The sequence below is a fragment of the Sesamum indicum genome, linkage group LG2, assembly GCF_026168435.1.
Source record: "Sesamum indicum cultivar Baizhima isolate 11 linkage group LG2, ASM2616843v1, whole genome shotgun sequence".
NCBI classification, from domain to species: domain Eukaryota; kingdom Viridiplantae; phylum Streptophyta; class Magnoliopsida; order Lamiales; family Pedaliaceae; genus Sesamum; species Sesamum indicum.
In genome coordinates, this window is record NC_142658.1 from 16236024 (window position 1) to 16345265 (window position 109242).

Sequence of the window (109242 nt, forward strand, 5' to 3'; positions counted from 1 at the left end):
TAGTTAATTTAGTTTATACATATTTAATACAATCATTTGAGCAAAAACACCGTTGACATGAATTAATCTCATCATTCATAATTTAATTCAACTATCGAATTAATTAAGTGATAGGAGACGAGTTTCATCAAGTGAGTGTATGACCCTTTAGATTTACTCTAGTAAGAGTTACGAGCTCACATATCTTATAACTTAATGACAACAATTGTTGAAATAATCGATCACATTAATTAGTTGTCTTTTGGAATTAACTCTTTAATTTAAATAACTCATTAATCATAAGTTCTATCTCTAGGTAGAGATGGCGAACCTTTCGACAACGAGTACCATGCCTAGTAAGGTCCGTTCGTCAATTCTTTTATGAATTTGTCCAAGGTATGTTAGTGAGTTGAAACCTTATTAATTTAATACCGATGCATTATTAATTCCTTTTCTTGATTAAATGGTTGATTTAGGAAACCCATCAAGAAACAACAGAAAATATAGGAGATCGTCTAATTATCAAGGTCGATTGATGAATTTTTTCCCACTAATTGATTTTTGTACTAGATAGTCTTGTACCTGAAATATCCACTATATAAATCACCTTAATAACCGGAAAATAAATTAAAGTACAAAGGACTTAGCACAAGATCACTATGATGTCTCAAGTTAAAGAACTAGTCTTGCACTGTGACATTACGAAACTCTCAGGCTCCGTTTACTTTTTTTTTTTCGGTAAATGTAAATTTCATTGAACAAATGGTAATACATCGGTAAAAATACAAGGCCAGGCAGTCACCTCGATGGACCAAGGGATCCGCCATAAACGAAAAAGTGCACAAGTACTAATAGAAGGAGGTAAATCAACACTAAGTATCCGTTGTCGGACATATTCAATAATAAGTTTTCCTACGGGAGGCTCCGTTTACTTTGTGTGATGATATTAGAGTAGTATTGATTAATGCATGATATGTAGTGATGAGATTATATAATATTTTGTTTAATTTGTTGAACTAATTATTGGATTAATTAATGTGTGATGGTTTTTATCTTATGTTTACTAACACCCAATTAATTTGTGATAATATTATAAAATACCAAAATTACCCAATAACAAAATGGTCAATGTCAAAAAAATTCTTTATATTTTTCTTTTTCTATTAGCAATTTTAGACTTCTTTACTAATTTCTTTTCTTTTTTTTTAACTTTTCAAAACAACAAATAATAATAATAATAATAAATAAAAGAAAAGTCACAACCAATTGTTTTCCTCAACACATCATTGGTGCCCTTCTAATGTGCCTTAACTTGGAATTGGAATGTTTAAGGCCAATGCTGATGTATATTTTATGCTTATCAATATCTGTTGACAACTCAAATCTCCCAATGAATTGGTTATTCCTAAATGAATGTCGCACAACAGGCTATTAGCTCAATGGTAGGTCACAGTAATCCATTGGACACTATCCGAAAATGATTTTGTTAACAGCTTAAATGTATTTTTCGTAACTTAAGTTTACATGGCATTTTTGTCCTATAACTTTCTAGAGTTGCATTTTGGTCCTGTATCTTTTTAATATTCACAATTCAATCCTTATCTTCATTAGAGTTCACCTTTATCACTGGAAAAATACATGTACATCTCACCCGCCTTTTAAAAGTAGGGCTATTATTCTTATTGACTCATTTTTTCCAGCAGTTTTGTCCTTTAACTTTTTAGGGTAGCATTTGGGCTTGTATCTTTTATTTTTACAATTTCAGTCTCTTTTCACCTGAGTTTACCCTTTTCTTCGATGGAAGTTCTGGCCAAAAAAAGGACTAAGAATGCGAAAATTTAAAAGATAGACCAAAATGTTATCTCTAAAAGATAAAAGATAAAAATGCTAAATAACTTAACTTACGGAACTAAAAATACATTTAATCATTTCATTGACCTATATAAACTGGCCTAATCCTCCTCAGACATGTATGACCTAGGGCCTTGACCCTATTCTTATGTGTGCAACACATATATGAATGAAAAAAAGTCATTTATTGGTGCGAATACAAGTTTACGATGGGTTTTTAACGTCATGCGACCTAACTAATATTTGACAACTTAGTCGGTATGTCAAAACACTACCCTAACAGAGAAGTCATCCCCGCAATAGTCCAAAATAACAGCTAAAATTTGGAGCTAATAGCAAACATACTTTCTATCAAACAAACAATTATATTAAAAAACTTTTGAAAAAGACAAAAAAAGAAAAAGAGCTACCTATACAAGAAATTATTTGAAAAAATAGCTAAATTTTACCTTTTCAATGTACACCTTAGACTTGTACCGTCGACTCTGCAGGTACCGACGTGTTTCTTCAGGAGACACCATTATCAGGCTTAACCTACTTTCCGGAGACAAAAACCTAGTCGGGATACATAACTTATCTTCTTGAAGCAATGAGACTTCTCACATCGATGTATGAATCTCCAATGATTGTGAACTGATTATCGACAACATGCGCACGGGGGATTCATGCAAGTTACCGAAAACCTTAGGAACACCATCCATTTCCTCATCATTTTGCACTTGCGTATTTTGCTCTAATTCCTGAAGAGGTTGCCCCTTTCCCATCGACCGGATATCACCAAATCTAGCCACTCATCGCGGCCCCAAACTGCCAAATGCCTACAATGATTCATCATCACCACTGTCTAAAACTTGTTCTGCCACTATGGTGAATTCCCAAAAGTGGAAAATCTTATTGATCATCATATATCCATTGTTTAAAAATGAGTGGTACGTGGCTATTATGCATGCACCGAGTGTGTATGAACTTAGGCATGTAATTCGACATGTATCAATATAGTTGTACAAAAGTAAAATTTTATGCCCAATTGAATGAACAAGTATAAAATAATATAGTAATTATCTTATATATATTTTTTTATCTATATTTTGGAACTTCTTAAATTAATTCAATGTGTAAATAGTGAATTTAATTGACATTTTAATATATATTGTTATCAAATTAATGACCGACAAGTGTGAAAATTGAAGTATTTTGATCAATCAAATCATACTATGCAGTCAAACATCCAAGCCAATAGAACAACGCCCCGTGGAATAACTGCATGTACATTCAAATCAAATCAAGATAAATAATTTGATATTTATCTTTTTAGAAAATACAAATATAAAGAGATAATATCAAATTGACCAATCATGTTATACCAAATATTTAATGTATCTATCTATTTAAATTAAATTATAAAGAGATAATACCGAAGGTGTTCAAGTACATTATAACTCGTCCTCTTTGGCACCTATATAAAGAGGTCATTGAATTTATTCAAAACAAAGACAGAGAACGAAAGGTGAAGCTAGAGAAGAAGGTCAAGAGAAATTTCTTCCTCAAGTTCCTCAAAATGCTCAAGGCAGATATAGAATCATTAGTCAAAGGTCCGTAATAAATTATAGTATTTGGTTCGGGGTTACAGGCGTAAGTCCTTGAAATGATTCAAGGACATTCAAATGCAAATCCAGCTCTAGAACCTCAAAGCCAAAGTCAAGATTATAGTGTTCTTAATTTGAGATTACAAGCATGAGCTCTCGAATTATTATTATGAAAAGTCATATTTGAATCTGTAAGAGATCTGCGTGGAGATTTTGCCTTCGAATTGCCAATTTCATTTTTAATAACAAGAGTAGAGAATTAGATAGAGATTGTATCCATTTTTACCTATCAATTATATATTTCATTTGTGATCATTTTTGTTGTATTTTGATTTTCAAACACAAAAAATTTATATTCAAAATAGCATTTAACATCTCCATAAAAGAAGTTACATGCAGTTTACCAGCACTGTGAAATTTGAAAAATTGAAGAAACCCCTATGAAAATAGAAGATATAAAAAAATCCCTAGCATTTAGAAAAGGGTAAAATATATTTTGTCCCCCTAAACTATTTTTGATATAACACTCACCCCCTAAATTGACAAATATAACACTTACCCCTTTGATTGGACTAAAATGCCCCTCATGCTTGAATAATTATATTATATTTAATATATATATATATATATTAGTATTTTGCATATTAAATTATCAAAAAATTATTTTTAATTAATTTTTAATAAGAAAAAAATTTAAAGTACAATTGAAGTATAAATTAATATATATAAGATACCGACAAATATAATATAACCAAAAATTCATATATGCTTTTTAAAAGAAATTGACAAATTTATACGCTTAACCAAAAGTTAAATATTTTTAGAAAAAAAAATATAAATATTTTATCATATTTTTTAAAAAATATATTAGAAGACAATTTAACTACTCATTGTTATTTAAAAGAATAAACAGTTAATAACTTAATCTTATTACAAAATTAATAAAATCTTTTTACGATATTGTTTTGTGTATTTTCTGTACTCATTTATTACTTAACTTTGAGTTTGTAAAATATAATAGCATTCAAATTATTTAATTTACTAATTTTCTATTACTTCATTATAATTAAAAGATACTTTTTTCAATTGAGAGAATTTTAATTAAACTTAAAATACAAAATCATTAGAAAAAGAAAATTTTTGAACTATATATATAATACAAGGGTAAGATTGTCCAAAAATTTAATTATAGGGGTAAGTGTTTTACATTTATTAATTTAGGGGATAAGTGTTATATCAAGCATAATTAAGGGGCAAACGTATATTTCACCCTTTAAAAAATGATGCAATAAAACCCCTAAACAGAAAGACAAAATACATCATTTTTCAAATATCAGAACTTTTTGAATTTTCTTCTTCAATAGAAGGTTTTCTAAACTTTTCAAATTTTTGAGGGGTAAATTGTATTTAATCCTATAAAAATATAATTTTTGCATCAACACTTCATTTGAGTAAGGTGTAAAGGAGCTTTAGTTTGATAAATTAGTTGACCAAAATGGTATTTGGCTACCACGATGTTTTATGTCGGGTTCTATGAATGAGTTCAAAGTCATGGGTTTGAATCTTATTATACGTGTGAATATTTCTCTCGCTTTATGTGAGTATTATTGTAATTTTATTTATTATTAGTTATATTGATGTTTTGACCAATTTATCGAAATATTGATGTAACCATATAATTAAAACTTAAAAAAAAAAATATTTGGCTGATTTAGCTTCTGCGTGGATCTTACACTTACGACGTACGTATAAATTTTCAATAAAAATGTGTTGGGATTGATTAACATGTCCCGATCTAATATGTCGTAAATTTAAACAGTTGATTAAGTAAAAGAAATAAACTAGAAAAATGGTTAGAACTCTCTTTAAACACTTAGTAAAGAAGAAGATGAGAGAGTTGATAAAAACAAAAATAGAAGGGTCTAATTGAAATTGCTAATAAATGGTATATGACAAGCTAACTAGATAGGTACGATTGTACAATTAGAACTGATGGACTAGATAGATTAACACTTGTCTGATTTGATCTATTAGTGGTACCATGTCAGATGTGTATAGTACCACCTTCATATATATATATATATATATATATATATATACACGTTTATCTCATATAAAAAGTAAAATTAATTTTATCAGAGGTAAGAGAAAAAGAGTTAAAAACTCTTTCCAGTAAGTGTGATTAGGGGTATCAATGGATAGGGTAAGATCCTACCCCAACCCCTAGACTAATTCAAAGACTTATATCCTCATTATAACAAAAATTCATCTTAAAATTCAATTTGCTTACCACACAAAACCAAACACTTCTTGGTCATAGTACTGCTTTGGACATACGCATACATCGACATGTGCCTCATTCTGCTATGCACGTCTAGCAGTACCACTTGTACTTTAATAAAATTCTTAGGGTGTATTGAATTTGATGGAAGGATTTGAAAAAAGAATTTAAAATGACTCAATTTGAACGAAATTTGAAATTCATTCATATTCATCAAAATTTAGTTCAAAATTAAAATGAAAGGATTTGAAAATCCTTTACATTTAAAATTATCCAAACATTTTCAAAAAAATTATTATGAAATTTCAAATTCTTTAGTTCAGATGCAACCTTAGAGATGTTTGCAAACTTACATTTTTTCTTAAACTGCTTAATTTTAGAAATGCGATCCATGTACATGATTGATGGAAGTCTGAGAACGGCCAAGCTTTTAGTTTATAGACTCGGTTGGGTCCGAATCGACCCTACCCCGGTCTTGTCCAAAACCCACTTCGAACAATATTTTTAGAGTAAATTACAACAGATTTTTCTAAAATTTATTATAATTATAAATAACTTCTAACTGTTTGAAAAACTATAAATATTCCCTTAAAATTATAAATATCCTAACAAACACCCCTTTGTGATAATCCATTACAGAGAGTATTTGTAATTTTTTAAACATTAAAAAAGTATTTGTAATTATGACAAATTTCAAGAAAATCTGTTACAATTTACCCTATTTTTTTAAATATATTTCATTTATTACAAAAAGTTGGCTTTTATTTACTACATATGTGTAAAATAAATTATATATATTTTAACATAACGAGCAACTTCTCGGGCATTTACAAGCAATAATATTAATGTTATAAGAATATTATATCGACTAGTTGAAAAGAATAAAGAATTTAATCAAGTTTTACTAGTTAGACTCCTCGTGTGTATTTCGTGTTGAACTGGGATGGAGGCAAGTTTGTGATGAGATAGGTCAAGTTTCAAGTCCAAAACAATACCAGTATAGTTCTCAAATTTCACAAAAATTAAATAGAACAAACTCCTCGTACATATTCCCAGCTGAACTGGGATGGAGGCAAATTTGAGATGAGACGGGTCGAATTTCAGATCCAACACAATATCAGTGTAGCCCTCAAATTTCACAAAAATTAAATAGAACAGACTCCTCATACTTATTCCGAGATGAACCGGGATGGAGGCAAATTTGTGATGAGACGGGTCGAGTTTCAAGTCCAACACAATACCAGTATAGCCCTCAAATTTCACAAAAATTAAATAGAACAGACTCCTCGTACGTATTCCGAGCTGAACCGGGATGGAGGCAAGTTTGTGATGAGACGGGTCGAGTTTCAAGTCCAGCACAATACCAGTACAGCTCTCAAATTTCACAAAATTTAAATAGAACAGACTCCTCATACGTATTCCGAACTAAATCGGGATGGAGGCAAATTTGTAATGAGACAAGTCGAGTCTCAGGTCCAACACAATACCAATATAAATCTCAAATTTCACAAAAATTAAATAGAACATCTCGAATCTGACAAAATCCGTCCTGTTTCCCTTTTTTTAATTCTATTTCTTGAAATTGCGTACATAATTTGCACAAGACTCGGGTGAGCTATATTTGAGTATGAATCCGAGTACAAACTTTTACAATAGATATATACACTACTTCTTGATAATTATAGATATAGTTTCTATCAACTTCACTGTATAAAAAAATGAAATAAAAACAAACTCTTGCATGTTATCAACGTTATTGCATCAGAAGAGTCCTATTTCCATGAAGCTGCAAGGAAATTTCCTTCACCAATATGATAGGTCCACTGCTTTTGTCTTGTCACATATCATTTGCTTAAATTCCAAAAAAATCCCACATTGTTCTTGTCCAATGTCCCAACATCTAATCACCTTTGCACAAAAAGCTGCCCCAAATTATTTTTAGAAATGATTGCATTTATATTCCTGATTTATGATCTATTTACATAAATAATTCTTTTTTCTTTTCGTATTATAAAAACTACACCTAGCACCCAAAAAGTATGAATGATTTGTGTAATAACGTGATGTTTCTAGGGTGTACATATAGTTTTTCAAAAAATAATGGTGACTTGTGTAAATGATGTTGACGTTTCTGATGGGATGTCTATGTACTTTTCCAAAGGTTATAGACCATAAATCAACAAATTATAACGGGCTCCCTTGAGGTTTATCATAATTGTAAATACCCCTTAAAATTACAAATACCCTAACAAATACCCCTACAATGAGCTATTACAAGAAGGTATTTGTTAGGATTTTGTAATTCCAAGGAGATATTTGTAATTTTTCAAACAACGAGGAAATATTCATAATTATAATAAATTTTTCAAAAAAATCCATTATAATTTACCCTAAATATAATTATGGATATATAACTAATTAAATTTTGTATGATGTGAATATTTTTATCAATTCTTTCATTTACAATTTAGCCTTGTAGTGGTAACTATTATTTTCACTAAGAGGCGAGGGGGCAGTACGTCCATCGCGTACAACTTCTACACGTGAAATATTTTTTAATAAACGAGCAACAATAGTATTCAAACATCAAGATCTTTTATTTAACTTGACTCGCTCTAATACTAAATTAAACAATCATCTCATCAAATATTAATATCTTAACGTACAAGCTACATAAAAGTTGAAAATTTTACTTACATTAAGTTGAACCTAAATTTTATTAAATTTAATTTATCTTATGCAAGTGTATAATATATTTATGTATATGATTAATTAATTATTTATACGTTTTGAATTATAAACTAGACATGTGTTATTATTTTATTATTTTGAAAATAAAATAGCATTTTCTTCCTATTATTATAGAAAGTAGGTAAGACGTAAATTCTAGTATATATTATACTTCTGATTTGGTCTGCATTGATGTTTTAATTTAGAATTAACAAATATTTATTTTCCACGAGTCATTATATAATAATATTAGTCACAATTGTTGGTGTTGAGATTTAATTAATTATATCACATTATTAGCTCAAATAGATGTGTTTTTATATTTGTATTAAAAATTAATGATTATTTGAAAATAAAAATATTATTATATATGTGTTTATGTTGCTAATAATGCCATGTCAAATTATCATTACCCTTTGTTTACTATGTACATATATATATGTCCATTAAATAATGAGTGAAAAAATATTAAAGTATCACTATATATAAAAAAAATAACTCAATAACAATGAGAAAAATTAACGCTGAATTAATTAGTAAGTAAATTCTCGTTGCTAATCTATATTATTTAGTATAAAAAATTAACTTACTGACGAATTTAGCAACGAATTGTCTAATATATATATATATATATTATATTATATAAATTAGCTATGAAAATTTTTTTAGCTAATTAACTCGATGCTGATTTTAACATTAAATTTTCTTGTAATTATTGCGCCACTTTCTTATAGTGCATTTTTTGTTAATAACAAATGAAGATAATAATATGTATTTTACATATAAAAATTAGAAAAAAAACAAATCATCACAAAGTTGGGTATTATTAGATCAAAAATTAGTTATGCCATATATATATATATATAACATGTCAAGAAAGACGTAGAAGAGTACGTAAATTTGGGAAAAAACCAAAAGTAACTTTCTGGCAGATATCAACAAATACTGCCTTCTTCTTACACAACTACACGTTAGAACACATTAAAACTATAGTTACAATGTACATTTGTTCCCAGTAATAAAAACAAAAATATATTATTACCTTTGACAGTAATGGGACTTTTACATCCCCCAAAATACCCATTTTCTTGATGTAGCATATTACATATCATATCGTCTGTCACATTTTTATGTCATATTTGTATTTGGTTTAAATATGAAATAAATTATATATTTTTTATTTTCTGTTAATGTTAGTATTGTTTTCGTTTTATTGATTATGGGAGAGTCTGATTATTGATATTAAAAACTATAAAAAAAATTCACTTTTACTCATTTCGTCAGATTCATTACAAAAAAATGCAATATTTTAACCATGACAAATTATCATGATTAATAATGAAATAGTCGTAACAAATAGTCATTGACAATGGCATGTTGGCCATGGTATGTGCGGGGGTGACTGAAACATTTGTCATGGCTAAACTTTTTCTTGGTGGAAAACCTATGCTTTTGTTTCAATTTTATTTAACTGTGGTCAGTAAAAGTATTTACCACGGTTTTAGACCATATCTATTAAAATTGTAGCCAATAGTCATTTCTTTCCTAGTGATTCTGCTAGTATTTTGACGAAAAAGCCACGTGAACGTTCACTTTTCTGCTTTCTGAATAACGATCATGTGCTTAAACTTGCATTTTATGTCAAAATACGATCAAATTATGATTAAATGATTCAAAGTGGGAGGAAAAATATATTGACACTAAGATACAAGACAAAAAATATACTTTTTCCTATAAATTGTGATTGACGCGCATGTATTTCTTTTAGAAATAAATTTTTTGGGCTTAATAATATACCTCTTGTGATATTGTAAATGGGCATATTATCCGCATATAATAAAAAAAATAGTAATTTACCTCCTGTACTTTTTTAGATGAACCAAATTACCTCCTCAGACAGGGAGGTAAATTGCTGAATTTTAAAATACACAAGGGATAAATTGCTGTATTTTAAAAAATATATAAACGTAAATTACTATATTTATTTCATTAGAGATAATTTACTCATTTGCAATATCATAAATAACTCGTTTGAATATGTTTTGTAAATTTTTTTAGTTAAAAAATTCATATATCATTACAAATGTGTCACATACAATATAGGAGTGGATGTGATAGAGCGTAAAATACATATGGGATAGAAAATCTTTCAACCCCGTCATCGCATACCATACCTATACCTTCTTGTGTTGATGATTCTTTCTTCCACTTAAAGGAAATAAATAAACAAACCCTCATCTCTATCTTTCATCTCCAGCAGTAAGAAATATATATATATATATATATAGATATACACACACGCACATATACACACATGGGTTTAGCAATGGTGGCGCTAGCAAAGCTCAGCCTCGTAGGCGCCGCCCATCAAGGTCTAACTCCGCTCCTCACCGCCCTGGTGCTGCCCTTCGTGCTCAAGTTCTGCTTCAGTTTCCGGCCGCTGCACGAGACCTGCAGTGACATGATGCATGCCATGCGGCTCTTCGTGTTCCAGATGGGCGAGATAGCGTTTGGTAGGGAACCCAGCGGCGCCGGTGACGTGCGGTGGCAGAGGGCTCTCCGGTTAGTGTGCGAAAGGGTCCGCCGAGCGAGACATGCACGGCCGTCGGCCTCCGGGGAGGAAAGTTTGGTTGCTCTCTCGATGCTTTCACTTTAATGCAATAATTTTCAATTTTTAGCTCTAATTATTAACATTTTAATCATTGTTTTCAACCCTTTTTTTAATTTTTTTCAATTTTTGGAGGGATTTAATTATATATATCTAAAAATAACAATATTCTAGATTGAAAATTCAAACTTTTTGCAGCATGACACAGTTTCCGTACTACATCGATCTGCAGCTCGGTTTTGCAATTTCTATCCCTCTGGATCTTTTTTATTTGTTTCCTTTGCTCATATCTATATACATTGATGGTGAATAAGCTTGTGATAGTGTCTATAATTATTTAAAAATATTGTTCAAAATTTGAAAATATTAGCCGATACGTATTTGAAGGATTAAAGTCAATTTTCGTTCCCTAACTTCAGGTCATTTTCGTTTTAGTTCCCTAAGTTACTAGGGTTCCATTTTGATCTTGTAAAATTGAAAAAATCTCAATTTTGGTACAAATTTGGTCAGAAAGTTGAGTCACATGTCAGACACGTGACTTTTTAAATTGGGACTTGCATTGTGATTAGCTGAAAATAAAAGGCTTAAAGGCAATTTTCATCCCCTAACTTTAGGCCATTCTCGTTTTAGTTCCCTAACTTCAGGCCATGTCTTCACCACATCATCTTTTTCAGCCAATCACAATGCAAGCCCCAATTATTGATTTAAAAAATATAGCCGATGCCTATTTGAATCTGGGCATAATTATTGATTTAAAAAATATTCATTAATATTTTTTGAACTCTCTTTTGATGAGCATTCAACAAAATCAGACTTGCTTGCAAAGTATGAGAGAGCATTATGACAAGTGATTAACATGAGAAAATCAGAGATGATGTTTAGTTCTAATGTTAATCAAGAAGAACAGGACAACCTTGCTAGGGTATTAAACATGCAAATAGTCAAAAAAATTGGATAAATATCTTAGGCTTTTCAATCTTTCAATCTTTAGGCGACATGCTATGGAAACAGATCGGTTCTTCAGACAATTCCTTCATGAGCTATGAGTTGTTTTCATGTTCCAAAATCGCTGGCCAAAGAGTTCGAGTGTTCCATTGCTAGTTTTTGGTGGAGTAGCGCAGTGTCCCCCCTAAATTTGGGCGACGCGATCAAGAAAGAGGGCGATGCGTCACCCATGGCCCTCCTTCTTGATCGCGTCGCCCAAATTTAGGGGAACGCTGCGGGGAAAAAAGGGAGCGGGGGAAGGGGTGGGGGGCGGCGATTGTTAATTTTGTTTGTTTTTTTAAAATAATAATTTTTATCAATAAAATATGAATCTTTAATTTACTCATTTGTAATATCATAAGGGGTTGCTTGAATTTTTTCCTATATATATTAATATATCAAGCATACAATTTTCCGCCTATATATATATATATATAGGACTCATCAGTTTTCCAAGAATGCATTGATACTAAGGTTAGAAATGCTTACAATTGTCGATGAATGCTAAACTCAGACAGAAGATTGCTTTAGCTACCAACCTATTCAAATTTGGAAGTTACACCAACCACCCATTCTTACAACTGCTGTTAATCTTAGGTATCAACTGATTCAGGTATTTATCTATACTGATATAAAGAGAAAAGTCATTCTACACTTACAAACTCCATCGCATCAATTTTTTGTTGAAGTCAAAAATACCATTCATAATAAAATAACTAATTTTTTTCAAAATTTACATTAATTGATAAATTATTATTTTTTTCCTTCTTTCTTTTTATTAATGTAATGTACTGCTTTATATATTCTACACTTATTTTTAATATATTTTAAAATATAAAAGATTATTTATTATATACACATAAAAGTGACGTGCCACGACGGCTAGTATAATTAACTTATTTTGGTTTGTCAATTTTTGTATTTAATTTAATTCATTTATTAACTTCTCACCCACCCATCTAACTTCTCATTCCCACATAATCTTTCAATGGTTATTTTTTCTTTGATTTTCATTCATTGTCTTTGTCACTATTTTTTTTTGTAGTTTTAATATTAATTTATTATGTTATATATATTTTATTAAATAATAAAATTTTATAAATATTTTATTTTAAGTGATATTTATAGAAATTGTACACATATAAAGTGTGCCACAAATTAATGATACTTTATTATAATTTAAGAGCACCTCTTTGGTGTCTCAAATTTTTTTAGTCTGTCACTTTTTTATTTTTTAAATTATTTTAATTTTTATCCTTTTTTTTGCTTTTTCAACCTCCAATTCTCTCTGGCTCTCTAATTTTCAAGTTTATTATTCCCCCACTGTTATCTCAACAACTTCTCACAAACTCTATCTTTTTATTACTTTTTGTTTATTTAACTAAAACATATATTTTTATAAAATAATAATATTTATATTACTCATTATTCAAGTTTTAAATTAATTCCACACACAATTAGGTGTGCCGCACACGCTGATGTGGAGAATGCCTAATGTATGGACATATGGAAGAGCACGATCGTCATGCAATGGTTGTTTGTGATTTTGCTATACCAATCTAGGCATTATAAAACCAATAATTTGTGGCACATTCCATATATGTGCAAATATTTATAAATATTATTTAAAATAAAATATTTATTATTTAATATAGTTTTTTAAAAAAAATAAATTAAATATAATAAACATACCAAAAAAAAAAAAGCAACAAAGAAGTGTTTTCCCTTTATATACAGTATAAATTCCTTGACAAAAGGTTCCGGAGTGGCACAGCTCGGCGAAAGAGTAGCTCCATTATATGCACAAAGAACTGGATTTTGAGAATCATCATCACTTGGGCCATTTGGACAAACTGCAACAAAACCGTCATGGAGGGAGGGTTAGAAAAAGGAGCTAAATTATTATTTTTGTCGTAAGGAGTAATTTGTTTATTTGCAATATCACATGAGAGTACATTGAATTAAACCCTTAAAAGTTGTGGAAATTTTAGTCATTTTTTAAAAATTTGCCAGAAAATTTTCATGTCATCAGTCATATCAACAACTAATTCGGGCTTTCGACGAATTTGACGGCATGACAATCCAAAATATTTTTTTTTTCCAGAAAATGACTTAGCAAAAATAAAATTACGACTTGATGATATAACATTTTTATATACTTTTGCCATTCCTAACAAAAGTATGTTGGTGACTGTGTCGCCTTGAAAACAACCTTCTTCGAGGATGTGTTGGAGGTTGACCATGCAGAGCTCCTTGTTACACGGTCTGCACCGGAATTTCCGTATATGGGAATGATCATGGAAGGAGATTGTTTGGGCATCATAAAAGCATACAACAAAATCAACTTTGAGTTCTCGGCACTAGATCTCTGTTTTTTTGGATATTATGTATGATGTAGGTAAGCGTTTCACATTAATTACAAATGAGGAGTTTAAATGGCTTATAAGCTCTAAATCCTCATCTCCCTAGTTAGGTGCCCTTTCAGGATAGACCTATGAGGTTCATACGAAACTAAAACAAATAATATCTTGCGCAATGAAACACCGATCAAATCACAAGTTGCATCAATGCAGATATGCACTCATATGTAACAGAGTTGCACGTTGTTGGTTAGACATTTTGTTGGTGCTATGTGTCTTGAAGTTTAGATACTAATCATCATAGAGTCTTTTTTGTAACAAGTCCTTGATTTTGAGGGAGTGGAACTACTTTTTGGGATAATGCCTCAACAAGCCCATTTTATAACTAGCTAAGAAAATCTTGCTTTCCTCTTCCATTTGGATTATTTCTCTACAACCTAAAAGGGCTTTTATAAGGAAAATTAGAAGGGCTCCCTGAAATTTGTCATAATTATAATTACTAAAATTTATAAATAATTTCTTGTATTAACAGTCATTTAACATTATATCTCGTAATTAATAGTTCAATGTAGGGGATATTTGTTGGTGGTTGTTAATTTCAGGAGGGGAGGGGAGTGTTTGTAAATTTTCTAATTATAAGAAAGTATTAATAATTATAACAAATTTTAAAAAAGTTCGTTGTAATTTACTCTTTTTTTTTTTTTTAATTATTATGCTATTACAGTATGAGCGTAGAGAAAGAATATGTTATTGCATTATCCAACACATTCTTGTGATAAAGTAATTATTTCCTAATACTCTCTGATTAGGCTTGTCAATGGTTAGGATATACTAAAAAAATAATCTTCGTACTCATATCCATATCTTACCCCACGGATAGAAGATCATACCATACTCAAGATCCGTGAAATTAAATGAGTATCATTACACATTTTATTTGTATTGATTACGTAATGAAATTTTGACCAAATATGCTCAAGTTTCTCAAATAGACTCCGTAATTACTCAAAATTAATTTTATGATTAAATTATGCCAAACTAATGGACGAAAATTAATTTAGTTAAATTTGAATAATATATGAAATAAATAAAATTTGGTTGATACAAATTATTAAAAGTTCATCAAATTTGAATGCAAATATAAATTCAAATGATACTTAAGAAATTTAAATGCCAGTTAGATATATTGTACTTAATTTCATTTGTTTTTACCAACTCTTACGTCTTTATTCCTATTTTGAACTTGTTTCGATTTCATCATCAATTAATATTATAGGTTCATCATTTGGATATAAGATTTTTATTTAAAATTTTATTAATATCAATCCGTCATTTGGACAAAATCAAGTTCATATTTAAATTTCAACTAGTTATCTCTGCATGCGGTTTCTGCGAGTATATAAAAAAGAATTATGATGCGAGATAGAAAGAAAAATATGTGAAAAAAGAATTATGGTGTGAGAATGAGAAAGAAAAAGTCTGTTAGAGGAAAGAATTGAAGCGTAGGGTGAGAGAGAGAATATATTATAATTGTGGGTTTAACAAAAATATAACAATTTGTAAGAAAAAGAAATATGGAGAAGCAATTATTAAAACAAATTCTTTTTTCTTTTATGTACGTATTTAGGGGTCCACTCCAGAAGAGAGTCCTCACTTCTACATGTTGCCTACACAGATTGTCACTTCCTCAGTGACCATAATGTATCATCAGATAATGTTTGTGCTACATTGCAAATGGAAAACCTTTATACAGATTGTGACCTTTCTGAAATTTCTGACTGAAACGTTGGCTCGAGGGGTGAGCAGAGGTGAGACTGATATCACCTTGTTTTGGAGCTTGGCACAAGAATGGACCCGAGAGGTTCATGCAAGCAGGCATGAGTTTCATATGCCGCTTGAGTGTCAAAATATGACTGCAGATCTATTTGACATGATGAGTTCCAAGCCTGGCTGGCAGCTTCTTGTTGATAGTAAAATTCACAGATGGCAAGTAACCAGTTTCTGGTCACAAAGCGAACCAAAACTTATCTCAAACAGAACTTAAGGAGCTGTTCCACTTCTGTTTAGTGCGTCTACCAGTAATCGCCACAAGAGCATTTTCCGTCCTGAAAATGGTGAAATCTTGTCGTATCTCTCACAACTATTCCCCTACCTTCTATTGCTGAGATAAATTTTGTGGCCTCATGGCAGTCTTCACAAACTCTGAGGTTCTTAAATACTCTGATTGGTAGACCCAATGGCACCCTTATTAATCCAAAGGCTATAGCAAGTTTCTCACTATGCCACAGAAGTAGCTGCTCTTTTTGCTCCTCCGAGACGTCATGCAAAGCAGATTCAAGATTAGGCACATAACCTGCCAACTTCATTTTTTTCTCAAGCTCAATGAGTTTGGCATGTATGTGTACAAGCTCAGAGTGAAGCCTATCTCCTGATCTGAACTCATGAATTACACTCTTTATCTCAATCCAGCTACATCCAGGTGTTTTAATGACCATATTTTTCTTCATTGATCTTCTAATTCTAGAAACACCTTCCCAGTTCTTCTTTGCAGCATAGACATTAGCAAGTTGCACGTAGGCAGCCGGATTAACAGGATCGAGGTTAAGCAAGTTTGTGGCAGCAAACTCAGCAATTTCTAAATTCTTATGTATCCTACAAGCACCTAGAAGGGTTCCATATATTGCAGAATGAGGTTTAAAGGGCATATTTTTAATCAAATCCACTGCCTCAGTAAGCTTACCAGCTCGACCAAGTAGATCAATCATACATGTGTAGTGATCTGGTTTTACTATAATTCCATAATCCTTTTGCATTTTCTCGAAATAATAAATCCCAAGATCCACTAATCCAGCATGATTACAGGCAGATAAGACTCCAACAAAGGTAATCCAATCTGGTTTCGTTCCTTTATCTCTCATCTCAGAAAACAGATGGAGAGCCTTGTCGCTGACCCCATGCTGGGCATAGCCTGAAATCATTGCATTCCAAGTCACCACATCTTTAGATGACATCTCCATAAACAATTTCCATCCATCTTCCAGAACCCCACACTTGCAGTACATGCTGATCAATGAAGTTCCTACAGTCGTGTCAAAATACATAGGGGACTTGTACAAAAATTGATGAATTTGTTTCCCCAATTTCAACAGTGACATATTACTACAAGCCAAAAGAACACTACTCGAGCTTGACGGATTGGCCTGGATCCCCAATTCCAACATTTTCTTGAAAAGCTTCAAAGCATCCTCTCCTCTACCATTTTCCACGTAACCCGCAATCATTGCATTCCAGGTTACCAAATTCTTTTCCAGCATTTCATGAAAAGCTTTTTCAGCCAATTCAACCTCACTGCACTTCATATACCCAGTGATTATACTCGTCCGGGCAACTACACTCTTCACAGGAGCCTTTCCAAATAATTCTAGCGCTGATTCCATATTCCCAGCCTCAACATATCCCGATATCATCGCATTCCAGGTCACAATATTTCTTCTTGGCATGACATCAAACAACTCCTTAGCATCATCCATCCTCCCATTTTGCGAAAACCCTGAAATCATAATGTTCCATGATGCAATATCTTTAATCGGGATTCGATAGAAGAAATCTTTAGCTGCCTCCACAGCAGCATTTTTGAAGTAACAAGCCAACATGACATTGTACGAAACAGTGTCTGGTTCAGGAATTTTATCAAACAGGTCTTCTGCTTCTTTCAGTTTCCCTGGCTTGCTTGAAAACCCGGATAGAATCGAATTCCAAGTGACCGTTGTCCTCATCTTCATATTTAGAAAAACTTCCATTGCTGAGTTTAGGTCCCCACGTCGAATATAGGAGGTTATCTTTTTGTTGCTCATGACGACGTGGTTAATTTCATGCGGATGACGTAGTGTACTTGGAAATTGCGACTGCAACGGATTTGGCGAAGATATGGAGGGAAGTAGTTGTGGGTTTGAATCAGCATTTGGGTATTGCATTTTAGGAGTAGAGTTATAGAGGAGATGTATAGATCTTACGGAAATTGCCGTCAAGGAGTAGGATAGATCAAACTTTGCATTTCTGAGCTGTAGATACGGCATTTCTCATGGCATGCAAGGGGGAACAGAAGCCTTTAATTCTTTGGAAAAACTTAAAGAAAAGTTATTCCGAGTATTGAATTTCAATCAGATTTGGAAAACTACTCAGAACTTAAAACCCTCGAATTTCCAAACTACCACAACCCCCACTACAGCACTACCTACAATTTGAATATTCATGTTCTCCTTACCTAAATGTCTGAAAAAATAATAAAATCATAAAAATGGAAAATTCTAATAAAAACACTCAAAGAACTGCACAAAAATATAGACAGAGAACAGGGGAGGTGATGGCAGAGAACGGGGGAGGGAGGCGCCGGCGTAGGGGATACCGACGGTAAGGGGTGAGGGGCCGGTAGGGATGATCTTTTATATTTTCATATAAAAATTATATTATTAATATTCATATATTATGTATTTTATTAATTATATATAAATAGCAATATACAATTATATACATAAATAAATTAATATTTTATTCTAAAAAAAGAAAAACCGCAACAAAGGTGCGTGTATTACACCCACCATTCTAAAGGGTAATTTGTTTTATTGATATTTTTATTTTTAATGGAAGGTATTTTGTACATATAGCATATCTCATGGAGTGGTGTGCATTTTTCAAAATAAAAGTAAAAACTAACTTGGTGACGGTGGTGATAGTGGAGAAAGTGCTGGTGGCGAGGAGATGCAGCTTGAGAGAAAGAGAGAGTAGGATTTGGGAGACGCGGTGGAGAGAAGAGAGAGGCGGCGAGTGGAGAGAATTCTAAGCCAAAAAGGTGATTATAATTATTAGCCCTAATACTATCAAACTAGAAGAAGGATTAAATGATAGGATTGGCGTTAACAAAAAAAGGGGTTAAAGTGGAATTTACCCTTATTATAAGATAACCAGCAGTGCCGCATTCCTCTGAATACGAATCAATCCCTGCAAACTACTGCATCTGCCGTAAAATTTCCCCTAGGAAATCCCATCCCTTAATCCACAACATAGATATTTTCACACTTCTCTAGGCGTAATAATATATATACAGCGAGCACATGACGCAAGAGAAAAAGGGTCCACTCCTTGGAAAAGATTCACATCGATTGCCCACATATACGGGATTCTGAAAAAAGAGGGCAAGAAAACATAGCGGAGAGGGTTTTGATGGCCGACCACTCCGAGGATTTAGACCAACTTCTTGACAGTAAGAGAAATTCGTTGTCCCTTTTCTTTATGGCCCATGTTTTTTTCTCTTGAGTATTTGTTAATTGTTTCGCATGATGTAGATAGATATTATTAGTACACAGATGACAGCTCTTACTGAATTTCACATTTTCTTTTTGTTTGTTGGAACGATTTCAGGCGCTTTGGATGATTTCCAGAGCCTTAACCTCACCGCTTCTGCTCAAAGGTATATTTTCCCTTTCCGCATATTTTGTGTGTGTGGTTTGATAGGAAGCGGATTGCTTTTAGCTTTACATAATTTGTATTTTGAGCTTTGACTGATGAGCTTTGCTTCTGTGTTCGTTTTGAATTTTCCATATGTATAGATTTTGTGACTTTTCCTTTTGGGTTATAGTGGTGTCGATAATAATTGTCAAAAACCTGGAGAGAGCAAGCAAGAGAGTTCATCTACATTGGCATGTGGAAATGTTCAAGGATTGGGAATGGGATTGCCTGATTTGAAGATTAAGAAAAAGGGTAAACAAAAGGTGCCATCAGTAAAGCAGGACGCCCATATTTCTGAGGCGCTTGATAAGCTGAGAGAGCAAACTAGGGAGGCGGTCAAAGGTTTGGAGTCGGTGGCCGGTCCAAAACCACCAATGGGTGCAGAAAATCTGGGGGGTGATGCAATGATGGAGGAATGGGTTAAGCAGTTTGAGGAGCTTGCTGGCTCTCAGGTTTGGCAACTTATTTATCTTGAGTCTTATGTTTTGCCGCATGTGATTCATTTATTTGGTTTAGTTGATCTAGTAAGTTGAGTTTTGCAATTTGATTATGTTTGAGACCAACTACTTTGTCAAGTCTAGTGTTTATAGTTCGATGAAGGATTGAGAACTCTTTTCCTTGTAGGAGAGCCTTTCTGAAAATCTCCTGGCTAAGACCTTGTGAAAGATTTTTTGGCTATTTGTTCTGTAGAAACCAAATGCTATCATTCCACGTGTATCCAAAACTTGCCTACCATTATCTTAAGAAGTGAACAGTAATTTCTCATCCTTTTTTGTCATTGATATCCACATGGATAAAAGTTGCTTCAGGACAATGGATATGTTGTTCTCTGAGTATGTGTTCTTGCACAATACATTTCCAAAGTGTTTCAATGGGTTCTTTCTGCCTTATTGGATACATACAAACAAGTCCCTCATGACGTTCCGTGAGCATGAACTTCTTTTATTTTCCTCGACTGTTTTGTCTGCTTAACATTCAATCAGTCTTGAGTGCAGTATGTTGGCTATGCTTTATGCGGCCCAAATTGAAGGTCTGCTGAAGTAATGGCTACAGTCATAAATTGTAAATAGACTCTAGTCCATGAAATGAGAAAAGTGTAAATGGGATATTAAGCTAGTGGACCTTTATGATGTTTATATTATGCAAGTATGTATGAAATTGTAAAGCACAATTGACTTTTGCGGTAGGTGGATGCAATTGCTCTGTAACTTAGATATAACAGAAACTTCTCGACATGTGACTGAAAGTAGGGAATGGAAGGTTCTGAGTAATTGTCTCAACCTAACTCTTCGCTGTATCTTATTGGTGTGTATTGATGTTTGATATTGTGGGCCTTTCCCTTGATATTCATTACCAGAAACTATTGTACTTTTCATTGTTTTTTAGCCTTCCTTTGATTTCCATTACCAGTGTCTTTTATACTGTTTTATTGTTTTTTGTTGCTTTGACTCTGTTATAGAAAACTTTATGTATGTAATAGTTTGTTTCAATGTAAAAATTTTGATATTGCAAGTATGGCAGAATGGATGCACAAAATAAAATGCTGGTTAGGAGATGAGACCAATAGGTATTGCATATGGAACTTTTGTTGTGCAGTAACTGAAGTCATTTCTTTATTGGAAATGCAGAAATATTCAAGCTGATTTTGCTTATGCAATTTTTGTGCTTTCTTAAACATTTTTCTTTCTCGTCTAGTGAGTAGAACAGTCATTCCTTAGATTCAATTTTCTTCTTCCTCCCCTCACTCCATTGTGTGTTTTTCTTCATTTTGGCTTGTTCTTTTCTCTCTTCCTAAACCTGCAAGGACGCGTGTGGATGTGGCTTATATTCTTTTGGGTCTGGATCCTTTTTTGGGTTGAAGGTTTCGGGATGTTTCCAATGACATTCCATGCTTTTCTTGTTTATTGCTCCAGCTCAAAAATGAATAATTTTGAGTCTTTTCATGCAGGATATGGAGTCAATTGTAGAGACCATGATGCAACAGCTTCTGTCCAAGGAAATTCTTCACGAGCCTATGAAAGAAATTGGAGAGCGTTATCCTTTATGGCTGGAAGATAATAAAGCTAAATTGACAGATGAAGAATATGCACGTTATACTCACCAATATGAGCTTATAAAAGAATTGAACCAAGTTTATGAAACAGATCCGAGTAACTTCAACAAGATTGTTGAGCTCATGCAGAAAATGCAAGAGTGTGGCCAACCACCTAATGATATTGTGCAGGAGCTTGCTCCAGACTTTGATCTATCAACTCTTGGACAATTGTGAGTGTATCTTAGTTTCTTTCTGCAGTTTTAAAGTAGCCTCCGGATTTCTGTCATGGAAAGTGAATCTACATATAAGAAAGATCCTTGTTATGGTATTTAGATAGTTTGGAAACAGCAAATCAAGAGGATACGGCTATAGTACAATAGCTGCATTCAGTCATGTAGCTACAACTCAAGTCATCATGAACGAGCCTCTCTAATGATGCTGGCTGTAGTTTGAGTGGAGATGCAGTTTAGTTGGGGTGTGTAGAATTTTTACGTCCCTTCTGGAAAAAGAATCGACTCTCTCATGCTTAGGCATAAAGATGTTCCCTGAAGTATATTAGGGTCTCTAAGGTGGTTATTACTGCATTAATTCTGAGCTGGAGGGAATCAATCTTTTGAGGAAAGACTAAAATACTCTGTTTCTTGCCTGCGTTTAACCATAAGATTGGTGTAAAACTCATCTGCAATTGAGGATAAATTACCCATCGAACATGGGAATTAGGATTTCCGGAAAGTTGGTTGATCCCGCCTCAGGTTTCCTCCAATGGGTGTATCTTTATTAATTTTCGTATGTTGACTTAATACACGATCTCTGAATTACTTGATTGATCATCATGTCAGTTTTTACCCTTTCCTTAAAATCATCTTTATCTTTCTTTCACGGACCATCTATGAATTCTTTGTCTTGCTCTTGCAGGTCTCCAGAGATGTTGGAGTCTCAACAGAATTGTTGTATTATGTGAGGGGGTGGAGAGATGCATTTCCGCTATCCTGCAGTCTTTTCCGTTATAGAAAAATGATTTTAGATGCGTCACTTGGAATTATTTTGTTTTGAGGCATGTTGTCTATATATCAAACTCAAGTTTGTTCGACATCTTCAGCCTTCATGGCGTTGCCTGATTATCTCAATTTTATGTCCCATCTGGATTCTTGGAGCGGATTGAAATTGATTTGAAGTGGGTGCATACACTCCTTACTATTTTTCGGCAAAAACGTGGTCGGCACTTAACATTTTGGAGGGTAAAATGGTCGATTTAAGTTTGATTCATTTTAGATCTTTAAGTGTATAAAAATGATCAAATTAGTACTTTCTTGGAAAGGAAATCACTTTTTTATATTTTTGTATGGTATGATGTTATTATCTTGTATAAGAAACGAAAACTTTGAACTCTTATAAACAAAATATTAACGTATTGTTTAATTTAAAATAAAATAGTCTATCTTTCTTTTTTCATTTGCATAAGTGACAAAAAATATCAAAATTATAAATAAATTTATTAAACTTATCTAATCTAAAAATATTTTTAAAAAAATCTAAGTTGGTTCTTTAATTTTTGGAGTTAGAGTTATGTCTAGTAATTAGATCTTAACAATGTTATTAAATGTGTTAGTTACGATTTTGAAGAAAAAGATTTTCTAAATAAATAGTCCCATTTTATGAAAAATCTCTTAAAATGATCATATAAATATGAAATACCCAAGAATCTAGTTAAAAAGTACAATCTAATAACTTTTTGTGTGATAATCCAAACATTTAATAAATTGTGTTAAGGCTTAACTTTTTTAGACTTATGTTTAACTCTTGAAATAAAAAGTTATTGACTTGGGTTTTTTTTATTATATTTTTATATTAGATAGATTTTATAAAATTTATTCATAATTTTGTTTTTGTTGAATTACTAAAGAAAGAGACTGTTTATTTTAAATTAAGCAATATATTATTATTATGTTTACAAGAGTTCAAAATTTTTATTATTCACATAAAATAATTACAAAAAAAATATAAATAAGTTAATTTTTTCACTTAAAATGATTAATTTGATAACTTTATGAACTTAAGGGACTAAAGTGATAAAATTAAAATTATTGCCCGTTTTACCCTCCAAATATTCAAAATCCGACCACATTTTCGTCGGAAAATGGTAAGAGGGATCAAATTGAGACAAAAACTAAAATTTAAGGATGTTAAAGTCAAGAATTGAACTTGAGGAATTAAAATAATCTTAAATAAAAATTTAAGAGACCAAATATAGTATTTATATTTTGTATAGTTATCAATATTAATGTAATAAATAAGCATGAGTTCTTCTCTAAATGTAAAATGAGAATGATCACGAACAAACATTTTTAAAATATAATGATGGTATTTTAAATTTACCTCTTTCAATTATATAAAATTAAAAGGAACTTTTTCTAAATCAAGCAGTGATTGATTTAATATTATATATATAATATAATAACAAAAAAATAATTAAAATTATTCAACCATCATTATCATCATCATCATTATTATTATTAGAATAATTTATGGAAACCATGAAATTTCGACATAAGTTTATTAGTAGGAAAATAGATTGCATACTACGTATCTTGGTATAAATATATACTCACAAATAAATCTAAAAAATATAAATTAATTGTTAGAATGTGTTAATTTATAAAAATACAAGAGATTACAAATTACTAAATAATGATTTATAAAAAATTATCAAAACTAATTAAAATATTAATTAAATTTATCTTCATAGAGATTAGATAATATAAATAAAAATACTATATTCTATTATAATTTAAATTAAAATATAAAATATTGATATATGGTGAAATTTTGAATATGAAATTGATATAATATTGAATATGTAATTAATATATAAAACATTATATATATACATCTATAATTTTTTTTTTTAAAAAAAAGAGCTCCCAGACTTGTGAACAAAAAATTTCTGACTCAAACTCGAGCTCGTTAGAAGCTTTCGTTGAGCTTCAAATTAAGCCAACTCGCGAGCTCGAGTCAACCACCCTAAGTTATAACTAAGCTTTTACCTTCAGTTTCTAGGAGGCAGGAGATTTATTGATAGGGAAAAAAAAAGCAAAAGAAAATTCCACATCAGGTTTTTTTTTATTTAAATATTCGACTATTCTGAAAGTAAATTGCACTTAATCTTTTTTTTTAAAAATCTGATAATCCCATCCTCTCAAATCTTTCTTAATTATTTTCGAATATCTTACTCGCAAACATCTGATAAAATATTTTGAAAATCTCACTCAAACACACTCTCAGTCTATATTGCTCCACAGAAAATTCCTTCCAACTCCATCCATCCGGCTCCATTTTGGTCATTCAAAGCCTCGGAATCCAACAGCATACCCAAAACCCTCTTCAATCGCTACAGATAATGCTTGCATCCTCGTATAATAAAATGTTCGGCTACGGCTTTTGGTCCATAGCCATGAAACTGAGTCAGAGACGAGTAATAATACATTGGTTGTTATTATCATTACTGTAGAAATGAACACTTACAAGCAACAAATTGCACCAATTACATCTATACATGGACGTATACTTGTCACAATTTTTAATAATAAATTCTGATCAAATGAATGAATAAATAAATAAATAGAATTGAAATTAGAAGGGTGGTCTAAGCTACAATGCACGGCCACTTCAAAAAATCATTCAGTATGGTGTCGAACACTTATTGCACACGGACACGTCTCGAGCACGTGAAGGCCTAAGCATCCGAAGGTGAAATCCAATGTCTTCCGTTGACGAAACTCTTGGCAAGAAATGGATGGGCCGTGTCATAGTCCAGCTCTCGGGCCCATGATACTCCTCTCACTGCTCCAACTCCAGGCCCATAGCATTTGTACACTCCAAAAAACACAGTCCTGCGTGGTATTATTATTATTATTAAAATAATTAGAGCAATAAATTATTATTAATTGAAATAAATCGATTGTAATTAATAATATCATATAAATAAAATCTAATCAACACCTATTATTACAGTATAAACAACAGATCTATTATTCAGTAGACACAACGCACCACGCATAAAGCGAGGTTCGAACCCATAATCTTTAAGATCATGGGATCTCAGTTACTGAATTAGACATTATTATTATTATGGTTATTTCTTTTTGTCTTTGAAGTTCAAGTAATTTATGGCGACTAACGGTTGATGCACAATCAATATGTATGTAAATTTTTAATTTATTTTTTATATTTAGGTTAATTACACTTAGATCCTTTTGAAAAATATGAAATTATACTATCTCTAACGAAGTTCTAAAATTATATTTACACTTCATCCAAAAATTTATAGTTTACATTTGACCCTTTCTTATTAGGATTTCGATAAAAAATACTGAAGTTAGCAAAATAATTACATGAATTTTTAATTTTACCCTCATTTAATATTCTCGTGTAATAATTTTATACTTATAGCGAAAAAATATAATGATGTTAACCTCAATCTATACATAGATATTACATTTATTTCTTTATAAGTATAAAAATATACATGAATATATTAAATGAAGCGTAAATTAAAAAATTATGTAATTTGTTTTGCCAATGTTAGCATTTTTCATCCAAATCTTAATAGACGAAGAATTTTTTGAGGGGTTCCAAATATAATTTCAATTTTTTTTTGAAAATTTTCAAAGGGGTCTAAGTATAATTAATCCTTAAAATTCTAGTCATAATATTTACGGAATTTATGATACTTATCAGCTTATAAGCTGCATAATTTTATTTTATCCAAATACTTTAAAAGCTTATTCTTGAAAAAAAATCTAATATTTTATAAATTATACAAAGTTATAAGATATTTTAAATTTAGCCAAACACCTCTCCAAATTGTTATGATTAAAATTAATATTAATTTTTTTGGAATTTCCTAATTAATTTTTGATTTAAAATATAGGCTTACTTGTTCTTGTTGCTGACGTGGTCCCAATCGTCCCAGCCTCCATGAGCAACGACGTCGTCGAAGTATGTATAGGCATAAACGATCCTTGAGTATTGGCCCATAGCCCGGCCCACATAAAGTGGGCCGGTGCCCGTCACCCTGCAGTTCACGAAAGCAAACCCGGTCTTCTCATCATCTATATTTCTATCTTGCGCCGCAATTGACCCAAATCTAGTTGCTATTGAGTGCAGCTCACAGTCCTGCAAAATAAAACACATTCCCATTAAAATAAATAAATTATATATATATATATATATATATATTCGAATAAATTGATTATAATTATATTATGCTCTCAAACCCTAACAACTGTAATAATTGATATAGTAATCATCAATATCAAATATTTTTAATTAATTAACAACTATTATTAAAATAGACGAGTAATTACTATTAAAGTAAAACAACTGACCACACAGTGATGAAATTTGAACTCATGGTTTTATAATCATGGCCTGTGCGGTCTCAATTTTATCCATTAAACTACGTCTCATTAGCATAAATAGTAAACTATACGTGTTGTCGACGTACCACCTTCTTCCGATAATAGAAAAAGGAATTACGATTGTTATAGTAGAAATTTATTATGTCTAATCAATTAGCTTTTAAGAAATAATTGATATAATTTTTATACACGTATCTTGTATTAGTTGTAATAGCTAAGTTTTCCCACAAGGTGTTCTCGAGTCTACCGGACCGAGAATAATCCCTGTTTGTGATTGTCGCTAGCCAGAGGAAATTTTGCACACGATGAGATACAAACATAAGACTTTCTTCTAGATAGATCCACTCCGCATATATAAATGCAATGTGGCCTTAAACCATTGCACCAAAACACTCTGGAATTAATTTCAAAGGGATAATTATACTTACACCTCGTAATCTATAGTTTGTTCACACAAAACAACTCCTGCCTCTTTTGTATAACTACAGAAACCACACCTGGTAGTCAAAAAGTAGGGGCAGTTTATGTAATGATGTTGACGTTTTTGGAGTGTATATGTGTAGTTTTTCAAAAAATAAGGTTGGTTTGTGTAAATAATATTGACATTTATGATGAATACATATATAATTACATAAAATATATGAATGATCTGTATAAACAGACTATAAATTAGAGAATACAGGTGTAATTATCCCTTCATTATAATATTCATATTAAAAATTAATGAAAAGAATAGGGGTGTTGGTAAAATCAAGAAATTTCCTTTCAAAAAAAAAAATAAAATCAAGAATTTGTATTGATAGAAGAAAAGGGGATGAAAAGGTGGGCACACAATAGGGAGAATGATTAGGAAGCAATGTGCAGCTAAATTCTTACTTTTATGCTCACACATAATTATCATAATTGTTTATTTTTTTTGGAATCCCAATTTCAAACTTTTTCGTACATAAGAAAGCGTGAAAAGCTGTGAAAGCCAAGAAAAAGCAAACACGCTTTTTTCAAATTTCTCCCTCATTCCAAAAAGATGCTAAACACCAAGCAACATAAGACAAAACGACAATACCCAAAAACAGCTTTTTCTTCCATCTCCTTCACTTTTTCAAAACAATAACACAAGCGCGCCATGTTTGGTTTTATTGTCCCCGGACAACTACACTCCATATTTAAGAAATTACATCTGGTATCTTAAGATTTGTTTTCATCGAATAAATAAATTTTTTTATTAATTAAAATTCACAAAATCTGATGATATTAATAAAAAAGAGGGATGTATTCATATTTATAAATAGAGGGAGAAAAAACATGTTTGACTCAATTAGGTAAAAAGATAAATAAAAATAAGTTAAAACACTGAATTATGTGCTTTTATGAAAATATAAATAAATATTCAAAATATTTCTGATTGTAGTTTGAATAGCGAAAAATTAAAAAGAAATAGGACCGTCATAAATTTTCTATTTTAATAATTACGCATCCATGCAAAAATTCAAAACTTTATATATACTTTTGCCTTTTATTTTAGTTTTTTTTTAAATAAAAAATTATGTGTGGAACTAGAAATTACAAATATCCGCTAAATAAAGTATAATCTATAATTATTAAAAACTATAGATAATATTTACCTTATACATGGATCTGCCATTGCCAAAAATGAAGTCTATAGAACCCTCAATATAGCACTCCTTGAAGTAATGGCGACCGGCGTCATCGCACAGAGTGTCTTGTGCGCCGTAGAACCCACACCCTGAGAAGAATGCCTTGTCCCCCGATATTCGGAACGCCACCGCTTGCCATCCCTGCATCCCCGGCATTGGCGCCGGTGCTGTGTTCTGCGTATACATACATATATGTTTATGATTATTTCAAATACGTTGCACACATTGTCTGTTGTAATAATTTTGTACACCATTATTGTCATTAATAATAATTATATTACGACAAAATAAAATTTTTGTTACTTGAGATATTATCTTGGCATAATATTTATACATATATGTGGGATTAATTACATTTAGACCCCTTTTGAAAATGCGAAATTATACTTTCCCCTAAAAAAAGTTTTCGAATTACAGTTACACCCAAATTCACTGTTTACACTTGATCATCTTTCGTTAGGGTTTGGATGAAAAATACTGACCTTTGCAAAAAAAAAATTAAATAAAGTTTTAATTTTAATCCTCATTTAATATTTTTATATATTAATCTTGAATTTATAAGAAAAAATATAATAATGTAACCTCACTTCACATATATATATATATATATATATTACATTTATCCCATTTTAAATACAAAAATATACTTAAGAATATTAAATAAGAGATAAAATTAAAAATTTATATAATTTTTTTTACTAACGTTAAAATTTTTCATTCAAAGCCAATCATAAAAAATTTCAAAATTATGCTTACAGCCCATCAAAATATATATATTTATCATTAGAAAATTGTAATATTTATATTCGATATAAAATCTCTTTCAAATTAATTTTTTAGAACCAAACGATAGTGACAGACATGGACAACACGTAAAGTAGCTACGTATGTTTGTGGGAAAAGTGACAAAAAAATTGAATAGACTGACTCTATTTTAAATTTTATTACATTCATCTTTCGTTTCATTTAATATATACACATTTTTTTAATAAAAATTATATAATATATTTATTCAATATAATGTACCTGCTGCTATTTTTGATTGGGTAATATTATAATTAAAAAAATACCTAATATTTTTACAAAATATAAAATTAAATTACCTTAAAGCTGATATTTCTGGCAGAAAAATAAGGTGCGAAGACGGAGACAGAGGCGGAGTGATAGGTACGGAGTTGCTGGCCGTCGGGTCCTCGGTCACACGCCCTGTCATGCCATTCTATCACGGTCACATCTCTTCCCTCCCCTTGGAACGTAATGTACGGCTTTGATGCCGGCACCGTCACCTTCTCTCTGTCCACCACAACACCTCTTTAGTTTCGTTAACTACTACGTACACATGCATTTTTAATATTAACTAATAAATGTAACTATTAATTCATCCCAATGGTTTATGTATTTGCACTTCTAACTTTCTTGTGAAAAACAAATGCAATATTTGTCGTGTAATTGATTACTTTTTTTGAACTGTACATTAATATTCACACACATCCCACGTGAATACATTAGGCCCATTTGTGAAAATATTAATAGACCGCAAGAAATCTCCCTAGAAATGAAAAAGTACGATGCAACTTCCTGACGTGGGAGACAGTGAACGTCTCTTTAAAAGAGTTTAGAGAAATATCGCGTTGCATTTTTTGTGTTAACTAAAGGAGTTTTGTGCTTATTAGTATTTTCAGAGGGGTAAAATGCGATAAACGCTGCATGAACTAACATGCAAGTGATTATACATGCACGTATTTTTTTCTCGACTCATTTTTTTTTTTCATTTTCTAAATTAGAAAAAGAAAATAATAATAAAAGAAGTATATTTGGTGTAATTACATGTAACAGCCCGCACTGATTTGAATGAGGACATTCTTCCGGTTACCCTCCGGGACAGAATCTACGGCAGCCTGGACGGAGCGAAAGTCGCCGAGGCCATGAACGTCGACACGGATGAGGCGGTGGCCGGAGGGGCCGACCCATTTGTGGCGGCGGTGGCTGCTGGAATTCCTGCTGCTGCTGCTGAGAGTAGAAGTAGTGTGATAATTAGAGGCTGCAGAAATAAATGCATGTAAAGAAAAAGAGCAGAGAAAGAATGTGAATATAAAAGAAGCCATCAAAATAGCATTTGGAGTTGTGATCAGAGCAGAATCTGTGGCTGCTGAATTGATGAGAAATTTGATGAATTTCTTGGAATTTGTCGAGGAATGTCATTGAGGACTATATATATATATATATAGTATGTGTGTGGGGAGTGGGGGGGGGGGGGGAGTAGGGCTTAGAAGTTGTAACGGTCATATTTTTGGGGGACATCTATTTGGTTTTGGTGAGGAAGTATGGAGGGAGAGAATATGTTTTGTTAAAAAGTGAAGCAAATGGATTCCATATGTCTACGCATGCATAAATTGATAGTTGGCATGTGATGAAATTATGAGAATTTTTTTTTTGTTTAAAGAAAATGTAAAAAGGAAAAACTTATAGAGAAATTATATTCGAATCTAATTTGGCTTAATTAATTATTTTGTTGTACAGTTCAAAAAAAAATAATTCGTAATAGAATTAATTTGATACGGGATTAATTTGATTTCGATAAACTTTATATATATAAGAATTTTTAGAAAAACTTATATATATATATATATATCTCATAAATTTTGGGCATGGAGTAGAGTTGATTAAGGTAGCAAGATTTTTATGTAATAAAGATCTACGTACATAAAATTTGCTATATATCAAATTTGCGGCAAAAAGAGTTTTCTTTTCGTTTATGTTAAAATTTATCAGAAGATGGAAAGTTATCGAGTAATTTAATTTATTTTCAAGTATACATATAAAAAATATATATATATATATATGTGGGTATTTTTGTTTAAATATAGAAATTGTTATTTAAGAGGTGATTGGTACGCAGAAATGGAGTGAGAATGGAAATGGCCATTCCCAACTCCATTCTGCATCAATAATTGGTATGGTTTATGTTGGGAAATATTTATTCCTATTGGAATTCTTTTTTTATTTAGATAATGGGTTATTAGCCATTTCGTTCGCAAAATTAATGGTTTTAGCGATTTTTAACATGTCGAAGATGAAAGTTTAATATCGTTTTAATTGTTATTAAATTTTAATACTTCTTATATCTAGTATCGATAAAAAATAATTATGAATAAACGGTAACCAAAACATAATATTAATTTTATTAAATAGAAAATAATTTTTTCATCAAATTTTGAAATAATGGTAGATACATTACGATTAATTATCTTATTTTCATTAACATAATGAAGCGATACTAATTATTCCAAATCATTACTTTTTAATATATTTGTACACATTTCACAAAAAAATTACTTCTTTTTATTTTCGTATAAATTTTGTACATGATTGTACTTGACGCGTAACCTTTGATATAACGACCCCCAAAAAAAAGTATCTATTTATATGATATTAAATTCGAATAATAACATTCTAATATTTTATAAGCCTGAAATTTTATTTATTCAAATATTTTAAACTTTTATTTTTAAAATAAAATTAACATATTAAATTCTTAACACATCTTATAAAAATTACCGGAGGTTATAAAATATTTTAAATAAATCTAACCAACCACCCTCTAAATCATAATTACTAAGTGATATTAAATTAAAAATTGTGTATGTTCCGGTGGTGGATTATGGTGGGGGAATGGCTAAAAACATTAATTAATTTTGTAATATTTTTTTTTTTATATTTTTACATTATCGTGTGGCCACCGTAAGTGGGCCCGCCATATTAAAAACATTGTCAGAGTTTCTGAACGTTAGATAGAAAGCCAACAGTTATGTACTGGTTATTTCTTGACAATGAAATAATTTGGATCACTTTTTGCTTTATGACCAAAAAGCCCTTCCCAGAATTGGGGCTGATGAGGTTCTTTATGAATGATGATTGGCTGGCAATAGGAAAATGGGCCGCACATGATTGGTCCGGAGATGGAGATGAGTGTTTGTTTTTCTGTAATAGGAGGGGTAGGGTTGGTGGAAAAAGTTTGTCAAAGTTCACGAGGGCATTGTCCTAAAAGTAGCCCCTCAATCAGGGGGTAATAATTTGCCGATATGGTATGCGTACAATTATTGAGTATTTGTGATGTGGTGATATTTAGAGAACTTCATTAGAGGTTTTCAACATTAGTGAGAGACCTTCATTTCAGTCTATGATATTATGATTCAAGGTTTTTAAAAGAATTTTCTTGAATGGATCGATTTGATACATGATAATTGGGCTCCATGTTGATTTTTTTTTTTTAAATTGTATAAGTATAAATATATTTGTGGGATCTTCGAACGTAATAAAAATCACATTCATCCTGCACTGGTAGGCTACAATTACTTTTGGTAATTGATGGGGTCCGATCTCCAGAAGTCATTGATCATTAACTTCTAGGCTCGGGAGGTTGAGAATGAACTTCAAGCCTGCATAGAAAAGGAGTGTTGGATTTGATCCGACATAAGCATTCTGACGTTCAAGTTAGGTCGGGTAAAAAGTATAAATTTATGTCTGGATAATATATCAAAGTTGGGGATAATGCGTGAATAGTTACCTTGACTTTGATAATGGCTCGGGGTATGTATATCGAAGACCACTCGTACAGACGACATCTATCCACCAGGCGATGACGACACGTAAACATCTCTTGCTGACTTATTACTTGAACTCTTTCGGGCCTCGCTCGTTCTTGGATATTTTGAGCCTCTCTCTAATATCTTGGGTCTTGCCTATTTTAACCGTATCAATAGTACGACAACCTTTGTCTGCTTGGACTTCTTCTTGTCGAGTTATACGGATATGTGTGGCCCACTATACACTGTTGATCATGTTTTCGGCCTAGGGTGGATATGGAATCGTACAATCCAACTAACATTTATAAATATGGGCACCTCAGCTTCAGGTATATTTTTGGTTACCCCAACTATTATTTTATTTTTGTTTGAGAGCTTAAACTCAAACTAGCTTGAGCATCAGAGTGCTTTTGTCGGAATTCCTTTAGGCTAGGCCCTAACATTGTCCTGTTTTGCAGGTTTTTCACATACCATTGGGAGTTTCCTAAACCAATTGGAGCGGTAGAATATCTTTAGACCAATATAAAATACCTTAAACATATATCATGATTTTATGATATGACATTTGGCACCGTTTGTGCAAAAATTCTCTAGTTCTTTTGAGTACACAGAGCATGGATGAGACTTCCGGTAATTCCTAAGGGGGACATGGAAAACAAATAGTTGCTGGTCCGTTGCGTACTCACTTTGCTAACCCACCTGAAACACTAAATTGTTTACTATATCACGAAATAATTTGAGAAGATTGCTTAAAGAGTGGGTGGTTGAGAGAGGTATGGTCCTCCACTTTAATGAGTGTCAAAACCACGAAAAAGAATTTTCTACAAACAATCTTGCGATAGTAATGACTAGGGTCGATTTATCAAAGATTGGTTATAAGTTGATTTTTATGAATAAAATAAAAAATGGGGATTTTGATTGTGATTGAATTAAAAAGATGAAATTAGAGTGAACAGATAAATATAGGAGAAAACTTTCAGATTGAAGTCAGGTTTATGGTTGATTCCACTATTGGTCCTTGATCAAAAAATGATAATCGTTCGAACAAATAAATTAGTTATAGTCATTGGTACAACTTAACGACCTTATTTTTTCTTACCTTTTGGTCAGACAAGGAGCTTGCATTGGCTAATTCCCTAATTAATGAATAACCCTGAGAATGTTCACAAGATTTAATTTACCAACAACATTAACAAAAAAGACCTAATTCTCACCGATAAATTCCTATGAGATTGAGGATAAATTGAAAGGTGAACACAAACTAGCTAGAAAGTGCAATCGTACTTCGATAAAAACAAGTTCAATTAAAAACAAAATTGGTTAAGGATAAAGTAGAAAGAAGACAATTAGATTTCGAGGTTGAGTAAGACTTTAAGAAAAAGGTGGAGAGGATGGATCCCTCTGACAATAAGGTTATGGAGCTTATTCTGGGCAACTCTAACATAGCAATAGGAATAGGAAGTCAGGTTCCTTCAAATATGGATATGATGTTGATTGATTTCCTAGGAGAGAATGTTCACATGTTCGCAACGGCAACATCTGATTTTCAAGGGATCAACCTATAAAGTATCGAACACAGATTAAATATGGATCCCAATGCAAAACCTATCAGGTAGAATTGAAGGAATTTTGGGGAAAAAAGGAATCAAATCATTGAAAACAAAGTTAATAAATTACTAGTTGTTGGATATATCATCGAGGTTCAGTAAACTGGATGGCTAGCAAATGTGGTACTTGTGCCAAACCCTGAGGGAAAATGGAGAATGCGCATAGAGTTCACTAATCTCTATAAAGCATGCCCAAGATATCCCTATCCACTCTCTTGAATTGATCAACTGATGGACTCTATAGTAGGTTGCGCTTTGCTAAGTATGATGGATGACTTTCAGGGGTACCATTAGATTATTATGGTCGAAGAGGATCGTATTAAGACTTCATTTATTAATAAAAATGGGATCCACTGTTATTTGGTCATATGCTCTTTGGTCTTAAGAATTCAGTTGCAACGTACCAAAGGCTCATAAGTCTCATATTCAAAGAGTTGATTGGTAAAACTATGGAGGTATATGTGAATGATATGTTAGTAAAAATATGAAAGAATAAGAGCACTTAATTCATTTGGGAGAATCTTTTCAAATCATGCAAAGGTATGGAATGAAATTAAACCTAGCTAAATGCATGTTTGGGGTTCGTAGTGGCAAATTCCTAGGATATCTTGTCAATGAATGAGGGATTGACTTCTTAAGAAGATGCAAAAATTAAAAAAAAAAAGTCAGTGGTCGGAGCACGCTCCACACATATATATATTTTAATTTTTTATTATATATATTTGTTATTTAAATTAAGAGAAAGAAGATAAAATAAATAATTTATTAAAACGACTAAAAAAATTAATTCGAAATGTGTGTAGACAAAAAAAATATTGATAAAAATAACTAATTAAAAGATACGATTAGTTATAAAAATAATTATATTTAAGGATATTTTAGTAAACACGTATTCTGACAATCAAAGTTAATTATTTTAATGGCCTCACACTTAATATATAACTAGTAATCTGTGGCACTTTCTACATGCGTGCATAATTCTTTAATTTTATTTGTAATAAAGATATGTTTATAAAATTTTCATTGTTTAATAATATATATACAAAATAGTAAATTGATAATAGATTAATAAGGAAGTGGGAAAAAATAAATAATGGAATAATATTAGAGAGAAAAAAAAGATTCATGGAAATATAAGAAAAAAATAACTATCTAAAAATAGCATGAGAGTGTGAAGTTGAGTAATTAATAAAAAAAATTAAATTAAATATAAAAAAATACAAAATAACAGACCAAAAAAAGTAAAATATCAAAGCCCATCCATTTTAATAATAAAGTATATGTCTATACTGTATATAAAAGTATGAATCTCTTCTCGTATGTTTCCATTGTGAAAAGATTTTTATATCCTTAAGTAATATTTTAAATAATAAATCAGAATTATTTTTAAAAGATAAAATTCTATAAAAAAAAGATTATTTAAGAGTTCTAAATTCTAATACCTCTAAACTATTTGGATATTAATGGTAAATATATCCAACTAAAAAAAGTAAATAAATAAATGATATTTCTACTTGCTTAATTTGTTAGAAATTATTTTAAATATTGAAAAGATTAATCTATTAGGTATTAAAATTTAAAATAAATAGCATTAGAATAATATATAAAATACTAACATAAACTTCAAAAACTATATATATTTATGAAAGAAAAAGTATCATGAAATTTCAAATAAAAATTATCAATAGTATTAAATTTTGAAATGCTTTTGAAGAATTTAAAAGGGTGACTTCTAACTAATTGAGTTTAGAAAAAAAATATATTTTTGGTCCCTTATGTTAGGATCTTTTTCAGTTTAGTCCTATTTGTTATGATTTTGTCTTATTGTATCCCGTTAAAGTTGAAAGTTTTCTCAATTTTAGTTCTCACGTAAAATTTACTCAGGTTCGTCCCTTTGATTATTTGACTCTTTTTAAGTCATACCCATAGTATAATTGATTATGTGATAATCAATTTTAAGAAAAGTGATTATGGTATTTGGACGATACCTTTATCGTCCATGTGCAGAAAATCATCAAGGAGCATGCACGAAACATCATAGATCATGTATGGAAAAAAAAAAAAAAAAAAAAAAACTAAAGAGCAATTGTCAGAAATTAAAATCAGCTGTACTACTGTATATATACTGGCTTAGCATGATCAAAAATTGGATTTGTTTGTAATAACCTTAAACTTGTTTTACTAATGAGACATCATCTCGAATACTCCCCCAACTACTATGGTTATTACCTGAGACTACAATGTCCGAAGGCATGGGGAAATAAGTTGCAAAAATTCAGAAAACAAGGTTGTTTCTATATGTAATAATTTCAAGGAAGAGAACCAGTCAATCATGAAATGATCAGCTCTTCATTCAGTCACTCACATAAATGAAAGAATCCCTGTTGCTTTAAGTGTATAGACAGCTGCATCAAGCTGGTTTGATCTCCAAAATATGGCTGAACAAGGAACTGGTCCTCAATCTTCATCTCAGTACAACTTGTTGAAGCCGGCAGGCGATGAATTTTCCCCTAATCTAGGCAAGAAAGCTTCCCTGTCGAGGGAAACCTGAAGGGACGACATGATTTTAACCAACGACGTCCAGAGAAGAGGCGAGCAGCAAAACGCGTACCCAAAAATGGAAAGGGCCCTCACAACGCCGTCCGGGTACCAAGGATAGGCCATTACGAAGAGGGATCCCAGGATCCCGAACCATGGAGCTAGAACTGGCAGTGTTGGTAGTAGGAACGCGTTTGTGGCTACGCAAGAAAGTGAGAAGGCCCCCAGCAAATACAGACTCCAGCCTATAAGTGGATGAATCGTGTGGGGGACAAAGAAGAAAGGGACTACGTAGGCAGCAAGAATCGACCATATTGCGATCAGTTTCAAGCCCGCTTGCAAGAACAAGATCCGACGATAGCATAACTTGGATAAATTAGGCCGTGCTAGACGTGCCACGGCTATTATTCCCAAGTAGAATACAGCTTCAATGAATACAATTGGCATTTCTGCACTGTATCTGTTGAAAAACTTGATTGATTAGATCATTGCATAGCTGAAGAGTAAGTTGACCTTATTGGTGCATATATACTTTTGGATAATTCTTATACATATTGATATGAAAATATGAAACAGTGAGAATCAAGCAACGTGAATTGTGGGACTTGTACTGTGCTGGCGTAGCTTAATACTCGTTGTTTGGTGCTAAAATGTCGTGATAACATCAAAAGAATGTGAAGAAATATTAAACCGAAGTTACCCTAGAGTTTGTAGGCGTTGTTTATGCCATTGGATGCCTAAAGGGAGAACAGGCCACGACCACCAGTACCATGGTTTTAGCCACGGAGCTCCTGGGAAAGTGATAACGCTGTTAGGCCCGCACGGAACACTCCACCGGAGCCTGAGATCTGAGCCAAATAAAGACACCACGTGGTAAGAAATGAGAATATATGGTCAAGACAGTACATCAACATCATGGGATCGCGGCATTATGCGCTTACAATAATATGAAGCATCCATTTGATAGCCCAGAGGAAGTCTGTATGTCCCTTCAAGTCTTGTTCCGTTTGGTGGAGGATGGAACATCGGCTGATCAAGTAAATCAGGGAAGTAGCTCCCGATAAATCCTTGATCAGCACCGTCAGGGTTACTTCTTCCTGCCTCCAGTTGATGGATCATGTCATCAAACACCGTCAACGATGGCTGCATTGCAAAATACACGAGGTTACAACGAAAAGAGATGCAGTGTCTTAGGAATCATCCAGCTACAAAGAAACACTCTGTTAAGAGGATGTTTAGGTGGGCTTGTAACTCTCTTAAAACATCTTGAAAGTAAGCAGAAAGCTGAAATGGAGACAATGTCAACACCTGCAACACGAAGAGGCCGGTGTGGAAGATGCAGGGATTGATGAAGACTGCACAAAACTCCCCACATTGGAAAAGTTCGTCGGTCTTCTGGAGGAAGAGGTTGTCCGCATCAAGCATGACAACACGCTCGTAGTTCACTAGCTTCCAAGCGTAAAGTTTGTTGAGCGTTAGCTTAAATCTCCAATCGAAATTGGATTGAGTGCTGTACGGATTGTTTATGTTGTCGACTCGCATCACCTTAGCCCCGTCTTCTCCTTCTCTGCGCCAAAAAATCAAGCAACAAAACCGAAGAAAAACATTTCATATCCATAGAGCTAATCAATATGTTCCAAAGCTTGCAACCTTAATTTCTCATACATGATCATCAGCTAACTAAAATTTCTGCCTAATAGAATGTACATTTCTTGGATGACAGAGCATATTTTATGCTGATTCCACCTCTTTTTGATCAAGAACACATACTCGAAATTTCAAGAATACATATTATACAAGTTATTTAGGTTTATTTGGGCACATGCAATCTCCTACAAGTAAAGAAATCACAAAGGATAATGCTGAAAAAATTCTTCTTGTCACAACATTTAACTCTGCAAAACCATGCATCTTTCACAATTTCACTTATTCTGCTAGCATGCAAAGTCAGTAAATTCTTTTGGGTTGTGTTTGGATCGACAAATTTGATGGCTCGAGATTTTTATAGAATTTGCAAAATTGTCTAGCTTTAATAGTCTAGATAGCTCTGTTCTAGAGATGTTCAAAATTCGATTAATCGGCCGAAAACCGATCGAATCGAATTTTTTTGATTTGGATTCGGTTAACTGAACCGACCGCCATATAACCAAAATTTAAAAAATATACATTATATATTATAACTCTGTAAAATATATTAATATATATAAATTACATTTAAATTTTACAAGTATATATATAATATAATTTAATTTCTACTTACTTTTAAACTTAATTAACACGTAAAAATTATTAAAGTAATTGAGAAAATTATAAAAATGACAGTTTTTTTTTCCTTTCTTTTTTTAATAATATTCAATTTTTCAGTTTTCAATTGAATCGAATGGAAAAAAGTTTTGGTACGCCATTTCGACGTATCAAATTTTTTATTAATCAAAATATTAATTACAGTTCAATTCGATTAACCGAATTGAACACTCTCTTCTTTTACATTCTAATGCAATTCCAAACAAATCATTATAGAAAGAAGGTGGACCAAATTTCCCACCACTCTTTTGCTTTGGAATCTATCCCAAACTCATCATAGCTATAGAGAATCAATGCCTCTTAAATATTGATTAAAATTTGATATAATTATAAATATTTTTTAATCGAGATTATGTGACAATTATTTGATTATATATATCTAGTGCATGTATTAGACATCGAGTGCAATATATGTAAATTAAATATCGATTCAAAATTTCAATTTCTGTTCAATTTGACCTGTAAATCAAATTATGCACACCGATATACAACACCACCACAGACGAAAATGAAGGTCAAATTTTTATTACACTAGATACATTGTATATCGTCCCTAATATAAACAATCACCACATACTCATAGTTTTTCAAAAATGAGTATACAACAATTAATATTTAAGGGATAATCACATTCACCTCCCCTGAAGTTTGGTTAATTACATGTAGACTCTCTGTGGTTTGGAGAATTATATCTAGTGCCCTTGAGATTTGTTTTCGTCAGCCAAGATTCACCATATTTGTTGATATTACCAGAAAAATAGGACAAAAATTTATATTTACTCCAATTGACTTATTTCTAATATATTACAGGTCAAATAAATCTTTTTATGATCAAAACACCCTTATACATCTTCACACCTTAGTACGGATATATATCTTCACTCTGGTAGTTTAGTAAGGAAAAAAATATTTGATCTGCAATAAGTAAATCGAGGCTAAACATCAGTTTTCATTTAGTTTTTTCTTATTACATTGAACAAATTCACTGAATTTTGACTAACAGGAAAATCTATCAGATAGACAGATACGAACATTTGAATATCAGATGTAATTTTTCAGAAAATAAGAGATCCACACGCGTAACTACATCAAATCTGAAAAAAAAAAACAAAATATAACTCTCCGATTATTTAATTACACCAAAGCATATTCTTTTCTCTCCTTTTTAAACAGAAAGCCAAAAGCATATCCTCAACTTCTGTGTTAAGATAAACATCAACCAAAGTGCTGCTTTAATTTCCACGCACACTTCATCCATTTTTACATAATTTCAACCACAACCATTACTTTTTCACCATCCCCATGAGATGTATTCGTTTCTGAATTTTGATATTCTTTTAGATAAAATCCATTTTCATATTATTAAAAAATATGTCGTTTTAGGGGACAGCTCAGCTGTTTAATTTGGGTTTGGAAAAGGTCTTGAATTCGAATTTAGATTAATGGACGGACGAGTGTGTTGAGTGTGTTGAGTTATTCTGAATTTTTAAAAAAGAAAATAAAAAATATAAAAGGTGATTGTATTGTTTTAATCTCAAGGGTACTTTTGTAAAATGCCATTTTACATATATATATATATGTGTGGAAAAGATTACTGGTGTCGGTTCTTGATTGGCCAAATTTTGTATCATTTATTATTTCTACCACGTCAAAATTTGGCTTAAGTGTAAGAGGAGTAAATAAATAATTGAGTTAATATATTAATTCCTCATTTAAATATAACATATTGGATGGCAATAATTAATATACAAATATTGGGTATTAAATAGTATAATAATAATAATAATAATAATAGTAGTAGTAGGTAAAAGGACTTGCAAAAAAGACAAAATGACCCCCAGATTTTAATAACTTCAAAGCATTAGCTAGTAAGCTTATTTTTTAAATATTTTGATTTTTTTTATTTATTCGTGTTTTTATATTGGGTAAACTGCATGCAATAATATAATTTCTTCGTAAAATTAAAAAAACTCTCTCGTAATAATTATAAATATCTTATAAAATTACAAATATTATAGTAAATACATTCTATCTATGACAAAGAGTGTTTATTATAATATTTGTAATTTTAAGGAATACTTTTAATTATAATAACAAGAAAGTATTCATATAATTATGGTAAATCAGATTTCTGTCTCTCCAAAATAGAAAACAAAAGAGAGTGTACTTACAGAGGTTGAATCCAATGGAGGGGGACATCCATGGAGGCAATGACGAGGAGATCAGCATCAACCTTAAGCTGCTGGAGGGATCTCAACATGACACGTGTCGCAACGTAGAAGTCGTAGTCCCTTGGAGTTCCCATGTACATCATCGTAGCGTACGCGTTCCTCCTCCCACTCCCCTCCCCCTTCCCTTCACACACTACTGCTACTACTACTGTCCACCACCCCAATAAACTCAGTAACACCCTTCCCATTTCCCCTCTCTCTGTCTCTGTGTGTGTGTGTGTAATGCGTGTGGGAGGAGACTGGCGGTTGGTGTGTGCCTTTATTTGCAGCAGGAAATTTGAGGGAGACAAGTTTTGAGAGAGAGAGAGAGAGAGAGAGGAATTTCAGAGTAATTGCCATTTTCTTCCCTTAATAATTGTTTGATTATTATTATTAGTGGATTTAGTGAATAAACAAATTTGGGATGGCGGGGGTTTTATTTGGGAGAGTGTGGGTGGAGGTGGACGCGATAAATTCTAATTTAGACTCGATTTGATCAAATTTAAATAAATTATATATTAAGTATAATATATTTATTATTTGATTGATGTATAATTTAAGAAAAGTCATCAATCACATAACAAATATAATATAATTATTTTTATAATTTAAATGATTCGATCAAACTTAATTCGAACAAGAATTTTTTGTAAACCTGTTGGCGGTAGAATCCGTCCCGTTCTCAGAGTTGACTATATTGCCGGACTTTTGATGACATGGATAGCCACTGATATTTTTATGTGGGCTTGTATTAGTTATTCCATTTGTTTTGTATGTACGATTTTGTTTTGAAAAAGATGCGTCGTTAAAAATAAAAGAGTTTAAAATTTACAAACTGTTCAAATTTTTTTATCTGCAATGGATAAGAGAGTGTTGCGATATGAGTCTATAACAAATAAGGATTCCCATTTGCATATGTTAATTCCTTAACTATGAAGAACTTTGATGCTCATCATATATATAACTCGATTAACCATTGTTTAATGCACATTGTTTCCTACCATCATATATATATATATATGTATATATTTAAAATCCCACTTGGGCATTGATCATCTGGTGAAGAAAAAACTAAACCTTAACATTTATAATTGGAGCATTTATTCAAGTGGGATCCACACACACACAGAGACACACATATAGATGAAGTCAAAAGGCTTCAATCAAGCCTTCAACTCTTGTTACTTTGACTTGGATAGAAAAAACCTTCACTAGTTTTAGGAAGTTGAAGATGTAAGATTAGAGGGAGGGTGTTGCCGGAGACTATGGGATTGGATAATCAAGAATCTGTGTTCTTATAAAACTACATCATCAGTCCCACAATAATTTGACAAAAACAATGTGAGGAGTACATGTTTTAGGTATTGGTAAATACATAGGATATTTGGGCCTAAATGTAAAATAATGTATATTTTTAGTTGCTAATTAATTGTAGTATATTTTTCCAATAAATATGTAGATATATATATATATATATAGTGTTGTTTAGAAAAGAACAATAATGAATATTTAAAGTATTTTAGTGATGGATTTTTGTGTATTTGTTGCTCCAAAGCAATGGCATTTTTTTAGCGAACGCAGCTAAGCCTGCAAAAGAGACAAAATGTACCAAGTTGGGGAGGTTTCTAGCAATGGCCCTTTGACCCTTAAGTTAGTGTTGGAATTGGTTCTTCAGAGAGAATGAAATAGCTGGGTAGCAAATTTGTACCTGACTGCGAGAGAGCTAAGATTTGTAGTTATTGGTCTAATTGTATGTTAGGAATATATGTGTGAATGTTTAGGCCCCCATATTATGCGCCTGTACGGCCTTTCATCTATCGTCTCTCGGTCTTAGTTTATGGCATGAAATTTGCTGTCGGTTCTCATCCTGGATTAAACATTTATGTTTTAATACTTGAGACCACGTTTTACTTAATTGCACGACATAGGAACCCATTTCCTAATCGACCAACCACTGTGGCCACAGGTTTATAAGGTGTAAACGCGTCTCTAATTGCATAGGAGATATCGTTGTCATATACTGACAAGGAATGGGCCCTCTTCTTAAAATCCACCGTCCTTATTCTGACTGCACTGCATAAGGCTTATAATGATCATGTTTGTGACACAATCACCTCTCATCAGATCCAAAATATCGTCATTGTATGCACGTAACTGCCATGGTTGCTCAAATTTGAGGACTACTCCCATACTATCATAGGAGGGATTCAAGTCGTACTGACCAAGCTTCCAAGGCTTTCATATGACGATCCCTACGAGTCAGTTCAATCGATTTGCTAGTTAATCAACCCACTAAACTTCACAGACGTTCAACGTCTGTCGTCGATAAAATACAACATTCATTAAATGAATTTGATGCTTAGTGCAAGTTTTCATAGGACACTTGATGCCAAATCTCGAGGTCATTGAATAATATTTTATTATATCAAGTTTATTAAATAGATTACATCCCGATCAATATAATTGGCTTTCTGATCATATATTCTAACATTTGTGACCTCCACCTATCCATTAGCTTGAGGATAGGCCACTGAGGTGAATCTTTGTTGGATGCCTAGGTCAATACACCAGTCTTGGATCTTCCAGCCCTGGAACTGGCGACCATTGTCAAAAATAATTTCACGAGGGATACCATATCTGCAGATTATGTTTTCCCACATGAATTTTAGCACTTCAGTTTCTCTGATCTTGGTCAGAGGCTCGACCTTTACTCATTTCCTCAAATTTTCCACTTCTATCCTTGCGCAGATGGAAATAGTCCCACTATATCCATCCCCTACTTAACGAAGATGCAAGGTGCTGAAAATGCCTTAAAAGGCTCAGCAGGTACATGAATCCTTCTTAAGAGTTGGTAAAAAATATAGTATTGTTTGCACTTTCTTATCCAGTCTATGGCATCCATCTTAAGAGTAAGCCGAAAATGTTAGGCTTCCAAAGATTAACCTTCAAGGGCGATCCCTCCTATGTGAGAGCACATGAGCTGCAGGATAGATGTTCCCTCCTCTGCTGACAAGCATTGGAGGCTGAGTGAAGTTGCATTTATAGAGTATCCCTTGTAGTAGGGTAACCTAGTTTCTTTATTTCTCGGGTGGGCTGCTTTATTTTTCATTAGTAGGAAAGATACCTTCCTGGAGGTAGTCAATGAGGAGTTTCCTCCAGTCTATGCTGATATGCAAGATGATTACAGTATTATTATTTTAAGTATTGGTAAGTGTTCTTACCATGACAATGAGAATGTTGTAATTGGCAAGAGCTGGCTAGTTGAGCCAGGTAATTTGCATTGGTGTTTCCCATGCGGGTGACTCAGAGAAGCTCAAAACTCTTGAGCTCAATTATTTTTTGGAGGTATTCATACATTCTGTATTATTTTATGTTGTATGTACCTTCCACTTAGTTGGTCACGAGTTGGGAATTGGAATAAGTTGTCAGATTTCTTGCTCCTACATCAAGGGCCATCATAGCCTAGGAGTTGTCATATCTATCACGGCTCGCGGGCTTTCATATGACAAATCATGCAGGCCAGAGCAATGAAATTGACAACCCCTTGTCAAGCACCCAATAAAGTGCATAGACATCATATGTTTGTAGTTGATGAAACACACCACTCATTGATGAATGAAACACTAGGTGCAAGTCTCTATAAAATTCTTGAATTGCTTTTCTTAAGGATTTTTTAATTGAAACATTTTAGGTGAACCCTCAGAAGTTGATGTCATGGTCCCATCAAATGCACAAGCCAACTTCATTAGTATGTTTGATTTAAGAGGTTTGTCCGTGACATTCAGTAATTATGTAATTAAGAAAGATGACAAATTGATCGAAAAATATATTCTCATAAATAATACTTAACATTATATAGAAAAGGACTATTCAAAACAGATTACAAATAGCCAATTAATTGTCTTACCCATATGTCGTGGTTATGAGAGCCATTTGTTAGAATTTGAATTTAAAAAATTGGGTGACATCACTAAGCATTAATTAGATTGTGAAAATTATGATAAGAACAAAGGTATTCCATTGACTAGTTATTAAGCTCCGTAACTCACACAACTTAATAAGGACAAAACTTGAACCTACGATAGTGTTGTTTTTGCAGGCGTTGTATTGTTCTTGAGAGATTACTAGGCATTTCGAGTAGCATAAACCCAAATACTTCGCTAAAACATCTTACGCACTCAATGTTGTTTTTTCTGGAACAATAAAACTGAATGATTCCATAACCTAAGCATGGTTGAAGGATGAAAACGTCTCAATCAAATATGTTTAAAAGTGGCTAAATTCCGAGTCATCTAACCTCATTATGCCACAACTACCTTGGTACATCAGCGTCCAGGCTTGGCTCATGAGTTATCTCATACTCCTCCTAGCAAAATTCTTACATGATATGAAGAAGCTCTTTTCAGATATATGCTCTTAGTATAAAGAAGGAGGTGACTCTATGGAACATCTGTAGCAAAGAGTAAGTTTTTTCCCCCACCAACTCAAGTTTAGTGTCCATAAATATCTCGTCTTAATTAAAATAATCTCACATGTGTTTTGCATTCATTGAAATCATCAACTCAAGCAAAAACTACTTTTCTTCACTCACTCTGGTACACCCAAAAATTCAGAAACCATGTTCTCTTTAAAAATGCTCCTATTAACATCAGACATCTCTGGAGAACAACTCTGCTTTCTATAGAGAAATATCCTGGTAAGTTAGGTAAACCTAAGACTAATTAAAAGTGGACTAGATATCCCCACCACAAAATTAGATCAAACTGAACATTGATGGCTCTACTTTGAAAAATCCAAGACTAGATAGAAGAGGAGGCATTTTTCGAAACTATTAAGGTATTTTCATAGTAACATTCTCCATCTCAATAGGGACGATACACATATACAGCAGAATGTCTGGTGGACATTGCAATAAATAGAAACTTCTCACATCTTTTAATTGAAACGAACTCAATGCTTATTGTTAATTTTGTTTGCATGGAAGTGAAACCGGCCAAGCATCTACTCATGCTATTGAATGACTGTCAAAAGAAATTGACTAAAGTTTGGCCGTCCCCTTTTAATACTTAAGGTGCAACAATAATATTTTCTCTTTTTCAAAAAAGATATACAAAGACTAACCAAAAATATTCTATATATATATATATGCATATGCACATAGTAATAATTTTGATGGGTACTAAAATTTGCTAGCCAAGCGCCAGCAAGCCCTTAATTTCACCCTCACTTACAGTGTATGTGATCCCTCAATTCAAATATCATTCTCTAATAGGCATACATCATATTAACGTTATCTCCCTCCCTCTCCCTCCAGGAACACGAGCGTGTTCGCTCCTTCACTAATGCTCACCCTCAAATACAACCATCCACCCTCTTTTCAAACTTGCACACATACACGTCTCACACACTACTGCACTACCCTCACCTTCACACTTCCTGTTTACAAGCATCCTACAATAAATTAATGCTATGTGATAAAGAACACACAGACCATCTGATTTGAGAATTAAAAAAGAAAATCATAATTTAGCGCAGATTCAATCTGAGGCTTCTGAACATATAATCTCATGTCCCTATAAGCAATAAGTCTTGATTGCATTTAACAATAATTATTACCTTGTATTTGTTAACACATCGTAATCCTCAATGTATAAACAAATGAATTATACTATTTTCAGTATAACTTTTAAAGGTGTCCATGTTATCACATCTTGCAAGATCGGTAAACCTATTTCTCTATAAGAAACAACTAAGTGACAACTGACATTTAAAATACAACTATTCATATATATAAATATAACAAATAGGATAAAAGAGAAAATAAGGGATCTCATTTCGCCAAAGTCCCCACGACATAATTTGTGAGACTTGAGGACTGTGGCTGCATGGAAATATTTTCTATTTACATGTCGTAGCATTTATCAGAGTTTCACTTCATGAGGATCATCTCCACCACCACTCATTGACGAGCGTGCTACAGAAGGGTCACTTGGCATGATTGGTGAGGGGAGCATACCTAACACCTCTCCCAACGGTTTTATGTCAGCGCTGTTTGGATCACTAAAAGAATTATTAGAGATTCCACTCCATGATGCTGTGCGTCGTGAGTGTGAAGAGGAGGAGCCATTATTACTCATCCCCTGATTAGAGATATCGGCCATGCTTGCGAATCTTTGCATTGTAGCAGAACATTGATGTGTAGGTGAGTGGAATGAGTCGCTTAAAGTAGAGGATGCATGATTTTCATGAGTTGATGTGTCATGCATGTCATTTGCAGAAGCCTCAACGGGATGATCAACAATATGTACTGGAGTGGGAACAAAGAATTTTGGGTTGGCTCCAGTTGTTGGTTTGACTGATGGAGCAGACGGTGGCTGAAACAAATTTGTTGCATTCCCACCACCTTTGTTGAAGGTATCGACATACCTGCCAGAGAGTAGAGGTTATCAATCCACCTCAACAAGTGAAGTAACTGAGTCGTTTCATATTTTATAATTAGTTCTCTTGAAGACAACCAGGTAACAACTATCCCAGTACAAAATATAAAGCTACCTGAAAAATGCACCAATTAGGAATAATATCATAGTTTTGTTGGCCTTAGCCATGAGTCTGTGCATAACTATAGTAAGACCTCTGTTATGTCCATACTAGTAAGGATCATAATAACAAGGTTAAAGAAGAACATAAAATAACGATAAATGCCATACAAAGTATACCAAGTTAATCATTTTAGTCAAGCATAATTCTCCACCAGTTATTCTTTCCTTTTACGCTATCATTTTGCCAAATATGATCTAATCTAGAAGGATGAATTCTAAAGGTGACACATAAGTTTACCTAGATCGTACACCCATCCTTCCACGTGTTGAGTATTGATTTGAGGTCGGAGGAAGCGGTGGTATTCCTGAACTACTATCCACAATCTTCGGGCTTTTAGATTCTGGACTTCGATTGGTATGAGAAACTTCATTTTGCAGTGCACTCTTTAAGCGGTAATCTGATGTTCCATTCTGGAAAACTGTAGTTGGTGGTGGGGGTGGAAGTGTTGCTTCCTCTGATGGAGGTTCGACACCTTCTTCTACCCATCTCTTGAGTTTCTCATCATAATAGAACTTATTAGATTCACCCAATTTCGCCTAGAAAGTAATTGCAACCATAAGAAAGCATACAAATCTTAAAGTTTACAAGTATCATGATGGCTTATTTTGTCAAACAAGAACTTAAGTACCTGGCGACCTTGTCGGGGTCTAAGCACTAATCCTACAGTCTTTTGCAATAGTTGAGAACCAAAACCAAAACTACCAAAGCCAAATGTGCCACCAATTGTTGATGCTTTGTCTTCCACATTTGTTGAACTTGCTTCCTTCAATGAATCAGTATGACCCTGCACATATTATAAAAACTTAATTCATTTTCTATAATCACATAATCAATCAAACTATACGAACAATTGTCCTTCACAGCGAATGAAAACATATAGATCGAAACAAACCTGCCTTGGACTTCTCCCAAAGTTAGGTTCTGAAACACTTCTTGTGTGCATTACCATTCTATTGCTATTAGTTGTCCGATCACTTATGGGCTCTGAAGATTGAGAAGGTACTAGTGACGACATAGCCAATGTCGATTGGCTAGTCGATACTCTAGGTCCAAGTAACTGGTAATTCTCGTTAACTTGAGCATTGTCGCTTGCTACTGACACTGTTGGTGGTATACTACCAACGACACGATGGGCAGTAGTATCAAAAAGGTTGAGCAATTTACCTACCAACTTTTTAGGAGCTAAGTTTGTGGAAAATCCCCCCTATATAAAAGAATGTTTGAGTTATAGGTATCAGTAAAGCAAAAAGAGACAATTAGAGGATAGTAAAATACCTGTTGGTGAGCTTTGATCCTTTCCTCAAGTGACGAAACTAAATGTTTTAGAGTCTCCACCTCTGTAGTTCGACCAGTTTTGAGAGATTTAATAACTGCTTGACAGTACCTACATTAAACAGTAATGCTGAGGAAACAAAAGCTAACTACTCACAGAAAATAACAAATGTATAAGTAGGTGAGTACTTCAATGCATCAGAGATCCTCCCAACTTCCGCCAACATGTGAGCATATATAAGCTTATATGGTTGAAATGAAAGTAAGACAAACTGAGAGTTTCCAAGCATCTTTGAATATTCATATATCTCTGTCCTCTGTACAGATAAGAAAATGTCAGAATATGCACTATATGCTCTTCACCCGTATATTAATAAACAAACTATAATTTTTTGCTGTATTGTGCCTCAAAAGCTAGTTATAGGCGACTGCCAAGGATGAGCTCAAGGCCCGCCCATCAATATCCAACACCCACAACTACATATAAAAATTAAGATAGTGAGTTTTTTAGAATTATAAATAGAAATTAAATTTGAACCTTCTTCAGTAGTTCTACTCACACACAAGCACATGAAAACTAGAAGAACTATCTTATAGGAGAGTTTAACTATATATTATGATGTCCTAATTAGATTGATACATATATGCTAGTAGTAGAAGTTAATTAGAATTATATCAATCAACACTAAAGCAAAATATTTATTAAGTAACACAAAAATTCATATACACATCAACAGAAATATGAGATGAGTGTTTTGTTAGAAAATTAGGAAATGTAAAAAGTTCCATAGGAATTTTAAAGTTTCACATGAATACTAAGAAATATGAGTGATTAAATGAACTAGATAGTTTCAGAACTACCAAGTATATTTGTTTCCATTGAATTGAAAAACGAAACTTTTCCATATTTTCGATGGAATGGAATTTTTATATGTGGTCCTAAACAGTGGATTAGGCATTTTAGAACTAAAAGCAATATAACGATGACTATGGAATAATAAGCCTACAAAAACCTGAATAGCCTCTGGACTGGCATAAGTCCGTGGATATTTCCAATGATCAGCACCAACTAGACACATTCTTGCAGTGTCTGAATATGGTTCAAAGCTTGCTTCCGCAACCAAGTAGCATATATGAGCAGCAATTATCTAAAACAAAATTATTTCAAATAAACAATTAAAAAGGTTTTAAGCAAGAATAAGGAAAAAGAATTTCCATAAAAATAACCATAACATACATCACTTCTTTGTTTCCACAAACAATCTCCAAGATGCATAAGCACAAGTTCATCATCCTTTGTCCTATTTGCAGTTATCACTGCCAGATTCTCTTTCCAGTCATCCAGCATGCCATTTGTACCAAACTAGAATTGCGAAAAGGAACACAAAAAGACTAGTTATTTTATACTTTAAGGTAATTTCTATCAGCTTAGTAAACCACAAACAACAAACAAGCGTATATATCACCAAATTAGTCAAGTAAATCATATTGCTCACCAATAAATCAACTCTCATAACTATAGAAACAAGTGTTACAAAGTGTAAGCAGACAAAAGGAGATGATCGTAGAATAGACATATACCTGAGCTGGTTGTTGAGGTATATTTATAGCACCAACCATGTTACTGATAGTTGTGTTATCAGCTGAAAACACATCAGCTGGTTGACCAACAATTAGCAAGCATATTGTTCGCAAAGGTGACCCTGCAACAAACTGATGCAATGCCATTTGCTTGACAGTTTCAACATAGAACTGCAGTTAATTTTCCAAGTAAAAGTTAGAAAGAAGATGCTAAGATGGGCCAAGTGCGGCATAATGGAATATCATAATGACAAACCTGATCACCAAGTTGTGCAGCAAGAACAAGGGCAGGACCCCACAACTGTCCCTCTTGGGCACATTGCAAAGCCTCTTTCTTCCTTCCAGAAACCAGAAGACTTTGAACCTCAGTGGCAGTGACCTAAAATATGAAGTAGTACTTCATAATAGATTATTAAAATTTCCAAAAACAGTTTACATAGAACCATTTGATACCTGCATTTGTTCTTCAGACGGTATCTGCTGCAAGCATTTGGAAAAAACACCATATTGACTAAACTGCAAATCATTTCTTTTGGTAGATGCAAACAATTTGGCTACTGCTGATTCTGGAGAATCATTTTCCTATCGGAATAACAATAAAGAAAACACTAAGAGCTAGATTAGTTATTGATCCCTAAACAATGAAGCAGATATAAAAAAACCTACTTTCCAGGAAAGCATAAATGTAAATATATATCCCCTCAAATTGTTGTTGGCACAAAGGGACTTGTTTAACAAATAGTGATATACATACAAGTTCAAGAAAAACTGATGCATTGACTCTTTAAAAAATTGCATTCTAGGCAAGTTTATTACGACGCACAAGCTTGTGTCATGATAGACAAGTTGCATAATCAAAGATAGTAGAGAATGATAAAAAATAGGGTAAATTATATGTTTCCATCCAAACTATGGGTCATTTTTATACTTTGACATCGAATTATACTTTTTTTTATGTCAACATACCATCTCAACATTTGTGAAATTTGCACTTTTTCATATATGACCTTCTTTTTGTTGATTTTTTTGCCAAAAAAATATCGCATACTGTCTATATGTGAAAAATATCACATCACATAACCCTTAAAAATCACATGTGCAATACATGTGATGCTTTTTATATAAAAAACTTAATTAAAAAATAATTATAAATGACAAAGTGCAAGATTTTATAAAGTTGAAATGTGTTGACAAAAAAAAAAAAAACATTTAGATGCCAAAGTGTTAAAACGGTCATAAATCGAATAAAAAAAATGTGAATAACAAATTAAGAACTATAGCAGGTTTTGACATGATAGAAATATGGTACTGAACTAATGAATTTGATTGTGCTAAGAGCTCAAGATCAGGCCCCATATCTTTAGTTTAATTTTCCTCACAAAGGAGTTCATTAAGAGAATATGTCAAAGTAAAATCCACTAATGCAATCACATTCAAAAAATACCAACATGGTATGATGGTATAAACAATAGACATAATGTGCTTGATTGTAATTAACATAAGTTTGGTACAAAGGAATACTGATCAATCATGATGTCACATCCAAGTCAATAGTCTCAATCAAGCTAATTTCATTCATATAATAAATGTATAATCTACCTTCAATATAGTATCTGTACCATAAGGAGATCGAAGTTTTCCATAATACTGACAAGCTATTTTAAGCAGCGATAGAAGCATCTTTAAAACTTCAGCCTTCCGATAATCCATATCAGCAAGATTTGCTATTCTTTCGTCAATCCATTTGTTCAATTCCCTAGCTCCAATACTTCCACTACTAAGAGGACCTGGAACAAATTGCTGACAGAGAGCTTGGAAGTAATTGTAAACACCCATAACATTGTTTGAAGAATTAGAGTAGTGATTCGCAATTTCTGCTAAGTTTAGAATCGATATTGAACCTCCTACATTATTCTTCACAAAAATATAAAAGAGTTTAGCATGTAGTTCAAGTTATTAAAAAAAAAAAAAACTCAAAAAGGAAGTCAATGACACAGACCTGGCCTCCAAAGTTAAAATTTTCGGTAGAGCTACTGTCTTTCAGCACAATGAGTTTTCCACCAAAACCAAACGCAACCAAAGCATGTGCAGGACGACCTGCAGATGACCTTCCAGTAGCAGGAGTATAGGAGATTTGAGCACTCTGATTGTGTTGCTTAGGAAAGTTGACTGAATTTTTATTGTTGTAGTAGTCATTTAAGACATGTTTTTGGTCATTTTGGTTAATTTTGGAATCATTGTATTGTTGAGTTAAGTTTCCACCAGGAAAACCTAGCAACCCAGAAGACATGGAAAATTCGTTCTGACCTTGACTTGCATTCTCATAATATGAAGCTTTATAATTAGTGGTATTTTGTCCATTCTCATGAGGAATCACAGTAAAGTTATGCTTATGGTGATCTTCACTTAGTTGGTTTCCAATGTACTGTGGAGTTGATTCTCTCCTGGCAACATTTTGAGGTTGCCACATGCTTGAGCCCTGTGGACCATAATTGCTGGCAGATTGAGTCCAAGTCTGATCCTGGACTTGGCTGCCAAAGCCTTGAGTGCTATAACTATTACTTTGATCATTTGTGAGGTTTGTCTTCTCATCATCTTTTTGATAGAATGTATCACTTGATGCATATCCACCCCCATGCATCTCTTCCTGAACTTGAGGAGTAGACTGGACTAATGTAGTGTATGATTCCAAAATGCGCCATTCTTGGGCCACAGTATCATAATACCATCCAGGGTACTGAGGATCAAACACCATATAAAGTGGATAATTATTATTATCTTGGGAAACCTGATTCAAGTCTGATGAAATTGGGGAGGTGCCATTACTCTCTTCTAAGGTTTGATTCCAATTAGTTACACTCTCAGTTGTACCTATCTCAGCCATAGTTCCAGGAACAGATTTAGAAGTTTGTTGCAAGTAAGAGACCTCAGCCAACTCATTAGCCAACCCCCAAGTAGAAGATAAATTAGAGCCAACGTTTGCTTGCATATTGGAACTGACATCATAACCATCTACCTGATACCATTGTCCGGTACTTAGGTCATACTTCCAACCTGGATACTGATTCTCCCAGTACTGACTACTATTCAAATCATGTGCACCTGAACTCTGATCTGTTGCTACATCATTATTGTATCCCTCATTGTACTGCCAAAAGCTATTAAAGTTCTCGACATAAGCGGACCTATGTATATCATTACCAATAGAAACATCTGGCCCATTATTTATAGTATGCCCGACCACCTCAACAAAAGCACCATCACTTTTCTCTCCTCCCAATTCGGTGAAAAAGTCTGAGTATGATCCAAATCCATTACCATCACCTTTGGCTGAATCAGCATGAAATGCACTCCATCCCACTTCTTTAACTCCTGGAGTCCCTGATTCACCACTAATCTTACTCACGACAGTTATATCAGAAAAACCCTCACCACTACTTTTACTCACAACTGTAGTATCCGATAAAACTTCAGTACCTCCATCTTCATTTTCCGATTGGTGAATAAGACTCTCAAACTCCAAATAATTTGACAACATTGATGGATTTCCACTTTGCCTCGGAGCTCCTAAGTTATTAATTTGTTCAACTTTCCCAATTTTTGTGCTTCGATTATCAATTCCGATATGGTTACTAGTGCCAACATTATCACAATTAACGTCACCATTACTATCAATCTCATCGATCCTCAAATTTGCAAGGGCCTTAACCTCGTCAGATTTATTCCCATTTGAGGAAAACAGAGGCACATATGCCGATGATGTGGTGGTGACCTTAAAGACTACGTCATCATCATCATTCACTAATTTATCAAAGAAATCCTCGTCTGTAGTATCCTCCACCTGAAATGGAGGAGGACCTGAAGCCATCTACTCAACTGCAACCCTAAATTCCACAAAACTCCCACAGCCAAGTTCAATGTTGTAAAAGTTCCAAACGCTAATTGATTCGAGCTAACAAAACTCCGATTCAAAAAACAAAACCAACTTAAATTAACCACAATAAAAAACCAAACCAAACAAATCAAAATCATGAAAGATCTAAGGTTTCTCGCATTTACCCAATTTATAAACCATGAAAAAGAAAAAAAGAATAGCTGAGAATTCTGCAAAAGTTGACTATATTTCTCTGCATAGGATCTAAAAGACAATCGTAAACTCATTTGAGAAAAGCATTAACTTACAGATCAAAATAAACATTCCAGAATCGAATCATGCATTATAGATACATCTGCCTCGTACGTATCTTCAAAAAGAGAGAGAGAGAGAGAGAGAGGTTGCGTGCATGCAAACTGAGGAGAGAAGACAAACCCCTCGGTCTCGCTCCAAATGTCTCAACAATCCACCCAAAACTCGGTTTTCTTCCCCTAAATATATATATATATATACATATATACTTCATATATATTTCAACCAAATATTTACACACTTCATTTAAATTTTATCTACTTGCTCAAGTTTTTTTTTTCACTTTTTACCTTTAAATAATTTTGATAATTCATCTTTACTAATATTACTTAATAATTATTTAATTAGGACTAACATAATAGGGGCAACAAATTTATGCATGCACAGTACATTCTAGCAGCCCAGAAAGTAACACAAATATGCATGTATTTGGACGTATTTTTATGAAATTTTGCAATTTTTGAAATATATGTATGTATTTGTATGTAGTTTTAAGAAATATGCATTTTTTTTAATTCAGAAAAACATAAAAGATAGCATAGTTTTAGAAAAATTTGGAAAATTGTTGGGTTGCAGTCTCATTTTAGGAATAATATTATGATTCAGTGCACAGTTTAGAAAAAATTATTGAATTTAGTACAATAAATTATAATGTAATTATATACTATAAGACAATTTATATCATTATAGTAAAGCTCAGATAATACACAATTCATTTAATATACTCTATAATAAATAAATTATTATAATATATATTAATACAATGATTTTTTATGTCTGTATTTTATGATAGGTTTAGTACATACATAATATTTATATCATTATAAATATAAAATACTGATACTACAAGAAAGAACGATGAGCATTGGAGCTGCCCGAGATTGAAGGAGGTTGAGGTAAGTAATTTATATAAATTTTTTCTTTCAATATATTAATTTAATTTTTTTTTTTTTACTAATAACGTAATTTTAGTCACCTAATTTATCGACACCTAGTCCATCCCTCCGTCCTAGCCTCCAATTGATCCCCGACCCCCAACGATGGTGTACAAGACCATGCAAATGCTAGCAATGGGGAGGCTGATCTAGATTAGAAACGTGGCTTTTTATTATATATAAATACAATCTTACTATTTTTATTTTGTTAATTATATTATTAACATTTACTTGCTAGATAATTTATTTAAAATATTTTACACTTAAGAAATTCAACAAAATATTTGTAACTTAAAATTCAACGATAATAATATAATGATAAATAATATTATAAATATTATATTCTTGAAACGGTCATTGAAATACTCTTTTCCCGGACATAATCTAGAAATAATTACAAAATCGTCCCAATCAAATTACAAAGTCGATCAAAACACCATTACAAAAAATCAAGTTAAAAAAAAAAATACAAATCTTCATACCTCCCATTACAACAGTTGTTCCGACAAGAAGAACAAAAACCACTCCAAAACAAGTCACCATGACTATCACAAAATAAGGTACAAAAACATACATAAAGCTGATAGAAAAACCATTATAATATGTGTTAGAACATATGTTACAACACAAGGTCAAAATCGTTCCAAAACAAGTTTAAATGACCGTTCCAAAAAGATATAAATATAAAATTTTTGGTGTTACAAAAGCCGGTCTAAAATGCAGTACAATTTTTTTTAGTCAGAGGCCATCCAAAAAATAAGTTACAAAGTCAATTTCGTTATCCAGTCAAAGCTTGTGATGGTTTCTCGGCCATTACAATATCCGAGTCAAAATAGTAACAACTATTGTAAAAGTTACTAACATTTTGTAACGCCTGTTAGAGGAAAGGATGACTAGCCGTTACAAATCCTAGAAACTTTTTATAAATTTAATTTTGACCATTACGAAAGATGTTCCAGTTATTTATTTATTTATTTTTTGTCATGTGCCGATGATATGAAAGTAATGTAGATATATGTTATTAGATGCATATTTATCGTTAACTTAAAATTATTGAACTTGTAAACTTTTGCTAAATTAATCGACTAAATTTACTTGACATCTAAAAATTCTTAGATTTTATTTACATATATATTATTAAGATTTTTTGTACATATTGATGTGGTGCCTAAAATATGCACCTGGCCCAAACAGAGGCCCGACCTACCTGGAGGGCCAATTTACACAGAAGCATGGTTGGAAGCCTTGAGATGGGTGAGATTCGAGAGGGAGTAGCCTCCACGACCCATATACCGCATATGGACTTTCGGGAGAGTGGGTCACGATCAACCGCCCGTTGGCCCAAGGGGGTCCGAAGTTGACTTGGGCGCCAGGCTGGTCACGCTCCCAAGTGGTGCAAAATTATTCATCTAAAATAAGAGCAGACGTCTACGTAGGTAGTGTCAAAGATAAGGAGATAATGATGGATATTGCATGTGCCCCGACCACCTCTTGGGAGCTTAGGACTTATCCCCCAGAAGGTTTATTGAATCGAAACTCCCCCTAATCGGACACTTTGAGATCTTGTTAACAATTTTCAGATTTTGAGGAAACTTATCAATAGCAACTGCCGACCTGAGTACTTAGGGATTACACTTTTTCATCTGCTGAGAAATTGCGGCTATAAAAGCTAGGCTTTCCCCCTAGGCTAAGGGTAATGCCTCTTTTGCATGAACACACGAACAAATGCACTGCGAGAGCACTTTAGCAATCATATTATTTTCTCATCTCCGACGCACTCATTACTACTTTATTTCTCTTAATTTTATCTTTCCACGACTGTTTACTCACTTGAACGTTGGAATGTTAATGTTTTTTGTTCTTTTTTTATTTTATTTTATTTTGTGCAGAACCTCTTTCAGGATTGCAAGGAATTTGGTCCAAAAAGCTTATGAGGCCAAAGACTTCTCTAGAGAGCAATTCTTATTCACATCATGATGATTTGTCAAAAATTGCCATAATTTTTTATTTATATTTTTTTTTAGTAACAATTCTAAATTAATTTGAACGTAATGTGATAGTTTACAAAAAAAATATATAGGGTAAATATAATTTTTGGTCCCTCAACTTTGCCACTTATCCAGATTTGGTCACTCTTATTTTCTCCTCGCCAGACTTAGTACCTCAAGTTTATAAATTCCATCAATTTTGGTCTCTTCCGTTATATATCCATTAGTTTTAACAGATTTGTGAAATAAAAGAAAACAAAAAGTTTTTGGCTTCCATAACAATTCAAAACCATGAGCTTGCATGAAAGAATAAGGAACCTCGCCATTCCACCAAACACATCAATTAATTATTTCTCTAAATGAAATATTATTATACTATCTGTAAAATATAAAACATGTTAAAAAACATCTCAAAATCATGCTGAAAATTTTCAAAATCAACCAATATCAATTATTGTTATCTTATATATACTTATAACAAAAATTAAAATATAATCAACCAAAATAACACAAATACCAAACAATATCATAAATCAGAGCATATAAACAAATACATAAAAGTGATGTCACCAAATACATAAAAAAAATCTCAAAATATTTTGAACATCAGTAAAAACTTAAACCATAATAAAAATTTATTTTCGGTGTTGTGATTATAAAATTGTTTAGTGTTTGTGTTATTTTAGTTGGTTATATTTTAATTTTTATTGATTGATTTTGAGTTATTTTTTAACATGCTTTTTTATTTTACATTATAAGTAATATTTTATTTACAAAAAGAACATATTGGTCTGTTTGGTGGAATGGTGAGGCTCCCTATTCTTTCATGCAAAGTCACGGTTTTGATTTGTTATGTTAGCAGAAATTTTTTTTTTCTCCTTTTATTTCACAAATTCGTTAATACTAACGGATAGATAACGAAAGACACCAAAATTGACGGAATTATAAACTTGAGAGACTAAGTTTGATAAGGGAAAAATATGAGGGACCACATCTGGATAAGTGGCATAGTTGAGGGACCAAAAATTATATTTACCCAAATATATAAATATATAATTTAAATTAGTTAACATGGAATAATATATAGAATACATAAAAAAAATCCTGAATTTTTGAATCATAGAAATTCATCAAATAAAAGTTAAACGCAAATCCAAGGGGACAAAAAAAATTATATCAAATGGATAAATGTTGTAAAAAATGTAATTTGGTTGAAAAATATCCATACTTTATTTTAATTTTTGAATATTAACTGTTGTAGTTTTGGTTTTTCTCCAGAATTAGTGCATCTATTTACGTACAGAAATGCATTATATTGATATTGAATAATTAAAAATAGATATGTGATTTAATATCTGATAATTAGTGTATCTTTTTTCAGGTTCATATCTGATAAATTTTAGTATCTTAAGGGTACGTAGAAAATCATACACATATATATACTCTTATTATATTATCAAGGAAATATCATAATTTAAAACTTAAGAGAAGACGATTTTTTTCCTTTACAAATTAATGGAAATAAAATCTTGGGACTAATTTTGTAATTTGTTTTTAATAATTTTAGCATTAAAAGCAAATCCCCCTCATTTGTGGGACCAGTACAGCAATTTAGCCCAAAGGTAAGATACAAAATTAATGCCATATGCAAGAGATTATGAAATCAAAATGGATTGATTTTTTCTTTTTCAAATATTATTTCATCCTCTATTTATTTAATATTTAATATATGATGCATTTTTTGTGGAGCTTTGAGCAATTCGATTTTCGACTGAAAGGATGAATGATCTAGCTCTTGAGAAAGCCATTTTTGAAACAGATTCGACGGATGTTGTCAAATGGATTAAAGAAAAATCTGAAGATGCTGATCGTGCAACTCACTTGAATGTCTCAGAATTCAAAGAATATGGGGAATCAAATCCAAATGGGATTTTCAGAAAATTCTTAAATCGTGTAATGGTTTGCTCCATGACGTGTCTAAACAGGCATATGGAGCTAACTGGGACAGTCCTATCCGAATCGATGTTTTTTGTGATGAGGGATCTAAATTTCTTGAACTTTTGGGCTTTTAATTAATGAAATTCATTAGATCAAGAAAAAAGTGGATTGAATTTTTTTTTTATTGCAAATATTATTTCATCTTCTACTCTATTCAATATATACACATCATATGTATAAAAATAATATTATATATATTTAAACTCTTTTTATATATATGATATATGTATATTAAATAAAATAAAAAATAAAAAAAATTTGCACCAAAGGATTTTATTCAATTAAAACCTCTTAAAAGAAAAAAAAAAGTTTAATGGGATAGCAAGTCCACTGTGATGCATGGACATTGACACGGCGATATGAAAAATATAAAAAAAATTAGGACACGATACGACACTGATACGGCTATGTATAATATATATTTTTATTATATATATTCTTAATTTTTCAAAAAATTAAAATATGCAATATGAAAAATATTAAGATAAAATATAAAATATAAGCATGTATTACATCTATATTTTTAATCAGATATGACTTTAAAAATATACATAATCAGTTTATTTAAAAAAAACGCAATGAAAATTTTTTAATAATTTGAATTAGTTAAATCATGAATATCTCTCAATTTTTTATTAATTTTATCCTAATACTTTTAAGAAAAGTGAATAAATTCTTTTTCTTTTTTATTAAGCATGATTTAAAAAAAACAGTCCAATTTTTTTTAAAATTATAAAAAGAATTAAAATGTGTCCAAAACGTGTCGGACACGCCAACAACTGTGTCTGTGGCGTATCTGACGCTGTGTCCCCTTTTTTTTAGTTTTTTTTTTTAATTTTTGAACACTCCGATATCATATCCAACATGTATTTGAGGCGTGTTCGAAGCATCTTCATAGCAGACACTGCATCGAATAATTTTTTGAAATGGCCACGTATTATAGCAAGTCCGCAACATGATGTAATTATTGGGTAAGTTAGGACAAATTTGCAATTTTCGGGGGCCATTTCTAAGCCCTAAACCCTATGTAATTATTGGGTAAGTTAGGACAGTTTTGCAATTTTCGGGGGCCATTTCTAAGCCCTAAAGTCCTAAACCCTCTGCAACCTTTAACCCATAAAAAAGGCAGCTTTGCATCCGTTTATGCAAAACCCTTCATCGTTAGAGATCTGAATTCGTTCGACGATGGCTTCCAAATGCAGTAGAATTTTCACCAGGGCTTCCGTTTCTACGATCAAATCCGCCATTTCGAAACCAAGTCCTGCTTCCTATACGAGATCAGCCACGGCGTCGTTTGCCAAACCCGCTCCCACTTCAAAATTTTCTCCTTTACCTCTTCGCCGCTTCTCTCTCTCCAGGTATCCCTAAATTGATATTCTTTTTTTCTTTTTCATTTTGTTTATGGTATAATTAAATTTTTAATAATCAGAAAGTGAACAATTTGGGGTTTAGGTCACCAGCGGAGTTGGGGAGCACGGCATCAATGCTGCCGCTACATAGCGCAGTGGCGACGGCGAGGATGACATCATGCCTGAGCTCATCGTCGAGGTGTTGTAGAGCTCTTTCTCAGGGTACACTCTGCCGCACTTCTCCAGATCTCTAGTATGTTTTTATTTTTTTCTTCTGTTTTCTGCTTCCAGTTTTGTTGTTTACGGAACTTTTTGGCTGCGACGCTGTGCTCTGTGTTTGTGTTGTCATGTTTTTTTACTTAGTTTAAGTTCAAGTGTCACAGGACGAACTAAAAGAAATTCATGAAAAGTTGCGACCTTATCTTTTTGAAATCACTAAAAGGGTCTGTAAGGTTTAAGTAAGGAAATACCGCTGTGTCTGCATTTATTTGTAAGAAATCAATGTGGTGAAATTTCTGACAGGAGGTTTCAGATTTAATAACTAAAAACTTTTTGGCAAATCACTTGTTTAAGGAGTGGTTCTGTGATTCAGGTCATAGTAATGGATGACTCCCAATGCATTAATTGATTAGACTTGCTAGATATGCATGCATCAGAAGAAATTGCTGTACATGTGCATTTCACCAATTGAATTGCATTACTTCTTAGGACATAATCAATATCATACACCTGCATCTTTGTGTTAATGTTAGATGCTTTAATCAGATTGAGTATATATGATGTTTTGAGTTACTGGGTTCCATGGTGCAGCTTGATAGCTCTGGCATGCCGTTATAAGCATTAGGTCATTTATGCATATTCCTGTTCCATCACGTAGAAGCTTTTCATTTGAGTCTTACACAAACATTTTTGTTCTGTTAAAAGGGCCTATAATGGTTTAGCAGTGTGCTCTATTGACCCAAAGGTATCGTGCTTCTGTTTAAATTGTACCTCACTATAAACAAGGCAATTGATGACCCTTTTAATTTACTTCCCCCAGTGCATGCAGCCTCCTCAAATTAACAAACATAACCCCACCTACTCAGACAGAAAAGAGATGGGTCTTAACAAGGCTAAACAATATCTTCTGTTTTAGTTAGTGTATGGGAGGCCTAGACTAGACTACCATCTGCATTATGCTGATTATACGTCTCACTTCTGGAGTTGTTTCATTAGTAGCTTGCTATACAGATACAGTAATGACCAAACTTTTCTAGGCCCTGTTCACTGACTGATTTACTGTAGCATTCCAAGTTTAACATTATAACAAATTAGTTTGATAGTAAAATAAGAAATTTGGTTAATTTGGGTATTTTTCAACCTTGTCAATCAATTCTTTCTTATATGACGGTACCTAATTCTCAAGACTCTCAACATAAGCTGATTTTTAATTTTTGGAAGAAACACCCCAAAATTAAGTGCAGGATCTTTTTATCCTTTTCTTAGGAATTGCCTCATCACTTCAACCTCTACAGTGACTTAATTTGGGTTTTTCTTTTGGGGTGGATGGCAACAATCAGCTATCTGACTGGAATTTGGTTCCTGCAGGCACATGAGTTTTCAACTTTGAAAGAAATACGAGAAATTTACAAGGTTGTCCATTATGGTTCATTGTGTTACTCGTGTATTAACACTTGGCAATTTTCTTAAGAAACTAGTATATTTGTTTGGATGCAGAGTAGAACAGACTCCAATCCTTCGTATTATTTCATGGACTTATATCCCAACAATTTTAATATGGAAGTGAAATATGATCATGTTGTACTTGTAGTTTGATTTGGAGTTTTGATAATTTTGGTTTTTGGTCAGCTTTTCTTTTGTCATCTATTTCACAGAATGGAATGCAAATAGATGTTCATCTAAAGCAAATTTTTCTTAATAGTATCTGACAATATTATTTCAATGTTTTAGTTTCTTAGTAGTACTCATTTTTTGTGGAATCTCGCGCTCAATCCCAGTCTCTAATCTTTTCTTTGGGTACCTAAATAATGTGAAAATTCCATAATGTGAATATGTTTAGTGTGAATCTGACGGTATACTAAAAACTGGAACTGTTAGTTTAGGTTGCTTTGGAAAATAACCTATGTTTTTGCCCTGCCTTGTTGAAATAGGTCTAACTTATTTGTAAGAAAGTTCCGTGGAGAAGATCCATTATGAACTGGTCCAATAATTGCAATTTGAATGCTTTGTAGGTCCACTGATCTTAACGTAGTTTGCTCAATTAAAATGTCCCTGTATGAAGATGACATATGAATAACAAAATGAGGGGAGGGAACAAAATCGCTGACATACCCAATTATAGCCTCGTTGAATTCTAATTGGAGTAATTGTGTGTTAGTTCAACACATGGTGACATTAATTATCCTTTCTCCAGATGAAACTGATGGGACGTGATAATTTTTTCTGGAGGAGTGGCTGAGTCATCTGCTCTAGAGTTGGTCCTGAAGATATTTTCAACACCTATATTTCATGTCTTGAGAATCATCACCCATTGGGCACTTTTGACTACTTACCTGTTGTACTATCGTATGGAGGCCAAGTTAATCAACTGAGATTGTTTTAAGCATCAATGCTATAATATCTTGTTGTTGGTCAAAGAGAGTAAATAATTGATATTCAGCCATTTAATATTCTTTATTTGGGTCATTGTTGTTTTGAGTTTGAGAGGAGAGGGGTTTTCTCGAGCTGTTCTCCTGATACCAGTTTTTTGTTTGTTGTATTAGAGCTGGGTCTGTCAGTTCCGAGGTGACTTTTGTTAGCAGGCTATCAGAATTATCTTCATATGAATTGGTAAGGGCAGAGCTCCTATGCTTTCCAGCACATACGTTATCAATAACCCATAAGACTATTCAAGATCCCAGATCAGCATATTGATTTTCAATGCTCTGGAAGAAACAAATTCTATTTACATTTTGGAAGGCTGGAAGTTGACTTGTTTTCTTTCTGGTTGTAAGGTAGTCTCTAGTGTATTTGGTTTCACGTAAGCTGAATTCCTCCTCCTGTTGACACCCTTTCTTTTTTGTCTTCTTGAAATCTAACATTTGTACCTCAGGCTTGCTTGTTAGAGCCTAAACCATACTCCAGGTTCTGAAATTAACAGCATCACTTTATCTTTGAACTCACGTTGCATTGGCCCTGAAAAACATGAAGTTAAATTGTCTATACTGAAAAGTGGAGCGTCGATGAGAGCTACCTATTGTCTGTGTAAATCCAGACCAAATTCCAAATAAAGAAAATGGCATATTGTGTGGGCGTAAGACTTCATCTGCTACCATCTTGATGTTTTGTGCCTGCTTGTGACTCTTGATCTGAAGACCCAGAAATCTGCCCTAGGGGACTTAATTCATGGTGTTCATTAGATCTTGCAATACTAATATACATGAATTGATTTCTCGGGAAGGGTAGTTTTAAGAGTGAATGTAAGAACATAGTAAGCCATGAACTCTGATAGAAACCAATATGTTTTAAGAAGGCAGTTATGGAGTTGATCAAGCATGCAAGAGCAAGGTAAGGATGAACACTACATGTTAATCAGCACTTGTTTCTGGACATGTAACTTACCTACATTCTTCAATAAAGCCCAGACCAGAAAATTGCTTTAGGTAATGGTAAAGAGGCAATATTTATCCAATACAAATATAAGAAAAGACAACGAAAGAAAAAAAGTGCCTTCCTGATTTTATTGCTATTACGGCTTTTCTAAAGAAATTACATGATTTCTTGTGAAATTTAATCTTTAGTCCAAAATAATATTCGTCTCATATACTGTCATGTTCACAAGCACCCTAGTAGATTATTTGATAGTTCAGGAGTATAATAGATGGAGAGATGAAAGGTAGAGTCTTCAAGCCTCCCGGCACAAACAAGCATACCAATGCCATAGAGAAGCACAGTCACACTAAAACATCCTAACCACATGCTAGGATTCATCTGTCAAACTTTGTTTAAAGTATTCATCTCACCCGCCGGACTGGTCCCATCCTTGACCAGAAGTACTCAAGTATCAATTTATATGCAATGATCAACAAACAATTTGATGCCGGAAGGAAGTTCAGAAAAGCAGATAATCTTATGCTGTAAAAATTCTCTCATATAAGTCAAACTAGACAAGATATTTCAGATCAGGAGAGAATTATAGCAGCTTTTAGCTTATTAACACATGGATTTTGTCTGATCACCAATGGCATCATGTCGGAAGGCGCTCACTCTATACCTCTGTTTCCCACTTTAATTCACCAGTACAACCGTAGACGGAGATCCCTACATCAGTTACTAGTGGCACGGTGACTGGCAATCATGGTGAAAGATGACATGACATGATTGATTCCGGAGAGCATAAGTTCTTTACAGAGCTGCAGACCGTGAGACCAGCCCGCGATTTTCCCTTAATGCAGACTGAACAGCAGAACACAGGGATTGGACCTCCTTCAGGCAGAAAAAGTTTCTATGAACCCCAACTGTATCTGCATCACATTATCAAGGATGGTGAAGTGTCATCTTCAACTTCAATCCAACTGCGACCAGCATATTTCCTTATGTTCCTCTCCTTCATCACCTTCCTAATGCCACCCACATCGTCCCATTTGCCATAGCATGCATAAATGTTGGACATCATTACATACACAAATTCATTATCACCCTCCAGTTCTATCACCTTTCTAGCCGCCGCCTCTGCAACTTTAATGTCTCCACAAGTCACACATGCACTAAGCAAAGCCTTCCAAACCATTCCACAAGAATTATATCCCAGATCATTAATCATCTTCACAGCCTTGCTTACATGTCCTTGTTGTCCCATGAGTCTTATCATTAAAGAACAATGCTCTGGCATGGGATCGATCATATAGTCAGTCATCATTGCTTCAAAATACTGATTCGCGACCTGCAGAGGGATCCTACCATGCCAACATGCTGAAATAACATTGAGAAAAGTAATTTCATCTGGCTGTAAATAATTCATTGTTTTCAACTCCTCAAAGAGCTCAATTACCTTTGCGGGATTACCATTGTGTGCATACCCAGATATCAGGGCATTCCAAGTAACCAAGTTCCTTTCTGGCAGTGACTGAAATAATCTTTCAGCTTCCTTTATCTGCCCACATTTGAAATACATGTCAATAAGAGCACTCCCCACAGTAACATATCCATCCAACCCACTCTTCACCACGGAACAATGTGCCAAACTCCCCCATGTAATAGCTGATAAACCAGCAATGCCACTCAATATAGTTGAAAATGTGAACTCATCCGTAGGAACACCACCTGAATGCATTTTGCAGAAAATTTCCAGGGCTTCGATGGCTCTGCCCCTGTTTACATACCCTGTTATTATTGAATTCCAAGAAGATGAATTTGGGTTTGGCATTTCTGATAACACAGAAATAGCATCTTCTATGACTCCATACCGTGCAATGCCATCAATAAGTTCGTTGTATGAGATTGTATCAGGATCTGGCACCTGATGCAAAATTGCAAATGCCTGTTCAAGCTTCCCATTTCTAGCATTTGCTGCTAGAACAGAGTTCCAGGAAATAATGTCCTTCTCAATCATATCTCCAAAAACCTTCATTGCCTCTGCAACATAACCGCACTTTCCATACATGTCAATCAAGCAATTGGAAACAACAATACTGTCCTGCACACCATATTTCACAATCTTGGAATGCACTGATCTTCCCACCTGCACTAAACTCAGCTGCCCACAAGCAGACAAAGCAGCAGTAAACGAATATGAATCTGCACAAAGATTGGATTCGTCCAGCTGAACAAACAGTTTCAATGCCTTCCTAAACTGCCCAGAACGAACATACCCAGAAATCAAAGAATTCCAAGAAACTACACTTGGTTCCGGAATTTCAACGAACAGATCATATGCATCGTGCACACGCTCAAACTTGACATACAAATTAATCAAAGCTGTGGAAACAAAGACGTTAGAGGTGAACCCAGATTTCAGAATGTAGCAATGAAGCTGCTCACCATACGAAAACAGCCCAGTATTACTACAAGCACGGGTTAAATGGACTAGAGTATAGGCATTTGGCCTGGACGCAGAGCAGAATAGTTGAGAGGCTTTTCTTAAGGCTATACCTGATAGTTGACCACCTGCAGCCAGTTCTGGTATGAGACTGGTCCATGTAATATAACCCTTTTCAAGAATCGCTTGGAAACATCTGCTGATTTGTTGGGGAAAAAAGTGACAAAAGTGGTATTTTTGAGTCGCTCTGATTTTGCTGGCAAATGGAGCACTTAAGGCTAGCTTTGCTAGCATGAAGTCGTGATGGTAAACTTATACTATTTTCTATAGTTTTTATACTACAGAACTTGGGCCATATGAACAAGAGCGACAAGGTATATTGGTAAATTCATGATAAACCGAATTAGGGAGGTAAACAAGCCGAGGAGCTCCACAGATTATTATGGAGCTTGAATAAATTAAACTGAGATATAGTTTGAAGAATTTCCCCCTTTTTACTTTTAGCTCGACACACAAGTCTTGAGCTTGAGTGGTGCTCAAGAACAGTAGGTAAATATACATTTTATAAAAATGTTGTTGCTAGCTTATTTTTTGACCTATTTGCTACATTCTTGCCAACAGAAATACCCCAAAAATTTTCCCATTATTGATTTGGATTTTTAAATAAAAATGTTTCCTTTTCTTTTCTTTAATCTCATTAGCAATCGCAATTTTCTTTTTGAGGGAAACCAATCAAACTTTGATAACTCAAAATCAAATTCGCAGACATTGGAAAAGCAGGCAGCAGCAGCCAACATAGGGATGCCAACGCAACAACTCTAAGGAAAAATACTCTGGGACGCCTTCGTGGTGTTTTCTTGTGCCACAGCCCGACGTTGCACCCTCTAAAGGACCCCTCCAAACTAACCACTGGTTGCATGGGCTCATCCGCAATAGTGGGTACATTCTCAAAAGTTATCTTGTTCCTCGCCCACCAGATGAACCAACAGACCAGCGATGCACAACCAAAACCCGAGCAGTCCAGCACCCTGTGCAAGCCCTGCAGCCATTCCTCTGGATCATCGAAGTCTTGAGAAACGCAACTCCAAGGGATACAGGACATCGCCCACCCTAAACTGGAAAAGGAGCAGCGGTGCGACATATGAAGGAGATTGCGCCTTCGATTCTGCACCATGGGCATGCCCCCTTGGTCACTAGTCCCCGTCGTTCGAGGTTCAGTGTGGTTGGCAAAGCGTTGCGACACACCCTCCAAGCAAACAGATACACCTTAGGAGGAACAGGAGCCTTCCAAATGAAGGACCAACTACCTGGCCCTGAGGAGGAGGGTGATAAGCACTCTGCATCGTTAACCTACCCATACAGCCTTGGAGCCTTGAGATAAAGCAACCTCACTCGCAAGGCGATAGGCACTGTAAATAAAAATGGCCCAAAACCAATTGGCCTAGGCCCTTCTCATCACTGGACGGTTGTTCTCACTTAGGCCCAATGAGCCGCCTAACCTACTAACTCGGCCCACCAACGTTTGACCCGCCTGTTGCCTTATTAATACTCTCTCTCTCATTCACTCAAACTCTAATCCTATTCACATTCCCTGTTGTCTGCATCTCTTCTCTCTCCCTCAAACGACCCTGGGTCTCCCCTCTTCTCCCTTGTTTTCTTTGTGACTGTTCTTTCTCCGATGATGGTTGTTATTAGCCATTTAATGGTCAGTCTCTTTAAATGGCTGGTGCAAAAATGATTTAGTAGTCAACAAAAAGTTAACAAACAAAAAGTGAAAAAACCATCTTCGTCTTCCTCCCTCATCTCTAAAACATAACCAGTTCTTCATGCCCTAAAGTTTGAAGGCACTGGGTTAATTGATTGCGTTAGTGGCTCAACCTTTGTGGCCGACCTTGGTGGTTCTGTGAAATAAGCCTTTGTGGTTTTAGGCCTTTGTGGCACTGTGAATTCAAGCAACCGTGAAATCTGAAGGGTTGTGGTCTTTTGGCCTGAGTGGCCTCTGGATCTTGGCTTATCTGAGCCTTTATCTCTGTTCTATTATATCCATTTTATCTCTCTAATCCTGTGGATTTTAGGCTTAAGTATTGTGTTATTCTTTCTGTTTGTAAGATTTATCGTAATTTGTTACAGGGGTTTGTTTAACTCAAAAGGCTTGTAATAATTTTTTAAATTCTTGTATTCTTGTTCGAGCTGGTGATAGGTCCTCTCCTTATAGGCACTCTGCACCGTAAACCGCCCATGTTTCTCCTAATGACACAACAGCTCATCCTCAGCCTCAGCGATGTCCCGAGGGATCGCCAGAATACAATCAACGTCCTCTGATTGAAACACACTTCGCACGAGCTTCCTAGTCCATCTGCCTCTTCCCAACTACAAAAGGCTGTCAATTGTGGCCTTGTTGATAACATGTTGGGTGTCGTCACAACTTGAAAATAACACGGCCTAGGTACCCAGCATCTGACATATATTGACAGCCCTACCTTCCCAAATGTGCCACCGCTTGAATGAGGTCGCGAGTCTCCAGCGATTTTCGCTAAGTACCCGTCCCCATTCTGGCTTAGAATAGGTCCGTAGTGAAATATTTATGCTTCAAAATTCGCCTAACAAGCTATCATGATTCTTGAAAATGCGCCACAGTTGCTTCGCTAACATAGCTTGATTGAAGACCTCCAGTTTTATGAAACCTAACCCTCCCTCCTTATCGGTGTAGAGCCTATCCCATTCTATCCAATGAACCTTCCTATTGCCTTTGTTATGCTAGACAAAATCAGTCATCAGTTCCTCAATCTCCCGAGACAACAAAGCTAGAATTAGGAGGCAACTCATGACATAAGTTGGCAAAGCCTGAACCATGGACTTGCAGAACAACACAGCCTGCATGTGACAAGTTCTTACAATTCCAGGCTTGAAGCTTTTCCCAAACTGGGTCCTTGAGGTGTTGGAAAACTTCACTATTTGAGCGGCCAACAGTAGCAGGGAGACAAAGATACTTTCCATGTTTTTCCTCAACTCAACCCCAACTCTTGGATCTCCCCCTAGCTTCTACCTTTCCGAACTTAAAGAGCAAAGCATATGTACAAAACAAAAAGAGATACAGGGAGAGGGGGTCCCCTTGATGGAGCTCCCTTTGTGGGTAGTAAAAACTAAACTTATGACTCGTGAGCATAACTGAATAAGAGATAGTGGACATGCACATGTGCACAAGAGAAATAAAGTTCTGAGTAAAACCTAACTTATTTAGTACCCTCTCAAAGAAGATCCACCACACACGATCATAGGCTTTGCTGAGATCAAACTTAAGCGTTGCGTGACCTACCGGTCCCAGTACTTATGGGCTAGGTAGTGGTTAGTTTCATAGGCAATTAGCATTTTATCCGTTATTAACCGACCGAGGACAAAGGCCGATCGATTGGGACACAAAAAGGATCTTTTGGAGAAAAGGCTTTACACAATTAGCAAGCACTTTAGAGGTGATTTTATATGAGAAATTACAAAGGCTAATTGGGCAAAATACTGGCCATTTCTGGGTGGGAACACTTGGGGATTAGAACATATATGTAAAATTAAACTCAGGCGTGAGAGTGTTATTGTTTAAGAAGTCAAGAACATAAGAGGTGACTGTAGAAACGATAATATACCAATATTTCTGATAAAAAATAGAGGACATACCATCTGGCACAGGGGACTTATATGGGTACATTTGAGATATGGCAAGCCTAACCTCATCAGCCGAGACGGATTGGTTCAAGGAGTTGTTCATGCTATCATTGACCTTCGTCGTCATTCCCTCAAGTACCCCTTCGATGTTAGCCTCCCTTGGGTTAGTAGACCTAAAGAGCTCATGGAAGTATTCGAGGATAGTATGTTGCACGTCTGAGATAGACGTACGGCATTTCCTATGTTTGTCCTTTAGATGCGTAATAGAGTTCATTTTCCACCAATCACTAGCTCTAAAGAATGATGTATTTTGATCACCCTCTCGCAACCACTGAACCTTTTCCCTTGTTTCCACAATGTCTCCTCGTGGGATAACAGCTCCTCAAGTTCATTCCAAGCAATAGCATGTTGCTGCATCGTTGTCGGGCTAATCGGTTCCTTCAAGAGGCCCCCAATCCTATCCTCAAGCTCCTTTACACTCTTCTTAACCTGGCCAAAACCCATTCTATCCCATTTTGTCAATTCCTCCCTCACCCGTTTCAAGCATTTCGCCATTTTGTCTCATGTTGAACCATCCCCTACGCTACGCCAAGCATGTCGGATCACAACCTCACAATCGAAAGCCCTTGTCCACATGACTTCAAACCAAAAATCCCTACCCTGATTTTGTGATAGAGATGGGTCGATCGAGAGATGATGAGCAATGAGCAATAGTCTGCTCCCATAGCCGAGCCATGGACTATTTGTACACTCGGGAAGATATCCCGCCCAATCTGTAGTAGCACACGCTCTATCCAGACGTACCTTGACAGTGTCCAGGCTCTCATATTGCACCATGTGTACCTATTACCATGAAAACTCAAATCAACAAGATAACAGTTCATGTGATATGCTTGGAAACAATTTAACTAAGTTAACTCTGAACTTAAAAACAATTTTTCCATCGGGCAATTGTGGCAAAATTTGCCACGGACAGAGAAATCGTTGCAACTATAGCAACACATAATTTTTCATTGCAAATTTCTATGGCAACACTGTTTTGTAACGAATTTTTTACAAATTTCATGACAAAAGCTATTGTTATAGCACAATTTTATTGTAGTGTTAGTCGTTTGGACCATCGCTATTGAAAGCTCAATACCAAGATTACATGTATAATGTTCGGGCTTCATATTTTGAAGGAATTCAATCAATGTAACTCCTAAAAATGAGAAAGTATCTCAATATAAACTCTTTTTTCTGAAGCAGACTAGGAATACCAACATGCAATAGAACCATCAGTATGTTTTTTTCCTATAATAACTCCCAGAATGTCTGAAAAAGACTCCAATCCGAATTTTCAATAAATACCAAGATGACGAGGTGAGAAAAGGGTATTCACAAATGAAATCTATTATAAATTATTGGGAAAAAAATTCAAGCAAGCCTCGATGACAGTTTATCTTCATGTATTTTTAAAAATGAGACACTTTACCCCCTATATTTTTTAAAATAAAGCAATTTATTTTCTTATTTAAGGAAGTAAATTGCTTCATTTACTTTTTTTTTTTAATCTAAGGATAATTTGCTCGTTTACAATATTACAGATAGATAAATTATATTAATCCTAAATTTTAATGTAGTTATACGGCAGTTGCATTATATCTGTCAATGCCACAATCACTTTTTTGATGTCTATTGTTTTCTTTTGGATCCACGTTGACTATCAATGATTTTTGTAAGCTTGAGATTTTAATTAGTACATCATCACTAATAAATGAAGGAAAGCAATGGCAAAATGTCCTTCAACTTGTCAAAGTCACATGGATGTTCTTGCCCACCTACATCCCTCCCAACATCACATCATTCATCCTAATCAAATGATTTGATGGATCTAATCCGCATAGCTAATTATTAATTTGACCGTTATTGGTTTTTGACACACGACTTTCACTTACGTTCGAAAAGGCCGAGTCGAGCATTTATGTCATTTAGTACAATTTGTTGTAATTGATATTTGTCCAACGTAGTTTGAATTTATTGTAATCAAGTTCATTGTAATGTGAGATTATTGAGTTAATATGTTTCGCAGTTTACTGATACTAATATAATTATATAATCACCACTTTTGTTAAGAAAATAAAAAAGTTGGGATTTTTTTTATGCGTGTCACATGTAATTCAAATGGGTTTAAGTCATTTATTTTTGAAAAAAATGTATTTTTAATCCTATACGATAAGGTGAATTACACATTTGATCCAACAGTTTACGGGCTTAGTACACTTAATCCCATGTGATAAATATTATAGAATTTTTGGTCCCATAGGATAAAAATTGTGACACATTTGTCCTGTAAGCATAACTTTAGCATCTTTCATTGCTACAATATTTATTTTATGGGACTAAATGTGTTAAGCCTGTAAACTATGGAACGGAAAGTGTGGGACTAATTACAAATATAATCAGGACAACTTAGTAACATATGATTCTATTGTTGTTTGTTTCTTTTTATAATTTAAATTTAGCTGTGTTTTATCTCTTAACTTTTCTTACTGCATCCAAAAGTTCCGATGTTGCGTTCTCCAACTGCAATAAAAAATTTCAAAGAGTTGTTGCTGCTTTGAGTACTTTCTTCCACGTAAGTTGGTTGCAAAGACATTTTATATTAATAAAAAATAATGTAAGTTTGTCGAATCGATTTTTTTTTGAATTAACAAATTATTAATTTATCAATTAATTAATACCTTTTTAAGTTAATAAAATCCTGTGGTCTCAACATAATTTATTTATAGAGATTTTACGGTACATTCTTTAAAATAATAATTATTAATTTTAAATTGAAATAACTAATTACACTTGCTTATCAAATCATTTTCATCTCATCTGATCCCATCCCACTGTATTGAGAATATATTTGGTTTTTGGAGTAGTTTTTTCATCTTAAAATAATAACCTAAACACGCTTAACTATTTTCAAAAAAATATATCACATGAATTACAATTATTATATTTTTGTTCTTACTAACACTTTTTTAAACATAATATTAACCATTACTAATTACACTTTTATCTTGTATCCAATCACATATTCAGAATAATTAATTAATTAATAATCTCAATCGAATTCTTTTAATCTCATATTATTTATGATAAATTATAACGAGCTCCGTTGATATTAGATATAATTACAAATACCCCACGTTATTTAGAAAATACTAGTATTCATGTGCTGATGAAATTATATAATTTTTGGACAGAGGTATAGAATTGTCCACTGTCTTTGCTTGCATTTCTTTTATTTATTTTTAATTTTAAAAATTTGAAAACTTTGTAAAAGAGTCGGACGAGTTTAATGAAAAAATCAAAAAAATATAAAAAAATTTCTATTTAGTTCATAAATTTTTTTAGAACTTTTCTAAAAATAAGTAAAATTATGATTATAACCCAACAGGGCATCTTGCTCAGTTCATTATAAAAAAAAATAAATAAAGGTAGAAATCTAGCAAAATCTACGAATTAAGTTAGTTATTGGATGCCTATAAAATTACAAAATATTGATAATTTTTTAAACAACAAACATATATTTATAATTATACCAAATATCATAATATGGAGCTTGTTGAAAAATTTTCTATTTTTTTTTTAACTAAATAAGATGAGATGAACTCTTCTCTTTTACTTCCCATTAGGAGTGTACGCGATACGAGTTGGGTCAATTTAGGTAATTTTTCGATCTGACCCGATATTTATAGTTTTAGAAAGCTTATGCCAAGCCAACTCAACAATTATCAAGATCTCACTTTACGATTTAATTGGGTTGCTATGAGTTGGGGGAATTTTTGCGGTTTTTTGTGCAGAGACAATCGTTTGTACAATCACATTAGTAGTTTGTGGTAATTTATGCTTTTGGTCTAATTATTTTGTCATAACCATTTTTCTGTAATGATAATTAGCAAATATATAAATATATAATATATCAATTACAATACGAATAAACACTTATACATAGTTATATATTTGTAATGAAAGAATACAAATAATATAAAAAACTTACCAATTTTTATGAATAATATAATGAAGAATGTCCTAATTTTGCATTCAATTATATAAAAAACTGATCATGATAATATATAAATATTAAACAAACATTATTCAAAATAAAATAAGATGAATATGAAAACAAATGTAATAAAATAATAATATCATCTATTTCAAGTTCTTGCATTTATCAACCACATAAGAAATTATAAAAGATTATCAATAATTAATTGATCTTATTTACATATTTATACATACAAATATCATGCAATACAAATAAAAATGTCGTAATTACTATTATTATCATCTTGAATATTGATTTACGAATTATCAAAAATTATATGTAAATATATGAAGAATTCTGGTATACTACTCTGTAATGTTTGTTGTTTTTTTTAATAGGATCGCGACCAAACTCGATCTATATGGTTTACGTAAATATAAAATTAAATTCAATTAATAAAATATATATATTTTGTAATCAGTTCACATTAATCCAAAGCACCCTTTAATATGCTAATTGCCGACAGTTTGGGTTGGACAATCGATTGGAACAAACCAACGACTTTGTTGAACAGCCGTACTTCCCACAATGCTATTCAGAACGTTTTCATTCCACCGGAGCCAAAATGCCGAAAACCCGGAACTGAGTGGGATTTTTTGCCACCTTTATTCTCAATTTGAATTCCCTAATCAAAATCAAGCCATCTTACACTGCAAAAGAAGTTGGAAGTTGGAACAATCCACGAAAACACGCAGTGACAGTGTAGCTGCGTGAGACTGTTCGGCATGGCGTCGGCAGGTGGAGTAAATGATACCATTGAATGCTCTCAACGACATGATAACGATGGAATTCAATTCCCGGGCCCATTTCGTCTTTGAGGCAAGTGCTACCTGCTTGCTTCTCAGTAGTTTTTTTACCCATTTTGTTGTTTATGTATAAAACTCCGTCCTCGTGTTTCAATTCTTTATCGAAGTCCGAAAATGTGTGAATTTAACATAGACCCATTGATCAATTCTTTGTTTCTTTATTAAATTCTCTTCATATCATTCGTTCGTCCAGTTCTTCTTCTGGGTCATCATGATCTTTGTCGGATGTATTCATATTCTATTTCATTTCCTAAAATTTTCAGAAAATTAAAGACTGCTTGTAGATTTTATGCGTGGTTGCATTCATACATATGTGTGTTTGTTGGGGGGCATAACATAATTGACCGAGGAAGAATCTGAACCATTGATCCTTTTTGAGTATGTCAAAGAGAGTTAAAGAAAATAGTGGATTAGTTGTGGAGGAAGGTAAAGAGAAAGCAAGGCGGGATTCTTCAGCATGCAGTACACTTAGTTATGCTCAACATAGGCGTTCCCGGAGGTTTATCACTGACCCTTTTCCTCACAGCTGCTGTTTGCTTGAGTGAATCTTGGAGTAGGTGGTTTGAGTACATTTTCTGCAACAATGTGATCAAGATTTTTTCATGGCACGATCCCCCTTCCCCTTTCAAGACCCACATAACTTATGAGTAAAAAGGTTCCGACGATTTAGTCAGCTTGTGAGGGATTCTGGCAGTATTGTTTCATGCGCACTTTTTAGTTTAGTTTTAAAGGGTCTTATTAACTCTGTGGAATTTGATCTTGAGTGCGAAGAAATTGTTGAGTTTGTAAACAATGTCAAAGGTCGACTGTCAGGTGGAGGGCTAAAATAATGCGATTTGTCCTTCCTTTCATTGATACTTATCTGAGTAGTTTATCATATTGCCTTGAATTATTAGCATGTTCTTGTTGGTCCTCTTTGCAGTGCTTCTGAGAAAAGCTTGAATCTTCCAAGAGTCGGAGGTTACTATTGCAAGAGGAAGGACCTAAATGAATCAGCTGTAAGCGTCATTACATCTCACATTAGTAGAAGCCAGTATCTCAGATTTAATTGAAATGATGGAAATGAATGACCCTGAATCTACAGAACTCGGTACCTTCTACCAGTAGTTGTCGAGCAACCCCACTTCACAAGAATTCCTGCAGCAAGAAAGATGACATTTCAAATCACAGAGTTTCCTTGGAACAAGATGTGAGTTTTAAATGTTCAGGATATATATATATATATATATGGTTAACAATTCAGTGTTGTTTATTTGTTTTAGTTGTGTTCGTTTTGGCCAGTCCACATTTAATGATTTCTGCTAAAAGATTCTGCAGTTTACTGCTTATTGTATTGGTGAAACAGCACAATAATCTTGTTCATATTTGTTGTTTCACTCTTATCTTGATGAGGCCTTATATACGCTTGTGAGACACTTCTATGATAGAAAGCTGGTTTTGAACAATGGAGCATCTCTTTGTTCCTTGGTAGTATGCATACATTTGGTTGACATGATTCTGCCAACCATGTTTGTCTGCCATATCTTGAGGTGTTAACTTTCAGTTTCTAGCTAAAACTTGTCTGAAACATAAAGTTGAAGAGATAGATTAATGCTCCTATAGCTGGTTTAAACGATAATTTTGGATAGGCCAGTCATCTGAATGTAATAGAAAGTATTTTGCTAGATTTCCAAGAAACTACGCATGGTATACTAGTTCTATCTCACTTTGTACTCGGCAACTCTGCAGTACTGTGGAATTACAAGGAACAATAACCACATCTGCTGTAAACTAAATACAGTGATATTCTGATTATAGTAATATCATTGAGAACTTGAAGGGAGCTTTGCAACGTCAAAAAGCTTCTCAGTACACAGTAGTTATGGTTATTGAAGCACTTTTATTGTCATTCGAAAAAGTACTTGGTGTTAATCTATCTCTTCAACTTATAAGGTTGTAGGTCCACCATGTTCGTCTGCCATCCCCCAGGTGTGAACTTTCAGTTTCTAGCTGAAATTGTCGGAGAGGTAAAGTTGAAGCGATAGATTAATGCTCCTGTGGCTGCTCTAAAGGATAAGTAGAGAGGCCAAAGAGTTATCATCTGAATAACTGAGAATGTTTGGCCAGATTTCTAAGAAATGACTCATGTTATACTAGTTGTGTCCGACCAAGTACTCAGGAGTTTCTGCAGTACTGGGAAATTACAAGAAACTATACCACAATTGCTGTAGCCTAAATAAAGTGATATCTGATTATAGTAATAAGATTGAGAACTTGAAGGGAGTCTTCCCATGCCAAAAAATGGACAAAACTCAACTTCTCACTCACACTAGTTATGGTTATTCAAGCACTTCCATTCTCATTCCAAAAGTGACTTTTACCACAAGATTCCGAACGAATGAACGGGAACAAAACTCTGAACTTTTGAGTTCAAATATCATCTGTGATTGTCCAGTATTGTCTCAAACGGATTGTAGGACAAATCTTGGCAAACTATGCCGTTTTTGTTTTGATGGGCAGAACTGGTGCAGTCAGGAATGTCAGTGCCATTGGTTTTTCTTCCCCACTAAATATGCGACAGAGTGATCACACTGACTTATGAATGTTTTTCCTGTTTGTAGAATTCTAACAAATGGTAGGCTCTAAGCCACACAAAGAAGTTGGAGTAAATAAATTATAGCTCTCTTTAAACATCATAGCATCTTTTTCTTTCAAGTTTTCATTTGCATCCATTGAAAATAAAGCAAGAAGACACCAGGATTTGATAACAATCCACTTGCAGTCGAGATTTACTACTGAACAGTGCATGCTGAGTCTATATGCTTACCTGGTAACTGCAGGGAGATACGTCTTTCTCTCAAATGAATTTTTTCAAAGATGGCACAGAGCTCTGAACTTTGTGATAATATCAGCTTTATTTTTATTTATATTTGGTTATAGTATCGGTTACAGGATTAATTCACTAAGTAAATGATTTCTCTTTACAACTTTGCAGATTGAGCAATTACATTTGCGATTGCAGCAGGAGAAGTCTATGCGTGCGGTACTTGAGAAGGCAATTGGCAGAGCTTCTAGTACACTATCTCCTGGACATCGCCATTTTGCTGCACAGGTGACTAGAGCTCAAGTTTCTTCATTTTATAAATTTAGTTGGGGATTCATATATTAGCTCTTTGTGCTGAAATGGATGTTTTCTTGTCTCTGCAATGTGTCCAACAAAATTTGTCATATACATTGGTTTCTTCTATTTGACATTGCTTAGACAGTTCCCAGAGAAACCATCTTAAATAAGCAGAATGTACAGAAGGAGACGTGGTTCCATATGATTTTTTCAGCTAGATCCTTGAACTGAAAGATCCACATGTGTCTTGTGCTAGAGCAATTTCAGTTTCGAACCTAGGAAGTAACAGTTGTCCAAATTGTAGCATCTGCATCAATAATTGTCAATGATGTTATGAATGAAGAGGATATAGGTTTTCTTACAATCTTGTTATGACATTGACTTAAACGGTACACTAACTTGGTCCCATCTAGATTCCTTAATATTGGTCGGCCTTTAACTACCAAGTAAAATTTGCAGTTGATTGTACTGCTCATGACCGGTCCTAGGCTGGTCCCAGGCCTTGAAATGGGTCCGTATTGGGCCTATTTTGAAACTTGCGTCAGTCTAGTTGAGGCCTGGTCCCATTTGTGACCATTTGGCCTAGCCTATGCCATCACTCATAAATGTGGTTGTTCGCTGCCAATTTTCTTTTTCTTTTTTTGTTCTTTCTCTTTTTCTACCATTTCACTCTCTAAATACGAAGTCCATTTTTGTATTTTTCTCCAAAATCTCTCTCAATTTGTAATTATAAATTGCAAATTTCAAAGTTAACCTTGCCAATTGTTTGGTAACATTGTTCTTTAATATTTCAATTATTTTTTTTATTTAGTTTGTTATGTTACTTGCGAACTTATTTTGTTTAAAAATCATTCTTTTCTGTGTACTCGACTCCTATAATTGTTTAGTTCTTGTAGATAAGGAAATGATGTGTGATGGACAACCTGATTTTTTCTACACTTTCATCAGTAGTGTCTAAATCGTTTTTGACACAAAGATGTAATATATGACCAACACATCTGATATGAAATAAGTTTCAATCAAACATTGGTTTAACTATTTAAACTAGTTATTAGCCCGTGTGTTGTCACACATATAATTTTTGAATTAAAACTATGTAATATTTAATATTGATTATATTCATTTTATTTGGATTAATTTTTTAAATATTAAAATATTCTGTGTATTGACCTTTTAAATTATTCCTTTTTGTTAGCTATTATATATGAATTGCATAATTGAAAATATACCTTAATTTTTTTAAAATCTGTATATACTTGAAGTTTTTCTTAATATTTTTTAAATAATCATACATAACAAATAAAATAAAATGATAATAAATTAGAAAATCCATTGAGTTAAATACAATAATTCAAGAAAAACAAATCTAATAAATAAAACAAATAAAAGTAAACGTTCGAAATCCTTGGCCATAACTAAATGGTTGAAATAGAACAATTGAATCATACAAGTTCATATAAGTACTTAATTTATAAAAAGTCAATTTTCAAACTAAAATAATACCAATTGAACCACTACGACAACTACTTTAATCGTATCCTTTAAGTTGCAATGTACTCTTTGAAATATCAAAACATCATAAATATCGAAAAATGTAAAATCAACTCAATATATACTTCAAACGTGTTCTGCAAACTTTTTTCCAAACTTGTGGCTTGATTATCAATCTAATCTTGATCATTTTTTATATTCTGAGCATATGAAGATATTAGTAAATATGTAGTTTTCAACAAAGAACACTATGCATATTTAACTCAAAGAACAAAACAATATTATAACTTGTTGAACAAAAACTATTCAAACGACATAAAATTTAAAGAAATACACGTAAAACAACACGAATGACTTATACAATTCTGTATGTTAATGAACCATATATAGCTAGGAAAAAATATTGTTTACAACCACGTGTAGATATCCAAAAACATTCACATTATCATTGAGCAAACTTGTAGATTCAAAAGAAAATTTCTTATATTTGAAGAATGTAGAGAAAACATCAGCATAACAATAAAAATACTTTTAAATATGCATGAAATATTGTATTTACATAAGCAAAACATTATAAAAGAAAATAAATTGAGAAATTTACTTGAAATTGAAGTCGATAAAATTTTGGAAATTTGGAGAAGTGATGTAAACAGAGAGAAAGATTGTGATGAAAACATAAGAAGGTAGGAGGTACTCATAACTAACATGAAAAGATACATAACGATATAAAACTTTTAGGGAGAGAATTAATTGAGTTAAGCCAAGAAAATTGTTGATTAGAAAACTATCAAGCAAGATATGAGAACTAATGGGCTTGATCAAAGAATTAGCTTTAGTTGAGAATTGATTATTTAGCTTAATCAAAGAATTTATTAATCATCTTAATGAAAGAATTGACTAATTAAAGTAACGGTTATATGTTTGTTTTTGCGGAAAGAGTGAGAGAGACAAATAGGAATATTATATTTTGAAGGATTGAATAGGTCAAAACATTTAATAGATTTAACATGGAATAATGATTAAAAAAGTATAACTGACTGGAAAATTATAAATTTTAATTAAATGAAATTAAATATGAAATATGTTAATGTGGGAATTTGGAGAAAAAAAAGTTCTCCACCTAATCATGTGGCTAAGATAGAGACAATTCATAGGGTGTTGATCATTTTAAATAATATAATATGATATAGAATAACTTTTGTATTATTAGTCATATTATCAAAAGAAATTGATAGTTCTTTTTTGTTAATATTCCAGTAACTTAAACAACCAAGTATAGCATTACAGCATGAACTCCAGTGTGTTGATGATTAAATTAAGACACATAGCTCATTTTTGTCCAGACATTAAATTACAAGTAAAAAATGTTAAAGTTTACTAGTTTTATTTTTATGGGGGGGGGGAAGATTATGACTATTAGAGTTTGGTGTTTTTCACTAATAACAGGAGGTGGTTTTTATGTAAATCAATCAAAAATTTATTTTCTTCGATTCTTGTTGGAAGTGATGTTGTATTAAAAGTTTCAAGTGATCTATTTAAATATTTTAATTCTCCGGCATTAAAAACATGTCTTGGTTTTGTAGTACATAATTGGATGGTCGGAGAAGGCCTCCTTGAAGAAGGGGAAGGGGTTGAACTAAAGTTTGGAGAAAAGACGATCTTTTCTGAATCCCCTCATGATTAATGAACTCCAGAATGACAAATAACAAACTATATGGGGAAATAATATAACAAACCAAATAAACAAATAGTTGAAAGATTAAGAACAATAGTATCGATCAATTGGAGAGGTCTATTGATGAGATTGACTTTAAATAATTGCAATATTATATTACAAATTGAGATAATTGAGAGAGTTTTTGGTGAAAAACATAAAAATGGATTTCATATTTATAGAGTGTAAGAGAAAAAGAAAAACCAAAAGTAGAATTAGCAGCCAGGGTGACTGTTGGCCAAAACCCTTTCTTTTCCATATTTTTTAATGATAGCCTAGACCACGAATAATCTTTCGTAGGGACATGCTAAAGGATGACAAGTCTTCAAAAGTGAAGTTGTGAGGCATGCCAGCATATGAATTATAGCATATTCTTGGAGGATAAAAAGATGCAAGTCTTAAATTACTTGCTCTATTTCCTTTTAATGAGGTCAGGCTCGGGTTATAGTTACAAGACATCTGCCCTGCCATTACTGGCCCTGTAACCAGAGAGTTCCTTGAAGAAGCCTTCTAGCAAAATACTTAGAAATGCAAATCAAAGTAAATATAAATGGGACAATGGGACAATGCAATAATGCAGAATATTGCCACGAAGTTTCATCTTAATCTTGCGAATGCCAATTGTGTTTTTAACCCTTTCATTTATGCAAATTGTTCCTTCGTTTGTTAAGCTTGATTTCATGCCATTGTGCCCCATCAAATGTATCTTTACATTTAGGTTTTATTGAAATATTTGATATTTTTCCGAGATATGAATTATTCCTGTGGTACCATCATGCATGGAGTTTTTTATCTCCTCTACCTTAATATTCATTTTTTAAGTCTGGAATTTTGTGAATTCAATAACATAATTTCTTGCACATTTTTTAGACAAAAGAATTAATAGCTGAAATTGAGTTGCTAGAAGAAGAGGTTGCAACAAGGGAGCAACATGTTCTCTCTCTCTACAGAAGCATATTCGAAAACTGTGTGAGCCAGCCCACTTCTGAGCATAGCTCTGTTGTGACTTCTCCTGCACATGCAAAGACTGAATCAAGGAAACACCCAAGTATCATTTCAAGTGCCTTTTGTTCCTCAATAAAGTTCCGTCTAAGGAAACTTGACTCTCTGGTTACTGTGAATGATTCTGCGAAAAGAAGTTTCTTGCAGACCAAGACAAGACATGCTTCACTACTTAATGCCAAAGATGACATGCATTTTCAGAAAAGTTGCGTGGACCATGTCAAGGCAAGGATCCTGTTTTACCTACTTGATTATGCTATTCTTAATCATGTAAAGTGGACTTTATTTTACCTATATTATTTGTTGTTTCCGTCTGGTGGGGCAATGGAGGAATTAGTTTGTCGTTGTACTTTTAACTAATATAGATAGGCATTATTTGATATTTCTGATTAGATAATTGTAGGCTTCTAATTTGGAATTTATTTTTTTCTAACCACCAGCAAATAACTAGAAATAGGAATATGCAACCAAGGTTATATTTAACCCACCGTTTGATCTCTGTTGTGGTTATTGTGTTACTTTCCTTATATGTTTCGCCTGCCAATTGGTCCATTGTGGGCTACAATTTGTAGCCTTTGTTTCTTAGTTAGTATCACCAAACTTGGAAAGAAATAAGCATATCATTATTTCACATTGCAAAAGCTATAAAGTTCTTTAACATGCACATGCTTCTCATAAGCTTCAATCTTTTTCCTACATGCAAATTGGTTTTAGCCGGTTTTAGACACTGGATTCTTTTTTCATATTCAGCTATTAACAATTTCTGGTCCTGTTCTTTCGTATGAAAGTATACGATTCTTTTTTTTTTTCCAGTACACGACAAGACCTTGCTTGGCTGTATACTCATGCTTATGTAGGGACCAAAGTTTAGTAATAGCAAATCTCTTGGTCATTTCTAACCTTGTTCACTTAGTTTTAGCAATGAGGCCCAATGCTTTGATCTTTTCCTGTCATAATTATATTTCAGATATAATAATAGGTAGGATTATTATAGACCGAGACTTTGAATAGTGTCCCAGAAAAGCAAACTAGCAAAAGAATTGAGGAAGCATGCTCAGGGGGATCATATATAAATAGTGTCCCAGAATATTGATAGACTTCATGGTCTTCTATCTTTAATGAGATATTATTGCGAGCATAGTTGCCAGGGGCATCTAGAATTATATTCATCACTTCTATTTCTACTAACTTTTATGTTATTTGGTCATGTGACTGCAAATACATAGTGTCATTTTGGTCTATTTGGTTTACTATACAGGAAGTTCTGCAGTAATTGCACTTTTATTCGTACACCTGGCTTGACATCTTCCAACACTTAATTTTCATCTGATTACACTCACGTTCATAAATAAGATGGACTTTAGAAAAAGCCCTACTGTGGTGGATCAGTGTGGTTTAAACCTACATATGAAAGACTATAATGTTTTCAGTCCACTAATTGCCAAGTAATTTTGTTGTAGTTTCTGGATCATTCTTTTGACCATTTTTGTCTCCTTTAGATATCCCTTCATAGCTTTTTCGCATAATTAGTTGATGATGCTGAAACAGGAACCAGTTATCTGTAAATCTTCTGCACCTCGAACTCTAAAAGATCATCTCCACCAATGCCCAAGTAAGTTGGCGGAGGAAATGGTTAGGTGTATGGCTGCTGTTTACTGCTGGCTCCAAAGTACATCATCAGTCAAAGAAGAACAAAACATATGTTCATCCACAAAGTCACCAAGTAGTGCTTTACTTCCGCGATGGGATGTTGAGAAGAAAGATGGGTCAACCAAATCAACAGTTGAAATATCTTGGATATCAACAGATAAGAGTAACTTCTCTCGCGCATCTTATGTCATCAGTAACTACAGGTAATGAGAGGCATTTTGGGTCATATTTCTTAGCTTTGAAAACTTTTCTCCCTTCATTCTGTGAAAATCACCATTTCCATGTTAATGACTGAAAATCTTCACTTGTCTGGTATATGCTATCAAGTGATGAAAATCAAAATAAAATGAGGTTCTTCTTATGGTTACATGAGGTTTTTCTTATGGTTTAGGCACCTGTAGAAGTCCTCTTCTTCATTTTCACTTGGATCATGATACGACTTTTTGTTTTGTTCAATTCATGGTTACCACATGCCCATTTGAGATGTAAATGTCAGTCTGATGCTTGTGTATCTACCACTTATCACTAATCATAGGCCATATCTACCTTTATAGAGTAGATCTAGGGGTAGAAATCCCACCAATACTGCCATTGGATGCTTCTTATTAAGAGAGTATGCTTATAAAGTCCACCATATGATGCACTTTATTGAAAGAATAGACTGCCCACCATGCTTATAAGATCCATTAAGTGATGCACTTTATCCAAAGACCACACACTCACATCCCACCATGCCCATAAGTGGTAAGAAAGAACTTTGGCAAACTCAATCATCCTTGCCCCTGGGTCCAATGTGCATGTTTGAAGCTCTGTATACAAGTTCAGGACTAAGCTTTTCATAAACCTTGTATGGTGATTTAAGCTTTCTCGTGAAACAATAAAGTTTCAATGGCAGAACCATTTCCAACTAACACTAAAGCTTAGAGGGAAAAAAATTGGGAAAACATATATGTATTGATACAACAAAATACATCTCTTTATGTGGAATATATAGAATTGAGTGATGAAATAAAATAGATATAATTGCAAGAATCTCCTTCTTTTTCCCATACTCCCCCTCAAACTTTGGAAAATACACCTAAACTCTTACTGCAATGCTCGGTACTGTCGCGGACCACAGCTTGCCAATGCTTCCGACAAATATGAACTTATATATAAGCCTTCAGGTTCATTAGATCTACATCCCCAATAAAATTACGTAATTGCACCTTATCTCTTCAAACTTCAAAAACTACGTGTAGACCCTTTCTGTCAATGGCTCCATTTATAATCGCACCCCAGCACTTGGGTTTTGGACGAAATGCCAACAGTTGTAGAAAATTTAAAAATCCTATCAATTTTATTTCTCATGCATATCCTTATATTATTAGCTAAGTACACCTTGATAATATTTTGAGACTTGTAGTTAAAATGGGTAAAAGTAATAAAATACTTGTATGAAATTATAGTAGTTTGAGATGGGAAAAATGGTCATGTTTTCTAGTTTCTTTTCTTTATATATATAGAGTGATGTTATGTGCGTTCTTTGAATAAAAATTCTTGTTCAAGCATTTCTAGTTTCTTTCTTTATTTATGTCAAAACACTGAATTAATTTAATATTGATGGCAGAATTCGGATACTAAAATGATTTTTATCAGATATTATGTAACTCCACCCCTGTGAATTAGATATATGTTAACCTTTACACAAGAATAGCCCATCCACCACTGAAAACAAAAGGGCTAATGAGACAACTAGATATGTCCAGTCAGATAAATTTTGCCCTTCTTTCAATTTAACTTAAGCCAGGGTGATCCTGACTTGCTGGCAATGGATGGTTGGAATTACTGATCGAGTTGTCTTTGATACACCAGTCTGACTGACTAAGAAATTGTGCTAATGGCATTTTTTGTTCTAGATCCTGTAACAACGCATAACTAATACTGACCTCTGATCCTGTCTCCGGAATCAATCATCACCTCTCATTGCGAAGTCTCTTGGTTTTAGAGAGATTCCAGTACAAGTTATGTGGAACGTATTTGTCCAAGTTGTCTTCAGGAATCAGAATTTCCTTTTATACACTATGCATGGAGGAATGTCTCCATGTCTGAGGAGTTGAAGATTTGAGAAACAGACATTTATTTCCTAATACTTCCTTAAAGCATTTGCAGCAATCTCTTTCTGTTTCATCACATATTAAATCATCTTGAAGAAACTAGATCACTTAAAAACTTGTGGCTGTACAAATTTTATTACTGTCTATACTTATATTGTTGTGCTCATGGGAGTCTCATCTATTACATCGTAGTCTAGGACTTTCATAAAATGATCCTTAAAAATGGCATATCCCTTAGTGCAATTAATCCATTCTAACCTCTTGTAATCTTTTTTATCTAGCAGAGTTCTTGTAGAACAGTTGGAAAAAGTTAATGTCCGAAGGATGGATACGGATGCCCAGATAGCATTTTGGATCAACTTGTACAACTCCTTGGTTATGCATGTAAATATCTCAACAGTCTCTGGTCATCTGAAATTCCCCTAACTTCTATCTGTGCTTATGTCTTTTTTTTGGTTCATGAAGGCGTATCTGGCTTTTGGAATACCTCACAACTCGCTCAGAAGGTTAGCATTGTTTCACAAGGTGTGGATGTGATTGTCCAAATATGTATTGCTATGAATATTTTTACTGGCATCTAAGTTTCTTCATTTTGCCAAAACTCTGTAATACATTTTAATCAACGCAGCACTAGTAGCAGTATACAGTGCAGAAATCTAGCAGCTGTGTTTGTAGGAACGTGGTCTAATAATTACCACAATATATAAAGGCCATTGCAATTTTCCCCTAATAATTTATCACAATTATGACCCATGTTATACTGATACCATGGTAGTTGGTTATGTGAGGAGTAGGTAGTGTTAAGTTAAAGCCTTAAAAATAAGTTTTGTAAGGGGTGTGGGAGAACATGTCTGTAGATACATCTCCGGGCTTGCTCCATTCTGAATTATTTAATTTTTTTTTTTCCAAATATTATGTTTTAATTGATGGGCTTGTTAGGGTTGGTCCAGAGAATAAATTCAAAAACGAAATCAGGTCAATTTCCGGAGTAAGCATTTGTGAAGAGGGGGAACGAATCAGTCTACTGCATCCTAATGAACATTCTAAACCCTTTTTGCTTTTGTCAATTATTCATTGTTCACTTAATAGCTTTGTATGTCAATTACATGCAGGCTGCTTATAATGTTGGTGGGCATATCGTAAGTGCCAGTACGATTGAGCAGTCAATATTCTGCTATCATACACCTCGAGTAGGACAGGTATAACTTTCTCTAAACTTATAAGAGCGCAAATATTGCCATCAGTTGAATACAAATACAAAAAACCTCATGTTTACTCTGGAATTTTCATGAAAATTGAAGTGGTTGGAGACAGTCTTGTCAACAGCAATGAGGAAAAGATCCAGAGAAGAACGAAAAGTTATCAATTCAAAATATGGCCTTCAAAGTTTCCAACCGCTCATCTGTTTTGCACTATGTACAGGAGCTTATTCGGATCCATTGGTAACATCTTGCTTCAGCTGTCTGTTACAATATTTGTTTGTTCTCCTGCTTTACATGCTTTTTATGGAATAGTTAAGAAAAATACAAGATAGGAGGTACTTTTTCTTCAGATAATAAACTTACATACGTATATAAATACTAGCTTGTCTAATGCAGTTAACTTTTCTTTCGACTCTGAAGCTAAATGTCTATACAGCCGCGAATGTCAAAGAGGAGTTAGAAGCAGCAAAAAGGGAGTTTCTTCAAGCGAATGTAGTCATCGAGAAGTCAAAAAAGATATTTTTACCAAAACTCATTGAAAAGTATGCAAAGGAAGCTGGTGTTCCCTTTGACGATATCATCTATTGGGTTAGTGAAAATGTCGACAAGAAGCTTCACGAATCAATACAGAAATTCCACGATGGCCGTCCCAATAAGAGAACATCTCAGAACATCAAGTGGTTACCTTACAGTTCAAAGTTCCGATATGTGTTCTCTAAAGAGTTAACCGAGAAACCATGGTGGGTGTAAATGTCTCAAGACGTCCATTCTTCTATTAGCATCATTGTCTTATCCTTTGTATATTAGTTTTCTGAGCTGAACAAAGTTGCCCGTATATACTTCAGCACGATTAAGCTACGGTTTAACCTTTTTTAGGAAAATTATCTTTGTGACTGAGATTATAGCTTGTATATTGTTATCTTCATTTGATCGTGAACAAGATTATCAACATGCCTTCTGCTCTAGTTATGAGAGCTCAAACTGTGGTTTCCATTGAGTTGTGTTTGTTGCTGATTACTTTGAAGGCATTGTTATTATGGGTGGAGAAACACCCCATCTCAAGTAGCAGAAGGTAAAAGCAGGGTGAAGTTTATGGTTGTAAAACTAACTAGTCATTCGGGATACTTAAGGTGGTATTTTCGATGGCTTCTAATAAGCGTTTATTGATAAAATAAGTTGAAAAGAGTATTTTGATTTACAGCTTCTATTTTTAAATTACTTACATCAACTTTATTTAAACTTTTATACAAGTTTTTTTATTTTAAATGGCCTAAATTAAGTTGTGAGTATGTAAGATAGTAATATGATTCAAAAGATGGACAAATTAATCTTGTGAATTTAAACAAATATTTCTAAAAGTGATCATAAAAAAATAAAGATCTTTCTCCTGATTCCTCGCTTCAAACTTCGATTCATGAGTTGAAATCTTGTTCTTGAATTCTTTCGAATTTGTGGGAGTACATCAATCTTTATCTTGAAATTCAACATCAAAGCTTTGACTTTGAGGCGAAAGAAGATGTAGAACTTTTGCAGTTCGGACACTTCATCGTGACCGAAAGCTTTTAATTTAATTTTTTATTGATTTTGTTATTGTGTAATGTAGTTTGGACGCCCTTTTTAATAAGCTTGAAGCTCGTGCGTTTTGAGTGTGTACGCCCTAAACTTTTCAGTAGATCCCTTTTTCTAACTAGGTATATTTATAAGTACCTTTATTCAATTCGCCAACCAAAATAAAAAATAAGTTTTCTACTTTTCTTTGGTCAATTCACCTCAAAAATTCATAAGACCCAATTTGAAATAGACTTTTAATTTGAAATTCAATTAATTAGCCAATTGTGCACTTTTAATTGGTAATTTATGTAAAAAAAAAGTTTAATGATAAAAGTCACCCATCAACTAATTCATACTAGGATGCTATTAGGAACGAAACGATTTATAGCTAGGCCTTGTGCATATGAGGAATATATGGGGCACCTTTCGTAGGAAAATTTATTATTGAAAATGTCCGACAACGGATATTCAGTGTTGATTTATCTCCTTCTATTAGTACTTGTGCACTAGATTGAACTTCAGATTCAAACCCATTAAAAAATATATAGATTAAATTTGGGTAGAGTCTCTATCCACCAATACTCATGATTCCTGTATATTTAATTGGACAAAAAAGAAATATTTTTATTCTCAATTCAATTGGATTATTATCTATTATAACTAAATTAAAGTGAACAAACATAAGAAACTTAAAATGTTCTGAAATTATTTATCATGTAACTCTTTAATCATGTATATTTTTTAATTAATAAATAATTGAATAAGTTACGTGTACTCAAAAATTAAATTTACTCCCATTTTGTTTAAGTTTATTGTGAATTGATATTGAAATAACATAATAGTATTTATTTTACGTGTATATATAAAGATCGTTGTTGATACAACATATATTCTACAAAGTGTCAATTTTTAATTTAATTTGAGTAATATATATATTGATAATTAATGCATTAAAATTAGTTACCAAACAGTTTTAATATAAAGCAACAAATTCTGAACTTCAACAAGATAAAAGCATTATTAAAAATTATATGGGCAGGTACTACGTGTTACTATATCTAGTATTGATGAAACAATCCATCACTGCAAACTTTCAGCTGCATAACATATCTATACTATTATAAAAGCAACTCTTTTGTCGTACCAATTTTTAAATACCCAAATTTACCCTTTAATTCATTTCTTCTCTTTAACAGAATTGGGTTAGAATAGTAATTTCAATATTTTTCTAATAATCTCTTAATTAGAATAAAAAAATCCTCTCAACTCATTATTCCATGTTTCCGGCCCACCTTCCCTAGTGGTTTTTGCCCTTCAGAAACTTTAACATTTTAAATAAACCAACAATTATATTTTATTTTTTCTCTCACAAACTTCCATATTTTTAATAAATTCACAATTATAATTTATTTTTTTCACTCACCTTCTCCATTTTTTCAATAAACTCAATTACAATTTATTTGTTCTCTGTCACCTTTTCCATGAATTTTTTTCTCACAAACTTTCATATTTTTAATAAACTTACAATTACAGTTTATTTTTTCTTTCTCACTTTATCTCGCATTTCTCTCTTCTTACACACTTATTTCTTTCTCCTCACCTCTACTACGGTCTACGGTTGTATCATTTCACTTTCTTTTTTTTCCTTTTCATTTCACACTATATTCTTTATATATATGCTCAGAAACCGCATGGGACAACAACTAGAACTATTATAAATGGAAAAGAATTTTTAGACCCAAAGTGGTTATTTTGATACCACTAAAATAAATTATTATAATATCAAAAACGCCCTTCAACTTCCCATCACATGTTAAATTAACTACTTAATCAAGTTCCTAGAAAATTAATTTCATGCAGTTACATGTACTAAAAAATTAAATTTACTCCCATTTTCTTGAAGTTCATTGTTAATTGAAATTGAAATAACATACTAGTATTTATTTTGCATATATATATAATAATCATTATCAATATAATATATATTTTACAAAATATCAATTTTTAATTTAATTTAAGTAAAGTATAAATTGACAACTAATGCATTAAAAACAGTTACTAGACAGTTTTAATATAAATAACAAACTTTATATATAAAAAAAATTATAAACTTTAATAAAATAAAAACATTACTAAAAATTATATACCCAAATACCTCGTGCCAGTGTATCAGTATTAGTGAAGAAACCCATCACTGCAAACTCTTTCGGTTGCATAACATGTCTAATCACACAAGAGTGTAACATTAGTAACCAACCTAGTCCACCCCTGAATTGGTAGTTACTCCTCTTAGTGGGTAATGGAGCTTGGAAAACTGAAGAAATCTCTACTTACTGTTGAATAACGATTCCTAAGAATCCAATGAGACCCCTAAATTAGGAGATAATTCCCAACTATATGGAAAACATATTTTCCACAGCAAAGCATTATCAACTCAGAAGACGCCCAAAATACACACTTTCTTCAGGCAAAAGTCCAGGCCACAGGAGACTCAGGACTTCATCTTACTTCCACCACAATGTATGATATCAATTACGAATACAAGTTACATGTACAGAAACCAACAATTTCACTGTCCACAAATATTTCATCAATCATACACATAAGTTAGATTTTCAGACAGTTATCTCAAAATGAAAAACTGGCGATCTCTTCATCTTCATCGTCTATGGCATCATCACCGTCTTCACTAAACCTTTCATAATCATCTTCATCTTCTGCGTCTTCATCATCATCAAACTCCATGATCTTATCATTTGCTCCTCTATCCTTCAAGCCAGTGTTCAATACTACAGTTTCCCCCCGAGACTTCTCCATATCTTTTCTAAGCTTATCCATGTTCTCTTTTCTCCGTTCTTCCTCCAAGCGTTGCTTCTCTTCTCGTCTCTTGTCAAGATCAATCCTTCAAAGAGGAAAAACAAATTAAGCAAACAGGTTCGAAAAATAACAATTAGTAATCTCTAGAACAGTTTAGGATGATAAGTCATTACTTGTAAGTTTCCATGTATTCCTCTGCACTGGCTTCAACAGCCTTAAAAAATGCATTCATCCCAGCACCAGTGATTGCAGACACTCCAACAGATCTAAGATTTTTATAGAACTCTTCCAACGCAAGGGAGAGGCTACGAGTCAGTGTTGATGTGTAAGAATGATCGGAATCCAGTGCTGCATGAAATACCTCAAAATCTTCCATCCACTGCACTAACAGCAGATAAATTGATGCCATTTACAAACTCCAAACAGAAGAGGGTAAGAATAGCATAAGCTGGCAAGTAAAGATAGCTGATGACAAGCATAAACATTAAAGAATAGAAGATAAAAGACATTGAGTGGAGAAATCAGAAACCAGAAACCAGTCAAGGTTTAATCAATTCCAGTATGAAGTGAAGTGACAGAGGAAAGAAAAGTATGACAAATGAGCAACAGAACATTTTGACACACCTTCTCCTATGAACGCGACAAAGAAATTAATTTTTACCTCCAAAGCAAACTCATGTTGTGCAACATCTGTCTTATTGAACACCAATACCAACGGTAACCGTGTCTTGTACAGGATGCTACAAGCATAAAGCATATTGCTCATGAAGGTAGCTGGACTCTCAGAACGTGGTGTATCAACAACATAAGCAATTACTGTGGGGAAGGTGGATGCAAAAGCTTCTGTTATAATAGCTCCAGATGCAGACCAAGTGAAAATCTCAATCTGGCCAGGAGTGTCGACAAGAACATAGTCAAGCTGATCTGCTCGCTTCTCGATCACCGATATGACCTATAATTGGAAAAGAATAACATTTCAATCCAAGAACCTCCCTTTCAGTTTGAAGGATTTGAGATATTACAGCTACACAAGGATCCTACTTCAGCTGCACGCTTCAATAAAAATCTACAAACATAATGATAATTGCAGTCATGATTGTACAGGAGTAAACAAAGTAGAATGAAATTTACATAAAAAACAATTACTATAACCCAATGTATGGGTAAGCATTGTTGGGATTTTCTCACATTAATTAAGCACTCAATGAGTTAAGCTGTCAGACAAATTTAGAATGCATGAGTTCATTATGGCCTGTGGGACTGGTTCAAGTTTGACAGTATTCTTAATCAAAAGTGAATTTCTAACTTTTCTAGCTTGACTTCCTTGTGAAGTAACTGAACCCAGCAGAAGCACATGAAAGGAGTGCTGTTTGGACGTCAGAGATGATGCTTCATTATCATTCAAAACCCAATTCAAAGAATATAGATTATAGATATATATTCAAAAAACTTTGGACTATGCAAAGGAGGTACCTTTTTCTTCACAAATATATCCTTAAAAGGATTACTGTTGCTATCTAGAGTAGCAGGCCGCAGGATGGATATGAGTAATTCTATAGGTTGTCTGCTCCCTCAAGGATGCCTTTATATGATAAGTGAGAACCTTTATCTTACTCAAACATCTATGATTATTTACATTAACATAAACATATGATCAGAATTTTCGTATCAGATATAAAGCCAACTCCAGTGGAAAATTCAGAAAATAAACAACCAAGAGTTAATGACTGAAGGCCATAAAAAGCTTAACAAACTAGAACAACCAGTATGACCTTAAAAATTATGATGAAATAAATGTCGTATGGTCTAATAAACAACTCACATAGCATTACATATCAAAGTTTCAAGAGAATGGCAATGACTGCCCTAGATGACAAAGGATTGTCTATTAGCAAGTAGCATTGGCAAACAGCAAGTACATCCATTCAATACAAACTGGCCATTTGCCATACAAATTTCTTTCAGACTTCATTTGCCACCTAAAACAGTTGTAATTGTAACTAACGCATACATTTGTATACTTTAAAAAAATTAGGTAAGAGTGTTGCCATTTGTGAATCCAAAGGCTCCAAGAAGAATTTACCTCATCAAATTTCGTAGAGAACAAGTTAAGCGAAGTCAAAATTCCTCCATTTGGTCCTAGATTAAATTGCTTCATGACCTCCTTGTACCTAACCGTATCTCTGATATCAATGTTCGCACCAAATGGAAGAGTCATGACAGCAGGATCTAGATTCATAACATAACCCCGGATATTTGATGCCATTGTGTGACCAACTAGCCGGTGAAGGAATGTAGTCTTTCCACTTCCTGGACACATTATTTACAAGTCTTCAGAATAACGGGAATATTTATATACACAAATTCTACTGTATTATTCTCTGCCTAAAGAAATACCTGCCATCCCAACCACTATTATAATAACAGGCTTCCTCCTAAAGCTAGAGGATGGTTCTCCAATATTCAGCTGCCCCATTGTTTTGGATATGGTGTCAGCCTCTGTACTTGTGGACTTGAGAACAAACACATATTAAAGGAGTACATCATTACTAAATTTCTACAGGGAAAATATAATGCAAAAATTTCAAAGTGAGCATCCATGATTCAGGTATTTACTTCAGTATCCTGCTGAGTCATTGATGCAACATCCTCTGGTGCTTTTGAGTTCATTTCTCTAAATTATAGTGCAATTCCTTTAGATAGAACTTTGAATCCTGAAGCTAAACAAAAAACAAAGTTTATCAGACATGAGATGGAACAAAACATTGAACCACTAGAGAAATACAGATATAATGAGGTATTTCAAAAACCATTGGATTTAATGGAATTAGCACCACATAATCTGAGACCTAGTGCGATTATAACAATCCTAAAACTATTTGTTTTACACTACCAACAAACATTAATACTCCAAAATTGGTGCTTCAAAAGTTTCGTCTGGAAAAGTAAAAAACCAGCATCCAGTCTAAAGAACCACCACCATGAACACCAACTGCCACATTCCATTGCAGTTCTACAAGATATGGATGCTGGCACCAAAGACCAACAGAAATCAACTGTAACATTCCCAGAGATCATTACTTGCTTTTTAGCCTTAATACTTGTAATATATGCCTTCAACTACTTACCCTACCAGACTAGCACACGATCAGCACTCACTATAATCATCCGAACATCAATAACACCATCAAATTAAATTTTTGTGGATATAAATAAATAAGAACCAAGAGTCGGGCACTCGACGCCAGTCAGTTGCTATACGTATATTCCATCGTTTCATCAAAACAAGAAAAATATTTCAAGTTCACAACTGCAATAATCCAATGAATTACCAAGTCCATCAATTACCATCTCGAATCACACGCTCCCAGTAAATAAACCAAACGAAGCACAGTTCTTAATGAAACTCCGAAGAGAAAATACAGACAATCTCAACAATCAGCAGAAGACATTGAAGACAAGAGCAAAACATCACCTGTTGAGGGAGTAGCTCGAGAAGAAACGAGTAAGCAACTGAAGCAAAGGTTTTTGGTAGGGTTTGGGATTTCAACTGGGCGCGGTTTGATACTTTGTGTAGCTGCGAAATGGACCAAGCGTCCATTCGCTTTTTGTTTTATAGAGCACTATTTTCTTTTTTTTTTTTTTGTTTAAAATAAGTACCGTAATTATTATATATTATTATATACTCTCATTAATAATATCAAATAAATTAAATTTACAAATACCTACGATACAGTAAAAACAATATCTACTATGCAATAGAAATAACATTCCACACATGTTGCTGGTTTAAACCGAAGACCTTCAAGATCACGAGGTCTCAACTACATCAACTGAATTAGACCTCATTAGCTATAAAACACTTATTGGTGGTCGAGTCTTTCACTATCATTTTATTATTTCCGTACTAACAATATTTAAATTTAATTTTGGATAAATGGCATAAAATCCTCCTGTATTTAATTTTATAAGCAAAACACTCCCCATGTATTTTATAAGAACTATTAAAATTTTATTTTAGAAATGATAATTTTAATTTAAATATTTTTTTATGAACATATAACTTAAAATATTTTTTATAATTTTTTTTTATATTTAATTAATATATTCTATAAACAAATATAATTTATTGAAACACGTTAAAGTTAAATAACAATTTAATTTAGTTAGTAATATAAAATTATTATAATTAATTTTTATTTATATTCATAATATTTAAATTTGAAAGGTGAATTTTAGTATGTTAAGTTTTGTATTCTGATTTTTGTTATTTTAAATTTTAAAAATTATAAATACTTGAGTTATTTTAATATTTAGTCAATATATTTTATAAATAAATATAATATATTAAAATTAAATAATAAATTAAATTAATCAATATTAAATAATTTCTTAAAATAATACTTTCTGTAAGAGAGTCCAAAAATATTTTCACGCTTAAATTTCTAGCAAAGGGGGCAAAATGGACATTTGCTTACTAAAAGTATCAGTAAAGACGACCAAAAATGATGTCAATTCGCACGTGGCTCCATTAAAATCTAATGAAGAGGGGGCATTTTGTTGCCTTTTAAATAACACGATTTTTTTTTCCTTATAAACATAACATAAGTGGATTTTCGGCGCTATTTTCCTAAAACATAGGGAGGTATTATGCAATTTACTCTTTAGTTTTTAACTAATACTCTAATTTTAATTTTTAATGAGAAAATTGTAGTTTGGTCCCTAAAAAGTATCACTAAAATATATTTTATCCTTTTTCATGAATTATAAATTTAATCTCTAACTTGGGATGTTCGAACAGATTGCATCTTGCCATTAGATATTCGTTAAAAGCTAAAGGAGAATCAACGTGAGGCGCACGTGGGGATGGAAACGGGGGGAAAATTGGATGGAATTTCACACTTAAATTGGTTTTTAATTATATATTCTTATTTTTGATACATTTGGCTCCAAAATTTATCTTTTAGAAAACGGCGGTAGACCCTCCTATGAGAAAAATTTGAATTTAGATAAGTTTATTATTATTTATCTTATACAAAAGATTTATCATATGATCTTTTATTTATTTGAATATAGATAAGTGTATAATAATTTATCTTTATCCAATAGATTTACAGATTTTTCTTAAAAAAAATAAATTGGTTAGCAACATAATTCAAATTTATTTTCCATGGGTACTAACTAGTTTTCCTAATATTTAGTCATTTTTGTAGGAAACACTAAAGTAGTACATAAATAGAAAGTCGTTAGTCCTGTTACCGTCAGTGTAGCTATCTTCCTTTCACCTTTCTTCTTTTCTTGTCTTTGTCTTCTTTTTTCTCTGTGAAAGAATTCTTCCCTTCCTTCTCCTTTGTCCCTATGTTCCTAATTCCCCAAAATCCTTTCCCTTTCTCAACTAAATTCATTGACTAAAATCGTGTCCGATGCGCTTTGTTTTAAGGTAACCTTAGTTTATGATGTTCTTGTCTTTTTTACATTGAACCCACATACAGGTTGATGCATATATATTATGCCATGATGGTTCATTTAAACATTTGTGTTTGAATATGATTTAATTGTTTAGTTGAATGAAAACAATCAAGATCTAGTAGCTTTTTCTTTACATATATATATATATAGATTTAAAGGCAATTTTCGTCCTCTAACTTCAGGCTATTTTTGTTTTAGTCCCTTAAGTTACTAGGGTTCCATTTTGGTCTCATAAAACTGAAAAAATCTCAATTTTCGTACAAATTTGATCGGAAAGTTGAGTCAATTGGGGCTTGCATTGTGATTGGTTGAAAAAGATGATGTAGTGAAGACATGGTCTGAAGTTAAAGGACTAAAACGAGAATGGCCTGAAGTTAGGGGACGAAATTGCCCTTAAGCCTTTTATTTTCAGTCAATCGCAATGCAAGCCCCAATTTAAAAAGTCACATGCCTGGCATGTGAATTTTTCCGGCAAGTAACTCAACTTCCCGACCAAATTTGTACCAAAATTGAGATTTTTTCAGTGATAACTCATGTGTTTTATGCCTTGGATCTTCACAGGGCTAGCTAGGGTTCCAAGCAAGTGATAATATGGCTAAACTACTGAGGAAGATGGTAGTGCTTTTGATGTTCAGGCTCGACTGGAGAAAGTTAATTTCTATCTTTGTGATTCTTACAGTGGTTAGTGTTCTTATACAGATTTCTAGACTTCCTTATCCACTGTCTGAATTGATTTTTCCACCACCCACCTTAGTTTCATCCTATAAATCATTCAACTCCGCAATCTATTTGGCTAAGCAGCTCCAAACTAATAATGAAAAGGGTTCTCCAATGATTCTTCTTAATTCTTCCCACCAACTGAATCAATCAATACTGAGTTCTAAGAAGAAATGGGAAGAATCTCAACAGAGAAGGAGAAGAAACAATCTAACGTCGACCAATACGTTTGCTCCATCTTCACATCCTTCCGTTAAAAATCTACCTAGTCGCGTAGAGGTATTTCGTTAGTGTTGGTATCACAATATTTGAATTTTCTAGTATTTCTTTCTTCCTCACATAGGATATTTCTTTTTTCATGTAGAGATATCTACGGTCTTTGGCACCAGATGAGGCACTTGCATTTATCAAAAGAGATATTGACAATGCCCCTCTAGATAGTACCGATGATCCAGAACTATATGCACCACTGTTCCGGAACATATCCACTTTTAAGAGGTACCTTTGATGGTCTCATATTTGTAGTTTTCTTAGTTTTTTGAACATGAGGTGGTTAAAATCCTTTTTTTAGTTTGTTTAGTCATATGATTGATATCATGTTATAGTTGCGTCATTACAAGATATTTTTGCGTTTATTCGATCAGGATGACCCAAATGTAGAAAAATATGGATAGATAGAACTGCTGTTTATTTGTTGAATAGACAGATTAGTTGCAAAAATCATGACTATACTTAACAATAAAATACTCGAAAATTTTATTCCGCTAATAAACTAACTTATACACAAATGAATTACAATCTTAATAAAAAAAAAAATCGGCTCGATTATCATCAAATATTGTGGTTGCATCAATTTGAGCAATCTGCAAATCTGTCATCAATTCCCTCAACCATAAGGCTTGAACGACTACTGTAATGGATGTAGCATGCTTCGTTGCTATAGTCGATTGTGCCATAACCTCGAGATACACACTAATCTCTCCACACCAATGTCCAGAACATGATCGACACAATCTTCTTGTGAACATGTGTCGTACGAGAAAGCCTTCATAGGATTATAAATCTCCTATCTCGATAGTCATTGACTTGGAACATTTAATATCAAAGCCGTAGACTCATTTTTCATTCGCCATGTAATTTTATTTCTTTTCCATCATAAAATAAATTTTTATATTCATACTAAATCTCTTAGATTAAATCTAGCATTCTATGTCTGATTTAATTAGATCTTTATTTAATTAATCTTGTGCATGTTGGAATTTTATTGATTTTAGTAATTTATTATATAAATTACTTGGATGTCTATTTAGTAATTGATTCAACCAGATTATTATTTACTTCAATTATATTTTCTTAATATATGAGGTCTAATCAATTAATTTATTTGATTAATAACAATAACTCAATTAATATATTTTTGGTCATGTAATTTCGGTACTTTAGTATTTTTATCTTTTATTTTTTAGGATTGCAAAAGAGTCCTTTAACTTTTTGATATTTCGTAATCTTGGTCCTTTCAATGTTAGATTTTGCAAAAGTCACACATGATTTATTTTAGCAACTTTTGTAAAATCTGGCATCGAAAAAACCAAAATGACGAAATGTCAAAAAGTTATAGGATACTTTTGCAAGCCCATGATTTATTTTAGCAACTTTTTCCAATATCGAGCACCGAAAGGACCAAAATTATGAAATATTTAAAAGTTACCGGACTATATTGCAATTCTAAAAAGTAAAGGAAAAAATACCAAAGTGTCAAAATTACAGAACCAAAAATATATTTAAACCCAAATCTATTATGTCCTCGAGTTAATTAAGCTATCAATTTTCATAAATATTTATTTTCTTTTTATGTAACCTTCTTTCCTTGAAATAATATTAGGAGCTATGAATGGATGGAGCGGATATTAAAAGTGTATATTTATGGAGAGGGAGAAAGGCCTATTTTTCATCAACCTGAACTTAGAGGAATTTACGCATCTGAAGGATGGTTTATGAAGTTAATGGAGGAAAACAGGCAATTTGTGACAAAGGACCCTAAGAAAGCTCACTTGTTCTACCTTCCATATAGTGCACGACAGTTACAAAAGGCTCTGTACGTTCGCAATTCACATAATATGAAGCCATTGTCAATCTTTCTTCGGAATTATGTGAACATGCTTGCTGCAAAGTATCCATTTTGGAATCGCACTCATGGATCTGACCATTTTTTAGTTGCTTGCCATGATTGGGTATGGTCGTGTACATTTCATATTGTTTTCCTAATACTTGAATGTGTAGCTAGTAAAACTCGTTTTATTTACTTTGATCATACCATATTTAATCATTACTCTCTAATTTTCTATTCTTCCCCTTGTCGTCTTGCACACATTATGTCTGAGTGGTTTCATTTAGGGTGTTACCAATTTCAGAGTTGAAATTTAGTAAGATATAATGTGATTTTGAAGTAATTTAAGTTATCTTAGCTTTTTCCTTAGGCACGTATTATATGATATTGAACATCGAGTGCTATGGGTCGGAATATTTGGACATCTATTTTTGGGTTGTCAAGAAAAAAATTATTTCCAAATTAGGTTTGATCGAACCAAACAAATCACGAAACAAGTATGACACACTTGCCATGTGATTTGTCACTTTCCCTAAACTGTACATCAGTCACACACAAGTGTATTGTACTTGTCATATAATCATGTCCCCAAACATGCTTGTACTTATCTAGTATGTAAACGAATTTAGAGGGCGTTTAGATTTGTATCTTACATTTTTTTTATCGCTCCTACCATTAATGTCTCATTTTGCATTGCATGACTACTTACAGGGACCTTATACTTTAACGGAGCACGAGGAGCTCACGAAAAACACTATTAAAGCCCTGTGCAATGCAGATGTGTCGCAATGGATTTTTAATGGTGGAAAAGATGTTTCACTACCTGAAACCTATATAAGAAATTCTAGAAATCCTATTAAGTACCTCGGTGGAAGAAAAGTGTCACAACGCCCGATTCTTGCATTCTTTGCAGGTTACAATCATGGCCGAGTCCGTCCAGTACTTGTCAAATATTGGGGTGACAAAGATGAGGATATGCGGATTTATGGCCCGTTACCCAGTAGAGTATCAAAAGTAATATCTTACCGTGGACACATGAAATCGAGCAAGTATTGCATTTGTCCCATGGGCTTCGAAGTCAACAGTCCAAGGATCATTGAGGCCATATATTATGAGTGTGTTCCAGTGATTATTGCTGATAATTTTGTTCCTCCATTGAACGATGTTCTTAACTGGAGTGCATTTTCTGTCATTGTTGCAGAAAAAGATATCCCCAACCTAAAAAAGATACTCTTAGCAATACCTTTACGTCGATATATTGTATTGCAAACCAATGTGAAGAAGTTGCAAAAGCATTTCATATGGAATGTGAAACCTACTCGATACGATATGTTCCATATGATTCTACATTCAATCTGGTCTAGTCGAGTAAACCATATTCAGATACTTTAGGCATTGTAACTTTCATGGTTGGTTTTTTCAATATTTTGGAGCTAGTTGTAAACCGTGATAGGCTTAAAGTATGAGCTTAATTGATGTAACCTGACCGTCATTATCCAACTTGTAACTCAATTTCATTTGTTTGTACAGGAGTAGACACAAAAACATCAGTGGTTTGACATGGGCTTGGTTGAATCATTCAGACAAACATGTTGTGAAGTTGTGATCAAATTTTGAACAAATAAATTGAAAAAATATAACATGAGGGCTTGGGACACTAGTTTTACCATCATGATGGACCCATCAGACATTTTCTTGTCACGTTAGTTTAGTCCGCCTTATTTCTCGGCTAAAAGAGAAAGTGGTTTTCTTATCAAAACTTCGACGAGGGGTATTTCCGTACAATCTATTTTTGAAATATTTCAAAAAAAATATAACAAAAAGACCGTTGACTGTGAGCTACACTCCTCAGCAAAATGGTGTAGCCGATAGGAAAAATTGCACCATTGCAGGGACGGCAAGAAGCATGCTTAAAGGTAAAGGTGTTCCACACCTTTATTAGGCAGAAGCTCTACACACGACTTGTACATTGTAAATGGATCACCCACAAAAGCAGTCAGAAACATAACTTCGTATGAAGCCTAGTTCAAAATGAAGTCAATTCTGGACCATTTTAAAATCTTTGGCAGATCCATTAAATGAAATTCATGAATGAACGAGCAAGTTTTATTTGCTAGTGAGCCTCAATCTTTCAAAGATGCTTCAAAAGAAGAACGTTGGTCAAAGGCAATGAATGAAAAAATTGCACTATAAAAAGAAAATAAAACTTGGGAGCTTGTTGACTTGCGTAAAGGAGAAAAAAACTATCAGGCTTAAATGGATCTTCAAAATCGAGTCCAATAAAGATGGCTTGATTCAGAAATATAAAGCTCGACTTCTAGCTAAAGGGTATTCTCAGCAACCTGGAATTGACTTCACAGAAACTTATGCGGCAGTTGCTAGAATCAGAACAATTCAAACAATTCTTCTCATTGCCACTCAGTTGGAGTTGCAAGTTTATCTGCTTGATATAAAGTGGCAAATGGCAAAGTTGAAGAAGAGATCTACGTCGATGAAGCAGAAAGATTCACTTTGGAAGGCAAACAAGAAAAAATTCGTCGTTTGAATGAACATCTATACGGGTATTAAGCAATCACCCTGAGCATGGAATAGCAAGATCAATAGCTATTTTATTGAACATGGTTTCACTTGCAACTTAAGTGTATCTTCCCGCTACGTGTGAAAAGTCGGATCTTATCTACTTTGATACGAGTTCAAGCTTGATGGAGAGTTCAGAAAGAAAATGATGGAAAAATTTGAGATGACTGATCTCGGTCTGATGCTATACTTTCTAGGGATCCAAGTGAAGCAAAGTCTAGGACGAATTTTTCCCTCGTAAGAAAAGTACATTGATGATCTTCTTAAAAAATTTAATATGAATCCAATGGCGTTAAATGAGAAGCTTCATGTTCATGATGATGCTGAGAAAATTGATCCTTCTCTTTACAGGAAATTGATTGGATCATTGCTTTATCGAAACAGAAGGCCTGATATTACTTATTGAGTTAGCCTTCTCTCCAAGCTCATGAACGAACCAAGTAAAACTCACTTTGCAGCAACAAAAAGAATTTTCATGCTGATGGGGATAAAACCCTATTTTCTCGTAAAAAGACAACTTTGCCCTTGATGGGGCCCAAAATCGCAAGTTTGCCAGCATGACCCGCGCCACTTTCACCGGGTCGGGTCGCGACCCGACCCGACGACCTGGAGCACGTGGCACGCGCGTAGCGGGTTGATAGACCCCCTGGTTCTCTATATATACCTCCCAGTCAGTGTATTAGAGGTACGTCGTCTCGACCACATTTTACCTTCAGCTCGCTATTTTTCCCAGCGACCCCATATTTCGACCTCAACCAAACACTGACTTAAGCATCGGAGGGCCTTAGCTGGGGGCCACCCCAGCAAGCCTAATGATCTGCTTCTTTTCTCAGGGCCCAATCACTAGTCTGGGAGAGGAGCGACCTCGAACCGCTTGGGAGACCGAACCAAGGAGGTCGCGTATTTTCGACCCGGATCAGTTGGCGCCGTCTGTGGGAATCTGAGGAAAGCTCCTTTAGATTTGGTTTGAGGAAGAATTCGCCATGTCAGAATCATCAATGCGTGAACAAGAGGGAAGGTGGCATCTCACCGATGAAGAAAAGCAGCGGATGATCGGGATAGCGAGTAAGAAGGCCATAGAGGAGCACTGCCCATCTGTCAGGGAACCATCGGGGAAAGGACGGACGGAAGGACGGAGAAAAATGATCTTGGCTGGACAAGTAGAAGGAACGGTTCGCATGAGGAAGAGTAAGAAAATAATGCCAAGAATCAGTCGGGGGAGAGAGAGATCAGCTACCACATCCAGCAACAGTAAGGTAAGACAAACAGCGACCTCCAGAGTTGAAGTGGGAGGCGTAAGGCGGCAGATAGAGAAACTGAAGCAGCAGTTAGAAGACCTGAAGAAGCGAAGCGACCTGAAGAAGCAAGGCAACCTGGCTAGGCAAAATACGAACTCGCCCTTCACCAACGAAATGCTATCCGAAGTTGTTGGTCCAAATTTTCGACTACCCGATCTACCTAGATACGATGGGACGAAGGACCCGCGCGAGCACATCACAACATTCGGAATGGTAATGAATTTATATAGGCAAACAGATTCTATTAACGCAAGGCTGTTTGTGACTACTTTGACAGGGAAGGCACAAGAATGGTTCACCGGCTTGCCTAACGGGACCGTTGGATCATATGAGCAATTGTTACACAGGTTCGCATACCACTTCGCTAGCAAGCAAAAGCCGAAGAGATCAGCGATCCACTTATTCGCAATCCGGCAGGGAAGAGAGGAATCTCTTAAAGATTTTATGGGGAGATTCAATAACGAGACATTGGAGGTGCAGGATCTGCGGATTGATATGATGACGAGTATATTAATACACGGTTTAAAGAAGGGGCCGCTTGCATCAGCGTTAGCTAGAGATCCCCCCGGAAATGTAGAACAATTGATGCTTTTGGCCCACAAATATATCAACGAGGAGGAGATGAATACAATCAAGGATAGAGAATGGGAAGGAGATCGAGAACGAAGTCGAAATAGGTGAAGGTAGCAATCCACTACAGTGGGTATGTTTGTATCTTTATTTGCATGACGGATGATTATTATCTTTTTGAAATGTTCGTATTTACATCACAAATCATGTACGCAATTACAATATTTGGTTAAATTAGCACGTATGAATGTTCACATGAAATAAATAGCTCCAGCTCTAGTAGTATCCTACTCCACGACGCAATATCACGCAACCATCAACTACGCGACCTGCACAAGGCGCGATCTCATTGTGTCTGTGAAAGACCATCAACCACGCGACCTGCACAAGGCGCGATCTCATTGTGTTTGTGAAAGACCACCAACCACGCGACCTGCACAAGGCGCGATCTCATTGTGTCTGTGAAAGACCACCAACCACGCGACCTGCACAAGGTGCGATCTCATTGTGTCTGTGAAAGACCACCAACCACGCGACCTGCACAAGGCGCGATCTCATTGTGTCTGTGAAAGACCATCAACCACGCGACCTGAACAAGGCGCGATCTCATGGTGTCTGCGAAAGACCACCAACCACGCGACCTGCACAAGGCGCGATCTCATTGTGTCTGTGAAAGACCATCAACTACGCGACCTGAACAAGGCGCGATCTCATTGTGTCTGTGAAAGACCACCAACCACGTGACCTGCAAAAGGCGCGATCACATTGTGTGAGACCACCAACTACGCGACCTGCGCAAGGCGCGATCTCATTGTGTCTGTGAAAGACCACCAACCACGTGACCTGCAAAAGGCGCGATCACATTCTGTGAGACCATCAACCACGCGACCTGAACAAGGCGCGATCTCATTGTGTCTGTGAAAGACCACCAACCACGCTACCTGCACAAGGCGCGATCTCATTGTGTCTGTGAAAGACCACCAACCACGTGACCTGCAAAAGGCGCGATCACATTCTGTGAGACCACCAACTACGCGACCTGCGCAAGGCGCGATCTCATTGTGTCTGTGAAAGACCACCAACCACACGACCCCTCGTCTATAAAGGACCAACTACGAGGCCTGGAAAGGGTACAACCTGGCAGGACAACATAAGGTGCAAAATCGTCCGAAACCGATCAATGCGATCAGGAGAAGTGTTTGAAAATCCCTTCAATTCTCCCTATATTTGAGGTCGGATTGATGATTATCTTAAGGGAATTAGGGGAATTCGAAGATGAAAGGGGAAGCTCTCATAAAGAAGGAAGTTCATTGAAGAGGATAATTTACAGATTCTACCTCAACTCTGAGGTAAGTACAATGATCGGCGTAAACGATTACAAATTGAAATACAAGAGCCTACTTATCTACTGCATCTTCACCACTACCCTCGAGGTCCTCCACCAAGACCGCAAATTCATCATTATGTTGCAAAGGGGGTTCTTCAGGGAACGCCGCGAGATTACCATCCAAGGACGGGTCGGTCCAGTTCGTGTCGAACCCATCAGCGAACCCCTTCAGCTTCTTTATTTGATAAATGCAGCGATTAAAACCTTCTATGAGGTTGTCAGCAGACTTAGCTTCCACAGCGGTTGTGAAGGCGGTAGACTTCATGAAATCTCGAGCTCCCTGTAACCGAGTGTCCGCCAAGGTCTTCTCATAGTCATCAGAACTCAGGTACTGGTCGCGACCTTGACTCCGGGCAACTTCGAGCTGGTGTTGATGCTCTTCTGAGAATAGATATTCCTCTCGACCAGCTACCCGATCCGCAGAAAAGCCTTCAGCCTTAGCCGATTCCACCGAAGACGCGACCTTCTGCTTGAGCTCTCTTAATTGAGCCTCTAGTTCGGACTTCTGAGACTCGAGCTCGACCTTCTCTTTCTCACAGGTCGCTAACTTCGAGCTCTTTTACTCGAGTAGCTTGTCAGCGACCATCTTCTCATGTCGCCAGTAACTGCATTTCAAGGACAAATGGTGTCCAAAAGCTGAGATCTACATATAGCAGCAGAGAATTAGTTAAGGCAAAAGCAAAAGAAGTTTATGAAGTTGGTAAAACACTACCTGTGAGAGGGAATGAGCGAAGTTCTGCTCGACCCGAATATGCGACATGGGTGCAAGGAGAGCTTGATCGCGAGGTAGGATGGTGGATTTATACAACTCCCAGGAGTCTTGGCCAACGTGGGTCTTCAACACGGAACTTTGGCCCGAAATGGCCCAGTTCGGTATCAGCCTCTCACCCTCCATGGCAGCCGGGCTATAAGAAGGCGATTGGAGGTCCTTCTGGGTCTCTCTCCACCAGGCAGTCAGTTCGTCCACTACCTTCAGATTCTCGCTCTCCGCTGAAGAATCTGCCTTGGATTTAGGTCGCGGGGAACTACGCTTCCTCTTGGACGACTCCGAAGCGACCTGTTTCCCCTTGGACTTCCTCCGGATGAGCGGTTCGGGATCACTTGGCTCTTCGGAGTCCCTCGGTAAATGCTCAGGAGTGGGATCGTTGTCCCCACTGGCGACCTCGACGGGAGTCGCACCCGATGGACTCAGAGATCGAACTCCGTGCGACCTCGACGCATCTTCTGAAGGAGCAGATAGAGTATGCTGGGAATCTGGTCCCGAAGGAGGAACTGCTCGCTTAGCCCTTTTCGCACGAACCATTCTTGCAATGCGAGCATCCATCACGACAGAATCTGCAAAGATACAAACCAGTCACCACTAAGTACCAAAAATTACGAACAGAGGAAGGTAAGAGATTGATCACCTAAAGAGCCCCGAGTTTGAATAGGTGCCGGACTGAGACCTGCGAGCTTCAGGGTATGCTCCGTCAAAATCAATTTGGCTTGATATTGGTACTGGGTGATAGTAATGATCAGGTCGTCATCTAACCCTACGCCGTGGATTTTGGGTTCGGGTTTAGTAGTTCGCCAATCACAAGGGAATGGCCAGACTTGGTTAGGAGGAGGTCGAAGGAAGAAAAATTTGTCTTTCCAAGAGCCCACATTGGACTTTAGCTTGGTAACAAAGGAGCAGTTTGGTTTGGCAGTAAGATAGAAGAAACCCTGGTCGCCTGACCTCTTCGAGGTCGTAAACTTGTAAAGCGACCAGAAGCTATCGAAGTCGGGTTCAAGCTCGAAGTATTCC

At 34.0% G+C, this 109242-nt stretch overlaps 10 protein-coding genes across 24 annotated transcripts; 4 read left to right on the forward strand and 6 right to left on the reverse strand.

The window, feature by feature from the left end:
- Window positions 1–15929: 15929 nt before the first annotated feature.
- On the reverse strand, window positions 15930–18970 carry LOC105155844 (Tetratricopeptide repeat (TPR)-like superfamily protein). Its single transcript, XM_011071823.3, has one exon. It carries the CDS (start codon window positions 18453–18455, stop codon window positions 16452–16454), a length of 2004 nt encoding a protein of 667 aa, XP_011070125.1. The 5' UTR covers window positions 18456–18970; the 3' UTR covers window positions 15930–16451.
- Window positions 18971–19443: 473 nt separating this feature from the next.
- On the forward strand, window positions 19444–23058 carry LOC105155846 (peroxisome biogenesis protein 19-2). The gene is made up of 5 exons (XM_011071824.3): window positions 19444–19639; window positions 19798–19846; window positions 20015–20336; window positions 21833–22149; window positions 22835–23058. Exons 1-5 carry the CDS (start codon window positions 19600–19602, stop codon window positions 22878–22880), a joined length of 774 nt encoding a protein of 257 aa, XP_011070126.1. The 5' UTR covers window positions 19444–19599; the 3' UTR covers window positions 22881–23058.
- Window positions 23059–25451: 2393 nt separating this feature from the next.
- PME5 (Pectin lyase-like superfamily protein) lies at window positions 25452–31237 on the reverse strand. Its single transcript, XM_011071916.3, has 5 exons — window positions 30822–31237; window positions 30098–30287; window positions 28962–29168; window positions 26856–27094; window positions 25452–25809 (listed from the first exon to the last, which is right to left on the reverse strand). Exons 1-5 carry the CDS (start codon window positions 31097–31099, stop codon window positions 25653–25655), a joined length of 1071 nt encoding a protein of 356 aa, XP_011070218.2. The 5' UTR covers window positions 31100–31237; the 3' UTR covers window positions 25452–25652.
- A 6036-nt stretch (window positions 31238–37273) lies between these two features.
- LOC105155847 (putative glucuronosyltransferase PGSIP8) lies at window positions 37274–42632 on the reverse strand. The gene is made up of 5 exons (XM_011071825.3): window positions 42201–42632; window positions 39034–39292; window positions 38667–38868; window positions 38426–38573; window positions 37274–38185 (listed from the first exon to the last, which is right to left on the reverse strand). Exons 1-5 carry the CDS (start codon window positions 42446–42448, stop codon window positions 37657–37659), a joined length of 1386 nt encoding a protein of 461 aa, XP_011070127.1. The 5' UTR covers window positions 42449–42632; the 3' UTR covers window positions 37274–37656.
- Window positions 42633–48059: 5427 nt separating this feature from the next.
- On the reverse strand, window positions 48060–56025 carry LOC105155848 (protein transport protein SEC16A homolog). Its single transcript, XM_011071826.3, has 13 exons — window positions 53692–56025; window positions 53292–53606; window positions 52146–52274; window positions 51949–52071; window positions 51693–51863; window positions 51349–51474; window positions 51125–51259; window positions 50301–50428; window positions 50115–50223; window positions 49732–50043; window positions 49468–49623; window positions 49077–49375; window positions 48060–48665 (listed from the first exon to the last, which is right to left on the reverse strand). The coding sequence occupies exons 1-13, from the start codon at window positions 55558–55560 to the stop codon at window positions 48161–48163; spliced, it is 4377 nt and encodes a 1458-aa protein (XP_011070128.1). The 5' UTR covers window positions 55561–56025; the 3' UTR covers window positions 48060–48160.
- A 5824-nt stretch (window positions 56026–61849) lies between these two features.
- Window positions 61850–65305, forward strand: LOC105155849 (protein NONRESPONDING TO OXYLIPINS 2, mitochondrial). Of its 10 annotated transcripts, none has more exons than XM_088877665.1 (4): window positions 61850–62157; window positions 62252–62401; window positions 63736–63780; window positions 64562–65305. In XM_088877665.1, coding segments are annotated over exons 1-3 (324 nt in total). In that variant the 5' UTR covers window positions 61850–61984; the 3' UTR covers window positions 63737–63780; window positions 64562–65305. The 10 variants fall into 10 exon arrangements, with proteins under 10 accessions (XP_088733791.1, XP_088733792.1, XP_088733793.1 ...); XM_088877666.1 differs by having other exon boundaries at window positions 64911–65305; XM_088877667.1 differs by having other exon boundaries at window positions 62252–62370.
- Window positions 65306–66169: 864 nt separating this feature from the next.
- On the reverse strand, window positions 66170–69532 carry LOC105155850 (Pentatricopeptide repeat (PPR) superfamily protein). The gene is made up of 2 exons (XM_020691889.2): window positions 68278–69532; window positions 66170–68103 (listed from the first exon to the last, which is right to left on the reverse strand). The coding sequence occupies exons 1-2, from the start codon at window positions 68456–68458 to the stop codon at window positions 66656–66658; spliced, it is 1629 nt and encodes a 542-aa protein (XP_020547548.1). The 5' UTR covers window positions 68459–69532; the 3' UTR covers window positions 66170–66655.
- Window positions 69533–76381: 6849 nt separating this feature from the next.
- LOC105155851 (electron transporter, putative (Protein of unknown function, DUF547)) lies at window positions 76382–89956 on the forward strand. Of its 5 annotated transcripts, none has more exons than XM_088877859.1 (11): window positions 76382–76721; window positions 77631–77706; window positions 77793–77897; window positions 79683–79799; window positions 83884–84240; window positions 85564–85868; window positions 88046–88145; window positions 88227–88286; window positions 88874–88960; window positions 89063–89203; window positions 89384–89956. In XM_088877859.1, exons 4-11 carry the CDS (start codon window positions 79722–79724, stop codon window positions 89711–89713), a joined length of 1458 nt encoding a protein of 485 aa, XP_088733985.1. In that variant the 5' UTR covers window positions 76382–76721; window positions 77631–77706; window positions 77793–77897; window positions 79683–79721; the 3' UTR covers window positions 89714–89956. The 5 variants fall into 5 exon arrangements, with proteins under 5 accessions (XP_088733985.1, XP_020555031.1, XP_088733984.1 ...); XM_020699372.2 differs by lacking the exon at window positions 76382–76721 and adding an exon at window positions 76758–77207 and having other exon boundaries at window positions 89400–89564; XM_088877858.1 differs by lacking the exon at window positions 76382–76721 and adding an exon at window positions 76763–77265.
- A 3016-nt stretch (window positions 89957–92972) lies between these two features.
- LOC105155852 (GPN-loop GTPase QQT2) lies at window positions 92973–96952 on the reverse strand. Of its 2 annotated transcripts, none has more exons than XM_011071835.3 (7): window positions 96807–96952; window positions 95948–96051; window positions 95729–95843; window positions 95415–95641; window positions 93993–94283; window positions 93505–93710; window positions 92973–93416 (listed from the first exon to the last, which is right to left on the reverse strand). In XM_011071835.3, exons 2-7 carry the CDS (start codon window positions 95999–96001, stop codon window positions 93143–93145), a joined length of 1167 nt encoding a protein of 388 aa, XP_011070137.1. In that variant the 5' UTR covers window positions 96002–96051; window positions 96807–96952; the 3' UTR covers window positions 92973–93142. The 2 variants fall into 2 exon arrangements, with proteins under 2 accessions (XP_011070137.1, XP_011070138.1); XM_011071836.3 differs by having other exon boundaries at window positions 95948–96045; window positions 96807–96934.
- A 2420-nt stretch (window positions 96953–99372) lies between these two features.
- On the forward strand, window positions 99373–103164 carry LOC105155853 (putative glycosyltransferase At5g03795). Its single transcript, XM_020692078.2, has 4 exons — window positions 99373–99796; window positions 99882–100015; window positions 101400–101748; window positions 102336–103164. Exons 1-4 carry the CDS (start codon window positions 99392–99394, stop codon window positions 103014–103016), a joined length of 1569 nt encoding a protein of 522 aa, XP_020547737.1. The 5' UTR covers window positions 99373–99391; the 3' UTR covers window positions 103017–103164.
- Window positions 103165–109242: the final 6078 nt, after the last annotated feature.

Excerpts from the sequence above, each read along its gene's own strand:
- LOC105155844 (XM_011071823.3), bottom strand. The coding sequence starts at position 18,455 with ATGCCGTATCTACAGCTCAGAAATGCAAAGTTTGATCTATCCTACTCC.
- LOC105155846 (XM_011071824.3), top strand. The coding sequence starts at position 19,600 with ATGGCCGACCACTCCGAGGATTTAGACCAACTTCTTGACA. Across the intron at positions 19,640-19,797 it reads TTTAGACCAACTTCTTGACA|GCGCTTTGGATGATTTCCAG; the intron begins GTAAGAGAAATT and ends GAACGATTTCAG. Across the intron at positions 20,337-21,832 it reads AGGAGCTTGCTGGCTCTCAG|GATATGGAGTCAATTGTAGA; the intron begins GTTTGGCAACTT and ends CTTTTCATGCAG.
- PME5 (XM_011071916.3), bottom strand. The coding sequence starts at position 31,099 with ATGGCTTCTTTTATATTCACATTCTTTCTCTGCTCTTTTTCTTTACAT. Across the intron at positions 30,288-30,821 it reads ATCAGTGCGGGCTGTTACAT|AGAGAAGGTGACGGTGCCGG; the intron begins GTAATTACACCA and ends TGTGGTGGACAG. Across the intron at positions 25,810-26,855 it reads CACGTCAGCAACAAGAACAA|GACTGTGTTTTTTGGAGTGT; the intron begins GTAAGCCTATAT and ends AATACCACGCAG.
- LOC105155847 (XM_011071825.3), bottom strand. The coding sequence starts at position 42,448 with ATGGGAAGGGTGTTACTGAGTTTATTGGGGTGGTGGACAGTAGTAGTA. Across the intron at positions 39,293-42,200 it reads CTCCATTGGATTCAACCTCT|AGAAGGAGAAGACGGGGCTA; the intron begins GTAAGTACACTC and ends TTTTTGGCGCAG. Across the intron at positions 38,186-38,425 it reads CAACGCCTACAAACTCTAGG|ATACAGTGCAGAAATGCCAA; the intron begins GTAACTTCGGTT and ends GTTTTTCAACAG.
- LOC105155848 (XM_011071826.3), bottom strand. The coding sequence starts at position 55,560 with ATGGCTTCAGGTCCTCCTCCATTTCAGGTGGAGGATACTACAGACGAG. Across the intron at positions 51,864-51,948 it reads CTGCACAACTTGGTGATCAG|TTCTATGTTGAAACTGTCAA; the intron begins GTTTGTCATTAT and ends AATTAACTGCAG. Across the intron at positions 50,429-51,124 it reads CCAGTCCAGAGGCTATTCAG|AGGACAGAGATATATGAATA; the intron begins GTTTTTGTAGGC and ends TTATCTGTACAG.
- LOC105155849 (XM_088877665.1), top strand. The coding sequence starts at position 61,985 with ATGGCTTCCAAATGCAGTAGAATTTTCACCAGGGCTTCCGTTTCTACG. Across the intron at positions 62,158-62,251 it reads CGCCGCTTCTCTCTCTCCAG|GTCACCAGCGGAGTTGGGGA; the intron begins GTATCCCTAAAT and ends TTTGGGGTTTAG.
- LOC105155850 (XM_020691889.2), bottom strand. The coding sequence starts at position 68,458 with ATGCTAGCAAAGCTAGCCTTAAGTGCTCCATTTGCCAGCAAAATCAGA. Across the intron at positions 68,104-68,277 it reads TGCAGGTGGTCAACTATCAG|CTTTGATTAATTTGTATGTC; the intron begins GTATAGCCTTAA and ends TTGTTTCCACAG.
- LOC105155851 (XM_011071833.3), top strand. The coding sequence starts at position 77,089 with ATGTCAAAGAGAGTTAAAGAAAATAGTGGATTAGTTGTGGAGGAAGGT. Across the intron at positions 77,208-77,630 it reads CAACATAGGCGTTCCCGGAG|TGCTTCTGAGAAAAGCTTGA; the intron begins GTTTATCACTGA and ends TCCTCTTTGCAG. Across the intron at positions 77,707-77,792 it reads AGGACCTAAATGAATCAGCT|AACTCGGTACCTTCTACCAG; the intron begins GTAAGCGTCATT and ends CTGAATCTACAG.
- LOC105155852 (XM_011071835.3), bottom strand. The coding sequence starts at position 96,001 with ATGAACTCAAAAGCACCAGAGGATGTTGCATCAATGACTCAGCAGGAT. Across the intron at positions 95,844-95,947 it reads TGACTCAGCAGGATACTGAA|TCCACAAGTACAGAGGCTGA; the intron begins GTAAATACCTGA and ends TTTGTTCTCAAG. Across the intron at positions 94,284-95,414 it reads TCTCTACGAAATTTGATGAG|GTCATATCGGTGATCGAGAA; the intron begins GTAAATTCTTCT and ends TTCCAATTATAG.
- LOC105155853 (XM_020692078.2), top strand. The coding sequence starts at position 99,392 with ATGGCTAAACTACTGAGGAAGATGGTAGTGCTTTTGATGTTCAGGCTC. Across the intron at positions 99,797-99,881 it reads ATCTACCTAGTCGCGTAGAG|AGATATCTACGGTCTTTGGC; the intron begins GTATTTCGTTAG and ends TTTTTCATGTAG. Across the intron at positions 101,749-102,335 it reads TAGTTGCTTGCCATGATTGG|GGACCTTATACTTTAACGGA; the intron begins GTATGGTCGTGT and ends GACTACTTACAG.